The sequence below is a fragment of the Diplotaxodon limnothrissa genome, linkage group LG17, assembly GCF_057381915.1.
Source record: "Diplotaxodon limnothrissa isolate DT_005_m linkage group LG17, D_limnothrissa_male_GT1.1, whole genome shotgun sequence".
Lineage (NCBI taxonomy): Eukaryota > Metazoa > Chordata > Actinopteri > Cichliformes > Cichlidae > Diplotaxodon > Diplotaxodon limnothrissa.
Window position 1 is genome coordinate 28,690,644 of NC_140612.1, and position 144,179 is coordinate 28,834,822.

A 144,179-nucleotide genomic window follows, 5' to 3' on the forward strand; every position below is an offset into this window, starting at 1 on the left:
TTAGTAACTGCTAGGCCTGTGATGGAAAAAGAGGAATCAACTACCCACTGGATGAGTTCTGAACTTTGTTGGGTCTCAAAGTTGGGTCTGGGACTCTCCACCATTTGACCCTTAGAACTGAAAAAGCTTCTCGGATGAGAGGTGAAACGTCTTCAAGCAACTTAAAGAAGTCCAGATGCTTTTCTTTCCAAGCTCCTTAGACTACGATGATCTGGATGACCGAGAACCTTCACAGGCAACTGTGTTGGGTGCTTTATTACTAAAGCTGGCAACCTATTGAGGTTTCTCATCTGAAATCACGTGTACATTCTCAAGAGTCATCGACCACATTGTACATGATATAGCAACCAGTTGGTAGGAAAAAAAATCTGTTGCCTGTTTCCAGATTAAATCTGTTCCAAAGTGATTGTTTTGGATGATAGCAGATTACCAATTTTGCCTGGAGTTTCTAATGTTTGTCTGTAAATACTTGTTAACTACTAGCCCGGTAGTATTAACACTTGAAAAAGTGTGACCTAAACCAGAAATAAGAAGGTTTGCCTTCAAAGTAAAGGTTGTACCTCAGCGCCACAACCAAAAAAGATAATAATAATAATAATAATGGATACTTTATTGATCCCCATGGGGAAATTACTTGTTTTTCTCTGCATTTGACCCATTCACTCAGTGAAGCAGTGGGCAGCCCACTAAGCAGGCGCCCGGGGAGCAGTGTGTAGGGACGGTACCTTGCTCAGGGGTACCTCAGGGTAGCCGTTAAGTGGATTCGAACCGCCGACCTTCCGATCATGGGGCGACCACTTTACCTACTGAGCTATCCCTGCAAATGTTTACTCCTAAGGTAAATATTCTCATATCCTCACTATAGCTCGGACAGCAGCTGGACAGGGTTTGACAAACTTCCATTCAAACCGAGTACGCACCAATATGCTAGCAAATAAAGCAAACACAAGGTGGTTGGGGAAGATCTGTTTTCCATAGCAACAGATGGTTACCAGGTGGTCATTGACTGGTCTATAGGCCTGCATGACTGAAACTTTATTTTTCCTGCAACTGACATCATAATCCAGCGACCACTCACAACCAGTCGGGAAATACATAATTTTCCCTCACAACTGATGGCTGGCAGGTGATTGAGACTTCTCTAGGTCTGTGTTACTATACCTGTATTCACATAATACTACACTGTCAACATGATTGCCAAACATCCGAAAAAGAATGTGTATGGAAAAACCTTATTTATACTTGGCTCATCCTTAGCATAGCAAGGCTAGTCATTTACTGGATAAGCTACTAACTTAGCTGGACATTAGCATTTCAAGGCTAGCGATTAGCATGACGAAGCTGGCAACCTACAGGGATGGCTAATTACATTATCTTAAAAAGTAACCGGTGTTCTTCTTCATTATTATTATTATTATTATTATTATTATTATTATTATTATTATTATTGTTATTATTATTATTATTATTATTATTGTTGTTGTTGTTGTTGTTCTCTTGTCACATTAAAGCCAAATACAAAACTGCCACCAGGCGCCTTTGTGTTTCATGGATTATGGAGCATATTCATTCCATCGAATATACAATGTAAATGTAAATAAATTGAAACTTAAAAACTGAATCCTTCAATTTATTTCTTTCTCCTCCCCAGAATATGCATTTTCTTTTCTTGACTCTTTGGCATATACCTTCTTAGATCACGGTGGTGCACATCATGTACACATCAAGCGATTATTTTCAGCCATTCTCTCCTACTAATTGAGGACTATGTCACATGTGGCCTCTAGGAGAATTCTGCCAGTTTTGGTACAATAAATTTAATGGGAAGTGAACTGGCCCCTGGAGCTTGGCTCTGATAACAGGTATTATGTGTCAAATGTGGATTGTCACAAAAACATAACATCACGAATAAACTATAAATAAGCATACAAAAATATGCACATCATTTATGTTTAAGATTTAATGAGTTGGCGAGAATGAGAATGGAGTCATAGAGTCAAGACAATCAATGTTATGAGGATAAGACTGCATCATAAATGACTGCGCCCAGACAAAATTGGAAGGAAAGGTATCCATTAAGTGAGTGTGTATAATAAAGACTTTGTATGCATCCATTTCACATAGCTAGCGTTGCTTGCACAATGTTTGGAGATGCTTATGCTTTACTGATGTAACTATGTGGAAGAGGATCAGGTGAAACTATGGTGGATTTTGACAGTAAAGCCTAGATTGGCCAACCACGAGTCAACAATGCCCAGAGATTACAGCGATCAGGAGTCTACTGGCATCCCAATGTCATCCAGCTTGTCTTAGCTATAGGGATAACTGGGGGTCTGGTTCAGGGAATATGGGATTTACACTGATAGCAGGGAGGAGGTGGCCATGACCTCTCATGAACTAACAGCTGAGGACTTGAGTGTGTCTGTTTGTGCATGAATTAACTTACTGCATTCAAGCCTGTACTTTATGTGCTGCTAGTCCCCATGCACAGAGTTCACTGAGTTTGTTGCTTTGATACCTATAACCTTTCACAGTATTATGCAGAATGTGTCACACTTCATCAGGCCTAATTGCATGTGGGAGAACAGTTTAAAAGCAAAAAACAACCCCCACAACCTTCATGGTGAGTAAGTTCCAGTTTCCTTGACCACAAACACGTCCCTATGTTCACGGGATTGCATATGTGCACACACGCCTGATTTATGCATGCAGTTTTGTGTATACAAGTGGCCACTATGTTACAGTCCATAAATCAGCTTAGTGAACAGAACACCTTCATGATAACAGTGGTTAGATTATTTACTTTCAGCAGGTAGAAGAGAGCACTTATAGACAAACTTCCCTTCAGACTTTCTCCAGGCTGTTCTCATCTCAATGTATGCTCCAGGTATCCAATGACAGAGATGTTAGTAGCCAAATGTTAAGCAAATTATGTTAGATCGGTTCAGTTGATTCTTTTATTACATTTTACCTGGAATAATATACATCTGCTTCAGTTCAGTAAGCTATTACTTTAAATTGAACCCTCACTATTAAGATAAATGATCAGTTAATAAGAATTTATAATACACAACTGGGTAATTATGTCGTGAGAAGACATAAGCTAATCTTGGTGAAGTTAATTTCTGCTTTCAAGCATGAAGTTAACAAATGAAATAATTGCACTGCACCTTAACTTTTTAAAATATCCTTCATTTTTAATGGTAAATTGTAAACATGTTGCAAGACAGTACTCCGCAAAAATCTTGAGCCACCCTTCATTTATTTACATTACGCTTCAGAGCAATCAGATTTTCCTGTACATTTTTTAAAGGATAATCTTGAGTAATAGTTTTCTAGAAGTTTTTCTTTGAATATTAGCTGCTTGTTCACTTATTTTCAGTGCAGTCCTTGTACCAAACAACTTTAAGACTAATGTTTTTTGTTTTTGTTGTTGGGGGGGGGTTAAGCCACGTAACACTGCCCTATGAATCACTCAAGCATAACAAAGCCACCTAACTAACCAATGTATGACTGTTGCGTCTACATATAACAAACAACTTGGTAAAACCTGCATATGTGTTTAATATTATGCCTTAGCAGCATCAGTGGCAAACATCCAAAGATGTATATACCATCCGCAGTGTTAAACTTCTGCATAAATGTAAGGAATAACAAGAAGAATAAAATTCTAGCAGTAAAAAACAAAATTTGAGTATTTTACCCTTTCTCTGTTTTTTTTTTTTTTGTCTATTTTTGCTCATATCGTGTGCATACTTTCACTTCTCAAATCCTCTTGATACCCTAAAAATAACGCACATGTTGGCTGAAAATGACCACAAGCGGTCATAACATAGCCAGCTTTAGTTCTCCAATTTAGCAAATCAATCCTTACAAATTAAAGGCTTTTATCATAGATATTTAGCACGATACCAATACAATGCACAAACCAATATATAAATGCTATGCTAACTACTTTACCATAATCCACATAAGAAAAAACAATGTTTTCAAATATTTCAACATAAAGTGCAATTAGCTCTGAGGGCTAAGAAATTATAATTTTAGAAATCCTCCTGTGCACCATGATTAGAGTTGACTGGTTAAAACACTTCTGTGTAACAACAGCTAATTTTTTAGATGAGTAACTATACACTGCTCTACCACCAAATTATGGTTTAAGGGATGGTATGCCTTTAAGGTTAATTCACCATTGTCCACTGCTATAAAGAGATAAGTACAGTTTGTAGTGTATCTTAATCTTGGGTGCTGACCAGAGAGGTCAATAACAGTGTGGTGCAGCCACAGGGCGAGACAGTGAACACTGCCTTTCTTTTCAGACTGCGAGGAGACATCAACAGGACCGATTGTACTGCAGGGATTGGTGACAGCATTCATTCTCTCAGCAAGGCAATCTATACACACAGACACATGCAAACCCATCCGAGTGGCTCTAAAAGGAGTTTCTCACAAAGCAAGAGGTCAGAAAGTCCAGTGGGTATGGGCGGGTGGAAAACTCCATTGACCTACATCACAGACATAATCAACAATGGTCATTTGATTAGTCTTCACAACAACATACACACAGGCCTACTATCACTTCCCAGCGAACATACTACACAACCTGCATCTGTCTTGGATTCATAATGGGCGGCTTGTTGTTAGGCATCTCCACCAACCCCCGCAGAACTGTCTTCTGGGGATTCACCACTTCAATGAGCCTCTTATATCTGCAGAGGGAGACAGCCAGTGCCAAACAAGACTGGCACAGAGAGGGAACAGCGTAGGCACGTGGGAAAAGCATGGGCAAACCGTGGCTCATCTCGTGATTTAGAACAATACGTTTTAAATGGGGAAGCTGGCAGACAGGAGATAAAACTGATAGAAGAACAAGACTGGAAGGCTATTTTATGTTCTCCTGTAACGCTCTGCTCATTTTACAACAGGGAGAACAAAAGTTAATAGGGAAAAAAATAAAACACTAAAAAGTTGTTTTTTGTTCTGTTTCTTTTGTGTGTGTGTGTGTGTGTGTGTGTGTGTGTGTGTGTGTGTGTGTGTGTGTGTGTGTGTGTGTGTGTGTTTTCCAAGGAAGACAGTTTAATGTAATTAATTTAATTAGGACATTTGACTTTTATCCATCCATCCACCGCAGTTCGCTAGAACCCATCCCAGCTGTCTCTTAGGGCGAGAGGCAGGTTACACCCTGGACAGGTCACTAGTCTGTCGCAGGGCTAACACACAACCAGTCGCACTTACATTCACTCCCGCATTCACACTTATGGGCAATTTAGTGTTTCCAATTAACCTAACCCCACTAACTGTATGTCTTTGGACTGTGGGAGGAAGCCGGAGTACCAGGAGAGAACCCACACAAACACGGGGAGAACATGCAAACTCCTCATTTAACTTTTAGACAACCAGAAATTTTGATCAGTAGTACCTGATGGTGCTTTGTAGTAAAATAAAAAGCTTAAAAAATAAAGAAAATACACAATATGTCACTAAATGTTGCACTTGAACGACACAGGAAACAGTGCCACATCTGTGTGTGAGGAGGAAATAAAATTAAATCTGATGTGATTTAAAAACGTTAGTTATTCAAAACCTTTGAAGATAAATATTGAGCGCTTCACACCAATATACAAGTGAATGTCATCCGCATAGGAGTAAAAATAAATGTCCTTAAAAGTCCTCAAAATGTGCTGAGGAGGGGGCAGATACAAGAGAAACAATAAAGGCCACAAAACAGAACTCTGTGGCAACGTGCAGGCAAGAAGAGGACCTGTACTTAGAAGCAGCCACAGAAAAGGATTGCTTAGAAAGAACCACTCCAAAGCAGACTCTGAACACATTCAGATTTGCTAGTGAAGGTTTGTTTGAAATGAGATGTGAGACATCATATGAGTCAGATTTGAAATTTTTATCCCTTTAAATGTGATCATCCACTGTTATAACAGCATACAGATGTCAAAAATAGGCAAAAGCACACAAAAGGTTCACTCTGCAGAATTACTCAGCATCACACATCACAGTATGGATGCAGACACCAAAGACACGTTGGACTGTTTATTATTATGCCACCCATACCAGTGTCCCAAAATGTGTCTCTGCTTGTAAATGCAAATCATTAAGTCACGTGCATGGGATTTTTGATTTGCTATCTTTGCATGCTCTCAGCGTTTGACATGGAAGAAAAAACGAAAGGGCAGAGTCTGTTAGAAATGCACACAGGTGACTGGAACACCAGGACTGTAAGCAAATCTACAGAGCCAAACTAATGAAAGCTGATGATGTTTGGATTTCACAGCATAGCTTTCTGTTTCTTATCTGTTAGATTGCACTTTGCGTACCATATCAAGTTCCTCTGATAATCCTTGCCGTCCTCAAGACCGAGTGTGCGATTATGCGTGTATGCTAAGGGTTTCTTCATGGGTGTATTCAAAATGAATTTTATATTTGTGTGTGTGTGGCTGATAAGCGTAAACACGCCTCTCAGCCTGTAGCATTTGCCTACCTTGATTACATCTCTGCCTTCTCAAACCCAATCAGTCTTCATTCTGCCTAGCTGCAGCACACACACACAAACACTCTATGCACACAGAAAAACACAGATTAAACACTCAAATTGCCCCTGCACAGGCATGTGATGTATAAACGCTTCAAACACAGCAGATCTGAAGCACTCCAAACTTCCCCTTGCACTTGCACTGTCAACAAACAGGCTATTTTGCCCATGTAAATTCAAAACCCTAGAGGAAACTAGATGGATATCTTGGACAATGATGAGTTCATACTTTCCTAATGAAAGGCTTTATGCGGATGGGTTGTTAGGGGATTTATAATTACAGGACTGTGGAGGAGGGCTCAGGAGCTGTAATGAGCCATGCAGCCTGGTAGGTCCTCTGAGTCAAGAGCGACAATCTTTATGCCTCCTGTGGAGTCTTATTCAGTTATATGTGCTTGTGTGAGAGAGGGTGTATAATGTCTGTCGCTGGGTAAAATATGTAGGGCTTGTGAGACTATTCATTTGAATGTTATCAAGTCTGTTTATACTCTCAAACTGCTATTTTGTCTCATTAAAATATAGGCTTTGTTAGTTATTGTTAGAGTTGACGGACTGAATGCGATTTTGACTAAAGATGGGGCCTCAGCTCCAAAAAAGTCCAGATTTGGTAGTGACGGGCTTCTGCCTTCTGTGGAATAATTTCAGATGTCGGATGCTATTTAAGAACATATAAAGGTCACAAAGACTGGCAAATGTTTCTGTAGAACCTGACATGTTGTCATACCTCTGATAGATTTCGTTCACACCATACCAAACATAGCTGCTTATGTTTTTTCCCCCATGTGATAACTTCATTGTTGCCACACAACTGTGACTAAGTTTTTTGTTGCGGCCAAGCATCAGGTGATGAGCTCCAAGTAGCCTGAATGCCACATTGTTAATGCTGCCAAAGAGCTCAGTCGCCTTTGTGGTGGTTCCTGCTAAACTAGGTGTCTCCAGAAACACATTTTGACAGTGATGAATAGAATAGACTAGAATAGCCTTTATTGTCATTGTACAAGGTACAACGAAATTGGAGTGCCACTCCCTTGGTGCAAAATGCAATAATAATAAATATAAATATAAAATATAAAAAGTACAATAAAACAACCGAAGTACCCAAACAATAATAAGTACGATATATACAGAATAGCAGCATTCATATAATGATAGTATGAATAGCAGCATTATATAGTGACAGTGGCAAGTATGGTATAGTTAAGCAGGTTCAATTGTTTTGTGCTTATTTACTACGGTGATAGCTCTGGGAAAGAAGCTATCCCTGAATCTGTTTGTCCTGATTTTATGTGACCTGTACCGTCGGCCTGACGGTAATAGTTCAAACAGTTGGTTGCTGGGGTGATAGTGGTCCTTAATGATATTGCCAGCTCTGCTGAGGTACCGAGAGTTTGCAATGGCCTCCAGGCTGGGCAGAGAACAGCCAGTGATCTTCTGGGCTGTGTTGATGACCCTCTGCAGTACTTTCCTGTCTGCAACTGAGCACCCTGCATACCATGTTGTTATGCTGTACGTTAGGATGCTCTCTATGATGGCTCTATAGAATGTCACCAGCAGCCTCTCCTCCAGGTTGTTCCTCCTGAGCACTCTCAAAAAATGGAGACGCTGCTGGGCCTTTTTTACCACCGCCGTGGTATTTGCAGTCCAGGAGAGATGACACACACACACACAAGGTAAAAATAATGTCAGATATGCTATCCTGGCTCATAATAACATTAAGTATGCTGTTTTAAGCAGGCCACTGGTTCATCTGTTTATTCTGCCAGTCCAGGACCGTAGCTGATCACAACAGATGTGGACGAACACAGGAGCTAATTCACCAGTGGCAAGCTTACAGCAGCTTGTGATTTGGCCTTTTAGCATCTGTTGCAGACTGAATGACCTTTGTGCTGCCACGAGAAATCTGCAGAATGTTATTTGCTACTGTTCGAGTGCCAGAGAAGAAAGTCCATAGCATGAGTTTACAGTATGCAAGGAGGCAGACTTTTGGGGCTTTTTCAACAATAAAAATAAAGGTTAACTTTGTTTTTGTTTGGACAAAATGACACATTCACTGCCTCTAAAATTCCCTGTTTTGCTTTGACCATTTCCCTTTTTCTTTTTCCCTTTTAGTCTCTCAAACTCCCCTCTTCTTACAGTAAATGTTTGCACACTAGTGATGGGTCGTTCGCGAACGAAATGGCTCTTAGAGCCGACTCTTTGACGTGAACGACGCGAGCCGGCTCCTTATCGCGAGCCGTCACGTGGGTTTTTTTTTTTTTCTTTCTCTCAGCCTCTCTCTCGCACTTTTTTTCCGTTTCACTCTGCACGCGAGCCTTGTGCTTTACGCTGGGCAGAGGGGGGAGGGGCGGTAGTTACACTCAGTAGCACAGGAACAGAGCCAGAGAGAGAGAAAGAGAGGCAGGGACAACAACATTAGAAAGGTATAGTAATCATCCACAACTATTTTCGGTTGCAGATGATAAAGGATTGAGAAAGTTTATTCATGCAGGTCCATATGACAGAGAATATGCATGTTCTTTTAGTTTTCATATTATAATTTATATTTAATTGTGTTGTGGTTTGCAGTGTTTTGTGTTCTTTTCACTTTAAATTTGTGAAAGGAAAAAGCTGAAAATTTAAATAGTTAAAAGTTGAAATGTGAATAGTTGATTTTTGTATTATATGATTTATTTATTACATTTTATGTGGAGTGAATAAATAAAAGTATATTTACGGTGGCCCCTAGAGACAAAGCACATACAAACTTCAAATCACGTACGAACTCTGAAGCATGTACAAACTCCAAAACACGTAAAAACACGTACAAACTCCAAAACACGTAAAAACTCCAAAACACGTAAAAACACGTACAAACTCCGAAGCACGTAAAAACTCAAAACACGTACAAAAGACAACAGAAGTGCTCCAGGATGCTGGGCGCAGTGTTGAGCCTTTGTTATCTTGTGGCTACACAAGCCAGCAAGTACCAACGACCGGATTTGGTGTGTGGTAATAACAGGTAAATTAACTTTTTTTTAAATTATTTGAATATATATATGAGTGCCTGTGTATAAATACACAAACAATACACACATGCTTTCAATTGTGTAATTTAAGTGATCTAGTAGCTCTGCTTTGGAAGTTCAGTTAATGCTAGAAATGTGTTTTGGAGTTTGTACGTGTTTTGTCTCTAGGGGCCACCGCATATATTTATATATAAACATATATAAATAAAACCACTTGTTTTTACGTTAGTAATTCCTTTTGTGCATAATTTTATATTATTGTTAATAATAAATTAATTAAAGCAACAAAACAACCTGAAGAGCCGGTTCGGAGCCGAAAGAGCCGGCTCTTTTTAGTGAGCCGAACCGAAAGAGCCGGATCTCTAAAAAGAGCCGGAAATCCCATCACTATTGCACACCACAAACTGTAGCTGGAACGCTGACATAAAAATCCCCGCACTTCCCTAAAAGAGGAAACTATAGCAGCTTTCATGCCACAAGACAGAAAAAGCAACCTTTGTTCTTGGAAAAAATAGCCAAAATGTCATTTAAGGAGAAAAATGCTTAAAATTACATTTTTTTAAAATGAGAAACGTAAAGAAGTGCATACATTGATAAGTATGCAGCCATACTCCCAGATTTTAGATAGTGGCACTTCAAAAGCCTTTTACAGTGAAAGGACACAAGGGTTCGTGGTCACATGCACAGGGGCAGTCGTTTCGTAAATAGGTCCCTTAGATGGGACTATCCTACATCCCTCTATTATTAAAATCTGACCACTAATTAGACAATGCCTGGGAGAGGTGGGGTTAATATTCAGGCAGTGGCACAAAAGAGAGGAGGATTATAAGGGCAAAGTGACAAAGAGCTTTAAAGAATATGAAAAAGTTTGTGTCTTCAGGGAATCTTAAAAAAAGTTCAAAGTTATTCCTATCCTTTTGGTCTCATGACCTTTAGAAAGAAGAAACATCTACTCACAGCCGATCCTTACAGAGATGGTAAATGGTCTCCACTGTACAACACCTTTTAACCTTAGCAGTGGATGGATGAAGAACACCCAGATATGCACCACTGTGTAGTGAACGGTTATTACTGATGACCAGTGTTGGGAAGGTTACTTTTAAAATGTATTCCATTACAGATTACAGAATACATGCCCCAAAATGTATTCTGTAATGTATTCCGTTACATTACTTGATGAGAGTAACGTATTCTGAATACTTTGGATTACTTAATATATGCTGTTTACAACTACATGAATGTACTATTGCTGGGACTTATTACTGTTACTGACGGTCCGCGGCTCTGAACCGTAGTTAAGGGACCTCTGGCTAATACGGTGGGTTATTATTATATTTACATGCTTCCAGCTCCCGTTTTTGCTCGATGACAACTCGTACTTTTCCTTTTTCTCCCTCCCTCGCTCACAGACACATAACGGGTATGGCAGTCCATTCTCCCTGCAGCACGGACTACACTGCCTATGATGCTACATTCTTTGGAGCTATACCTGTAGCATTCTTTCTATTAGCTTAGCACATCAACAACAACAAAAAGGCGCTCTCTCACCCAGGAAACACGCAGAGAGAGAGAGAGCGTCACCCTGTAACCATGGCAACCGTAACGCTGCCGCCTGAAACAACAGAACACAGCTGTCAAACAAAACCCAAACAGTCCTGACCTGTGACAATACGAAACAGGAAAGTACCACCGTGTAATCCATTTATTTCAACAAAGTAACTGTATTCTAAATACCACCTTTTTAAACGGTAACTGTAACAGAATACAGTTACTCATATTTTGTATTTTAAATACGTAACGGCGGTACATGTATTCCGTTACTCCCCAACACTGCTGATGACAGACATGCTTCTTTGAATTTCTCCGAATGCGAAGGCTACTAATTATACAGCACATACATATTATGTAATAGTAAATGAATAGCCTTCTACCTTAATCCTGACTTTGTGTCCTGTTTGTTATGTAGCTACAGTGTGAGTTTTAGACAGTTTTCTTTTGTTTGGTTGAAGGAGTGTTTACACTAATGTTTTACGTTCATGGTTCCTCGGTACAAGGTGTGGCTTCTAAATAATGGCTTAGATAAGCCCAGTCTTGTTATTGATAGCCACTCCTGTATTTCCAAATTAGTCCTGCAGGTCTGTGTATGGTCCACAAGCAAATGCAGTTTTAGGTCACTGAAGACAGATGCCCTTTCAGGGTGAAGCCATTCAAAAGCTCAGTCGGATTGAGAAAGTAGGTGGCTGGGAAAGGTGCCAGTGATTCTGATTTGCCTACATGGTTTAGGCTTAAAGTTATAATGCTGCCCGTTGGCTTGGCATGCTCTTGACTGCATGTTCCTGAGTTGTGATTTTGAGTTTTAATATGTGACTGAGAAATTGTCTAAGAGGAAAAATACTTGTGCACCGTGGACTAGCTGAGACTCATATAGAAAGGTAGACCATGTACTGTTCTTATTTGTTAGTACTGCTTTCTTGACAAATGTATCTCCAATTCATCCCTTCTCTGTCAGATGTTTTCTTCATCCCCGTGTCTAACGTGCTCAGTTATATTGAAGCTTGTTTTTGCCATGGAAAAATGCCATTTGTTCAGCTGTCATTTCGAAATTTTGACAAAATAACTTAAAATTGTCAGTTTTTCAGTTATTTTCTCACATGTTGGAGAAAATAAGGTGAATTTTTGAGAAAATAAACCCCAAATGTTGACTTCTCACTTTCCATACCCTTATTTCTCTGTAAACAACCCCCCCAGATTGATGATCATTTACTCATCACTGCAGCAGTATTTCAGCTCAGCTCTTCACACACTCTTTCACCCTGTCTTCTTTGTTTTACTCAGCCGTTTTGCTCCCTTGTGTGTCTCACTTAGTTCATAAGGTACAGCTATGTATTGGATTAGTGCAGCACAGATACAGAATACCTGCAAATTAGTGATAATTAGCAGGTATAGAATTAAATACACCAAAAACTGGAGCACAGCCAGTCAGCCGCGTGGGTCGGATTAGCAGTGACCTGATCCGTACCCATTTGCCAAAGCAGCCATTTGGATTCAGCTTTGGAGGTGGTCACTTGCATTAATCCACTACAACTTTGCCCGCTTACCTACCTGCAAACCTCTCCCCCTGCTTTCAGTCCACTCACCAACTCGTCAGCTTGCCTGAAGCTCATCATGCAAGCTTCCTTCCTGGCGCTCCAGCGATAAACTCTTTTATTACCCCTCAATCAATTGTCTCTGTTTTGCATTTTGGTTCATCTTGTCGATTACATCATGCGTAACTACTTCTTCAACCTGTATGCCATGAAGTGGTTTGGAAAAGGAAACAGAACACTTACGATGCCCCTTTTCCATGCCATAATCGTAATAATAATGCCATTATTTCTCATTTGAACCAGAAAATCCTTTTCCACAAAGCTAAAATCTCACATGCAAATGTGGAAATGGAAGCCAGCAGGGCACCATAACCTGATCTGAGACATTAAGATCACCGCTTACGCCACACGTGTCGAAAATGACATTTGAATCAATCTGTCGCCCAGATTAGCAATCAGCTCCGTGACCGAACCTCCTTCCGAGCTCAATAATAATCTGATTTCATATATTTCCTCACCTTGCTGCAAGGGCAGTCTCTGTAAGAACCAGAGAGGTTTTTACATACATTAGAATACAGAACGCCTCATGGCTTAACGTCTTTGGTTATGAGAGCAGTGGAAATGTGATCCCAGCAAAACAGCATGTCAGTCAAATGCATTGTCTGCAATCGGGTGTGCTGTCTTTCTTTGCCACATAATACAGTATGGATTATATTTGCATTTGTCCCCTAGAGATACAATTCCATGCCAGAGAAAAAGGAACAATCCAGTAGGCTTTTTCAGGGGATGGCAGGTATTATATAGAAAATGCATCACGTTTCTTTTAAATGAATAGACAGCTGATCTGAAAAAAGACTATGTATAGGTATTAACTGTGTACATATGTCTGTATACTCATATGCAAACACTTGCTGCCATTTAGTCAGATCAGGTTCAACAAAGATAAAAGTGAAAAAATTCCTTTAAAAAACAAGTTTCTTTTTTTCTGGTTTCATTGGGATTCAGTATTCCGAGCAACATTGACTGATCATTTATAGAAACAATTTTTTTGAATAACTTTTTTTCCAGACAAAGCAGTGGCTGTGTTTTACTGTATGTGCTGTAAGCACATTGGTCTCCATGTATTGTTTGGAGCTACCGCTTGCTGCAAAAAGAAGTTCATGAATAGTCTGCTTTCTCATCCGTGCCAAGGAAAACATCCAGGCCGCATTTACTATTGCTTCATAAAACCCAGTGCCACACTCGCATTTAAAATTTACAGCCATTAACTAGATGCAGAAAGCCTAACAATGCCTTCTTTCTTTGTTACAATGGAAAACAAGAAAATAAACTGCAAAAGCGAATGAAACCATGGAAAATACCATGCTGAACTTATAGCTGTGATATTTAAGCAAAGGTCTTGGCATTTTGAGTCATTGCACGGCTATGATAAATATTATATTCAGTACTATATGGCGTTTCTTTATATGTTGCTGGCAAAAATAGAAAATAGATGCAATAATTTATTAAAACATGGGCAAACATACATGGAAATCAGGTACATAACACCAAAGCAATTAGTCTTCAGGAATTATTCTCCAGGATTCTTAAAGGAGAATGACTTCTCGGCAGCCACCCTTCTACTGCAACCATTTTTAATGAGGCTTCAGCGAACAGTAGATGGATCGACTGAATGGCTCAGGCTCTGTGCCAGATGTGGATTGTGTTTTTTAAGATCATAACTTTCAGATACTATTATCTGCTGTAGAATGTGTTTTAAGCCTCCCACTTCGTCTTTTGTGTTCAACGTGTCCAGTTTCCTCATTTTTTAAAAACACACTGCGCAGCATCCTGACATATGCCAGGCTTTTTAGCTAATAGCTCTTTGGGATCACCTTGGTGGTGCAAAACTCTTTATGCCTTTAAGATGGCATTATCTTTGGCATTTTTCATCTATTAAACTAAAGAAATGGGAACAAATGAGGGACTGCTACCAACAAAGTGCCTAAAAATCTGATTTAAAAGGGCTTTTCTGTTACGTGTAGGCACAACAGTGGTTCATCCTTGAGTTTAGTGTCTTTTTTATGCTTGAATGATTTACAGGTTACTGTTAAGTGGCTTCATAAATAAACAAAAGAGTGAAAAAGCAGCCAATGTCCAAAGAAAAAACTTTTGAAGACCTCGAGAAAGCCAGAAGAGCTCACGAACACTTAAAAAAATATAAGAAACTCTGTCACCTTAGAAGCAAAATATAAAGATATGAGGGATGGCTCAAGAACTTTGCACAGTACTAAGACCCCTTTAGCAGCAAATATGAAACAGTAGAACATCAACTGGAACAACTGATCAGCTGGAACAACTGGGGGAAAAAAGGACCGTGGCTCAGTGAATGGTAAGCTATTGATCTCCTGTTTATTGATCAGGCCTTTTCAGCCTGAGCCTTCTGAGATTCTTCAATTTCTCATAGCACATTGAAGCATGGTATATTATTTCCAGTGAGTTTAAAGGACATTAATAAAAATTAAGTTTTACTAAACTTTAATAAAAAGTTTTGTACTTTTTAGGATTCTTTTATAATTAAATTAAAGGTTTCAAATCTGAGTTTTGCACCTTTCCTCTGCTGTGAACATCTGACAGCACAGAGAGCTGTGGGGGAGGGGGTTTAGGTGAGGTTGTAATTAACAACGCTGAGATTCACTCCATTGAAGACTGAGAATTAAGAAAAATGGATGATAGGGAAAAGGGAAGAAGAAGCAGATGTCACCCATACCTTATTAGCATTGCTTTCAATGAGTCCCAGAGTGATGTTAACAGAACTGACTTAGAAGTTTTAAAAATTAAAAAAAAGAATCAACAAAAAACAAACACTGCAATTATTATTTCAAGCTGAACACAGACTGGCTTTATGCAATTATTCTTCCTTTACTGATTCACTTGGTTCTTGGTATGGCTTAAACTTTATGTAATAAAGTTCACATAAAGCGTGACATTAATATGTTGAAAACATTGCAGTTTTTGTATTCTCTCTTGTGAGTGAGTATGTGCACTTACATTTACCTGCCTGTGTCTTCCAGGCTCAAATGAATGAGTGAGAATTGGGCACCTGGAGTTTTTGAGGGTTTGTTTTTTTACCCAACATTTCACACTAGACAAACATCCACTTTCCACTAGGTCAGACAATTTCCCTAAGTAAATTAGAGACACTGTTTGTTCTACCAGCATAATCACTGGGAAACAGCCAGACCTGTTATACAATATATGAAATGGAAGGGGCATGTGGGGGGGTAAATGTAATTTGCAGAGCCTGACGCTCGACAAAAATACCAAGCAACATGGAAGAAGTGGGATGATAAGTAATCAGTAGCAGGATTAGAAAGAAGCATTACAAGAAGTAATTGAGTCACACATTTCTCACAGTTGTGATAGCAGTGGGGGTTTCAAATAATGCAAGCACTGACTGAGAGAGGCTGCCTCTCAGTTCCCGATGATCCTAAAGATGCTGATAGTACAAACGTATCTCTTTGAAGATGCACCGGGCCTTTTGTGGTCATCCACAGTGCAGACCACGAGGTGGACAAAATTAGAAAGCACACTTAGCGAGGGCAAAGGTAGCGGTCACTGAAGTGAGTGCTACAGCTGTCCAACTAGTAGAAATTTTCCATGCATGGATCACCTGTTTAAAGTAGCTTTGCTCTTTGCATGGTGATCAGAAGTACAGCCATCCTTTACTTAAGTAGAAGTAAAGATACTTGAGTTAAAAAGTATTCTGTTAAAAGCTGACTTACTTTACTCTTCTTTAATCAGGTAAAAATGAAAAAGTACAGGCTCTAAAATCTAAGAATACCTACAAAATGTAACCCAGTATTTCTCAAGTTATTGTGGCTGATTTCCATCCCCTACACCAACAGCATACTCTTGATACTACCTTTAGTATTAGCATAAAGGTGGAATTCATTGACTAAATATAAGCACCATCAGCTGAAATTCAAATTCATAACTTGAAAAAAGTAACTTGTTATCATATACGGAGCCAATATCTGATTCAAAATAATGACATTACATGCAAGCTTTAAATATTCAGTTTATCAAATGTCACTGAGCAGTTCTTACCTTTAAATCTTTACTGAACACATCACACATACAGGTGCTGACTTTTACAAAAGTAAGGGCAAAGAAGGTGATATTAGTTTATAGGTAGAAAGAGTCTTAAGTGTAAAAAAATCAAGTGTTCATCCTAGTCTGTTTGCACAATGCTAATTTGCAAAAGCAAAGTCATTTTGCAGAAAACGTAATGCCCATTAAATCATGATGTCTATCAACATAATGAGGAATTTTTTTTAATTACCATCTTCGACTTTGCAGTGTTGTAAAAAGCTGATATTTCAAGTATCTGCAAATTGATCACTGAGCTACAGTACTGATTTACCCTTGCAGTCAGTGTTTTCTTTGTCGCTGCTTTTGAAGTATTTGTTATTTTTCTAATTAAAAAATTCTTTCAGTTTTATGCAATTTTCCGATGCTTCATTTTAGTCGCACTCCTGAAGGTTCAGGAGTGTTATGCAAGTAGCAGCTGTGATCAACTAGAGGAAATGAGGAATGAGCTAAAGAGAGGTTTTCTCCCTTGGGGTCTACATCAGTAAGCGACCCGGATAAAAGTGACATCACTTGCGACAGTCTATCACATTTTATGCGGGCCCCTCTGGATCCACAGAGCGCAGTACACCACTTCACATATTTAGCTGTGCAGTACTGCAATAATATGTAAATCTGGATGAAACTTTAAAATGACTGAAGTGATCAGGGTCCAAAGTCCTAATTGCTCTACAAGCCTTCCTCTGTGAACTTTTATGTAATAAAAATGTCCTGACAATAATTTTTTTTTTTGTTTCATTATCGTTATTTATTGTTGTTGTTGTTCTGTTGGGTGCTGTGAATACTGCTGCTGGGCTCAGCCTCCTGCTATGGAGGGTGAGCTTGGGCTCTTTATTTGGCCTGTAGCGATGCAGTTCTGGCTTGCTGACACCTGATAAACTTGAATCCCAAAGAGCTGAAGGTGTGGACATGATACAGAGCTACTCCCATGGAAATGCAAAACTGTGCACTACTTTTCCATGTGTGGTCCCACACCACTTGTACAGCTTGTAAAGGAAAGAAAAGACCTATGCGGGCAGACACCTGACATTGGAACCTATGCAAAACCGTAACCAAATTCCCAAATTTATTAGACCAAGAGCTGGTAAGTTTCCCTTCAGTTTCAACTATTTTTAAGACAGTGGAGCTTTCCCCTCTGTCTAGGGCCTGTTTTTAAAAAGGACATAATTATATCTCCAGAGTTTTTAATTCTGAACACTAAAAAAACACAATATACAAATGTTAAACATCAGGATTAAATGTGTAGTTCAAAACTATCCTAAAATTATTTACTAAAGGAAAGAAGAGTGGAACACTATGTGCTTCTACATCTTCCCAGCCCATCCCGGGATACCAGCCAACTATACTCCCCTTTTTTAAACCTGTAGGCAACTTTCATTCCAGTATGCAGCAGAATGCTCTACGGATTGTGCAAATAAACAACAAAGATGTGCTTTGCTTTCCTTACAGGAAGGAAGCAACAAAGCTGAATATAGAACGAAAGGGGAAGTATTCCTATAGTAAATGAAAGAAGCAAAAACACTTACTGAGCTTTTATATTTGTGCACTTTTTACATGATCTACTTTTATTCTTGATAATAATTAGAGATCGTAATGTCTGAACAGTTTTGAGATGCTCTACCAGGATCTCTCACTGTCAACAAAGAATGCACTTTCTTTACTCTCTGCAGCCTGATTTTAGTTAAATTTTACAGTCTCTCATCTATTTAAAAAAAAATGTGGCTGTATTTTGAGAGGAAAAAGATTAGCAAGATTGCATGTGTTGTACATTAGCAAGATCTGCCATATGTGGAAACCCACATAGTGATTGCCTTAATTTATAAAGTAGCCTCAAAGAGGAGGGGCTGAAAGATATGAGGAAGAAAAAGGAGCAAGATTGCATGTGTTGTACATTAGCAAGATCTGCCATATGTGGAAACCCACATAGTGATTGCCTTAATTTATAAAGTAGCCTCAAAGAGGAGGGGCTGAAAGATATGAGGAAGAAAAAGGAGCTGCATGGCAGACCTTGTTAAATGAAAGACAAGTGATTTAAAGGCCTTCACTGTAACAGTCCATTGATGCTTTATGCAACATATGTGTATATGCCCTGTGTGTAACCATGTGACATTCTTGAATGCGTGAGTGTGTGTGTGTTTCATTCTTCCCTGTGTCATCCAGCTGTCCCCGGTGAACTATGCATGCCATTAAAGGGTAGCAAGCCCTCGACCATTAGTGTAACAGGATCAGGCCAGTGAAAGCCTTCTGCACACATGCATATACTGTATGTGCTGCAGACGCTCACTCAGTATCAAGAGGGTAGACGCACACTCTAAGACTTACTAGAAACCATAACCATTAATACAGCTCCCATTCAAAGCACTTCACCAGTTAGTTATTGAGAGTATATGAATTCCTGACTGTTTGTGTGAGGAAGAAGAGGATCAAAGTGATGAAAGCAGCAGTCATGCACCCCTGCGGCCCCATTTTCTTGGCTGGAAGTGAAACAGAGACAAGGAGAGCAGAGCAGCAGCAATCCTGTTTACCCCTGAATGTCACCCACACGGCTCTGCATTTTGTTTCCCAGAGGAAAAGGGAAAATGGAAGTCTCCTTGTTTTGTTTTGCTTTTTTTTCCAGCCGTTTTCTTACCCAAGAGGCAGTGCTCACAGCCAGCCACATCTCTTCCAGTAAGCTATAATTATCACTAAACTGACGCAGATTACTGGAGGAGGGAGCGTGTGGGAGAAACAGCGGTGAAGGTTTCGAACAATGCCAGAGAAAATGATAGCTTTGATACGGAGGTCACATAGTAATGGCAAATAGAGCCTAAATGAGTTGATTCTATGGCTCACAAAACATTCCCTGTATTAAGCCAATAGAGACAGAGGGGGTTTTGTCCTTGGCCGCTATTAGCATTTTACACTAGATGTGCAGCAAGTAATTACATTTGCCATTGAAAAAACACTTCAATACTTTGAAGAGACAGAGCAGGGAAAATGAGAACCACCGTTATCTGTCTCTGTTGTGCTCAAGTAATGAAACTGCTGTTGATTGAATTAAGAATATGATGAATGATTTCTTGTGCTAGGCTTTAAGGCACGAGCTGGCGTGAGCAAATGGGCTGTGGGCCATATTTGGACAACTTCGGGCCAAATGGTGTTGTATTTCCACATGGCTCGTGTAACATGGGAGGCTATTTGCTGTTAGGGCCAGAGATCAGCTCTGTTGTGAAAAAAGATCTGAGCTGGGCTGTTTTGGATCTGACACGAAGCACATGTGGTTCTGCGGTGGTGGATTACATGCAAACAATGGAACCTAAACACAGACTTATAGATAAGCGTGAACAAAAACATCTCTGGCTAAAGAAAAACCTCAAAACATGTGGAACCAGACTTTACAACGCCCCCCTCGTGTTTTTCTAAATTACCTAATCAGTCCTGTTAAACATTCTTCTTCTTCTTCCACACCCTCTGCTACACAGATGTATATCAGAACAACAAGAAGTTGTCTTGCCAAAGCAAGCACTGGGGCCACTCCCCTGCTCTCCTATCGCCAGGTATCTCTGGATTTTCATTGGCCTGCTTGGCAGAGAGATTGCAACACCTCCTGAAGGTTCAGTGACCTCCACTCCTTGTGTCACTATGAAAAGCAAACAAATGACTCAGAGGACAGTCAGCTACAGTGACTAACATTGCAGGTTTTCTAAAAGATCTTTCTTAATGAAACTTCTGCTGCAACAAATGTACATAAACATCCTTTTATCGTGCTCTATATTCGGCACTCGTTGCTTAACTTGCTGCAAGTGCAGTGCGTGTGAGTCCAGTTTGCATACAAGGAGACTCTAGCATCAACCTATTTAATGAAAACAACTTGAAAATAGTTGGGCCTTGGGGCTGAAAACAGCCTGTGGTTATTTTTAACAAGCCTCACCTGGGAAATGTAAAGTGACACAACCCTAACAGGATCTACATTATGTGTGTACATTTGCATACCATGAGGTGAAAGTGGAGGTTAAGCCTACACACCTGCATCCTTTTTATGGAGGCAAAAACACACAGCAGACAGTCCTGCATTTGTACAGCGCTGTAAACTGTGACAAGCTGTCACCTACAGCGTATACAGTTGGCTCGGCAGGACCTTGGCAGCACAAATGGTATAGCAACATAGCAGCCAATAGTGGACTCTGGCTCTGTTTGAGTTGAGGCCTTTCCATTCAAAACAGTTGTTGTATGGAACCGATTTGGCTTTCATGTTAAAAGATTGTTTCTCACCGCATAAAACCATCATGGAAGTAACAGCACACTGAATACAGTGGGGCAAAAAAGTATTTAGTCAGCCACCGATTGTGCAAGTTCCCCCACCTAAAATGATGACAGAGGTCAGTAATTTGCACCAGAGGTACACTTCAACTGTGAGAGACAGAATGTGAAAAAAAATTCCATGAATCCACATGGTAGGATTTGTAAAGAATTTATTCGTAAATCAGGGTGGAAAATAAGTATTTGGTCAATAACAAAAATACAACTCAATACTTTGTAACATAACCTTTGTTGGCAATAACAGAGGTCAAACGTTTACTATAGGTCTTTACCAGGTTTGCACACACAGTAGCTGGTATTTTGGCCCATTCCTCCATGCAGATCTTCTCGAGAGCAGTGATGTTTTGGGGCTGTCGCCGAGCAACATGGACTTTCAACTCCCGCCACAGATTTTCTATGGGGTCGAGGTCTGGAGACTGGCTAGGCCACTCCAGGACTTTCAAATGCTTCTTACGGAGCCACTCCTTTGTTGCCCGGGCGGTGTGTTTTGGATCATTGTCATGTTGGAAGACCCAGCCTCGTTTCATCTTCAAAGTTCTCACTGATGGAAGGAGGTTTTGGCTCAAAATCTCACGATACATGGCCCCATTCATTCTGTCCTTAACACGGATCAGTCGTCCTGTCCCCTTGGCAGAAAAACAGCCCCATAGCATGATGTTTCCACCCCCATGCTTCACAGTAGGTATGGTGTTCTTGGGATGCAACTCAGTATTCTTCTTCCTCCAAACACGACGAGTTGAGTTTATACCAAAAAGTTCTACTTTGGTTTCATCTGACCACATGACATTCTCCCAATCCTCTGCTGTATCATCCATGTGCTCTCTGGCAAACTTCAGACGGGCCTGGACATGCGCTGGCTTCAGCAGCGGAACACGTCTGGCACTGCGGGATTTGATTCCCTGCCGTTGTAGTGTGTTACTGATGGTGACCTTTGTTACTTTGGTCCCAGCTCTCTGCAGGTCATTCACCAGGTCCCCCCGTGTGGTTCTGGGATCTTTGCTCACCGTTCTCATGATCATTTTGACCCCACGGGATGAGATCTTGCGTGGAGCCCCAGATCGAGGGAGACTATCAGTGGTCTTGTATGTCTTCCATTTTCTGATGATTGCTCCCACAGTTGATTTTTTCACACCAAGCTGCTTGCCTATTGTAGATTCACTCTTCCCAGTCTGGTGCAGGTCTACAATACTTTTCCTGGTGTCCTTCGAAAGCTCTTTGGTCTTGGCCATGGCGGAGTTTGGAGTCTGACTGTTTGAGGCTGTGGACAGGTGTCTTTTATACAGATGATGAGTTCAAACAGGTGCCATTCATACAGGTAACGAGTGGGGGACAGAAAAGCTTCTTACAGAAGACGTTACAGGTCTGTGAGAGCCAGAGATTTTCCTTGTTTGAGGTGACCAAATACTTATTTTCCACCCTAATTTACGAATAAATTCTTTACAAATCCTACCATGTGAATTCATGGATTTTTTTTTCACATTCTGTCTCTCACAGTTGAAGTGTACCTCTGGTGCAAATTACTGACCTCTGTCATCATTTTAAGTGGGGGAACTTGCACAATCGGTGGCTGACTAAATACTTTTTTGCCCCACTGTATATACTGTACACAGGAGATGCAACACGCTTTTGTAAAGGATATCTTTGAACATTTGAGAATATTTAGAGAGCAAAAAGATTGTAAATGTTTCCCTCATGGTGTTGTATTGAATTCTGGGTATTGTCATTTGATCTCATGCCTTGTATTTGATCTTCTACCTCAGCCCAGAGGAGACAGCAATACAACTTCTGTCAATTCAAGAAAGACAGACAGTGATACAATAAGTGGAACTCTTGCTAAAGAATTCATATAAGCCAGACTCTGGCTTCTTTGATACAACATTTCTATTGGTGCTTATGCTTTGTGAATTATGCATTGTTTAAAAAGTCAAACTGACATAATTTTTGTGGTTATTAATCCTTCCATGAGCTACACTACAAAAGAGCTCCATCTCAACAGCACTGCAGTATAGCAGCATAGTGAGATCTCACAATTTTGCATGACCTTGTCTTACTGCGGCCAGAGGAATTTTCAACACATATGATAGAAAACCAATTTACTGTTCAGTAGAAAATGGGTTCAGATTCACTATAAAACTATTATTATTCATGTTTGAAAGACTACATTGTAAATATGATGACTTTTTCTGTGATAATTCCAGCTTGCCAATGTGAGCTGGTACATGATCCTAAACAACACCAAATAACTTACACCAAAAGATTTAATATTTAATCTGGAGAAAAGTACCAGTCTCCACACACAGACTACACTATATTGTTTTTCTGATAAGATGGCAGATAGGATGATTGCAGAGTCGTAAATTCTTGCCATGCTGGACCCGCAACTGATTCCACAGTAATCAAACATTGTTCGTGGCAGGTTCAATGTGGTGCTGGTACACACTGCCCACTAAAAGAATGTAAACAAGTTGTCTATAGGATTGTTTAAGAACTCTGTGGACCTGTGTGGTTGCTGATATAATCAACTGAATGCATTTTCTTCTTTTGCTTACATAGCCAAAAATAGAATCTACATTTAATTGCGAGGAGCATTACAATTAAATATAGCTTACATTTCTCTCCCTCCCTCCTTCCACCTTCCCTTTCATCCTTGGACTCTCCAGTTGGATTAGTAAAGCCCCCTTCCTTCCAAACTAAACATTGTGATGAAAAAAATCAAAATCAAAGAGTGGGTGTGCAGTCTGTATCCACCATGACACATGACTTACACTGAAACCACAAGGCTGTGCCCATCCCCGCCATAGCGACTCGCCCTTGTCTGGGGCCTCCCTTGCACAAATTTTTTTCATAGCTACCATGGTTTTGTTTCTGAATCAGCGAGCATGCCTGCTGATGCAGAAACAGTTCATAAGTTGAATAATTTCTAGCTCTGCGTGCTTGTAGGCTTTAGACTTTATGAGCTGGGGGCTCGATCGCTTCATGGCTTGTACCTATAGTTGTGCTGTAAACACAGTAGACCTTTTCTAAGACTGAGGAATCTGGACAATTTACACAAACATAATTTTTGTTCACTTCAGACAGTTGGGAGTACTCACGATGATATTCTACCCTCGTTATTTTATTGACAAGTTTTATTAATATCATTGTATTTTAATCTAGCAAACTAGGTTAAGCTATAAATATATATGTGCTTCTGGTTCATGCTATTTACCTGTCTGCATGAAACTATACCCCGTTCTTATTCCCTGGTTGTTAAACAATGCAGTTGTGTCAAAGCCTCTGAGAACAAGTATGCAGAAATTTGGCATCTGTTCAATAACACATTGAATCATGGCAAAAGTAGCAACAGATTTCCCCCCAGCTCATATGTTAGTTTGTTCAAGGCATTTAAGTGCACTGGATAGCCTAATGTGGTATTTTTCAATAACAGGTTGAACATTTTAATGCAAAACACATACAAGCCCTGTACCAAAAATGGGTTCACACACATCATTTCAATTCAAACTGTTGTGATGTGTGCCAAAACATAAAGGGAAGATGTACCAGGCTACAAATGGTATCTAGCCCAACTGAAGTGCATTACAGAGAAATGCATTGCTTGGCTCCATACACATAAGGGATATAGCAGAATGATACTAACTCATTTGAATAGCATTCATTCAATTGTTTTATAGTATTCTGTGCTTAAGCGTATGTTGCGCAGTGAAGGACATGCAAGATTTGAAGTGATACAAAGTGCAGTGTAATTTATGAGGCAGCTGTGTTTATGGGAAAAGGCAGCACTAGCTTGCTATAAAACTACAGCCTGATAGCTGGCAGAGCAGTCACTCTGTAACTGTAATCATTCTAATAATCAGAAATCAGAATGGGTTTATTGCCAGATGTTGAGGTTTACAACATTAGGAAATTGCTGCGGTGCTTCAGTGCAGACAATAAGAATACATATTATGTTAGACATTAGAGTATAAACTGTTGCCAAAGTCAATGATTGTGGTAGCTGGAAGACAAAAAGAACATCCAGCCCTTCCAAGTAGTTTTCAGAAAAAAAAAATGAATCCCATCTTTAAACTTTTAGGATAAACTATCCAAATTAAAATGCATATGATGAATTCGGCCCGTTATTTTGAGTGGTGCAAACATGATACTAAACTGAAAGTCAAACATGTTGAATCCCTTAAGCACTGCACATTAGTTTGGAAAGGAGTGATGGCTTTAGAAGTGATAGTGCTCAGTGAAGCAAAGTAGTGAGGAGTGTTGTCTAGACTGTTGCAAAATGAATGAGGCAGACTTTGTGGTTAAAGCCATATATTTCCCGACAGCTTGCGCAAAATCACTTAAAACTGATGGAGATGAAAACAACAAGGCAGAAATGGCCATTTTGAAATTTTAATCAAACTACATGAGGCTCAAAGGCACAACCTGCAAACCATAAGTGCAACCACTCAATATTGAAAGCACATAAGTGAAACTTTTCATTACTGGCAAATTTAGTCAAATGCTCTAGTGTTTATAAAAGGTTTGTTTGTGTGTGTTATGACTTTATTTTTTCTTCCGCAGTACCCCCTAATGAAATTGTCAAATTAAAAATTATAGAGAGAGCTATGATTCATACATTTATGTGACGATGTCTGTAGGCAGTGGCTCTCTGAAATCTTTTTTCGAGGAAAAACATTTTTGCTGACACAGTTTGGGGGTTTTTAGGTAAAGCACGATCATGCCAAGAGTGCCTTGGAATTTTTTAAAGTATATATATATGTATATAGGTACCCTTTCCAAAGAGCACCGCAAACAATAACAATACAATTCCAGGAAGGGTTCCTACAAAAATATTTTTCATGTCATGGTAAAAAGAAAGTCTAAGGTTTTACATGTTAGGACAAATCATGAGATATTAAACCACGCCATTATTTATTTCATGAAAAATTAAATAAAGTAAATAAATACTGACATATAGAAACAGTGTGTGAAAAACTATATACGCCCTTACTACTTTCATAGGAATTAAGAGGGTAAGTAGCAGCACTAGTCAAATGCACCGAGATTAACTAATTATTAGCAAGTGTGACCACCTCTCATTCAAGACAGCTGCCAGTCTTCCCAGGAGTGGACGTCCCAGCTATTTCATCCCAAGGACAGATTATGCAATGCTCAGAGAAACTACAAAAAAAAAAATCAAGTGCTACATGACAAACTCTACAAGCCTCTGTTAGCATGTTCAATGCTATGTTCATGACAGTACAACTGAAAAAAGCTTGAGCAAGTATAGATTGTTTAGTAGAGTTGCCAAGACAAAGCATCTTCTTTCTTTTTTTTTTTTTTGGCCTGTCCCGTTTGGCTCTTTTGCCCTCAGAATTGTTGTCTGAAGGCAAAGAAAGATGCCCAACGGATTTACTTTACCAAACTGACCATCCCAGCCTTGCCGTAATGGTCCATTTGATTCACCTTTTATTGTTTATTTTATTTTCACTTACTGAATACGGGACAGACTTGACTGGGGGAAAGAAGGGGAGAAAGAAAGAGGGAAAGAGAAACAGCTGAGAAGAGGGACGGGGGAGAACGGCAAAAGACAAAAACCAACAGAACGGGCAGAGAAAAAAAAATGCATATATCAATCACCTGGATCACCTGCTGAGAAAGAAAAAAGAAAGCAAGCAGAAGAGAACAAGAGTAATAGAATAAACAACATCACAATGATATATGGGAATATGACAGTAAATACTAAATGTTAAACATTATTGTGCAGCACATAAGATCAACAGAACACAGTGTGCTTTGAGGTAGGAGCCAAAAAGGGTGTAGTTTGTGGGTGTGATCACCCGTGTGTACACCTGTGAGCATGGACGCGCTTGTTTTTTGTTTTTTAAAAGGTTCCTTCATGTAATAATCTGCTAGAGGGTGTGGGGGGGCCACAGCCCCGTCCTCCAGGGCTTGAAGCAGGTGTGGAGGAGATCAAAACTCCAGACATCCAGAGGCCCCCAGAACACAAGAGACCAAGGAAGACCAACAGAGGGGCAGCTGCGCCACTGTCCCGGAAAGAGCTGAGGAGAGTCCCAGATGAGGGCTCACTCAGCAGCCGCGGAGCAGAAGCCAGGGGGAGTTGCAGTGACGCGCCCGTGAGCTCCGCCGGCAGCCAGCTGCGCCTGAGTGACCGAGCCCCAGGCCGAGAGGCCGGGGGCACCCCACCTCCGAAGTGGCCCGAGCGAGCCCCAGGCTCCAGGCCCCGATAAGCGGCCGCCAAGGAGTGAGCCGGTGTGTACCTGGACGCCCATCCCCGGACACTAAGAACCACCAACGCACCGATGTCTGAGGGGGGTCCGCCACTGGCAGGGGAAGTGGTGGTAGGGGGAGATAGGCCTCCAAACCTTGGAGGGCCTGAGATGTCCCCAGAGAGGTGGCGCCTGACACCCAACCTGACATATAGACACAGACATACAGGCACACACAGATACAAACATCCATTCCCACCCTCATGCTCTCATATGCACTTACTCCACACTCAACCAACGTGGAGACAGACATAAAGAGACGTTGTACACACGATCACACTCCCCAAGCGTACTCTACAAACCGGGTCTAGGTGCCCCCGCCCCTGGAGGGGGGAACTGCACCCAGACCCAGGTGGTGTTTCCCTTTTCCCTGCGGTGGGGGGAGGCAGACCGCCCCGACTCCGCAGCAGCAGGAAGGCTCCACACTCCAGACCGCAGTCGGACGGCCAACTCCTCCTCCTAGCCCCCCTGCTCCAGCAGGTCGCAGAGAACGGGGGTGAGAGAAGACTCCAAACCTCCCTCCACCCGCTCATTGTAATGTTGATGCATGTGTGTTCTAAGGTGCATTTAAAACCCAGGAGGGCATGGAGCTACCTGCCAGAGAGCAGCAGGTAAGCGCATGGTCCCTCCTGCTAGCCCTCAATGTCTACGTGTATTTAAAATTGAGAGGTGGGCAACGATGCCAGGGGTGGGGTGTACACCCTGATGGTACTTTGGACTCCGTGTATCGTGCCCACCCCCAAGATCCTATATGTATGTGTAATGAGAGTGTGAGTAATGTGAATGTCTAAGTTGTGGGATAAAATTGAGGCAGAGGCAGCCAGAAGGGGACAGAGGGGGGGGTAGCCTCCTCTGCACCCTGGTGACATACCCCTACTCCAAGGCCCTGCATGTGTGGGTGGTTGTGGTGGAGCGGGAAGAGGGAGGCAGCTGGAGATGGGGAGGGAAGGAAGGGAGGGGCAAGTGACCCCTCCCTGGGGCCAGCTCCCCCGCTGACCCCAGTAGGCACCCCCATACTCCGCGACCCGCCAGGGAAAGGGGGCCCAGGCCCATCCAGACCGGGCCCAGTGCAGCAGCGCCGCCCGGCCCCACAGAGCCCGGGACAGTCCACCCAACCCCACCACAGAGAAAACTGCACCCACCCCACCATCCACTCATCTTCCAGACTACATAAGACAATAAACACCCAGGCTGAGATCTTCCTCCACCTCTCCTGTATCTCCCCCTCCTGCAGAGGGAGCTCCTGAGGAGAGGAAAGCTCCTGCAAGATGTGACAATCTCCCCCACCAGTTGAAGAGCCCCCCAGGTGGCTCGACGCACCGGCGGCACCCTGCTCCAGGGCTGGGCCCCCATGCACCCACCCACCCACAACCCCGGCAACACACCAACCAGGACCCAAGCCCCCGAGGCCCGGTCCGGGTCCCAGCCCAGAGACGGAGCGCCCCCAGAACCTCACGCCCATCCCGGACCCACCCAGGGCCAGCCAGGCTACCAGGTCAGTAACCCACGTCCGTCAGCACAGACCCTCCCCTAGCCCCGCTGCACGCAGCCGCGAGGAAACAGTCACCGGAGAGCCAACAGAGCCCCTAACCGGACATGACCGCTACCCCGGGTTGAGCCCCCCAAGGAAGATGCCTCCGGGGAACCCCCCGACGCCCTAAGCCTGTCCCTACCCCCACACCAATCACAACAGTGAAGGCGGGACCAAACTATGACCCCCCACCCCCACTAGGTGATGGAGCTGATCAAAGGAGCCCAGAGCAATTGATCTGATGTGGTGGCAGAGGCTGTATCAAGACTAATGTAATCTAATAGATAATTTCTATATTGGTTAGAATTAAGATTATTTTTATTTTTCCAGTTCATGAGGACTGTTTTCTTGGCTATGCATAGGGCAGTGAAAACCATATGGGCGATATTCTTTTCTGAAGTGACATTATCTAAGCTGCCCAACAAACACACTAAGGGGGAAGTTGGAATGTTACATTTCAGACACTTCGATAAGTCTTCACATATCTCGCGCCAAAACTTCTGAACTGGTGGACAGAACCAAAGAGCGTGGATATAATTGTCCGGTGAATTGGTTTGGCAGTGTGAGCAGTTGTTGGTAGACGTAAAGCCCATCTTGAACATCCGATGACCTGTATAGTGTACTCTATGTAATATTTTGTATTGAATTAATTGAAGACTGGGATTTCTAATTAGATGAAAGGTTTTTAAGCAAGTCTGAGACCAGAAGTTTAGGTCTAAGTTAACTGATAAATCCGCTTCCCATTTTGCAATAGGAAGTGATATTGATTCATCTGTTTTAGAAAGCATTCTGTATATTTTGGATAGTAATTTGGGGGGTTTAAGAGTAAGAAATTGAACCACACTTGGTGGTGTTTGTAGTTCAACTTGACCCGGTTTAAATTTCTTTTTTACTATGGATTTAATTTGTTGATATTCTAAAAATCTTTTCTTGTTGATCCCATATTGTGTAACTAGTCCGTCAAATGAAATAAATTCTGTTCCTTCTAGTATATGTTCTAAATATTTGATTCCTTTATCACTCCAATCTGAAAAGTTTATCATATTATTGTTTTGTAATATGTCAGGGTTGTTCCAGATAGGTGTACGTTTGCATGGGATTAATGAAGACGCTGTCAATTTTAGAAACTCCCACCATGCTGTCAGAGAAGAGCTGATGTTGATGCTTTTAAAGCATTCATGTCGTTGGATGTTTGAGCTGATAAATGGTAGGTCTGAGATCTCTAGATTATTGCAGAGTGCTTGTTCTACATCTAGCCAAGGTTCATCTAAGAGGGTGTGTTTTAGCCATCCTGAGATAAACTGAAGCCTGTTGGCTAAGAAGTAGTGCTGAAAGTTAGGCAGTTCTAGTCCTCCTTTATCCTTGGTCTTTTGTAGTGTTTTTAAGCTTATACGTGGGGGTTTATTTTTCCAAAGGAATTTGGACATACATGAATCTAGAGATCTGAACCAATCTTGTGGCGGTTTAGTTGGGATCATTGAGAATAAATAATTTATTTTTGGTAAGACCATCATTTTTATAGCGGCAACCCTTCCCATGAGTGATATGGGTAGACATTTCCATCTAGCCAGATCATCTTCTACCTTCTTTAAAAGTGGGATATGGTTTAATTTAGTTAGATCTGCAAGCTTGGGAGAAACATTAATACCTAAATATTTTATATTTCCCGATTGCAGTGGTGTAGAAGAGGAATTATGGAAGGAGCAATTAATCGGTAGGACTGTAGATTTTGACCAGTTAATTGAGTAATCTGATATTCTTGCAAAAGAGTTTATCAATTCAATCACCCCAGAGATATTGGTTTGTGAATTTTGGAGAAAGAGTAACACATCATCCGCATAAAGGCTGATTTTATGTTCCACGTTCTTGCATTTTATGCCCTTAATTACTGAATTCTGTCTAATTGCTGCTGCTAGTGGTTCAATAAAAATTGCAAATAGTGAAGGGGAGAGTGGGCATCCCTGCCTGGTGCCCCTCAAGAGACAGAAGCTGGAGGATGTCTGGTCATTTGTTCTAACACAAGCTGTTGGGGAATTATATAATATTTTTAACCAGTTTATGAAAGAGGATCCAAAACCAAATTTGTGTAAAGTTGCAAATAGAAATTTCCAGTTAACTCTGTCAAATGCTTTTTCTGCGTCTAAAGAGAATATTGTAGTTTCTAGGTTTTTACTGTATGAGTAGTCTATCAAATTAAGTAATCTACGTGTATTTGTTGATGAGTGCCTACCTTTTATGAAACCAGTTTGGTCAGGATGAATTAAGAGGGGGGTTATTTTCTCCAGTCTCTTTGAGAGAGCTTTGCAGATTATTTTAAGGTCTACATTTATAAGGGATATTGGACGATAGCTTGAGGGATATACAGGGTCTTTGCCTGGTTTTAGCAGGAGATTAATGTTTGCAGAATTCATATTTGATGGAAGTCTGCCCTTTTCTTTAATTTCCAACAACGTTATGTAGAAAACTGGTGCTAGAATCGACCAGAATTCTTTGTAGAATTCTGCAGGAAAGCCATCTGGACCTGGAGCCTTATTATTGTGCATACTTATCAGGGCTTCCTGGAGTTCACCTGGTGTCAGTGGTGAATCCAGTGCCATTGCTTGAGTGTCCAATAATTTTGGAAGAGTTATGTTGTCCAAAAACTGATCAATTTCTTTTTTAGATGGGTTTATTTGTGGTGAATACAACGTTTTATAGAAATCCCTGAAAATGTTGTTTATTTGTATCGGTTCATATAATGTGTTCCCAGATGAATCTTGAACAGCACATATAGTTGTTTTTTCTTTATTTATTTTTAGCTGGTTTGCTAGAAATTGACCGGATTTATTACCATGTTCATAATTTTGTAGGCGTAGTCTTTGTACTAAGAATTTTGTTTTTTTATCAATTATCTCATTTAATTCTAGTTTTGTTTTGCGTATTTTGTTCAATGTTTCCTGATCTTGGTGGGACGCGTAGGCTTCTTCTAGTGATTTGATGTTTTTTTCTAATTCCTGAATATTTTTGTTTTCTTTTTTCTTTTTATGTGATGAGAAAGAAATTATTTTACCTCTCATCACAGCTTTCCCTGCTTCCCATAGAACAGAAGCTGATGTTTCGGGAGTGTCATTATAGTTCAAATATGAAGTCCACTCTTTTTTAAAAAGCATCTTCTTTCTAAAGAAAAAACAGCAGCATAACTTCGGTTTGCAAAGTTGCATCAGAACAAACCACAAGACTTCTGGAACAATGTCCCTTGGACAGATAAGATGTGTGGAGATGTTTCACAATAATCTACAGTGTCACATCTGGTGAAACACAAGCTTATCAGCACAAATACCTCATACCAGCGGTCAAGTATGGTGGTGGAGGGGTTTGTTTTGCAGATACAGGACGTGGGCGTTTTGCAGTCACTGGGTTGACTATGAACTCTCCTGATAAAGTCACACATTGAAAACAATGCACAAAGTTATCGTTGCTACAACCTACTGAGTCACGGGGTGTACTTTTTTCCAAATAAATAATGAAACAGTGGAATATGTCCTTCATTACTGTTTATCTCAGATTGCATTTACCTAATTTACCAAACCAGATTAGACATCAGCAGGTATGAAATTACTGCCTACTGACCTGTCAGTTCTCCAGAAAATAGCATCGCTATTCCTGGAAGATCCCACAGACCTCTACGCAGAGAGTAGGAGGGTGTGAAGTTTGTCAGTAGCATCTAATGACTTAATGTTTCCCTGATGAGTATCAGTAAGAAATATGGATTCTTAGACCCCGCTTTATTCCTTGATGTTTTTCCTGTTGGCTCAACACATTTTTACAACAATTTCGTTGTTCATTAACCATGAATATCTGATCCTAAAACGCTATCTCAACATTGTACATGTAAACCTTGTATCAATTTTGTACACAAACTAAGCCTGTGTTTGATTTCTTTGTTTATATTTAATCTTTACTCTCAAACCCTTGCACACACCGAGTCTGCAGCTGAGAGGATAAAAACCAGAACTATCAGGAGTAGGTTATATTGCAGAGTTTTGGTTAAACATCAGCTCTAAGCATTACATTTTTAGTTATTCTTATATGCACAGCATGTTTTACGTGAAATACACTTTACATGTGCAAGTTGTTAAGTCGTACCTTACTAAAACCACAGAGTAAAGCACAAACGGCGTGTAGTATTGTCACAGGAGTGCTGCACGTATTAATTTAGTGATGCAGAAAATGCATAAATTGCTGTTACACTTGATGCTAATCTGCTGCAAAGGCTACTTTAGACTGTTGGAAGTGCAGCTACAAGAACACACACACCATAAATACCTGTCCAATCAATCAAATCACTTCAATTTTCCTCTGTAGAGAAACTCAAGTGATTTCCACCATCTCCTTTATCAAGTAACCTTCAATGTTTAAATGGAACCAGTATAACGTTGTGCAGCGGTCACCTTAGAAATAAACAGCAGCACTGACGGCACACTCAGCCGTGAAATAATTAACTGGAATTAAAATGTTTATTTTACTACTCTGTGCATTAAATCACCAGATTAACGATTTTCTGCAGCATTAATCGCATGCCCTTTTCGTTGGTCACCATTTTGTCGTCTTCTGATAATGTCTCTGGCTGGAGTAGGTGGCACTCGTAGGGATCATTTTCTTGGGAAGGAGAGTCATATGACTCATGAAGCATCCCTTTTAGAAGGGTTAGATGCTTCTAACACTAGGCCTTTCATGCAAACACGGAGGTGAAACCCTGGATTAACTTAGTGAGTTGACAAGCAGCTTCATGTGACCACTTATCCAGATTACAAGTGTTAGTGAATCCAGAAAAATGGAAAAAACTTGGGTATATTAAACTTGCTTCGTAGTGTAGGGCCCTGGAAAAGACCACATGATTTGTGTGTGTTTGTGAGTCCTGATATATAAAGCTTTAGACTTGACAGACGATGTACTTTCTTTTTACCATGACTGCTTTGTCATCATCTGGTTGTTTGACTTATGGTACCTGACAAGAATATCATGATTTCAACATATCATTGCCCTGGTATTCATGCTTGTTTGGTTGCTGTATATACTGTGTTTATTTCTATGCTTTTAATTTGAGGCATGTTTTGGAGAAGCGTTTGAAACGAAAAAAATCCCCCTGGGCTGGAAATGATCAGACATCGGTTGAAAACAAAGACAAAAACGGCTCTTTAACAACTCTGGGTCAAACTCTTCATGTTTCAATTTGTTTGTGAAAACCCACCCACAGCATTTCTGAAGCACAGCTAAAACATTTAATGAAAATCTAAGTATGTGAAGGTCTTCACGTTGTAGTCATAAGCTCGTGCAGCCAAATTACCTAAAAGCACATGCATCTAATCCAGCTACTGAGAAAGATAGTATTCACCTATTTGGCAATGGCCTCTGCACAATACAGCAAAGCTGCTGCTGTTACAATACCAAGGAAGAGCTTAGAGTTTGGAGTACGTCAGGGGTAGCATGAATTTTTTACCAGCAGTGATCTGATCCACTTTGACTTCCTGACTCTGAGCCAGAAGTAGCTCAGGAAGCGAAATGACAACTATGAATGAGACCTTTGTTTTACAGGGAAGACCAAAGAGACCATGTGCGTAGCTGAGTATGAGCTGTGTTAGTCATTAGTGAGGGTGAAAAGGTCACTGCTATTTCAGTTCTTAGCGTGTTATTAGTGCAAAGACTTGATTTAGCTTTGGGGCTGCCCTTAAATTGTGCTGGGATTATATAAATCCATGAGAAAAACAACACACCCACTTACACAGCAATAGAGAAGTATAATTTAAAGTACACGGAAAAACAGTTTTAGTTTTCCATCTGGTTCTTCTGGATTGCGCTGGCAATCAGTCCCATGTGTTTGAGTGTCTGTGTGCATTTGACCAGGGTCCGCTTAGTAATCTCTAGATGCTGTGAAAAGATCCATATGATCAGCTATCGATCTGGTTGGGTGTCTGCATGAGGCTTGTCTGTCTGTGCTGAGGTCAGCAGGAAGTTCCCACAGGCCCACTGAGTGTAAACACAGCTGTCTGGTTGAGTGTGTGTATGTGTGTGTTGAAGAAGCAATTACAGGATTGGAGGAGGGGTAGAAAGAAGGGCAAAGGGGTCACTGAGAAGACTGAGGGGGGAAAGGGAATGAGTTTAAAGGGGGTGTCAAGATAAGTTAAAAAAAAGAGAGAGAAAGAAAGAAAAGTTGTGGAAAAAACTTGGTGCTTTAAAGAGCTGGTAGTAAACATAAGGGCTGAGCTATTCCAGTATCAGATAAGAGATTATAAGGGAGTGGTTACAGCCTCCAGACAACATAAAAGCACACAAATAACTGTGTTTATGTTAGGAGAGCAGTTGCCCCAATTCAGGTCCTTCTAGCTGGATGGTGTAGTCTGGGAAACTTTTAGAAGGATGCCAAATATTCTGATAACACTCTGGTAAACAAAATATCTTCTAAGGGGGGAATGAAAAGCAAAGTCAGGTGGGAATAAAGCAACAAAAACAACACGACTTAGAAAGGGGCTTCAAATAAGTGATTCAGTAAACTGAAGGACAAAGAACTGATTAAGACCAAACAAGGTCAATGTGGCAACTAAAATATTCCAACTTTTAGTTAGTGTCAGGACACTGCTCGGAACACGAGTCCTTCCATCCTAACATATCAAACTTTTAAGCTCAAGGCACTTTGCAACTTTCAGGCCAACCACAACACTAACAACTAGTATTAGTAGCAGTTGAGTATGCAGTTTTATAGTAGTCTAATGACTTACTTAGTCACCCAGGAGAGCTTAGAACTTTGTAACAGAGGTAGTCCATTAATAACAGGGGTTAATGGTTCAATATTAGCTCCTGTTTACATGTTAAACATAGACTATATATAAATGATGTACCCTCAAGGTCTTATCAGAAGTGCTTTAAACCTGCATTCCTTTTAAAACCCAGCATGTCTACTTCTCTCTTTCTCTGCAACCTCAGTAAACACTTTCACCGTGAGTTTATTGTTTCAATTAGTTTCACGTGGTTTCAGGTCTTTTATAATTAAACAGAGTGTTCATTTTAGAAATGATGTTCCCATTTAGGACAAAATAGACAATAAAACAGAGGATGCTTTAGGGCATGACTGCCATTCAAGCAGACTATCAAACTACCAAAATGTCAAACCCGAGACTTCAAAACAGAAAAGGGCCTAGAAAGGGTCTTTACAAGGGCCTCAGTTATATAAGCTGAGAGACTGGTTGGCAACTGCCTGCCCACCTCCAGTCGCTAGGCAAAAATGTGCAAAAAAAGAAGATCCCAAAAACTAAAACTAAAAACCTCCTTGTGATTGCTTTGGTTGCTATCAAATTGCTGTTGTCACGTCAGTCATACTTGGTGTGGAAGAAACTGACTTGTCTGCAAACACTTGCAAACTACTAGCAGAACAGCAGTGAAGCTGGAAAATGTGCAGCACATAGGGTTAAAGCAAGCTGTGCCTTTAAAAGCAGACGTTCTCCATTTCTATCTTGCTTCGCAGTCTTTCAAGTTTCACTACCACTTGGCAAATTGTTGGCAAGTATTTGCAGATAAATTAGCGTCTTCCACTCAAACTGTGAACAACTATAGCAGTGCGCTAGCAAACAAAGCAATCTCAAAGACGGTTTTCCCCTTGCAATCAGCAGTTGCCAAATGATCACCTTTAGGTCTTTATGGCTGAAGCCTAAGCAAGGCCCTTAACTCTAAATTGCTCATGGAACAATTAACTGATAGCAGCGCATAAAAGCTGAATAAGTGATCTAATGTCCATCTCAGACTATGACATATGAGGCCTAGGCTATTTCTTGGAATCCGTGCCATTGTAGACCAGTGGGTTGGTTCATATTTTTTCCTTCAAGTTTCCCTGAAGTCCTTTAAATTAATATGATAGAGCTTAACAATTTTACACCTTTTCGTAAACCATTTAATTTCACAACATCAATATCGTTCAATGTTTCCATAAAAAAATAGTTTCCAACCTGACTGGGACAACAGCGGAGGGAGGTCACAAATTTAGCGACAAATCAGGTCGTCCATAAATCTTAGCAGATCGTGTAGCATTCGAATACCAAAAAGATACTCAAAAAGTCACGTACAGGGCAAAAATGTTAAGTGGAATTTACAAAGTTCAGCTCATAGCCACAAAAGGCATTGAAAGGTGAAATTTAAGTGCTTTGGTAGTATGATGGGAGCTGACAAGATGCAATATTAGCAAAATATGATAGGAAACATAGACCGTAATAGATGCTTTAATGCATATTTTACCCCAAGTGGTGATTTCTACTTGTCGTCTGTTTTATTTGAATCTTGCAGAGACTAAATGGGTTTTCAAGAGGCCAAAGCTGCGATGTTCAGGTCACTGAGGGATGTTTGGTCAGCAGACTCACAGAACAGAGGTCAAGGGAAGGTACAGTACTGGACTGAAATGAGTGTATGAGCATGTGCATCTACAGAAAATACCAATGCAAGCATGTTAGAGTCTCATAACTAGGTCAGGAAGAGATGCGTGTTAATCACAAGGTTCATGTTAAATAGAAGACGGTTGTTTCGAAGCTTGTTTTGATGCAATGAGAAGCTCGGGGTGTTTCGGTCAAAAGGCTAAAGGGCAGAGGTCAGGGGTCACAATCTGAAAATTTAGTGCTTCTGAGGTTCTTTCAGAGGCAACCACCTTTGTGTGGTGGACAGATTTGTTTTAAAAACACACACACAAGAAGGGAATCTCAAACAGGGTTTTGTTCTACGCGCTAAAAAACAGTAATAGTCCTCTTGTGTTCATATAGTTTAGCACTCATGCTCGCACTAGACGTTTCTGTGTTCATATGTAACACGAACATGACGAACCATGACGCCCTGGAGAGGTTCGGCCCACGGGAGCACTGGCTAGCCTACCCTTCTGAAGGCATCATGCAGATACATCTTTAACTGCTTCAAGAAAAACGGTAACATACTACGTCCTAACATAGCAGGCAACAATGTCACGCACAAATTACTACATATGGAACAGTTGGTAAACAAATGTTGCCCTTTAAAAAACACACGTGCATATAAATTACAACGGGGATGTGGGATGTATGTGTGCTGCGCAGATGACATCAAAGAAAATACCCCACTGTGATTCTTCCACTACTGGGAGAGCTTTTATGTTGAGAGGAGATGAGGAGGTCACTTCAGTGGCAGAAGGTGTAAAACAAAAAAAGTGACTAATTAAAGAACTGTTGGCTTGCTGCCATGGTGCAGAGCATGCAGATAGTAAATATGCTTTGAGGAGGGAGACCGAAAGATTTTCCACTATAATGTGACGCTGACACGAAGAGAAAGCCCCAGGAGAGGTTAGGCAACTCAATTTTCACACCCTCAATAGACATGCAAGCAGGTACAGCATTTTCTATCACTTTTTCATGTATTAGGTTAATTATTCAAGAGGAAGAAATTGCATATTTAGTTGAAAGTAGGCCAAACTTCATCATTAATGGGATATTTACAGCAGTGCTGATGGAATCTGCTACACAGACGTGATTGTACGAGAAAGGCCTCGGATCTTTCATTGGAAGGAGCAAAGCCACTCACGGACACTTACCCTACCGTACAGCTGAAGCAAAACAACATGCAAAGATGGAAGTCACTACAAAACATATGGCCTGCCGCCTGAAAAAAAATAAGGCAATAGCGCTCCCTACAGGTCACTACAAAGAGTGTTTCTTTAACCAGTTGTTACATTTTTAAAGACTGAAAGGGCAATATGGTACAGGTGTGCTGATTTACTGTAAATATGACTCTAAACACAATGATCTAGTAATTACACCGCTATACTTTAACTCAACACAATGACAAGGAATGTCCCGTGAGCAAAATAAATCTCAATGCAGCTAAATCTTGCCAATCAAAACAGTTAAAAGTTTATAGATAATTTGTTTATATACTCACTGACCACTTTATTTAGTTCAGCTACTTATTAGCACAAATATCTCATCAGCCAATCATATGACAGCAACTCAATGTATTTAAGCATCTAGACATGGTTAAAATGGCCTGCTGAAGTCCAAACTGAGCATCAGAATGGGGAAGAAACGTGATTTAATTGACTTTGACTGTTGGTGCCAGACAGGCTGGTCTGAGTATCATTGAAACTGCTCATCTACAGGGATTTTCCCACATAGCCATCTCATCTCGGGTGCACAGGGAATAGTGTGCAAAAGGAAAAACATCCAGAGAGCAGCAGAAACACCTTGTTGATACCAGACATCAGAGCAGAATGACCAAACATCTTTGAGCTGATAAACCTTTGCAGCAGGTGGGCTACAGCAGCACGAAGACCACACAGCTAAGAACGGGTAACCGAGGCTAAAATTTGCAATGAAATTTGGACAATAGAAGACTGGAAGAACGTTGCCTGGTCTGATGAGTCTCGATTGCTGTTGGCACATTCTGATGGTAGGGTCAGAATATGGTGTAAGCAATGTGAAAACATGGATCCATCCTGCCTTGTATCAACGGTTAAGGCTTGTGGGGGATATTTTTCTTTTTGGCCCGCTTTCGATCGTAACTAAACATTGTAGAAACACAGCAGCTTAACTGATGAACCTAGCTTGTGTTAATGTGCCATAAAGCTCAAATCATGTCAAACTGCAGTACCTGTGTGATGCCATAATGTCAACATGGACTGTTAGGAGTGGCCAGTGAGTGTAAAGTCCCTTCACTGACTGCTTTCAAAACAAAAGGTTTAATAAAAAAAAAAAAAATACAATCTTATGACAGCATTAGAGACTTAAGAGTTAGAAGCTGTTTTGCACTTGGAGATAAGTTATGTCAAGTGAAAAGTGAAGTTGATCAGTTCTTTATTTTGTTACTTCAACAGAAAAAAGAAAGAAAAATGTGCAACTTTTAAACAGTGTTGCGCAAACGTTTTCGAAACGATCTTGTATGTGGGAGGAAAGGAAACCGCACAGTGTGATCTGAAGTTGTTTAAAAGGTGAACGCAAATAGAAATGTAGTGCGTGAATACGTTGTAAAAACTATGATCGCATGGGCTAAGGATTCGTTCTGAGAGCCGGTGTTTCCTTATGTTAAAAAAGGCTTATTTTGTTGTTGTGTTTTTTTTGTTTTTGTTTTTTTTACAGCCTTAAAGAGTTTGGAAAAAACGTTCAACAACTCAGTGACTGTATTCTTCTACAGCACCTCTAACATAGCTGTACAACAATAGTGCAAAATGACTCCTTTTTTTGGTAGCTACTCTAAAAAGTTCCCCTTTTTATTCAAAAACAAGTGGAAATATTCATGAACTAGTTCAGTGTTATACTAAAGCCACCAACGATTTTTAAACCTTACCCCAAATAGAAGCTAAGCTGAAGAGAAGACAGAATGTCACACCTAGCCAGTGTGAAACAGCAAACGCTCTATTATCTTGTTTGAAAGTGATAAAATGGTGAGCAAACAGAAATCCAATCCATCTACACCTAATGTTTAAATAACAAGGTCTGTTTCAAGGGAACAAGAAAAACCACATAGCAGTGCAACTGCTGTGGACACACTGAAAAAGCTACGTCTGCACTTCAAGAGGCTACAAAACACTTAATCAACCACAAACATTGTCAACAAGATCATTTATTTTAAGAAATTATATTAGTATTCAAATACTCATTAAATTAATCCCTTTCAAAACTGCTTCTGTCTCTAAACAAATATATACAAAACATCACAGTGAATTTGGTACATTTGGTTATAAAATCTTCAAATCTAATTTAAAAAAAAAAATAATAATAATAATAATAATAATTCACATTTTTAACAACAAACATGGAACAAACAAACAAGCAGATCTAAAAATGGTTATTTAAGGCAGGGTACAGGTTATCAAAAAATTAGCCGCCCCTCCCCCAAAAATCTGATCTACTACGTCCTTTTTGGTCACCATTGCCATTATGCAACACTATCACAACCAAGTCCCAAGAGAATCTAAAGATAGAAAGTGTGATTGAGAGCAAATCATTAAAGCCTTTTGATCAGTGCAGTCTACTCGTAAACCAGCTTTAGCATCTATTTAATAGCATCCAAACAGAAGGAGAAGTGCAATAGGGACCAAGTTTCCTTTCCCACATTGCTTCCTGCTCTGATTGAAGCATCATCACAGCAGCTCCTTCTTCCTGCTAATGTCTTCTTTAGTGAGATTGTTGCTGTGGTGGACAGATAAAAGGCTTCTGGGTAAGAGGTGTACAATGGCCTTTCTGAGCACAAAAAGTGCAACAACTGTAAAGTCTCATCAAGATAGGAACATCAGCACAGGTGAGAACACATGGGTAGACAAGAGTGAACGCAAAGGTGGGCAGCACCTTAAAGGTCAGTCCTGCCTCTGCGGTATGCAGCCTTCCATCTCCAACACTTCAGGCCAGCCTTCAAATTTGTTTGTTTCTGCGCTGTTCTTTATATGCTGAGAAAACAAAAATAAGACACATGTTAAAGGTTAAAGTCATAAAAGTCTCTCTTGTTAACAGCTAATGACATAAAAATAGTAAAATGTTATGATAAGAACAGACAAGGACCAGCAACCAACAAAACTGGTTTGTGGTTAAAGATGACAAACAGGCTGTAGAGTGAATATCTGACTACAAAATATGAATCCCTGAATGACTGATTGTGTGCACTAGGCATTCTTAGTAATAAAAAGCCTACTGATGTTCTTTTAGCAGTGATTCCACAAGTAAAATTAACTTAGCTGCAAATTACGACCGAGCATAAAAACATATTAGTGTGACTCACACAGTTTGCACTGCTGTAACGTTACAGCGGGGTTTCATTTGGTTGTGTCAGCAAGGAACATTTCAGAAGGTTGTATACAACAGATTCCTCAAGTGGAAACTCAACTTCACGGAGCATACCATAAGTGATTTTAAATGAAGATTCTGAACAAAACATGCTGCAGAACTATGTTAACTGAACCAGGAAAAGAACCTCTGGGGATTTAAAGATTTACCATCTTACTTGTACTAAATGTTGATGTATACATAAAATAGGGCAACTACTCTTGTGCCACCATCCACACGAGTTTTAGACTTTGCAGAGCCCTCCAGTGGGCTTGAGTGAACCCTTAGGCAGATAAGTTCTAGTCTGCAGTTCACGTGTTTCACAAAGCTGTTCCCGACTCTACAGGTCTACTTAATGTAAGTTGACCTGTAGATCCGGTGCGCACGCACAAATGTCCACCAAGATCAAAGAAAACAACCACAGGATGTAATCTCCCAAGAGATTTTGACATTTCAGCAGAATCATTTTCTCAAGATTATTTCTATTAGGCTACTAAGACAAAGTGTCAAGCTGTTTCATCCTCATATTTTGCTCTATGGCTCTGTGGTGTATGGATTTTTCATCTGATGTGCGAATGATCCCTGGTTCAAGGCTGAGAGGGGACACGATCTAAGCCCCATGTGTCACAAGCCCCGAGTTCCCGTTCCAAGACTGGATAAACAGAGTTTGTTTCCAAAAGTGTCTTTGTCATAGACAGATAAAGTTTGTTGTTACTAAGTAACGCGTTACTGTAATTAAATTACTTTTCCACTGAAAGAGTAACTAATTACTAATAACTAATTACATTTTTAGGTATTTTAATTACAGTTACTTACAATGTACTTGTGTTAAATAATTAAACTCGCTGAATATCATTATTAAATTTCAATAATTTATCTTCTAAACGTAGAAGTAAACTCTGCCGGTTTAACATCGCTGTAGTGCAGCTGCACGTCATTTCGCGCCAGTTTGCTGCATAGTCGTATTCTAAAGCAGAAGATGTCGGACTCGGCTGAAGCCTGTGGCTGTTTTATGAAATGGACATATTCCCGTCTCTTCACTTTTCTGAAACAAGCAGACATGAATATTACAGTAATATGTAAGCTATGTCCTGGAGAGAAACAACTATCGGCTGCTGTTAATAGCACGAGTAATCTACTGAAGCGCCAGACACGAGACCATAGCCCAGGGGTCAGCAACCTTTAACACCTAAAGAGCCATTTGGACCTGGTTTCCACGCAAAAGAAAACACTGGGAGCCGCAAATACTTTCTGACATCAAAATGAGAATAACACTATTGTTTTTTTACCTTTATGCTTTGTTTGAACAACTAAAGTGTGTTGCTTATGAAATCCATGAAGTGCTACAGAGAAAATTACATTTTATTTATGTAATTAACACATTTTGAACTCTTTAAGAAATAGAACAAAAGGAAAGCTGAACTAAAAAGATCCATGTAGCAAACAAAAACTGTTATATCACCTTTGGGCTTTTGGAGCCTTGACCTGACTTTAAAAAAAAAAAAAAAAAAAAAAAAAAGCACTATGCTGCTAAAAAAAGAAAAAATAGATATTTGCAAAATTCTGCCTAAATATGTATTTTACCTGGTTAATGCGTGCGGCGGGGCGTGGTCTGCAGCGCCGCTGCAGGGGGGGCCGGACGCACCTGAGCAGCACCCGCAATCACGCCTCGCGGCCTTAACGTCTGTGCTATCTATGCTGTTGTTGGTATGCGTCGGGCTGTGAGCTGAAAAGCTACAGCTGGCTGTATGCGTACAGCAACCGTGTGTAAAAAGTGGTCAATAAAGAGATACTAAAAAGCAGCGGGTCTGCCGTGGTATGTTTACAATGGGACTTCTGCTCCCGAACCTCTGTGCACAGCGTCTGCAAATCGGGGCTGTACGAAGTCACTTTCATCTTTACGCAGGACTGTAAGCTGTCATCTGTGAGGCGTGAGTGGTGTTTGTTTTTAACATAGTTCACGGTGGAGAACAGCTGCTGACATAATGTGGAGCCATAATTGGCCTACCTGGGGTTGAAAGTCTCGATAAATGCATGGCGTTTCGGCGGGTACACCGGCTTCCGCGAGTGTGACGCTTATTTTGATTGATGAAAAAAAATAATAGAATATAATTTTATTTTTATATTTCAAGATCACAATAATCTTCCAATTTAGAACTACAAGGTAAAAAAGAACTAACATAAATAAAATACACTTCAGCTAAATACTTCTAATTTATTTTCCCAAACCACGCGGAGCAGCACTATACGGACTAAAGAGACGCATGTGGCTCCGGAGCCGCAGGTTGCCGACCCCTGGCATAGACGAGTCATTGTTCATCATCCATGGATAACACCGCGGCAACTCCTGCTCAGCAGGCAAAACTTGATTTTACTTCAGCAGCACAGAAAGCGTCTGAAGGTGAGCTTAAAAAAATGATTGCAGGCTACATTGTGGAAGAGATGCGACCGCTGCGTACTGAGTCGCCGTCTTTAAAAAAAAAAAATTTATTATTTAAAGAGTTTAATCTCTATTGTTTGCCCACTCAAGGTTTATAGGGATTGTAAGAAGTATTTAGTTAAATTACTTATTTAGTAATTAAGTTACTTTTCTGACACAGTAATTAGATGAGTATTTTAAATACAATATTGACTAAGTAATTAGTAATTAATTACTTTTTTAAAGTAACTTACGCAACACTGGTGGTGATACACTAGCAAACAAAGGAGCTGCTGAAAGTACCTTCTCATTTTGTTCTTTGTCTAATGTGCTGTAGCTTTGCTGGCAGTTTACATTTAAAGAGTATAAAGAGTAGGGCTACAATAATTGATCTTTTATTAATCAGGAATTCTACTGATTATTCCATTGATTAGTTGAGTAGTAGGATAAGAAGTACTTTTGTCTTAATAATGAGCAATTCTAAATATTCAAAAGAGAAAAACAGATGTTTTAAAATAAACTGCTCACACAAACACAAATCCATTTCCTAATGAGGGCTTGGGTCAGCATTCATTCAGTTTAAACATCACTCTTGTGGCTAGCTTAGCGTTAGTATGCTATCTGTACAGGTGCGCACAAAGAGTTGAAGTGCTCACAGCATAATCCAGTTGTTTTTTTTGTCCTGGATGTAGTTTGCACTTCACCATTGTGCTCTCACCCTTTTTAAATAAAAGTAATACTTATATCCACGCTGTAGACTGCGTCACTATGTTCCCTCTCTGACTCACAAACGGAAATTAGCGGACAATTTTAGATATCTGGATCTCGATTTCCATTCCTACATACAATCTAAACTAAGGCATAAAACAAAATTGTTACTTCTTGTTGTGCTTTCTGACACTAGTGTGAGGGGAAAAAGGATTCTGATGTTGGAGCTCCTGAATGAATGTGTTTTTGTGTGTCTGTATGCTTAAGTGTGCTAGTGAAGGAGTGGGTGTAAGCCTTTAAAGCCTTTATGGAGAAAAGCAAGTGTATCAGCATTCTTTGTGGTTTGCCTTGTGGTTTGATCTGAATGTTTGAAGAAAACACACATTAAGATGGTGTAGATGGTAATAAGGTCACTAATAATCTAGTTTCCAGCTTTTGTTAACTATGGGATTTTGTGCATCATCTTACCTGCTCAAATGGACTCTTGGTCTTGATGCCTTTCCCTCCCACAAAGATCCAGTTATCTCGAAAGCCCAGATTATTAATAGCTGAGCTGCCAAGATCAGCAATTAACTTCCTGGCTTCATCATTGAGTCTATATAACAAAGAAGACATATTATTTCATGACCATCCCCGCAACTAGAAACAGCAAACATATTTATTGATCATGCGAGCTGAAATGCTCTTACTTTGTTGCGGAATCATCAAATGAAGCCATCATCACAACGGTCCCATCTTCAATTTCATTCAGGAATTTAATCAAGGGAGCCACGTCTATGCAAAGTGACACACGGTTAACAAACTGTATGAACTGGATTTGTAAAGGTCTACAAAAAAAAAAAAAAAAAAAAAAAGGTTCTCAAGTATACTCACCTCCAGCCCACATATCAAAATATTCTGTTTTGACAACTTCCCCTGTCCTCCCTATGGAAAAACAAACAAACAAAAATACAGTTTTTCAGAATTAGGTTTGTAACTCTTGGAATTAAAAGTGGGGTACTCGAGTGGATAATGTCACCATTAACCAGGGCGATGTTGAGTCCTCTTCCCACGTTGTTCTTCACGCCGCTCATTACTCTACAACCAATAATATGAAAGGGGGAGAACATATGGATACATTTAAATATAAAAGCATATAAACTTAAGGAAATGGGTGATTTATAGAAGGATGGCACTTCATAACATGTTTAACATACTATAATGTAGATTTCCAGACAGCCCAGAATAATCAGACAACACTTTCTTTCTTATAACACACTGTCTCACATCCTACTTACACTTTGTCTTCCAGGCAGATTCTGGGCCCGACCACACTGGCTGCACCACTTGCCATCTTGAAGGCAAAATGTCCAGCTGAACATGCCTTGGACAGCCCACATTTATACCTGACAGGCTTCGTTGCTGAGAACACAAAATTTGCCCAAACAGCACAGTATCAGGTCACAGGCAGTCCAATTACATTGTTTAAGGCTTTTCACAAACAGGCACAAATACGGGTGATCAAGGAATGGTACAGCTTGAACTCATCTAAAGGGGTCTATTTGCACACTAATGCAATAGCTAAGCTTAAAACACACAGTTAAACTCAATATCTAGATGTTTTCAAAAGGATTTAGCTACATTACAATCTGAGACAAGCTCCTTATTACCATTTTTGTTCTGTCTGTTACAGAGATAGATAAAAAAAAGACAGAGGCATATCAAAACACATGAGTAATAGAGAATAAAAAGAAAAAAGTAAACAATTGAGAACACTTACAAAGGACACCTGCTGGCACAGATCTTGCTGAAAAGCAAAAAAGGAGATGTAGATGTAAGTAGACTTTATAATATCTAATATATTTATTATTAGGAATATAAATAAGATTTTTATTATATTTTTATAAAAGTTTATCCAAGTAGCAACAATTAATACAGATAAGTAATAAGTGTGCAACATTTCTTTATGTCAAGATAAACTAGAGGCATAAAAAAAAAATTACAACCATCAGTTATAGGAGTGCAGAGGATACTTTCAATGTGGAGGAACAGCAGCTCTACTCTGAGCTCCTCCTGGATGGCCAAACTCGTCACCCCATCTCTAAGGGAGAGGCCAGCCACCCGTCGGAGAAAGCTCATTTCTGCGGCTTGAATTCACAAGCTTGTTCATTTGGTTACTACCCAAAGCTCATGAACTTAAGTGAGGTAAGGACGTAGATCGGCTATTAAATCGAGAGCTTCGCATATACGCTCAGCTCTCTCTTCACCGCAACAGACTGGTACAGCACCAGTCTGTCTATTGATCTCCCGCTCTCCTCTCACTTGTAAACAAGGGCACTCCACCCTTTTCCAGCTCAGGACCATGGCCTCAGATTTTCCACCTAGAAATTCTGTCCATAAAAATCATGAACAGAATCTGTGACTTAGGGCAGCCCTGGCAGCCACCGGGAACAAGTCCAACTTTTTGCTGGCTTAGTGGACCAAGCTCTTGCAGCGGTTGTATACGGATCAAATGGCCCGTAGCAATGGGCCAGACAACCCATGCTCCCAAAGCATCTCTCACAGGATACTCCAAGAAACATGGTCGAATCCCTTCTCCAAGTCAACAAAACATATGTAGACTTGTTGGGCAAACTCCAACGCACACCCTTAAGTAACCTCGAGAGGGTAAAAAGCTGCATTCTTTAAAAATTTCTACACTTTCAAAACATGATAATGAACTCTAAGTTCACAAAAGAAATGAATGTTTCATCTTCTTCTAAAACTGTGCCAGACAGGCAGATAACCCTCCTGGAGGCAGGAAAGAAGAGAAGGCCCTATGAGATAAAATACTGGCTGGCGGCTCACAACTGACTTTAATCGATTAAAATGAATAATTTATTAATAATATATGTAGCAAACAATACATATATATTGCATTACAACCCATTATATCATGAACTGAAACCTGTGACTGACATTTTTTGTCTTTTTCCTGTATATAAATAAAGATTATTTAAAAGCCATAAAGTGATGACGCAATAAATAAAGAAATAAATTAACCAAGATGCAGGACATGCCTGACTTAAAATGTCCCTGCAGACAGAAAGTAAACAAAGTAAATGACTGTCTTGTTTCCTTTACCGATGATTATCTCCTACCTACACTGCTGTTCAATCCAGTTTTACAGGAAAGGTTACTCACAAATCACATCAGCCAGTTTAAAATCCGTATTAATCTCGAATAGCTGAAAAGCCAGGAAGACAGCCAGTAGGAATGCAATAACCAACACTGTCAACTTGATAATTCCTGCGAAGAGAGGGAAAAACGGAGAGGTGCGGTTAATCAGCCATCCGAATCACTGATGCGAAATGGTTTTAGATAGCAAACATGTTTGTTTAAATATTTATAGTAAATATATCTGACTTACCAGTAGCCCTAATCATCTTTGCGACTCTCCAGAATATTTTACAAACAGCCGACAACCTGTAATATCAAATAAAAGTGTAGGTGTCTGTATGTGCACATCGGTGACTGTTTTCTACAGTCAATGGTGTATATCTGCGTGCCTTTATAGGGTGCTCTAAAGGGGGAAGTTAGCTTGTGCTGTGCATTATTTATAGGAGTGTCTAACGCCGAAACACAGTGACCTTGCTCTTTTTCTAATAACTAGTTATTGCGACCGAATTAACGAACAATGTAACGTATGTAAGCACGTAATGCATTTTTAAAGCTATATTTTGAAAAGCTAACTAGCTTTTAACCCCGTGGATAACTTCTTCGTCTTTGACAGGTTTTACTCACTGACACTGGAATGACTGCATCTCAGCCTCTACAAAAGACAAATACGTAGTTGAGCTTTGAGATAAATGTTCACGACTTTCTCACCTGTTTACGTAGCAAAATACCAGTGGACTCTCCGGTGTGGTTCTTTTAGGACAGGCTGACTAACTTATGATGATGGCGCTGATACGCGTCATGACAGCTGGACTGTGGAGGAGGAGCAAACCGTGAAAAAGAGGCGCCACTCCGCCGGAAAAAGGAAAGACGAACCGGAAATAAAGGGCCTGGACAGTACAAAAAGGAGCAGCTTCCGTAATTAATAAGGTAATTATATATAATAATTACGATATATATATATATATTTTTTTTAATTTATTTAAAAAAAATTTAAAAAAAAATTAAAAAAAAATTCTTTTTTAATTTATTTATTTATTTTTTTTACTTTTTACTTTTTAACTTTTTTTTAATGATTCAAATGGGAATATAACCTACTGGATTTGGAAAGAGTAGGGAAATAACTGAACATGGGCTATTTCAAACAACAATATAACAAGCAAAAATATACATGTACCTCAAAAATATCTACAGGAGATGCACAGCATGGGAAAGTCATGTCCTTAAAAAATAGGAAGAAATCCAGGAAAGACCTGACACATGGTCTAAGAGAGGAATCATCAGAAATGTGCAAAAGTACTGTTTGTCTATCATGGTATGCGTTTAGTGCACTGACAGTGTGTTAGCCAATCAGATCATTTCCAATTGCATCATTTCCTATAGCAACTGTTGACGAAATGTGCAAAACATGCTTCACTAAAGCCTCAGTGAAAAAGTCTCAGTGAAAGGGGGGTTCTGAAGAAGCCGATATTAAGGAAGGGAAACGTGGGAAAGTGCTGAGGTGTGCCAAATTACACAAGAACTGGACTGAAAATCAGTGGCAAAAGTTCTTATGGAGTCATGAATCTAGTTTTGAAATTTCTTACTCAAATTGTCCGCAATATGTACAGAGGTAGTCAACAGAATGAATCTTCAGACATCTGTAATACAGAGGCTCTGTTTGGGGTTGCATTTCAACCAGTAGTCCTGGAGAGCTTGTACCATCAGAGATTAGTCCGCCAGAAAAAACATGCTGTCAGTGATTGGCCAAGAGAGTTTATGTTCTGAAGAATAAAAGTGGTCACACTAACTACTGACTTTTAAGTTTGTTAGAAACGGTTTACCGTCCCATGTCTCTTTGTAGTTTTTTTTAGTAGTGAGTCATCTGTCAAAAACAAAATCTTCACCATGTCACACCAACTTCCTGTTGCATCTTCTTCTTCAGTCATTTTAAAAGTACATGGGAGCGATAAAAGCGTCAACACCGCCATCAAATGGACAGGTTTTAAGCAGAAATTTATTGGAGTATAATTTAACCTGTAACATTTTGATGAAGACTCCATAATATGCAGAATTTGTTTCATGTTAAATGCACATTCTGTTTTTGGTTTTATTTTTATGTTGTACAGAAGTACAATGTGTTAAACATGTAAATCAAGAAAACATACATATGTACAAAGAGTGAAAAAAGCAAAGTCAGCTCAATAAATTAAGACATTCAAACATTTGGGGAGCTTCAATAAAAAAGAGAAAATCAAGGCAACATGCAGTCCATTTCAGTGCAGCTGGTGTCAATCATGTCTGCTGTGTCATTCAATGAGATCCTAGAAAAAAGAGAACACAAAATGTATGTGTGAGAAAAATTACACCATCTGGAAAACATTATAAAACAGTGCTAAATAACATCTCGATGCATGCTCAATCATGCTGGTAAGGAAATCCCAAAAAGTTGATTCTGTTCATCCGAATGCAGCGTTTTCAGTAGGAGTCTGAAGAAGAGACGAAGAGATCAATCAACCCTTTGGGAGTGCTAAATAACACTTACATCATCTGAGTCCTGTTGGCAGGCTGTGCTATTGCTGCTCGTGCCGCTTTCATGATCAGCTGCAGTGGAGTTTTCGTCGTCCTGGAGTCGAAGGTTGGAGAAACGATATATCGGTGTCCTGTATTTGGTTTATTTGAAGAGTTTCAGTCAGGTTTCAGAGCTCATCACAGCACAGAAACAGCTTTAGTGAAGGTTACAAATGATCTTCTTATGGCCTCTGACAGTGGACTCATCTCTGTGCTTGTCCTGCTACACCTTAGTGCAGCATTCGATACTGTTGACCATAATATCCTATTAGAACGATTAGAACATGCTGTAGGTATTACAGGTACTGCACTGCAGTGGTTTGTATCATATCTATCTAATAGACTCCAATTTGTGCATGTAAATGGAGAGTCCTCTTCACACACTGAGGTTAATTATGGAGTTCCACAGGGTTCAGTGCTAGGACCAATTCTGTTTACATTATACATGCTTCCCTTAGGCAGCATCATTAGAAGACATAGCATACATTTTCACTGCTATGCTGATGACACCCAGCTCTATCTGTCCATGAAGCCAGATAACACACACCAATTAGTTAAACTGCAGGAATGTCTTAAAGACATAAAGACCTGGATGGCCGCTAACTTTCTGCTTCTTAATTCAGATAAAACTGAGGTTATTGTACTCGGCCCTGAAAATCTTAGAAATATGGTATCTAACCAGATTCTTACTCTGGATGGCATTACCTTGGCCTCCAGTAACGCTGTGAGGAACTTTGGAGTCATTTTTGACCAGGATATGTCCTTCAACGCACATATTAAACAAATATGTAAGACTGCTTTCTTCCATTTGCGCAACATCTCTAAAATTAGAAATATCCTGTCTCAGAGTGACGCTGAAAAACTAGTTCATGCATTTATTACTTCCAGGCTGGACTACTGTAATTCATTATTATCAGGATGTCCAAAAAACTCACTGAAAAGCCTTCAGCTAATCCAAAATGCTGCAGCAAGAGTCCTGACAGGGACTAGAAAGAGAGAACATATTTCTCCTGTTTTGGCTTCCCTTCATTGGCTTCCTGTTAAGTCCAGAATTGAATTCAAAATCCTGCTCCTCACATACAAGGTCTTAAATAATCAGGCCCCATCTTATCTTAATGACCTTGTAGTACCATATCACCCTATTAGAGCACTTCGCTCTCGCTCTGCAGGCCTACTTGTTGTTCCTAGAGTATTTAAAAGTAGAACGGGAGGGAGAGCCTTCAGTTTTCAGGCCCCTCTTCTGTGGAACCAGCTTCCAGTTTGGCTTCGGGAGACAGACACTATCTCTACTTTCAAGATTAGGCTTAAAACTTTCCTTTTTGCTAAAGCATATAGTTAGGGCTGGACCAGGTGACCCTGAATCCTCCCTTAGTTATGCTGCAATAGACGTAGGCTGCCGGGGGATTCCCATGATGCATTGAGTTTTTCCTTTCCAGTCACCTTTCTCACTCACTATGTATTAATAGACCTCTCTGCATTGAATCATATCTGTTATTAACCTCTGTCTCTCTTCCACAGCATGTCTTTATCCTGTCTTCCTTCTCGCACCCCAACCGGTCGCAGCAGATGGCCGCCCCTCCCTGAGCCTGGTTCTGCCGGAGGTTCCTTCCTGTTAAAAGGGAGTTTTTCCTTCCCACTGTCGCCAAAGTGCTTGCTCATAGGGGGTCATATGATTGTTGGGTTTTTCTCTGTATCTATGAAGCGTCTTGAGGCGACTTTTGTTGTGATTTGGCGCTATATAAATAAAATTGAATTGAATTGAATTGAACTGTAGCAGACAGCAGGAGACCACCACGGTCAGAGCTTTCAGTGTGCTTAAATTTGAACATGCAGCAGATACCGTATGCGTGACTCACCTGTTTCTATAAATCACTCTCTTGACAACAATCACAGCAGAAACAATAGCTATGAGGACGATGATGACTGCTCCTGCACACACCAGGATCAACACCAGCTTTTCTCGCTGGAAAATACACGAAAAGGTTGATATTTATCCAAACAAAAGACAATTTTATAAAATGAAGCAAAGACTGAAAGAGCACAATCAACCTACTGACCGGTGTGTCAAAGTGTGTGACTGAAGATGTGGACATTGCAGGAGGAGCAGGACTAGGTTTAATACCACAGGCTTTGACTGTCTGCTTTATGAGCTGAGGACTGAACCCACCCTCACACCTATCACTCGGGACCTTGCGGTACCTACAAAGACAAAAGGGAATAGAGTGAGATTTGCATGTGTGCATAAAGGTGGTGTTTCTCTTTGCTTTATGAAGGCAATTACCCTTCTGTCAGAAGCTCATCCTCCTCTCCATTCAAACAGAGCTCATAGGTTTTATTTGCAGCGTTTGGCTGTCTCACACACTCTGAGGTGTTAATGTGTCGATAGTAACCAAAGTCGCTGTAGTAAAGGAGAAAAAAAGAGTTTTAGTGCAACCACAAAATGCTTTTCTCTTCTTAAACTCTATATTTTGCAAGAAAATGGGTGCAGCAAATTTTTAAAAAATGTGCAAAGTCACATGAAAATGCAGTACATAAGGAAAAAAAAACACAGTAATGCTGGGTTTTGGGCTGAAGCTATGTCTTTGGCTAAGAATGCAATTAAAATGTTTTAATTTTGTTTTAATTTTGTTGTCTGTTATGTGCAGACACAGCATCCCTTGAGTTAGCTGCCTTTTTTGTGCTTGAGTGATTCACACGTTTCCCAGACAGAGCAGCATTATGCTTTACACACCGTAAGAACACTGGTCTCTCTTGGTCGCTTGCTGCAAAAAGAAGTTCATGATCGTCTGCTTTCTCATCCTTGGCAAGGAAAGCACTCAGGTCACACTTGCCATTGCTACACTCTCATTTAAAAGCCACAGCCATTAACTAGAGGCCAAAAGCAGAACAATGCCGCCTTTCTTCATTAAAAAGGAAAACAAGCAAACAAACAGAAAAAGTAAATGCAAAACAAAAAGCTGATCTTGAACTTCTGAGATGTAAGCAAAGGCCTCAGAATTTCGAATCATTGTACAGCTAAGATAAAGTAATATATTATTATTTATTGTGCAAAAGTCTTGACTAAGCTCTTGTTTATTTTTATTTTTTTTAGAAAAATGGGAAATAGAGTTTGTACACTCTGGCGAGGTTGAAAGTCAGTATTTAGTAAGACCAGTGATGGGACTAATGGCGTTACTTTTTTCAGTAACGAGTAATCTAGCTAATTACTATTTCTATCGTTACAACGCTGTTACTGTTACTAACAAGAAAATGTGATGCGGTCGCGTTACTATTTTTCAACGAACAGACGGCTGAAGCTGTGTTCAGCTTACTCCACCTTATATCAGTTGCATTGAAGAAGCTGACTATGCGCTACAGCTTTCAGCAGCTGCACTCGGCAATCACTTTCTGGCAGACAATCACTTTTTGGCACAACACCTGGAGCTAAGGGGGCAAAACAATCGCATGAGTGCTGCTGTTTGACTGAGGAGGAATAAAGTAGTCGTGGTGAGCCAATCACATGACCAATTTAAGATGACAAAGCAACAAGGTGATATATACCAGTTTTCAAATTGTGTTTATAGACCACGTAAAACCAGAGTCATGATAAACAACATATACTCGGTGTTTTTTCCTGAATACTTTTGTCACGTTTACTGTCTAAGGACAGCGCTAGCAAGCACTCTCTGCTTATGACCACAAAATAAAAAAACAAAACAAAAAACAACAGCAAAAACCAGCCCGTTCATGTTGGTGGAAAAATGCACCATGTCGACCAATCAAAAAATGATATGGACAACATGACATGTGGTTGTTTAGGAAGACGGGATAGTTTTAGGAGTGAGAGAGAGAGAAAGAGAGAGAGAGAAAGACAGTAGAAAAAGAGAGAGCGCGAGTTTTGAGATGTGAGACGTTTAGCATGTTTGGAGTGTGTAGTTAATGTGTTGTCTTGTGTAGTTAGTGTGTAGTGTTGTGGGTAGTTTTGTGTTGTGTGTCAGAACAATGAGATGACTGCTGTCTCCAGGTAAAAAACAGGAGCAGTGATACACCTGCTGCTGTCAGACCTGCAGGTATCAGGCTGTGATGTTCTCCTTTATAGTGGACAGGAATAATTGTTTTGGAGTGGCACAAATAATTTGCGTGGCATCTTATTGAATGCAGAAAAGCTGATTGTTATGTAAATAGTTTAAAATGTTTTTTTTTTTAAAGGTAAAAGGTAAAATTGACAATTTATATTTGCATTTAAAGTTATGAAATATGATTCAATAAACATGTCTGTGGTTGTTACAGTAAAAAAATATAACTTTTTCTACTCGGATTTTATGTTTTTTTGTCTGATTTTAGATCAGTTGTGTTAATACAGTATGTCAAAATGAAAACATAACTGTAAATTCAGACACGTAAGGTTGTGCTGAAAAGGATGATACCAAACAAGGTAAAGTAAATAGTTTTTAAAGGTGAAATGTAGAGGGAAAATCAAAAGTAGTTAACAATGGCCCATTATACCCTGGACCCCAGAGGGTTAAACATTTTTTTTTTAAGTAACGCAATAGTTACTTTTCAAGTAATTAATTACTTTTAATATCTTGCAACTCAGTTACTAACTCTGTTACTTTTTTGAAGAAGTAACAAGTACCTATAATTAATTACTTTTTCAAAGTAACTTGCCCAACACTGAGTAAAACCATCTATAGTCTTCAACAGAGCCTGTACTCTCTTCAGCAAGCCTTCTTCTAATTCCTTTAAGTTGTTTTCAGGAATAAATCTCCAGGCTCCTTGAAAGACATTCAAAGCTCTTTGGATGTTTCTGCCTTTTGTTCCATTCTCCTTTAAGATTATCCTACACTGCTCCAATAATACTGAGGTCTGGGCTCTGGGAAGACCAATCCATGACTGATAGTGTTCCATTGTGTGTTCTTCCATCCTGGTATGCTTTTACTGCATTCACTGTGTGCTTTGGATCACTGACATGGTGAATATTTAAGCCACTGGCAATCAAATACTTTCCTCACCCTAAACCATGACAGAGCATCCACTGTGCTTTACAGATGGCTTTAGACAATCACTGTTGTACCTTTCCTGATCTCATCCATACATACTGATGACATCTTGAACCAATAATTTCAAATTAAGACTCATCACTCCATAAGACCTGGTACCACTGATTTTCAGTTCAGTTCTTGTGTAACTTAGCGTACTTCAGCCACACTTCCACTGAGCCCATTTCTGGCCACGCCAAACAGTGAGTCTGTTTTTAAATACTCAGTCCCAGAGTCCAATATAATGTACCTGAGAGATACTTCTTAAGAACATGATGTTCATATACTGTCCATCTATACTGTAGATAGTATTTTTTTTTTAAGTTTTTCCATGACTTCTTTTGAAACCTGCCCACTTTCATCACATCATTAAGTGGCTTAAAAAATGGTCAAATAGTGACGGGAAATGAGTGGAAAAGTGGCCAGTGTGCAAAGACAAACTTTAGAAGACCTTCAGAAAGCCTTGAGAACTATTGCTCAAGGTCATTAAAAACAAAGAGGGAAAAAAGAAAAGAGTCTGGCTCACTGGAAGCAAAATGTAATGAAATGAAAGGTTTTTACAATAATATGCAGTACGTTACAGGACCATTTAAAAACAAAACAATCCAACATACCACAAGAAATCTTCTCTGGTGCACAGACAAGGGCTTTGCTTTTTCATCACCACAAAGCTTCGCCCATTTCGGCATAGAGATTGCTTCTTTAACCTCCTGTAGGTCTCCTTAACACCCAGGACACATCCATTTCTTTCCGAGTCCCCTCCTTCTGTTGAATGAGCCAACCACTCTTCATAGTCGTTGTCATTACCTGATGAAGGCAGTGATGACCTATTTAACTGTCACTAACAATCCTTTTAAAAAATGCAGGTTTAACAAAACCAAACCTAGAATAAAGCAGTTTTAGGCAATGTTAGTCAAACTAGTGACGCATAAGTCTGTCCCAACACTTACGTCACTTACATAAGATTACTAATGCAAGTGCAAAACAGCATCTGCAATACAACTAGGCAAAATGCCACAGGGGAAATATCGAAAGTCCCGGGAAAGTATCTATCTTTTCACCACCAGATAAAAGGGTGTGGTTTAATTACAGCATCTCACACAAATTGTAGAGGAGAAAACAAAAAAAAAATGCAAACAGGTCTGTTTTCTTCTTCAAATCTGCGTCATAAACAGAGGTAAAACAAACGGGATGTGTTTTTACAGGTTTTTAGAGGTTGTGGAAAATCCCTGCTTCTGCAGTCGGAAAACAGCTAATACAACTCACATGAACCTACCACCAGGTGGCAACATGCCATAGAAACCAGTGAAGAGCAAAGAGTGCACAGTAATCGTAGATGTTATTAGACTTACATTCTCTGGTAATGAGACTCTGGAAATCAATGGTGACTGCTACCCACATGGGCTGGCCGTCTTCCTCGGGCCGGAAGCCCCACACACTGACGGTCATGGCGTTGGTCCCCGGCTCAGATGCCAAGCCTGCAAAGAAGAAGGGCTGATCCGTAAAGTTATACAGCTTCCAGCACTGACCCTCATCCGTGGAGAATCTGGTGGTGAAAAACAGTAGAAAAAGAGAAAACTTTAAATATAAGAAAACACTTCCTGTCACTTCCCTGTGGTCTTTAAATGAGAATAAAGTACTTGATAGTCTTGACTTGTCCTTCACGATGGGCCTCCACAGCCACAATTAGACCCCCAGAGTCCAATATAGTGTAGTGATGAGGACCCCTCAGCGTCCCCCTCCAGTTATAACCTCCATCTGAGGAAACAAACACGTCGGGGTTCTGCGATGATGACAGAGAATCACCCACGCTGCCTGTTAAAAACAGGAAATCATCTATAAGTGTGCATTTTACACAGTATTTGGACAATGGTTTGGACTGAAGCACTGAAAGTAATTACAAATTAATTACCATGCGCAATAACCAGACCAACAGCAGCCGGCTCAGACAGGGTCACCATGGGAACTATATGGTTATTACGACTGTGTTCCCCATGTATATGGAGATTGCACTGGCAAAAGAAAAAAAAAGATCAAAATGAAAACACATACATACAGACAGATAAATTAATTTTTTTTCTATGTAACATACACTCTTGATCTTGTCTCCACAATTTATGTTCTCGGGTTTTTTAAGCGGTCTCCACGTCCCTCCTCTGTTGAATGAAATGACAGATTTTATACGGCCATCTGAAAGAAAAACGAAGTATTCCGGTCAATATTCAGTAAGTTCAATCAGGATTTTAGATATAACTCTCATTATGCAACTCATGGCTGTTTATTGAAAAATCAAATGATTTGCTTTTAGGCTACTCTAAAAAAAAACAAAAGAAAAGACTGAGCTTCTGTTCCTATGGGATGATTTTAGAAGTCTCACAGCCTGGCTTTTGTGCTCTGCTCAACAATGCTGAGGCCATGCATGTGCCATGACAACCTCTCTGTAAAGTTTAATAAGTTTTCCTACTAATTTCTTTCTTTCTTTCTTTTGTAGCTTTTATGAGCAGGGTGGAGTCCACCTGCTCCGGGTGTTACAAACCGGGATCTTTGTCTTTGTTTTTTCTTCACGTCAGCAATCAGCTCCTTAGTTTCGTTAATGTTGGGTAATATTTTGTTCTCTTAACACCGCACTGCAGTATTGCTGATGACAGTCGTGTTCTCTTCTGTCAGACAATGATGTTATTGGTTGAGCACTAAATTGAAAGCGGCATGACAGCCTGTCCAATCTCCTCAATTCAAACACTTATAACTCATAAAGTGTCACAAAACAGACAACTGGGGGCTACATTTTGGGGGTTGGAATCAAAAGCTTTTGGCTTAAAGCCATTTTTTACAGGAGTCATGTACGAAAAGCTACGAGACAGAAGATGCATACAATACCTGTATGGAGAATCTTACCAACGTCTAGCTTATTAGTGAGGTACACTCCTCTCAGTGAAGTAATGTTGGTGAAGTCACTCTTTCGATGTCCATCAAACAGGTGGCGCTCTAGAGATTTGGAGAACAAGATCCCACGGTCGTCTGAGGTGTACATGGTCCCAAAGAAGGTGTCTGAAATAAAACGGAAAGCACGAATGTATCTCGCAAAATTACAACACATTTTAACCTCTCCTATGTAAAGAGTTGAATTTTTGCAGAAGTCTCAAGCCACTACTCATGTCTTTATATTTTGCTAGAAAAATAGTACGTCAGTGCAGTTACTTATTGAAACATGTGCAAAAAAACCCCCCAAAAAACAAGTTCTAGCACATTTGAAAGCCAATACTGCAATAATGTTGTTGTCTGGACTCTAAGGAGGTTAAACCAAGGCTGATAGTGTTAAAAGCATTGATTAATACCTTGAGTTAGGTGCTATTCTTGTGCCTGAATGATTCATAGGCCAGTGTTAAGTGACTTAACAAAATAAATTATAATAATAATAAAACATTTCTCCATCACCTGAGGGAGGTGATGGGGACATGTTAAGCTTTTGAATGTGTGTCCTCGTGTGTGCATGTGTATTTGTGTTACACCCCGATGCCAAGATATGCTTATCAGCTTTTGCAGTGAAACCTAAGTCTTCCTCGTTTCAGCCAGCAAAAGACAAAGTCACCCCACACCACCCATGCACCACTGTCTCAAGCAGGTGTGAGCCAAAAATTGTATTATACTAAAAAGAGAATAAAATTCCTTCCAATTGAATGAGGAAGGAAAAGAAAGGGCACGAGTTGGAGAGGGAGATAAAAACAGAGATGGAAAGGAACAAAGCCATGAGATCTAGACTTGCATGGACAAACACACACTCAGTATTATGGACTGATTTGTCAGCAAGTCCAAGAACTTGTTAAACCAGTCTTGTCTTTTCAGTTGAAGTTTTCCATTTCAACAGAAAAAAAAACTGATATGCTGTGAGGACACGTTCGCAAATATGTGTCAGTCATAGGGTTAATTTTTATAGATGTGGCTTTTTGAATGGAAAACATTTTCAAAGATATTAAAAGGTCCCATTTGCGGGTTTATGTATGTCTGATACCTCCCGGGTTGTCCACGTGCAGGAAGAGCATATCCTCATCTCCATCCAGGATGGAATAAAACTGCAAACAGAGACACATATGAAAATCGAGAGCAGACGTGAAAAAACACGCACACACAAAAGAGATGACTCGTTCAATTTTTTGCTATAAATCTTGTCTAATCTTCTTGAGACAGAATGTGTGTTTGTGCTGTCAACAAGATGTGTGGGTGTTTCATCAGAGCAGGTGTGTGTTCAGCTGGTGTTGAAAGGGAAAATGTTGCCACCGATGTTTTTTCTGCATATCAACCAACTTCCTTAGTATGAATGAAGTATCTGCATTTATCTTTAATGTTCCCCACCCATAAACCTGACACAAAGACAAACGGAGCGGTGCGATAAACATCTCAATTATCATTTAAAGAAAATTTGTTATAAGTGCCGATTCAATTCAATTTAAAGCTACTGTGTTGTGCTGGGAGGGAAAGGGTAGAACCACATCTTGCTTATTAATAACTTACTAAGAACTAAGAGCAGTAAAAATACTATATCTTTGAAGGGTCAGTGATATGTGCTGATAAAAAAAGCAGACAAATGGCTCTGCACTGTAGTGGAAGGTTAAATTTCGGTGTTGACTAGACAATCTGTTTTTATATACTTAGTGCAGGAGGGGATTAATAATGAGGGCAAAAACTGATGATGTGTGGAGTTCACACATAATCAGCTTTTGCCCTCAGGCAATCCTGATGAATTTACCTACAGTAGATCTAATTGTACAGTACCTACAGTACAATTAGATCTGAAAAAATTCCTGAATCTACCTACAGCAAATTCACCAGATTTGCCTGAGGGAACACATCATCAGCTTTTGCCCTCAGACAAATGTGATGAATCTACTGGAGATTCATCAGAAAGCGAAAACGTTGCAGATTTGCCTGAGGGCAAAAGCTGATGGTGTGTGAAGTCGAGTGACTCCAAAAATCATCAGCCATACTTTTGATTTCATTTTCGGCCTGTTACTGCACTACCGTGTTGGGCGACCCTTGAGAAACTGCCCTAATTTTGGTAATATTTTTTGGTACCAACACCAAAACATTATTAACATATTAGACTGTTTTCATTAAGAGAGTGCTATAATATGCTTTGCATTACCTCAAAATCTCCCAGTTTGATTAGTTTAAAGTAACTCTTTAGTACTTGAAGACACTAATAAGCTCTACTACCACTTCCACAGTGTTCACTGTGATTCTAATGAGGTCTCATACTGTTTGTAGCCTCCCAAGAGGTTTTTTGGCTACATTGTACATAATGCTGCTGTTATCAAAACAATTTATGAGTTCTGTCCCACAGTTGCTTTTTTTAAGTACTCTCAGCCGCCCACGTGATTCCCACATACAGCAAATGGATCCACATGTGTGGTTTGGCACAGATTCCACTTTTATCCAGAGTCTGGATCAGATCTAGGAATACACTACTTGTGAGGCTGAGCTTGTTTCTTCTCCCAGAACTGAACAAGTTAATTTTACCGTGTAAGGTGAATGTGTTAACCTCTACACTACAGAGGTGCATCTGTATTGTATTTAATATAGACATGAAATTATATACAGAGGGTGGAGTATAGAAATGTTAACAACACTAAAGCCAAGGAAATCTGCACAGGCTCTTGGATTTTACTTCATGCTATGCTGGCCTAAAGAGAGATACCACTGGGAATCTGCACAAAGATAAATATTAAATACTTTTGACTTTGAATCAAACAAAGCTGCTCTAGTAGAGCCCAAGATTAAAAATGGAGCTGAATTCTTGCAGAACAGATCCTCTTTTAGTTTGAATGATAAGTAAGCACAATCTATCTGTGTACATCCCTGGTCGTCTCGGTCATGGTAATCTTAAGCACTTAAAATAAAGTAAACTTGACTTCTTCTTGTTTGTGAAAACGTTTTGCCGCTCATCCAAGAGACTTCTTTAATTCTAAAAACTGATGAGTTAGATCATCGCCTTGGAGGTTGTCCCAAGAGTTACTGACTGGCTGCATGAGGGTATGAGGGTCACGTGAGGTAAGGAGTGAAGCTAGGCTGTCAGAAGAAGTCAAGTTTACTTTATTTTAAGCGCTTAAGAAGTAATCAAGATCATACATTTGACTGCCTCGTGCTACAGTTACATTTTGAATACTACCAAACATAATTGGTTCAATTCCCAGACCTACCTGTAGAATATTAGATGTTGTTGCTAACACACTCAACAGAAATGATGGTTGATATTTTCTCTCACCTGCTCAGTGGATGCAGAAGGCAGGAGTGCTTGACTGAAAGTATCTCCTTGGTCTGATGAGAAATACATCACACGAGGAGATCTCTAGGAGAAAAATAATGCATGACTATATAGATGGAATATATACTACTCGATAGACCGAAGTGTATAAAAAATGATCCAGCCATCTTACCGGGTCTTCCATAACAGAGAAGAAGAGAAACGCTCGTATGTAACCAAAACTGTAGATGTCCTCATGGATTATGGTGAAGGTCTTCCCCAGGTCCTTTGTTCTTTTCAGGATTAAATCTCCCCTCTCCTCTGCCTCAACTGTATCGGCAAATGACAATAATAACACGAATAAGTTCAATAAGAAATGTGCACTTGCCTTAAACACATTTAAGCTCATTGCTCATCCGCATAAAGCATGCACCCTCACAAGCAATAAATGTTTTGAGTGAAAAAAAGTACTTATATTTATTTTGAGCTTGTGAAATTAGGCTCTGATGTACACAAGAGTAGTGATCTGACGGATAAGTGAAAGTTGTCTGGTTTGATCCTGGAAGGAGATGTAGATCCTTTTGGGGTTGTGTCAAGAAGGACTTTCAGTGTAAAAATCCACCAAATCAAAAGCTGTGGAGGGTAAGGCAATAGTGTTTTCTCATGTAGCTGTCTAAGAATAAGCGCTGCTCTACTAATGGATTTAGTCATCTTAGCAATTATAAATCAAACTTAATCTCAATACACTATACTCTACCCCTCAGTTCCTCACACAACTTGGTAATTTATTTAGTTGTTTTGCAATGTGCTTATAGCATGTCAGTTTTGAGCTTCTTCTGCTGCTTTATTGTTTTATTGTACTTTAATAGCTTTTATGCCGCCCCGTAATCAAAGGATTTTTCCTGTGAGATAATAAAGATTTTAACTTGGCTGCAAAAGCCATAAAGATGCAGATTAGATTAAACATTAAAAGCAGAATTCTTATGACTATGCAAACCCTGTTACACACAAAATAAAAACATATATACACACTAGAATACAGACAAGCCTGTATTACAAAGTGTCTGATCTTTAAATTGCACCAGTTTTACAAAACCCTTTAACAGCTTTACAGGTTCTTACCTGCATCTACTTGACTGCAGCTGAAGAACAAATTTATGCCAGCTCCCCTGATGGAAAGTGGAAGGAAAAAAATTACAAACACCTCAAAATGTCACAATTTTAATAGGTCATGTTTCTTTTTAAACAAGCATTTATTGCTTCATAAAAACCTTGCTCGTATCATCTCAGTTTATTCAAAGTCCCACATGTTACGCATGTCATTATGCATTTTCCAGTGCTGTTACTATATTTGTGCCACAGAGCTATCACTGTTTGATATATTGAATAACTCTTTTTCCTTCTTTATTCTCACCATGAGAAAGAATGCACTCCATCGTGAACTTTTGTCCACCAGGCCCCAAAGTCCAGAGAAAGCCAAAGACCGCCCTGAAAGTCAGGAAACAGAGCAATGTTTACACATTAAGGAGTGTTCCTGATGTGTGTTTGTGTGGATGATAAACATGTGTGTCTGTGTGATAGCCAGGAATATTAAACAAAGCAACGGAAACCACTAAGGGACTTTAAAAGTTCAACAGACTCACATCAATGCTGAGGGCCACAAGATAGTCAGGGTTGAGGAAGTGGTACACGATTGGCTGCGCCAGGTGAAAGGGCAGTTGGATGAACTTGAAGGTTGCACCAGCATCCGTGGAGGTGAAGATAATCCCACCTGGATTGTTAAGCACCGGTGTGTCGGCTGTTAAAATCACCTGTCAGTAAAAATCAATGGAAAACTGCTCAGAGATGGAAATTTGAGAAAGAATTTTAGCTTCGTCAATAACTTTTTGTAGTTTCGTGCAGAATTGTCTGCTTAAAATTCAGTGCATGCAAGCTCTGTACTAGTGATTTCAAGAAAGAAAGAAGAAAACCATCCACTTTCTCAGCTAAAGATTCTGCTTGCATAGCTCCGTGCAATATAATCAGTCTGTGAACAAAACTGTAAGAACACTAGTGGGTAAGACTCAAGCTGATTAGATGTCAGCATACATGATATTTTCACACCTTCATGTCAAAACATCACAAGGTCCACAGCCAAACATGCAATGCAGTTTACCATCACTAACTACTCTTTCATTGCACACCCACAGAAAAGTGTTAGTAAGAGTGTAAAATAGTGCTACTTACAGAGATCCCAGGTCCAACACTGACTCCAAATTCCTCCTTAATAAAGGTGTGGTTGATGCTCTGAGAAATGTCATGAAAAGATTTGCCATAATCCGTGCTGATGAGAGAGGAAAGATGGTTACGTTTTGATTGAGGTGCCCACGGTAGCTGCTGATCAGATTCTAACTCACCTTCTGTAAAGTCGTGAGGAGCCTCCTTCATTTAAAGGATGAACTGGACCACTGATTGTTGACAGCACCAAGACCACCTATCAAATGAAGAAATATAGTTACAACTTTAAACACTGGGTTAAAAAGTCACAGATAGATTAAGATGATCCACTCTAGCACACCTTAATTTGGCTTTTATTTTAAACCAGCATGTTGTCTAACATGTCTCTTAAAGCGCAAAAACCTGGTCAAATCTGTGCTTTCATTCTACAAACAAATCCTTAAAGTACAAGATGGAAAGCTCAGAGATTGTGACCACTGTCAGAGCTAATGAAATGTAGGTTTTTCTTATTTTTTCCTTAACACTTCATTACTATATTCCAGTTGTCACTGACAGAACTAGTAAGATAAGGATAAAACCAGGGGTATTGTGAAATGACATACCCACGGATATTAAAGAATGAGGAGAATTTGCTGTGTTTAAAATCAGCCTCAATTATATTTAATTCATTATCGTATATTGATGCATATTTGTGTGTTGTGGCACTTTTTTTCCTTTACAAACTCTACATTGAATTCTATTGTGCCCCTGTGACATGTAAGAGGCTATATGCAATAAACCTTCTGTATAAGAAGCTACTCACCCCTGTATCATCACCAACCCATGTGAGAATTACGTAGGAACCATCATCACCATTAAAACCTGTCTAAAGAGAGAGGAGAAAAACTCACACATCACAAAAACAGGCCTAACAAGCTAAATTAGATCTCTTCTCACAATTTCCTGTAATTTTCCCAATAATACTCTTTGCCAAATGAGTATACGGGCTTACATTACTATACGTGTTTATATTACTTTCACTTGGTTGAGAAACCCTGTTAAGCATTGCAAAACACAAATAAAAACGGGTACCAACTTCAAAGTCCTGGAATCTCCTCCTTTACATTAAATAAAAGGCACGACGGACATTGCACCTGCCTATATTGACCAAGCTGCAGCTCACCTCGTGTGTGTTATCATCCAGAACCTCGTGTTCGGCGGGGGTGAGAAGGAGCCGACAAGAGGTGAAGGGAGGACCATGTGAAGGCTTGGAAAGGCCTGGGGAGCTGCTGGCATCCCTCCTGGGGCGACGGCGCATTTGGTCCTGGCTCTCACTATGCTGAGTCCGGCGGAAAGTCAGCGTCTTTCCCTCCTTGATTCTGCATTCAACTCTCATAAGAAGAACGACGGACACCCCCAAAAGCATCAAATGTCTCCAGATCATGTCGACAGTGATGTGACTGCAATGGGAAAAAAAAGAGTCCCACTGACCGATATCCCTGGCAATAATGACTCACTTTTGTTGTACTCTAAAGGTAAGTGGGTGTGGGAAGTGCTTGGACGGGTCATTAACATAAAAAGTGCTGCGCTAAGTGGCACTTCCACCACCAGCAGGTGCTTCTGCCCGCATCCTGGTGACCTAACTGCAGGGAGAAAAAAGTTTGTCTTAAAACAACAGATTAATTCGTGATTCGTTCACTTATCGTCAATATATTAACAAATGAATTAGCAACAACAAAAAACAACTGGAATTCACATTTACAGAAGTTAAGGACATTTTAAGGACAGCTTCAAAAGAAAAGTTCTGGCAAGCTTTGAAAGAAATAAGAGACGTTAATGTGACATAAAATCGCAGTAGTATGGGCAGGTCAACGCAAGAGGTCGACATGTATTCACTTGTGTTGCTTTCAGATGTGTAGAATAGAATAGAATAATCCTTTAATTGTCCCACAAGGGGAAATTTGGTTGAAACAGCAGCCAGAAAGACACATATACAAACAAACAGTACACAGGACACATAACAGAAACATACACAATTCTTTCTTACATATTTACATGTATGAACATGATAGGCTATGCTGGCAAAATACCTCAGGGAATTATGGCTATGATTGATTGATTGATTGATTGATTGAATCTTTATTTTGAACATGTTGAAAAAGTATAAAAAAAAAATAGAATTAAAAGAGACAAATGAACAAAGCAAACAAAAGGAAAACGAGCAACCACAACTCCAAATAACGTCCATGTTCAAAAAGGAGCAGGAAGAAGCATAAGCTTATTTAATCCCACCCCTTTTCCACTATCTAGTATCAATAGACTACAGAAATACCTCCTTGTAATTACATTATATGTTATGTGTAATTTTTTTATTTTTTTATTTTTTTTTAAATATATACACATATATGTTTCTATCTATCCATACCTACGTATATACACACATACGCACATATACACATTTTCAATAACCCCATTAACACCTGAAGGATACACAACCTACAATTTTATATATATTTAATATATATATATATATATATATATATATATATATATATATATACATACACACATACATACACACACATACACATATATATACATATACATATATATATATATATATATATATACATATATATACATACATATACATATACACATATATATATATACATACATACATACATACATATACACATACATATATACCCATACCAACAAACCCGTGCATGCGCACACACATGAAAATATTAGACAAGAACACCCTATCAAATCTCTACCTTTTCCCTGTACCCTGTAAAAACCATATCCTTAAACCGCTTTTTAAACTGCGCCATGCTTGGACATTGCTTCATATCTTTACTTAGTCTGTTCCACAGCTTCACTCCACACACAGAGATGCAAAAACTTTTTAATGTTGTACGGATACGAGGATGTTTTAAATTTAATTCCCCCCTCAAATTGTATCCCCGTTCCCTTTTAGAAAACATTTTTAGAATATTGTCAGGAAGCAGGTTATTTATTGCTTTATATATAATTTGTGCTGTGAGAAAATGAACCAGATCTGTGAATTTTAGAATTTTTGATTTTAAGAATAGTGGATTTGTATGATCTCTGTAACCAGTTTTATGGATTATCCTTATGGCCCTTTTTTGTAATATAAAGATTGATGATAGCGAACATTTGTAAGTATTGCCCCAAACCTCTGCACAGTAATTCAAATACAGTGCAATCAGGGAACAATAGAGAATGTGGAGTGATTTGTGGTCCAGAATGTGTTTTACTTTACTCAAGATTGAGACACTTCTTGAAATTTTGTTATGTAGATGATTTATATGAGACTTCCAGTTTAATTTATCATCTATAATCACACCAAGAAACTTATGTTCAAGTACTCTTTCAATTTCCACACCATCTACATGAATCTGCACTTGTGCATTTCTAAGGGAATTCCCAAATAAGATAATTTTAGTTTTACTTAGATTTAGCGATAGTTTGTTCCTGTTAAACCATTTTTTAATTTTGCACATTTCTGAAGTAATTGTATCCAGCAGCTCCTTTAGATTCCCCCCAGAACAAAAAATATTTGTGTCATCTGCAAATAATACTAATTTTAATATATAAGATGCCTTACAAATATCATTTATATAAATAATAAATAATTTTGGACCCAGTACAGAGCCTTGTGGAACACCACAAGCAATGTCCAAGCATGATGAGGAATGGACACCCAGCTTCACAAATTGTTTCCGGTCACTTAAATAATTTTTCACCCATTGCAGTACAACCCCCCTAATCCCATACCGTTCCAGTTTATTAATTAATATGTCATGATTGATTGTGTCGAATGCTTTCTTGAGATCCAGAAATACTCCAGCTGCATACTGTTTCTGATCTATAGCATTCGTAATCTCCTCAATTGATTCGATTAATGCCAGAGATGTTGATCTTTTTGATCTGAATCCATATTGACTGTCAGAGAGTAATTTATATTTATCTAAGAATTTGTCTAATCGTTTATTAAACAGGTTTTCTAGGATTTTGGAGAATTGTGGTAGTAAAGAAACAGGCCTGTAATTTGTGAAGTGGCGTCTATCCCCGGTTTTATACAGCGGCACAACTTTAGCTATTTTCATTTTGTTTGGCACTTTTCCCGTCTGAAATGATAAGTTGCAAATATATGTTAGAGGTCCTACAATTCCTTCAATGACCTTCTTGACGATTTTCATGTCAATATCATTACAATCAGTGGATGTTTTATATTTACACATGTGTACAATGTCAATTATTTCTTTTTCCTCCACTGATGTGAGGAACATTGAGTTAGGGTTCCTATCAATCAGGTTTTCACTACATTCTACTGATGGCAGTGACTCAGGAATTTGTTCTGCCAGTTTTGGTCCAATATTTACAAAATAATGATTAAAGCTGTTGACCTTATCAGCAGTGTTTTCCATAATATTGCCATTATCGATAAAGTATTGTGGATAACTTTGTTGTCCAGAATTATTTTTAATGATACCGTTTAAAACATCCCATATTCCTTTCATATTATGTTTATTGTTGTTCAATATTTTACTATAATACTCCTTTCTACATACACGTATAATATTGGTCAACTTATTTTTGTATTTTTTATATTTATTTTCAGCTTCTTTTGTTCTTTGTTTTAGGTATTCCCTATAGAGTGTATTTTTCTTTTTACATGCATTTTGTAAACCCTTAGTGAGCCATGGTCTATCTGAATATTTGTGCTTTCTGTTGTATTTTATTGTTGGACAGTTTTTATCGTACAACTCCATGAATATTCTTAAAAATATGCCATATGCAATATCAATATCAGCTTCTTTGTACACCTTGTCCCAGTCCTGATTTAATAGATCGTTCTTAAATGCAGTCATAGTTTCTTCTGTCCTTACACGTCTGTATCTCAGTTGTTCTTCATGCTGATTTTTCTTATAATTAGTGTCATAAACTGCAAAAACTGGTAGGTGATCACTGATGTCATTAATTAATATTCCGCTCACAATGTTGTTTTCCATATTGTTAGTGAAAATATTGTCAAGTAAGGTGGCACAATGTGGTGTAATTCTGCTAGGCCTGGTTATTTTAGGATGTAAACTCAAACTGTACATAGTGTTTAGGAATTCGTCGGTCATTTTATGCTTTTTTGGATTCAACAGGTCAATATTAAAATCACCACAGATAAACATAACTTTTTGATTTGTTTTAGAGAATATTTCCTCTATGAAGTCATTAAATACTTGAATACTAGAGCCAGGTGTTCTATATATACAGCTAATTATTACATTTTTTTCTTTTTCCTTATAAATTTCAATTGTTATACATTCTAGTAAATTATCAATTACAGTTGTCATACTTTCTACCACCTTGTAGTTTAGGTTTTTATCCACATACACAGCTACTCCCCCTCCACTCTTGTTCCTTCTATTTACAAAATTCACTTCATATCCCTCCAGTCCAAAGTCCATTCCTTTCTCCGCATTGATCCATGTTTCAGAAATGGCAATAATTCCAAATGGATTTGTCAACTCATTTAGATATTCCTTTATATTGTTGAAGTTGGCATACAGACTTCTGCTATTAAAATGGATTATTGATAATTTATTTTCCGTGTTGATGGTGTGCTTAAACTGTTCATCAGTGAAGTAGCAGCAGTTACAGCTGATGTTGTAGAAGAAATTATTTTCCGGGTCTATATCCTTTTCTAAGTCTAGAACATTATGGTCTGTGTATCGAAATGTTCTCAGTTCCAGATTATCATAAAGAGAATTCCAATGAGTCATGTTGATATTGTTGCCGGATGCAGATGAAGTTCTTTTGGACTGTGCCATGTGTTGTGTTGTGTGTCACGTCACATGTGTATTCATACCTCCAGAGTAAGTTGACCTCAGTATTTGTCCAGCTCTTCCATATTTCTGATGACCAACACTTTGGCTTGTTCCGGTGTTCCATTGAGTTTAATGAATACTTTGCAGTTGGTGGTCCATGTATTTTGAATTTTTCCCTGTTTCTTCAAGTAACGTGCTTTCCTGGCAATGTCCGCATTTCTTTTTATCAGATGTTCGTTCATGAAGACATCGGATCCTTTCAGTTTCCTTCCTTGTTTTAACAGTGCTGTTTTCTGTTTTCTGTTTGCAAATCTCACAATGATGGCTGGTTTGTTACTGTCAATGATTCATCTAGTTAAGTTGTTACGACCTCATAGTCATGTCCTGAACAAGTCAGATCTAAGGAATCAGAGGGCTGGGTTTTTTTGGCCGGGGGGCGGTGCCACAGAATTACACAGGTGCTTTCACCGCGGGGTGAAAGCAGCTGTAACAGGCTTTCCCTTTGGAATACCTTTTTATTTCCAAGACACCATGTGAACTATTACAGGAACTTTCATCTTAACAGATATAGAAAGTGAATTAATACATAGTTTCAATTAGGATTAAAGGTAAAGAAAATTAATTATAATGGTGCTGTATGCATTTAAGGGTAGGAAACCGAAACCACTGAAGTGGTAAAACAAGATATCTAATAATTTGTGAGAACTGAAGTGTGGCACATTAGTTAAAAACACAAAACATAATCTTATGATGAGTCACCTCTAATGACTTGGTTTTAGGTACAACTACAACCCTTATAATGAAAAAGCACTCGAGATATTGGAAAACTGACAGCAATAAGTATGGGCGCCACCAATGGGTGGTCAGTGGGGGGCTCTGGCCACCCACCCAAAATTTGCTTTGTGGGAGAGTGAATCTTAATCTGCTTCAGCCTAGCTCTGCCGAAAATCTAAAGCGATGGCTGGACTTCCAGTCAATCAATCAATTAAAACTGATTATTATGGATTTCAAAATCTTCTTCGCTTTTCATATGTGCCTATTTTCAGTGATATCAACTTTAATAGCGGGGAATTAACTAAGCTTATGATTTTTTTTCTTTCTCTCATTTTTGCCATTTTCAAGTAACGTATATTTGATATCAGCATAATAAAACTGGAAATTCAGTTTTTGGTGTGCCACCCCAATAACATTAGAGAACCATCCCACTGCTGATATGATGAATGAGCTTCTTAAGACACTTGGCAAGGAACTTATCTCTGCAGGGGGACTATTGTAATTCGTTGTTATCAGCTCGCTCTAAAAGCTCCCAGTTCAGATTCAGGCGATAGAAACTCTCTACTTTACAATAAGGCTTAATATTTTTTTTAATGTTAAAGCCTATAGTTAAGGCTTGATCAGATGTTCCTGAATGCTGCCTTAATTATTGCTATAGTAGGTTTGGATTGCTGAGGGCTTCCCAATGATGCACTAAGTGTTTGCACTTCAGTCTTATCTCTTCTTTCTATGCATGTTTATACAACACAATATTTAATCATTAGCAATTATTTCACACTGCCTCTCTTTCCTGTAGTGTGTCTTTTGTCCTCCCTCTCTTGTCTTTACGGAAGGTGGATTCCTCTCCCTGAGCCTGCTTTTCCTGAAGATTTCTTCCTGATAATAGGGATAAAACATTTTCATTCCTACTGTCGCCAAATGCTTGCTGAAATGGAGTTTTGTGATTGCTGGAGTTTCTTTCTAATATTGTAGCTTAATGTACCTTACAATATAATGTGCCTTTAGGAAAAAGTTGTTATGAATTAGCGCTATGTAAATAAAATTGAATTGAACTGAGTGGCATGTTCCACCTGAAGGAGGTCCCGGGGCAGACGCATGGCATGCTGGAGAGATTATATCTCTCTGCTGGCCTGGGAAGGCCTCAGTTTTCCTCTGAGAGAGGTGTGGGCTTTGCTGCTTAGGCTGCTGCTCTCGTGGCCTGTCCCATGAAAAGTGGAAGAAAATGGTTGGATGAATGAAATGAATTCTATAATAGGTAGAATAATACATGGTTCCAATTAGGTTTAAAGGTAAAGTGTCTTAAATGTATTATCCCATATCCTATTAGGGTACAGAAGCAGAAACCACAGAAGTGAACTTAAGGGTGTGTAGAAACACAAAAAACTTCTTTGTAATGACTTGTCTCTGACTTGGTTTTATTTGTGCTTGGGTTTGCTTCCCAAAAACACTTTAAAAGCCCTTGGGATAATCAAAGACTGAGAGCCAAGTCTTTTGTGCAGTGAAACCATTCAAGCTTCAATGGTTATTTTGTCCACTTGAAAGAACTAGAGATCATAAAGTGGTAAACCACAAAACTCTTATATAATTCACGTTAAAATTCCCCCAAAATGCTGTTTCTTTGATTAATATGATTTCCTTTTTAGATTTTTTTTTTCTGTGACCAGAGGTTTTCTGATTTAGCTCCCAACAGTGATTCACTGTTCACTTTCTATTTTCTGATTTTGTCTCCTGAAAAGCCTGAGATGGTATCTGCGCTTGATAAGAAGAACAAATGTTATTTACAACATTTTACCTTTATTCACGTTGAAATCCTGCACAGAGTCGTGCTTTTCAGCTTTTACAGATCATTTCCCAGCTTTGTCGCGCAACACATATTTGATTCACAAAACCTTACTCACAACAAAAAGGCAGACAGATCTTTACACAGTGGAGAGCTTGTTGCGCAATTTTTGCTGGAAGTCTGAAAGTTTTTTTCTTTTTTTCATTTTCTAGAGAAGTCATGTTTTGTTAAGACCTGTTAGTTTTATGGCAGCCTGCTTTTCTCTTTTTGACTCCAAGTTCAGTTGCTGGATCACTACCAAACTGAAACGCACACCTTGTACTCTGACTTCTACATGCTGCAATAAACTTACACACATCAAAGACATTCATCAAAAATCCCCCAATGTTTTCATTCACTTTGCTTAGAAAATTATATACAAAATGTGTACTTTTAACACAAGGAATGTGTTCTGTGTTCAGTAGTGGTTTTACACAATAGCTGCTACAAGACATGACAGCAGACAATGGGCTACAAAAAAGTGCCCAAACAGAAAGAACCATTTGGACCATAAATCCACATAAGTGAACATCCCATGTCCTTCCAGACAGTTGCAGAACATGTCCAAAAACTACAACATGACGATCTTCTCATGAGCCAATGTTTTTAGTCACGGGCCGCCCTCTCCAGTTGTTTGAAGAAATGTCCCTCTCTGTCTGTTGGTTCAGCTCCTGTAAGTAGTGATGGTCCTGCACGTGCATGAGACCACCAACGGAGTCCGCAATTTCATAAAGGACTGCAAGGACGGAAAGTGCTGTTCCAAAGAAATACATTTTCAGGATGGCTGCCACCATGGTTTCTGTGAGGAAGAGCTGCCTGCAAAAGGAGAAGTAAATATTCAGATTTTGATGACAGACAAACATTAATTCTACAGCAGGGGGGCCATATTTAGATTTCCAAAAAAAAAAAAGAGGACACTTGGACCAGTCATGAAGAACTTTAATACTGTTTGCTTAAAGAAAACTTTAACATATTTAAACGAAGCCTTCTCTGTGCGGTTAATGAATGGTGAAATTAAAAAAAAATGTCATATAGGCTTTTATAAGTCTATAAGTGCAAAAAAGGACAGTTGGTAATCCTATTCTACAGCAGATTTTAAAAAAAAGGGGGAAAAAAATCAGGTAAAAGATTTGTAAGAAAAGCTGAGGCAAAAAAACCTAAACAAAAACATGCATTGATCTATGCATGTTTGACAGATAGCTTGTCACCAGCCTACAGATTTTTGAAGCCAAGCAGGTAGCTGAATTTTGAAACAGTTCATGTGCATTTTGATCACTGTTTATATCTCGATGACCGCAGTACAAAATTCACCACAAGACACAGTAAACGAGTAAAAGCCTTCTGTTTTAGAAAGAAATGATCTAGGAAGGAAGCTTGAATCACCGGCATACATCAACAGGAAGATAATTCGTGCTGCGTTTGCAAACGTCTGGAAGAATCAACTTTACCCTGAGGAATAATCTAAAGTCCTTACGTCTCTACACATTTTCGACGATGCAGCTGTTACTTTCAATGCGGATGTAATAGTTTCACTTATTCACTGTGCTCAAATTTACTTAAAAGAAGTGAAAAATAAAAGAGTAAGGGACGACTCAAGGCAACAGTCAGAAAGCGAAAGACGCATGGCTTTCAATGCGATAAAACACAGACATTAAATGCTGCTTGTCGGTACTTTAACCGAAAGGCTCTTAAAGACTGGGACATGGTTTCTAATGGCACGATAACATACCGGAATATCCACCGATCTGTAAACCGTTGTTCTCTCTCGTTTCTCGAAGCTGTGCAGGCTCTGTTTCTCCAGCGGGCACGACACGGCACGGCACAGATCATCAAAGAAACCAGTTAAGTTGTTTGGTTATTTTGTCCGTCTGTTAATTCACACAGTGTTTCTTCGTGCAAGGTGAGGAACTCTTCGTCCAACCCGCTGCTGTGCCCGCACGGTCTGACTCCCCCTCTCACTCTCTGCTGTGGTATGATAGACGACGTCACGAAGAGGAGAGTTCTGGGTTTTCCAGGCTGTTGATTAATTTCCTGTTTTAACAGCACTCAAATCACTTTCGGCCTAATTGTTGTGTCGATAGTCAGTTCACGACTGACACATTATCTGATAAGGATATGGGAAATTTGTAAACGATTTCTAGTGAAAAAAAAAATGACAGTTAAGTGTGTGGACTGTGGTTAATTTCCTTAAAGCTAAATTCTTTTTTTTAATGACCAGCAATTGTTAATTATTCTTGACTACATTCAGGTTTTGCAAAAATGTGCCATTTTGGAATCGTGACACTCGGGCTTAGAGACCAGGCAAACCAGTTGTGAGGGAAAATGAAGATTCCCCAACTAATTTCCAGTAGTTGCTGGGAGAGTGATTGATAAAGAGTCACGCAGCCCTACTGTCAGTGACACCCTGTCGCTAGAGAAACTGGCATCCAAATGTAATTGCGTTGGTCTTTAGCATATTGTTGACCAAATTAAACTTGTCTACAACATCTGTCTAGCTGTTCTCCAAGGTGTAGTTTCTGCTCTGCATCACACTTAGTTTGATAAAGATAGTAAGTTTCAAACATGAAAAACTACAGGCAGCCATGCAATCAATAAAATGTTTTTGGTTGTATCATATCTAATATTTGAACATCAGTTGAGCAATGTGTGCATAATGTCAAGTGAGAAACCTTAAAAAGGTTTTAGCTTGCTGGGGAAGCCACCAGCTGCTGGGGAAAAACATGCATTCCCAGATTTGTTGGCAGTGGTTCTTGGAGGTTGCTGGCTGTTGCTGGTCGGTTGCAAAGAGTGTGCAGCACCAAAAACCTCGTGATTGCTTTGGTTGCTGCTCTCTTTGTAGCAACTCTCTTTTTTTACTTTCTCTTTTAGTGGACTACCTGACAAGCAGTAGTAAAGGTTGGTAAAGTGCGTGCCAACTTGCCAATGTTAGGAAATATACATTTTCCCCCAAAAACCAATCGTTGTGGACCAGTGTCTAGGCCTGTGTGACAGGGACCAAATTCACTTGACCCTACAGTTCCACTATGATCATTCAAAATTGCTTACAAGTTCACATCATGTGTTTAGAAGCCACACAACTGGAAAACCTCTCATTATTACTACACTTCTGTATGGCTCTAAGTACTGGCTCCTTCTAAATGAGGGCATGGACAAGCTCGAATCTCACAGATAAGGTGCCTGTGCCAAATCCTGGGTGTCAGTCTGGTCAGCCGCCTTAAGAACACCTGCATCCATCAGTGCTGTTCCACCAAACCAGCCACTCCAACCACAATTCATCAAAATGAACTAAGGTTATGTGGCAGGTCTACAAAATTGAGGCTGGTTGCTATGCCAAGAATTTGCTGCTTGAAACCCAACATGCCAGATCCTGCCTGTCTTCATGGCTAAGAAGTGGCAATATCAGATTTTAGCTTTCAGTTTTGCTGCTCTAAAATCTTACAAATGCTTCGTATGCCCTGCACCAGCACCAACAGCTGAAACATGTTCACACATCAGTTGACGAAGTGTGTGAAATGGCAAAAGGTTGAATGCAATGGAAGCAAATTTGCTGTGAACTCCTTCTTGCTGTGGCACGGCAGGACGCTATGTCAAGTTATTGCAGTAATGAAATAATGAATGGAGGAATCAGCCACTAGCTCAGTTTCTGTGTCAAATTAGTAAAGGCCTTCATGTGACTCTATTGGCTCAGTTAGTTTTAGGTCATAGTGGATAACACATGTCCGTAAAGCGAGGTAATTTTGTAATTCAGCATCATTATTAAAGGCAGAAAGGAGGACTGACCAAGGTGGGTAATGACTTGTCAACCAAGTCATTCGCCAGTAAATGTGTGGTGTGCTTGGCTTTTGAGTTAGATCCAACCCTGGCTTATCACATGCCAAAACAAGCATTATTTTACAATAAAAACAAAAAGAGGTTAATTTGATCTTTGTTTGACCGAACCTTTAAATACTTACTTTTAGAGTAACAATAGAGCACTGTACATTTTTAAAAAAAAATGTCATTATTACACATGTTCAGTTACAATATTTTGATACTTTATAAATTGCTCAGATTTTACCATGTGTACATTTTTTTATGACATGAAACCATTCCTCCCGATTCAGTATCTCTAGAATGCCTTGATCAACGAGCACACAGTGCCACAGCACTATTGTTGATTTACCCTGTGTGCTTTAAGTTATTGTCTTGCTGGGCGGATCGATCCAAACATCGATTGTATCTGTACCAAGTCGGTAACGGTATCAGATCGATACTAGCCCGGTGAGATCGATTCTTTACTTTAAGTTCCGCTCTTGTTTCCAATGCTTTGGTTTCGCCAAAGACGAAACAGCCAGGTCGCCGGAGTAGCCGCTCCTGTGTCAGCGCAGAGCGGGCACACTTTGCTCCCCCTCTCGTGTTTAGATGTTGCGCCGTCACGTGATGTGACTTAGACGCTTTGGGGGTTGTTAAGTTGTTTACATATTATTTATATTTTCACCAGTTGTTGTTTTTGTTCTTGAGAAATTTAATTGTAATTTTTGTATTATAGTTTCTCAACATTTCTTGTTTGTTTTAATGTGTTTACTGGTTTGCGTGCACTTTTTATTTACGATTTTTCTGGAAAAAAAAGATAATAAAGCACTTTCTCTTTAATTACAAACTTTGTCCTAATTATGTCCTGGGTTTTAACTATTTAATAATAAAAAAGGAAACATCACAAAAAACACTTAAGGTCATGAAAATTAATTGAGATTTAGCGATTCAATTACGCATCCCCCTTATTTATTGAAAAGTATCGGTATCAGTATCAGCAATACTGGACCGTATTTACCAGTTCACAGCTTTTATTTTGGTATCGGATCGATACCAAAATATGCTGAATCGCACACCGCTACTTGCTAGATCACCTCCTCATTTTTGTCTGTCTATCCAGGGTAACTTGGTTGCTAGGGCCTATCTCAGTCATAGGGAGAGAGCCAGGGTGCTGCCCCAACAGACTGGATTCTAACCAAGGATCTTCTTACTAGGAGGCATCAGTACTACCACCTTTTTCAGTAGAAAGGACTAGATGTTACAGTCCCTGATTCTGCATTGCTTTAGATGGAGAGACTCTTGAGGGACGGCTGTTATGAGGAAAGGCAGCCCAGAAACTTTGCCAGCAGCACACATCGTTGTGTGTCGCAACTTTCGGTCTTTTACCCAGGCTAATCTGCCATTTTCCTTCCTTTGTTAGGTTTAGGGATTAGAGATCTGATCTATATTATCATTTTAAATTTGGGACACATCGTCAGTAGTGGACCTTGGATTCATCGGGTGTTCCGGCCATTATCACTAGACACCCTCATCCAAGGAGGCCCGAGTGGATCAGGCCCTGGAGCGTGTCACTGGTTTATGTTAAATTGTTATTTCTCTTCTTCTTTCTTCTGTTTAGTTTCCTACAGTTTATTTTCTATCTATTCACTGCAACTGAGAAATAATACTTACCTCTTTAGGTAACACATTAACGTGTGTTATCCAACCTGTCCTACTCTTCAGGACTTGGTGTTCTTTGTGCACCAAACTCTAAATACCTTTTGTTCCTTCAAATGGAGAAAACGTTCTTATCGAGAAATTAAACATCCTAGCAAACATCACTGAGAGAGCAGTCTTTTTCTCATTGTGCAGAAGCTAATGAATTTTAACTCTGATTCAGTAACCACAAGATTTTCTTTACATGTCATGGGGGAAAAACACCTCTATTCGATGAAAGTACTTTGAATTCACTGTCTGGTTTTTCTTTTTTCTTTCTTTTCTTTTCTTTTTTTTAGCTTGCTGGATAAAAATGGGTTCCTTATACAAGCAAGTACGAAGATAAATGTCAAAACTATTTAGTGAGCTTTACTCTTCAACTCCTTAAGCAGCTGTCTCCATTATAGAACAAAACCTTTTTTTTAATTTGCCGGTTTGTGTTTCTCAGAGAGCTTTCACCTTGTCAGGACATGCTTGGCTTTTGTTGCTGTAATGCTCAGGTCTCAGTTTGACTGCCAAAATGTTTTCAATATTTATTGAATTATTAGTACATCTGGAACTTTCTTAGCCTGGATAACAGCATTGTTAACAGCAGTAAAACCATAACTAACAACTTCTTTCAAAGGGGAAAAAATTAAAGCATTTTTAAATAAGCTTGTATCTTAAAAAAATAAAAGAAAAAAAGATTTGATTGGTGACTTTATACATGCAAATTTTATATCAAGAAGGAGCACTGAATAAATGGGTATTTATATAACGCAAAATAAGTGCCCAAAAAGTGTCCAGCGGCATTGTTTTGACAAGGACTTCCTTTATGACTACAGTGTACCCAACTTCTAATATGTCAATTTTCTTAACATGACTATGAGTACACTGTAATCATATGGAAGTACAGCCAACAACTGTGACACTATCATATTAATATGGACAAAATCTTTCCAGCTGAATATACTGTTGAATATGAAGAATTAAGGCAAAAGGCGGTTCAACCCAGTATTAGCAAGGTGGACCTAATAAAGTGGCCAGTGAGCGTATATTTGCTTAATAAACATAGCCATTTATACTTGTGACATTTTCTAGTCTCTTTCCAAGTATAACAAGATACTACAATTAGGGTTACAATAAAAATGAGTTTGTTAACCTCCCAAAGCCAAGTCATCATGTCGGTGTAAGGACAGAACTTGTGTGGCTGTTAACAGTAGTGCTAACTACTGTAACTTAAATGCTAAAGTTATCTGGCTAATGCTGATGTTTGGAAAGCCTAATGTGTACTTTCCAACATCTTGTAGGATGGTTAAAGAATGGTGTGTTAGCATGCTGACATTTGGCAATTAGCTGACCCTTAAAGTGATTGTGTATGGACTGCACACAAGTTCCTTGTACTCTTGTCCAGCACATTCAGACATCCATTTTGACTGGCTCTGTTTTACAAAAGTGAAAGCTGTGTCTCAAAAAATTCAGGAATGTGACAAAACCTAAAATGTCCATTTTGTGCTCTTTTATAAAGAAAATAAATCTAGGCCTTTCATACTGACATTTTCTTAGTGTATTAATTATAACATTTTCTTGATGTAGCCTACGGTATACTCAACACTCAACTTTCTTATTGTTATGTGTTTAATTAGTTATGTATTTATTTATTTATTCATTTATTAGGATACTAAACTTCTTCGTAAACAGCAAACATATGTTTTCATTTCTTCATTTAGGGCTCCTATAGACGGTGAGGCTTTATGTCTTAGATCAATGTGGAAATGTAAGGGAAATCATTGCTCAATCTATTTACTACATGCTCACTGAGTCACAAGCTGAGAAATTATAAAGGACTTGAGTAATAACCACTTTAAAAATGGTTATTACACAACCACTTTGATGGACGAGTTTAGACCAGTTTATCAGGAGGTTTTTCACTTTGCTCATGTTAAAACTGAGATGAGATACCAGAAAAATATGTAGAGCAACATATATCGAGGTCACTTCATACTTTTCACTATCTTAGCTCAGAACTTTGTATGGTCTAAGCTTTCAGTTGTACTCTTTTTCTATTCATTCGAGTATGTTAACCAGCAACATATCACAGTAACTAAAACAAATATGTACTTTCACAAATAACATTGAAAATAGTTTTCCCTGTGAGCTGATCTCATTATGATATCTGTTCATTGAATCCAGTCGTATGATTTCCTAAAGTTGAAAAAAAGGTTTGGAGTTGTCTAAGCAGCTTGTAGATGCTTGGGCATGCAAAGAACTGAGGTAAAAAGGGATCTTCTATGTTGTAACAGTTGGTAAAGAGAGCACTGACTTGGAACTATATTAATAGAAACCGATTGTTAGTTTAAAAAGAATGACAATAGATAATGACCGGTTTAGACTCTCAGATTTTTAGTGTGTGGCACTACATGTACTCCATATATTTTTCACATGTTTAGTATTCTCTCTTACTTCTTGGCAAAAGTAGAAAGGTTCAGGCTGCTCATACATGCAGTTAATAAATAATTCTGGCTTCCTTTTTAAAGCCTAGACTTTTGTCTCTCAGTTTAATACAGTTTTATTTCTTTAGAGGTCAGTACGGTTTTCTTGCTAATGCTTCTCAAACTTTTTCTGTCATGCTTCATTTGAGAAGCCATAAAAAGTTTATACCTCACTTCACATAACCTTAATCAATCATTAAAAAGTTAAAACAAAGGGCAACAAAGTCCATAACTGATTGGTTGTTTCCTTCATAGCTTAACTACATAAGTAGTTTTTTTCTCTCTTTTCTTTTTTTGCACAATGCTAAATAAATTGTGGCTCTGTGACTCACTGGTGAGTTTACTCTAAATGCTGAAAGGCTATCTGGTAAAAGCAATGAAACAATGGGAGGAAAAGAACCAGACGAGACTGTGAATCAGAAGCTATTCGTTGTTTTACGCAGAATTCATCCAATTTTATTTGGGTCATCATAAAAATTGAGGAAGTAACTATGTTGGTTAACAACATCTTACAGCTGACTCACTTTATAACCATCATCTTTAGGATTTATGGACTGGAAGAAGATTTTGATTTCCCCACTGCAAGAATATCATTGAATCAACAGAAACAGACCTGTAAGAAAACACATGAAACACAGGAAGACAAACCTTGCTAAGGAAATGATGGCATCTGAAATAATTGCACATTGGATTCACTAGATGGCAGCACTTTACAGTTAACAAAGCAATATTGAACGGCCTGAAGACTTAGGCACTGAATATCAGTGAGAAATGTAATACAACACTGTATCAACAGTGTTGTATTACATAATAATAAGGATCTTTACAGTAAACTTCCCATAGAGGGAAAAACAGGGTTGTTACTAATAACATTAACAATATATCCATTCTATCCAGATGTAAAACAGTATGTTATTGCAGTTAGTGCGTATTTATAGTACCAAGGCATCTTACTGAAGCAGCTAAATATAATTCAGCTATTATTCATTTTATTGTTTAAATTTGTGCTTTTACTGTTATGATACTGTAATAGGGCTACCACACTTTAGTATGTCTATTTTTTAATATCATTTATTATATTGTAACATAATAGAGATATCAGCATGTCAGTACAGGAAAAGGTGAAGGTATGCAGTTATTAACATTGGCACCACATTTCATTTAGTCAAGTCGAGGTTCTGCATTTGTTTGAGTTTGCTGAAGTTTGCATATTAACCCTCCCTTAGGTTTGCTTTTACTTACATGTACTCATATTTTTGATTATTGATTTTACATTTCAGCTTTTTTCTTCTTTTTAAAGATGACTTGATACATTTTTTTCAGAGTTTTTGTATTTAAATGTATTTGCCAACCCCTGGTGTCTGGTGAAAGCACAGTATCTTCCCCCATTTACCTTTCCATTTGTCTTTATTATCACTTCTGTTTTGTACATTTTAGTATTTTTATTTTCTTCTTTTAGTCAGTTATTGTAACTGCTTTGTTCTTTTTCCTACTGGACAAAATAAAAGTCCGCTTTTATGTCTTATTGCTTGATTCCTAACACCTGGATAAAATAAGATAAGTTAAAATAACATTTTGATGGACATTATATTTATCTTTTCAGAACATTAATTTTAGTTTCTTCTAACTGAAATGAATTCAGATCATCTGAAGGAATATGTCATCCGCAGAGACTCAAACATACAAACTTAGCCTTACAAGGAGTGCTCTTTTGTTACTCACGTGTTAAATCTTATGACTCTGATTTATCACAGCTAGTCAATGACTACCCATACTGTTCACATGATGTCCATTACAATAAATGTAATCAAATTATGAGGGACAAATTAAGGGCATGCACATGTGAAATTAAGAGTCTGATCCTTCTAGTTCTCCTGCATGTGACACTAACCGTTTAATACCAGATTAGATAACTTTCAGGCACTACAGAAGCAATGAGCTCTCAGAGAGGGAAGCGGGATCAATGCACAAATTCATTCAGATTAGAAACCAGTTTATATTTAACTTATATTATAAAAGGCCATTTGTTGAACTGGTACATGTCATTTTGGGGGTAGCATGCAGCAGAACAATGATCTAAGCACCGTAGACAGCCTACAACAGAATAACTAAAAAATAGAAGAATCATCATGTTGCAAGCAATGTCCAGATCTCAACCTGACTGAAATGCTGTGGCAGGACCTCAAGAAAGCTGTGTGTATATGAATGCCAACAAACCCCAATCAACTGAAGCAACATGGGCTAAATAGAATCCTGTGAAAATGCTTTTTATCGCCATCTGTGACACATTTATACACCTATTTTAGGGGGTTTGAGTTTAGCATTCGAAGACCACCTAAGATAAAAACCACACAGTTTAAAGTGGTCATGTCAGGATAAGGTTATGCCTAGGAAAGAAGTGGCTATTTTAATGTTATTGGTATTTTTTCCTTGAAGTCAATAATAAAAAAGCTTTATAAAAGTCTCACTGAATGCACAACAACATTTAGATTGGACTGACTGTTATGATGCTAAATGTATTTGAGATTTGCCCTTTGCTTTGCAATAAACAACCAATTTGACATGACAAGACAAACATAATGGACTTGCACCCATGTAGGATTATGACTTGAAAGTGAAATTCAGAGCAATTATGTAACACTTAAACTTTTGCAATCAATGCTCTGCAGTGTTAAAGTAGAAATACAAGTTGTTTCAAATTGCTGGTCTGACCTCGGCCTTTGAGTAGTAAGGAGAATGATTACACCCGAGTTGTTTTTATACAGACTGATATCTCTGGAATGCAAACTACTACCTTCTGTGAGGTCGTCATAAAGCTGGAGAAGCTGTAAAATCATACCCTTCCAGCACGAAGAAATGCAAGTTTAAGCTGCCTTTGCCAAATATTTCCATAAATGTTGCTTTGTGTTTGTGGTTTTTGCAGAAATGTGGATTGCACAACACTTGACATTATATTTCTTCATTTCCATTTAATACTTGTACAGCTGCTGTTATTGTATATATATTTATTTATATTTCTTCATACATTCTTATATATTTCTATACTGTGTATTTGTGTATTGTGTATTTTGTTGTACAGTTATTTTATTTTCAGCTTTAATTTATATATTTTATCTTATTCTTTCCCAGTTAAATTTACCCTTTTTAATTTTCATATTTATTTCCTATCTTATTCATAGCCTTTTTTTTCTTTAGGCCACGAGCAGTTGTGTAAGCATTTCACTGCATATCGTACTGTGTATGACTGTGTATGTGGCAAATAAAATTTGAATTTGATTTGAATATGTTGCTCTCTTTGCAGAGCACGTTCACTCTAGCTGGTCCGACTAATTCTGAAATCCTCTTTGTGAACATGACGTGCTGATAGAAAGCAGGATTAACCCGTGCATAGAGAGCGGGCAAGACATAAAGAGAGCTCCATGAAGCACTCAGCAGGACAGTGCCACTCACTCACTCAACCTGTATTCAACGCTCAGGGCAATGACTGCTTTATCCCAGACATAAGTACAATATGGGGCTGTTACCGTGCTCTTCCATCATTTTTCCACTGCCCTCCTCTCTCATGACTGAAAACCTCCACTAAGATTTCGAAGACATGAGCACAACAGCCTCACCAAAACAAAGTGCAGTTCCTGGCATTTCCACAGCAACACCCTCTCACTGGGAGAATCTCCAAGGTGACGCCCTCTATTGACACGCCTAGAGGTGGCTGGAGCCTTTTTTGTAAGCAGGTGCATCCTGTTCACAGACAGATGGTGTAGACTGAGAAGGGTTTTTCTGTTATCTCTGTGGGAATACCTATGTGTAGCTTCATAACCTGACTGGAGAGCAGCATCAGGGTAAACAGAGCAGACAAAATGGAATTCAGATTAGATTATCAAGAAACAAATGAAGAATTTGCATTTGGAAGTCACTAACTTTTACGGAACTTGGGTGAAGACATTTATATAAATCGAGGGGTTTAAAGAAAGCAATCTTCTCTGTTTTGGCCTGCATGTTGCTTTCAGCTCTTGGATATCTTCTCTGATATTATTAAGTTGAATTTCAATGCAAGGATCTGTTATTCCAAGTCTGGTCTTGGACAAACAATGGAGGGGTTTGGGCATGAGCACTTTCGAGAAGGAGAGAATGAGAGCCAGCAAGCGGACTATCGAAGATTTGTAGGGGACACTCAGCGCTCATGTAACAATGTTTCATCCCGGGAATTAAAACGTTACGTCCGGCAAAGCTCACACGGTCATGAAACTGCAGCTCAGCGATACAATGCCACACGGATCCAGGCTGGTTTAGGCCCAGAGAGGTAGGTGACTGGGATAGAATATGAAAAAAAAAAAAACACCTTCAGGTATCAAACTAGACAGTATTTTGATTCAAATACAGCTGCAATTTCTCAGCTGCAAGAGAAAATTTATGTCTTGCTGTTAGTTACCACTCTTGGTGATGTACGTTCAGCTCACTCTTACCAGCTGCAGCTTTGCAAGGTTGCTTCATGTAAATAATCTTTGTGTACCTGGAACAATTTACATGTCCACACACACACTTTGCAAATGTGCTTGAGGTTAAATCATGCTTTCAATGTGCTGCATTCTTAGTAGTTTGGAGGCCATGCAGACAACAACACTGAGTTTATGGGCAGGCGCTAATACAATAAAAATGGCTTGTCATAGGTTGTCATGTGCTATTTTTAACCTGGTCCTTCTGCCCCTTGTACCCACCCACACACTCACAACTCTTTGATGCACCATCAAGGCAGGAGTGAGCAGCATGCTGCAGGGAGGATAAACAAGGCTAAAGCAAGCGCTTAGAATAGCTACAGTGCATAAAGGAACCACTGACCCATATCTGCAATGACCCACATTTAATTTGACACACAACACAGAGAAGGAAAAGGATCCCCCCTGAGTCACCTTTGCAAACATATCTAGCAACTCTCGCCTTGGATTAACACAGAACAAAGAAGGACTGTCGATTTAAGGGCATAAAATGTGATTCTGAATATTGTCTGGTGATAATATCAGTCTCAAATATTTTGTGGATCAGAAACAACATCTATACAGTGGTGCTTTAAATTTTGTCAACCCTTTTCTCTAATTCTGCAAAAGTACACTCATCACAAAGGGAATGGTTTTGCAGAAAGTGGCCAAAGACTGTGCCCATCCTTCATGGTTGATATTTCTCAATAACTTATTTTTGTTAGTGTCATTGTCACTGCTGGTAGTAGTACTAGACACCCCTTTAGGCAACACAGGTCCTTCAGGATGGCACATCTATGCGTTCTGTTACAAGAAGGTTTGATTTGTCTCTCAGCACACTCTCAAGAGCGTGAAAGAGATACTGGGAGATGGGCTGTTTCACAAGAAGGGCTGGAAAGGGCCATCTGGTTCTTTGTGTGATCAAGAACAGAAAGAGCACTATCAGAGCTGCACAGTGCTGGGCTGTGAGCACAGGTGCCACTAAAGGACATCAGGACCTTATGGCATGCTTATATATGTCTGTTTCTGACAGTTTGGTCAGAAAAATGTATGAGTAGCTTTCTGGAGGTTCTTGCTTAGTTCCTCTTCAAACAAAGCAGCAGATAGAGTTTAAGCCATTCTGCAGCCCAGTCCAGTTCTCCTTGTGTGATGGCTCAACTCCTTGCAAGGAAAACATTCTTGTGACAATATGTAGAGGCTCCACTTACCACTTCATGCTATTAGTGCTGACAGAGATACGGGTAAAAAGCAAAACTAAAAAAAAAACAAAACTCAGGAGGGATAAGCAGAGAGCAATGGTGTGTGGAAATCACCTGCAAAACCACTCTGTTTTGGAGGGTTGTCTTGTTGTTGCCTCTCCAGTGTACCTGCAACATTCACTTGCACCAAAGCAGATGAAATTCACAGTGGTTTATGCTGATCTCCAGAATCTCAACTAACTTTGTGTTATAGTGTGAAATCAATAATGCAAATCTAGAGTAAAGTGTTCTCAGTCAATATGATAATATGGTGTGATGGATCAGAATGGGAAGAGTCCACCATCAGGACAGCACTGAACAACAATAGTGTGCATGAGAGGGCTTCAAAGAGAAAGTAACTGCCCCCTAAAACAAACACCGCAGTTTGCTAAAGATAAAATGGACAAGCCAGATAGCTATCAGAGTAATGCTGTGTGAATGGATGAGCTCTGCATGTTGTCATAGAAGGAACAAAGAATGTAGAGGCATCTGGACTGAATCTCCAACCCGGTGTTCTAAAAAGTCCCCCACTCAGATAAGAAAGAAGGTCATTTTTTGGAACAGGCACGCCAAAATCCCTATCTCGAGTCAACAGAAATGCTTAGGGTGGTACCTAAAGCGAGCTGGTTAAGGCAACACCAAACATCTGGGAGCTGAAGCTATTCTGTACAGAGCTATGGGGAGAAATTCATTTAATTCACGTGCAGACTAATCAACAGTTAGTTGCAAACATTTGGTTGTAGCTATTGTTTCACAAGCAAGTCACGTGTAAGAAATTTTCTTTTAGCGCTCATTAGGCTTTTTTCATCTAGTTTGATGAAGGTTTAGGTCATATTTGCAAAGCAATAAAGACCTTTTAACAAGCTTCACAAAATATGTAAGAAATGCTGTTAGCAAACATGCTGTTATGTTACATGGACATTTGTGTTGAATGTACAAGTTTAAAGTGAACAAAGCATTAACTTCTGACACAGTTCAGCCACCCTGTTATTGATAATTAGCCATTTATTTGGCTGTGAGGTGCATGAATGAACAACTCAGCCTGTTTCCTGAAAGTCTGGAATATATCTAATAATAAACTGGAACATACTTGACGTTGGTGAAGTCATCCATGTGAAAAACCTTTTTTGACTGTGCCAGACCTGGTTTGGGTTATTGTTAAAGAGCCTAATTCTTTCCTTCCAGAGAATACAAGACACCCACCATCATATATATAATTGGATGAAAGTAATGCCATGCAAAACATTTATGCTCCTGGCAATACACTGTCAAATTGTCAAGAAGTGTATGGATGCATACACTGACTGTATGGAGTAGTTTGATGTTCCTTATAATTTCAGTTCAGTATAAGTGGGTGTGTACTGAACAGTTTTAGGAACTATTTGGCATCCTTAAAATAGACATCCCTACTTCCGTTGTAGTTGAACTTGCTTGATTTGTTAGAAATCAAAACACCTATAGATATGTTTTCTACTAGTAAGCTGTTTTCTATGTTTACTTTTAATGACTATGTCACATAGAGTAAGGTATTTTTTTCAGTGGTAGAATTTTGCATTCTTAATAAAAAAAATTGTAAGTAAATAACAAAAGATCACAACATTTGTTCAATAAAGGTCCTTTCCTTAAGTCAGCATAGCCAGCCTGAGTTACAGTGTGTTAAAGTATTCAAATGTTCAAATGTTATCATGTGAATGAAATGTGGTTAGTGCTGGCCTTTCATTGCACTTAATCCTGTTAAGAACCTTTGCATGTGACCATTCAAGGCAATGTTTCACTAGGTTAAGGATATTAAGCCTTAAAAGTCTCATCTGTATTTCAACCTGATATGATGAAAGAACTGTCTATGGTCACCTGATTTCCACTTTCACTTTGTTAAAGTTCATGCTCACGCACTATGTAGGATCAATCACCATTCAGGCTTCTGCCTTATTCTACCAAGCTTGTATTTACACCAATATCCTATATTTAGTAGTAACACATGAGGATGACTTACACATAGACTATAGTTTGCTAATTACACACAATTAGAGATTTTACCAACAATACAAAAAAGGGGCTATTTTTAAGCGAAAGAAAAACTGCCAGTGTTTAAAGCTGAATATAAAGATTGCCTGGTTATTACTGTGATTTGTCACTATGCTGTGGGCAGGCTGACAAAATGTTAGTGATAAAACTAGTCTGGCTGCACATCCGTGTAGTAAACGTTTCACCTGAGCCCGTGTTGCTACTTTGATTCCAGATATTGTTCCTGATTTCAGGGTCACAGGAAGCACAGGGTTAAACTTGCCTGAAGAGGAGAGGGGATGTGACGCTGCTGCTAATATATAACACCAACACGCACTGTCTGAAGACAGCGATAGGCAATCACTTCTTGACTGGCTTCATCGCTGACGTTTACATCTTGGAGCCACAAAAGACTGCTGTTTTTCTTTTATTTTTTTGGCTAAAAAAATCCAGTTTGTCTTTCGAGGTAACGGGAACAAACTGCTTTCTGTTTTAATTGCTCTCAGTCTACAGCTGGAAAGTTACCTCCTTTTTGGCCAGCGTGGGCATCCGCTCAATGAGGTAGCTAGCTAACCGTAATCTGCAAAAGATGTTGAGTTTACCATAGCAGAAAAGATGCGTAGTTTAAATTGCTTTCGCTTACCGGTTTTAAAGATATAAGAAGCTTGTTTTAGAGTGTCGGGAGCCTTGTTTTTTTTTCTCCCACAAGCGAAGCTAAAATAAGAGAATAGCTAATGCTAAATGCTAATGGTTTCTCCCACATGTCTGCACGTATAGTTCAGCATATAACCAGGATGCAGTGCGTGAAAACTTTGGGATGTGTGTTTTCGTTTTTGTTTTTGTTTTTATAAAATAACTGTTTTATTGTGAGCAGGATGTTTATTTTATTCGTGCAGGCATTACTCTTAAGGGGGCAATATGAATATTCACGAGAGTATCTAAAACTGAATCTGACGCTATTGGGGAAAACATTATTTGTGTTAAACATTAACGACTGATTGACTTGGCCAGCTTATCAGTTAATTTATTACTTATAATTACTGCTTAGTGTTTAGTACAAGTACAAGGTGGTTGTTAAAACACTCGTGGTGATAAGGCTTTCAGTCCTACGTATACTGGTAATGGTTTACTATTACTTTAGGTTAATAGCTTGACTCGACAGACTGACTTCATTGAGTGATTATGTATTTTTGAACAGCTAAATTATAACGGTGTTACTCACATAATTTTAATATTATTAGACGCAATGAACTTGGTTCAAGTAGAAGTAAACAAACTAAACTTTACGTTTCTGGAAATGCTAGATAAGGTCTTGCAACCTTTATGCAACCACATGCTTTAGGAAAATGCAACATATGCCACTGAACGCAGCACCAAACTCGCTCAAAAAGTCTTCTGAAATATCACCGATCGCCTGATATACCAGAGGGTTTATTCAATATAGAAATGGACCAAAATATTTACCAAGTATTAGAATGCGTTTTTTCCCGACGTGGTTTAAATACTCAAACGCCAACCTTGGGAGCAAGGTTCACCTGTTAGCTAACGTTTGCTAAGCCTAAATGAGTAGTGATTTGAAACCCAAGGTAATTCATAAGCATGTGAGCTAAGTGTTGCTAAAATGTAATAATCCGTTATAGCTTCTGGAAAATGAGCGATGTGGAGGGTCCTCGATAGCATGGATAAGGTTACACGGATGATGCATAGTCGCATCTCTGTATAAACAAAGGCAGGTCTGACTGCCATGTTTTTGCTAACTCCCGGCGTGCAGCGCAAGCAGCTAATGTTTGCTAGCTGATAATGCAATGTGGGTCACTAGGGGAGTAAACGTTATCGTGCAAGTGTAGATGACACGGCGTTTTGAGGTTACCGTGTTCTTCTGACATTTAATCCAAATCTTTTAACTCTACTGTTTTGCATTTCATTCCTTGAAAATCGAAAGCATGCATGATTGGCTAATATGGAATGGTGCAGTTATATGTTAGTGGGTCACCCGGCCATGGTTTCCTTCACACGCGATGGTGTGGAGAGTAGTGCACCGTTATCTGCCTCGTGTGCGGTTTGTTTGGCATTAGATTAGTTATTAAATAATAACGTGTTTAATGTTTTTATTACACATCTCCCTTCAGCAGAGACTCGATTTTTATTTTAGTTTAGTGAGTTGTGGCTAAGCTGTGGTATTTACCCGTAGAAGTGTTGTGGGTTTCCGAGTGTCCCCTGTTTTGGGTTTAAAAGGTGATCTCATCTTAAGTACCACCAGCAAGGTTGCAAGTTTAGTACAGGATTATTTATGGGGGAAGCACCTGTCACGCAGGTGCACTGACCCCAGGCTGGCTGGGGATGTTGATGTTGCCATGGTTATACCTTCCTGTGAGAAGGTCACCCACCAAAGCTCTGCCTGCACAGTGGCTGTGCAGTCTTCCTGCAGAGCGTCATTACACTGTCTGTAGATGAACATCCTAATGTTGAGTGTTGGCGTTAAAACAGCTGATTGAAGTGGCTTTGTTTTGGTCATTTGACAGCATGGCAGATTACCTAATAAGTGGTGGCACAGGCTACATTCCCGATGATGGGCTCTCGGCACAGCAGCTCTTCTCCACTGGAGGTGGTCTAACATACAAGTAAGTTTCCCTTCATTGCAAAGTTTTTGTTTCGTTTGTTTTTCTTGAAAATGTTTTCATTAATTTCAAAGTAAGGTTTCCTCATTTAAAAAAAGGAAAAAAAACCAACCTTTTTGCGAAGTTGTGGGTGGAGTGTAAGCACCAGTGCTTTGTAATGGCCAACACGTTTTGAACCGGCAGATCTGACCAACAGTGTGTTGTCTCCGATGGTCAAACGGCTGAAGAGCTATGCTCTAAAGGAGATGGGTTGACTTACAAGTGAGTAAAAGAAAAAAACAGTCACCTTCAAACTGAAAATCCTTGATCTATCTAAATAGTGAATTCATAGAGGAGAAGCAAATAATTGTTCTTCTACAGCAACTTTATTTTGACTGCAACAAACTATATCAAAAATCCCATGAACCGCGGCGCATGAAGGCAGATGGTAGATATAAGGCTTTGTGAAATTCTTAACTTGATTTGGGTCATGGGAATGAAAATTGCTTTCACGGGACATCGCTGTTTTATTAACTTCAACTAATCATCAAAGTATGTGACCTCTCCTGTAAATGCAGAAAGCATGATGGAGCAGCTTGTGCTCTTTAGCATGAATACTTTTGATAAAAGCACTCATTTCTGACCTCTTGCAATTCTTGCACTCCTCTGCTTGACATTCTGATGACATGCTGTATAGACACGCACATGCTGGATTTTGTGTAGACTTATTTTCCTTCATTAACTCTTGTATATAGCCTTTTATTTTCATAACCATAAATGAACAAAGCAAGCTAAGTTGTAGTGGTTGTTTGGCACTAAACAACCAATTTAATCTTGCCTGCATTCATAAGTTCCCTATAGTGCATCACGTGTGGAGGGAAAGGTTGCAAACGTGACTGCCTGAATTGATATCATGTGAATTTCAGGGGTAATTGATAAGAATGAAATTCAGATCAGTTTCTCGACCTCCTAATTAACGCAATGCAGATAGCTGACTCAGCATATATAGTCCACCTAAAAATTATTTTTTTTATTTTTTTATTATATGAATGAAAAAAATATTTGATTACAAACTTTTTTTTTTCTTGGAGGAAATAGTCAAACAGGGAAACTGATACACAGTTGCAAGAAGATAGAATCAGATTTCTGTGAGTGGCAGCTTCCTGCTATACCAGATGCAGCAACCTTGTTCTGAATGCGACGTGTCAACATTTTGCTCCAATCAAGTCTACTTTCACACCTTTTCTTCCTGTAATGGCCCTCAAAGTATCAGTGCACGACTGCCTGTATACCGACTGTCTGTTCAAGGCAGTGTTAAGAGCACACAAATGAGTTTTAGATGCCGACACTGTTCAGTACATCTACAGGTTCCTTCCTGTACATGTCTCTGTTCTAATGCAGCTTTCTGACACAAACAGGGTATTTACTGTGGTTGCATATGAGGTCACTGCCATCCACACAAAGCTACAGGCTTTAATTAACCCGTTTAATTCAAGCTATATAAATAAATGTGTGAACTTTTGAGACTTGGAGCCGAGTGTACACTTTCAAAATCATTTTAAATGTTAAAGCTGGTAAGGAGAACTTGCATGGCAGCATTCTCCTAGAACCTGATAATGGAGTGGGGTCACACTTAGCCAAAGTTACCTCAGGCTAAGGATGGAATATTTTAAGCATGACATTATGATCTTTAGGTAGTAATGAAATGTTTCTTTGGTAGTCAGTTTTAATAAAGGGAGGTGACTCGGATACAGAGATCTAACCTGTACCAATTAACTTTAATAATAGGATTGTAGGGTGTGGGCACATAGTGCTGTACAAACCTTGATACCTTCAGAGCTTCGTTTCTGTGCTTTGTCTTTCAAAATCAGTGTCAGTTTTACCCTCAACCAAGCTCTGAAATCTAACTAAAACCAAAATAATATTAATAATAATAATACAGTGCGGCTAAAACCTGTGATAATACACACAACTATACAACTTCAGTGCCAGGGAAAAAGCTGACAGGTGAAGGCCTGTTGTGGCCTTTGGTTTTACTTTGAAACCATTAGCATGGTAGATTTGTCTACATTTAACATTCAAATGCAACCTGTGCGATATGGCCGAGCCAGTGTTTTCTTTAGGAGTCAAAGCCAACACGGCAATCAGGTTACTGCTGACTTGGGGTCAGCAGTAAGCAGACAGTATAGTCTGTGTGCTGCAGCTGCAGTTTGTGGCTTCTGCTAAATGACAGCAGATGTTCCCTGGACATTTTGCTTGTCCCGTTTTGCGCTTTAAAGTGAGGGTAGGCAAAGCCTTCTACCAGATTTCTCTACTCCTGTTCTCAGTTAGACCCGCTTTATGTTTGTGTACTGTTACCTCATAGTTTCCTCCAACATTCACTAGATGTATAAAGCTTCACTTATTCCTCCTTATTTCCATTTGTCCCCTGCTTTTCCCCCCCCCCTCTCTCTCTCTTACATAAACATCTCAAAAAACCCACAAAATACATACAGACTCGAGCTGAAAAATAAACACATCATTCCCACGTCTGGCGCTCGCTGCTTCACTCATCTTTCTGCCTCTTATTGTGTTTATACAGGCCAGGAGCTGAAAAGAGGTCAACTGTAGCTTTTTACCAAGTAGAGGGCGCACCCAGCTGCACTTAGTGTCTGTACTCAGCCGCAATGCCATTTTGTAATTTTCTGGGAACCACGATGTGGTGCAAGAGCGTCCAAAAATGGGTTGTTGTCCTTGGTTAAAATATTACACAGAAGGAGAGGAGTGACTCTGTAGGAAAGTGACTTAAAAAAATTATTACAAGGCCTTGATTACAATCAGAAGTCTATTCACATTCTTTGATAATCTAAATAGTTCTGTTATCACTACAGATCAAAAACTGTAGTACTTTTATTAGTTTGTTCAGTACACCCCATTTGCTTTGAGATACTCCTCAAAGTTGTGAAATCCTTTAATTCATCTGGTTTTCTTAGGCATGCCATTACAAGCTTTCACTGAAACATATAGAACACCATCTCCTGGAATATTTCTGAGGTGTTGTTGGAGTTTTAGACCTCACAATACTGCTAAACTGCTGCTATTAGCCCCTTACTTTGCACTTTGCTTATGTCTTTCAGCGATTTCCTGATTTTACCTGGCTTCATCGACTTTACCTCTGACGAAGTGGTGAGTAGCGTACACATGTGAACAAGGAATCTGAGTCATATTTTTGCCCTTTTAAAACAGTCTGCATCTTTTGGTCTCTTTCTGCTTTGCTATTTTTTTTTTTTTTTTTTTTTCCCCCCCCAATGTGGTCACCCACTGGCTGCTCCCTCACCCTTGTGGTCACATTTGTGTCCGGTTAGTTACTCATCTTGCAGCAGGCAAAAGGGGGGTTAATCTCAGGGCTTTACGGGAAATCCCTCTCCTCTGCTTCGTCTATCTGAAGGTTTAATTTAGTTTTAATCTCTTTCTGTTTCCTTACGAGTTAGAGTGCTTTCTTTACTATGGGACATATTTGCCTGGCTGCCATATTATGTTCTAGTTGTTTTCTCCACAGTCTTGGTCTGCCCTAGTTTTTCTCAGGATAGTGAACCTATTCATGCTTAAATAACACAAATGCTTGCACAACCTTGAATAGTGAATAAGTCTAAATACTTTGAGGCATAGAAGCATGAAGTAGTGCTGTGTGTTGAGGGTGGTGGTGTTTTGGGACATTGTTTGCAGTCATGGTCTTCCTCACATTCTTTAATACCTCACAGTAGAATTTAGCAGGTTGGTGCAGTTGTGTGCTCTGGCAAAGTGGCGTTAGGCATTTTCTCTGGCCTTCACCATAAACCTCTAAAGAAAACGCTGCAAGCACCCACTATAGTTTATGTCTACATCAGATACTGTTGAGCCACTTCCCTGGTTTCCCATGTTAGTGGAATGTTATTATTTTCACTCTGCCAGTGGATTGAAACGAAATGTGCTGGTTGTTTTGGGAATCGGCGATAAGTAAAAGTAAACCTGGTCGTTGGACACTGTAGTGTGGCTCATCCCTATTTTTTTCCAGACAGTGTCATGTTTCTTTCCCTGGTAGGAACAACAGTTGCAGTATGTTACGTCAGTGTCTTTTAATTTGGAGGCATTTCATATCTAATATGAACTAAATCTAAAGCTTAAAATATTTTTTTTAAGCTTAAAATTGGCTCCATTGTTTTCCCGTTTTTATAAAAGTTTGCTTGTATTAACCTTGTTGTGTCCTTCTGGTGTCTGATCTGAAGGATATTTACAGTGAAGTCCTTCATGGCTATCTAGTTCATTCTGCCCCCTGGTGGACCACATGCAAAATATTCAATCCCCTATTTTTTTGTCTTTCAGGACCTGACATCAGCACTGACTAGGAAGATTACATTGAAAACCCCTCTCATTTCCTCCCCCATGGACACTGTGACAGAGTCGGCCATGGCAATAGCTATGGCGGTAAGAAACTAGCATCTTAAGGACACAGTTTTTTATTTTTTTATTTTTTCTGTAACTGTTTAATCAAAAAGCACACATCTCATTCTTTCTTTCTTTCTTTTTTCTTTTAAAAAATTTGGTAGCTAATGGGAGGCATTGGCATTATTCACCACAACTGCACACCAGAATTCCAAGCCAACGAGGTCCGCAAGGTCAAGGTAAACTGTGACTGCATACAAATATTTATACACATTAAAGGGTGCTAACTAGAGCAGGGCAATATGGCCAAAAATATTTATCACGATATATATATTTGAAAATTTGCGATAACGATATAACTGACGCGAGACAAAATACAACTCCACAACTTCACTAGCGCAAAAAAAACTCGATCCATTTATTTTCACTTAAACAAGCAGCTGTTTTTTGTTTTTTTTATGTGCATTAAAGCTATATAAAAATTATCCACTGAAGTTAAAAAGAGGTGCTTTGCAACATTAAACTGCAGTGTGCCAAATATAAAGTCAAATACGTATTTTTCGGACCATAAGGTGCACGGGATTATAAGGCACATTAAGCGAAACAAAGCAGTCGGATAAATCAAACTTTATTCAACTCATACTTCTTGCTTCCTCCACTTCTGTACCATTGATTCATTAATGCTGTATTCTATCACAGCTGCTCTATTCCTGTGTTGTTGCAGTATATTAATGACTATTAGTTTCCTGTCTTCATTTATTTTACAAGTGATAGCAGAGCTGTACGTTTGAATGTTTTCAGAAATCTCTGTCAGAACATGCTATATCATGCTTAGGTAACTAGCAAAACTAGCGAGCTAACTTCCGCTAACGTCCTGCTAACTTCTAACTCCGTTAAGTGTAATAAATTCTGTTCTCATGGATGCCTGGATGTTAAACTTAATAGACATTCATACACCTGGTAAAGCAGCAATGCTGATAGTTTTATTAAAGATGAAAGAATTTAGACCGTTTTTAACTCTCAGTGATGCTGCAGTGTTCGTTTGACTTTGGGACCTGAATCGGACGGAGTTTAGGACCCAGATTACTCCCAGATTTACGAGCGCCTTAGTCCGACAAATAATAAAGACGGCTGCTTGCATGTTCTACAACAAAATGTGCTTTGTTGTGTATCTGACGGACAAACGCCAAACCAGTTCCACATCACTGAAGTGGCACCACTTTTACAAACTAATTCTGGTTCATCCGTTTCACTCAACAATCCGCTTTCTCCTTTCTCATTCTCCGTTACCGCCATGCTTTTTCGGCCATGTGCGTATGAAAACAAAGGCACTGCGCATGCGCGCGTTACCCATAATATATCGCGATATTTTAATTTCTTATCGTTGCCTAACATTGTACCGGTATTACTGTGAACGGTATAATATGGCCCAGCCCTAGTGCTAACCTTTACCTCAACCAACATAATTCAGCTGTTGTGTGATTCATGCTCTTGACTTTTCTTGTTATGGTGTCCCATCTTGTCCCTATATAGGCTATGGTAATGGCGTCACATGTGTGTTATATTTGTGTGTGTGTGTGTGTGTGTGTTACTTACTGTTTTTCTGCTGCTTCTGCTCACGATTTTTTTTTTTTTTTTTTTTTGTGTGTAGTGTGTTTTGGCTTTTGCTGTTTTTTTTTGCCACATTACCGATGTACAGTGGAAAATAATTGTTTTGGTTTCTGTTGGCTTCCAGAGGTTCGAACAGGGTTTTATTACAGACCCAGTTGTTATGAGTCCACGCCACACAGTCGGGGATGTGTTTGAGGCCAAAGTTAGACATGGTTTCTCTGGTATTCCTGTCACAGAGACAGGAAAAATGGGCAGCAAACTGGTGGGTATTGTCACCTCCAGAGATATCGACTTCCTCTCTGAGAAAGACCGTGGCAAGCCTTTGGAGGAGGTGTGTGTTCTTGTTGCTTTTAAGAAACTCTGTCATTTATAAAAACTTGGCTTTACCCGATTATTTTTACACTGACCCCGTCTTCTCTCAGGCTATGACTAAGAGGGAGGAGTTGGTAGTGGCTCCTGCTGGTGTTACACTAAAAGAAGCCAATGATATTCTGCAGCGCAGCAAAAAAGGTGAATTTAAAGAAAAAGTATTTGTGTAATAGATGTTGGACTTCTTTTTGGTTATTGTATTTTAATAGCCCGACTTTCTGTGTAACCAGGCAAGCTTCCCATTGTAAATGATAACGATGAACTGGTGGCCATTATTGCCAGAACGGATCTAAAGAAGAACCGGGAGTACCCCCTCGCCTCCAAAGACTCACGCAAACAGCTTCTCTGTGGTGCTGCTATCGGAACCAGGGAGGACGACAAATACAGACTGGACCTGCTGGTGCAAGCTGGAGTTGATGTCGTTGTACTGGTTGGTGCTTTTTAAAAAGTTAGATTGTGGTCGGTGCTTTAATAATGATCGGTCACATCACAGATACTTGGATGTATTGTAGAGAAGATAAATCTTTATTGTCATTACACAGTCATAAAAACTGTCCCCCATCGGCACTACTTAGAAGATTCATTTCAAATTTTAGAGCAGCTTGTAGCTAAATGGCAGCCACTGTCAGTCACATGGCTAATTTCTATAATTTTCTCATTAAGAAATATTTCAGATTATATTTTAATAGTTTTGGAAATTATTTTAAGGTTTGTTTGTTTTTGTTTTTCTTACATTATTGTATAGCTAAAACATATTTTAGAATTCATAAAAAAACAGTACTATAAACAGCGCAATAAGACATCTAAATAATTAGCCTTGAAAAGAAAAAAAAACTACTGTAGTAAACTTAAAAAAACTGATTTTTAATTGGAGGTACTAACGTTAAGAAAGTATTAAAACAGGGCACTTACATTGAAAGGGATTGAACTGGTCATTGACTGCATTTTAAAACTGACACTACAGAGTGCTACACAGAAATTGAGATGCAATATGAGATTATGGGGTTTTATTTTAACATTGACATCATTTTTAAAATGCTAAGGGGTCTGTCGGTGATTCTAGTGTTAAATGGCGACAGGATGTGAAACCTGTGTCATGTTTTGGTTTCACTGAAGAGCCTAGCAGTGTGGCTGTTGTTAATATTGGCCATAATGGCAGGTCTGAAGCGCCTTGAGGCGACTTTTGTTGTGATTTGGCGCAATATAAATAAAATTTGATTGAATAGATCTCGAAAAAGAGTACAGGCACTATTCATGCATGATGAGAAACTGTCAGACTCCGTGTAGAACACTCTACTGTAACTAAACACAACTAAATGGAATGGGTACCACCTTGTGGTGCGATTCAGTATTGCAGGTAAATTACAAACTGATGTTATAGCCCAAATCATACTTCCTGTTGCTGTGTTTTGTTTTAAAATTGTAGCTTAAATGTTAATTATTACAGAGTAAAATTCTCAAGGAGATATGTGACTAAGTCCACAAATAAATCCATGGATCCGTGGGGTCTGCCCCCTAGGGGTGCAGAGCCATTGTAATGGGGGGGCGGTATGAAAAGGGGGGGGGGGAAACAACAACACTTGGACACTGCTAGCACGGGGCACCTACACAAACGCAAAGCAGGAGATGAAGCATAGCTGAATATGTTTCCAAACCAACTTCATTCTAAGCCAAAGACTAGAAAATATGGTGAAGCATATCTTCCCTTTGGCTTCACCTGCACAAGTGCCAAGGTAGGTCTCCCTTGCATAGTTGGTTTTCCCTTTGTCGGGAGCAGGCGTTGGGCTCTTCAAATCACACAGTATCCCACATTCTTGATTTTTAGTTCACAAACACTTGTTGTAATGACTAACTACTCCTGACATTTTGGAGATGATAGCTCTTTATTCAGTAAAGTTACAGCGGGATACAAATAACATCAGGCTGATCCTGCCGCAATTTGTTCCCCCTGTCTAAATCACGGACAAACAGTATCCCACAGTTGTTTATATTTTTAAACCCATTTTTTTTTAAAAATGTATTGATAGCAATGTTGAATATTATTAAACAGGAAAAAAACAACCACATGTAAAAAAACACACGGCGACGCCATTCAAATGTCTGTTTTGACTTATTAGGTGTTACTGTATTTTATGGTCTAAACTTATTATGTTTAAACCATAAATATTTTTTTTATATATATTTTCTTTTTTTTCTTTCTTTTTTTTTTTAGGACTCCTCGCAAGGCAACTCGGTGTATCAGATCAACATGATAAACTATATTAAGCAGAAGTATCAAGAATTACAAGTGGTGGGAGGAAATGGTGAGTCTGTTGGTGTGGGGAGTGAGTATTATGTGGCTGTCCCTTTATGAAAAGTAACATAAATGACAACAAAATAAACAGATATATATATTTTTTGCACACATTTCTTGACAGTTTTCACTTTTCCACCTTTCCTACAGTGGTCACAGCAGCCCAGGCCAAAAATCTGATTGATGCCGGCGTGGATGCTCTGAGAGTCGGCATGGGCTGCGGCTCCATCTGCATCACACAAGAAGGTATTCAGTGTGGAAACCGTGATATGATGATAGAACTTAAGTGTAGTGATAAGTATTTATAAAAAATTATGCCGATCCTTTTTCCGGCAATGAGCTTTGCTAAGATGAAAAGGCCATCAGTTGCTAGTGGAAACTAATACCCTGAGACCACTCCTAGTTGTCATGGTGATTTGCCGAGGCCTCTGTTCTGTGTTGCCATGGGGACCGGTCTCATGTTCAGACTAGGTCATGTTTATACTAAAACAAACAAACGAACAAAAACAGTGTTTTTAAAACAACATGGCAGTCACGTTTGATGTGTTTTCTACTTTCTAGTCATGGCATGTGGACGACCCCAGGGGACCTCTGTGTACAAGGTGGCAGAGTATGCTAGGCGTTTCGGTGTGCCAGTCATCGCTGACGGTGGCATTCAAACTGTGGGCCATGTGGTGAAGGCTTTAGCTCTCGGTGCATCAACTGGTGAGGTTTAAGAGATGGCGACGTGCAGTTTGTTCAAGCTAATATTTCATATAGGTCTTTAGAAATGTCTGATTTCTATACAGTGGAGCGGTCTTTCACAAGAAATTTGCTCTCACTCCAGTTATGATGGGCTCCTTGCTAGCAGCCACAACTGAGGCTCCTGGAGAGTACTTCTTTGCAGACGGTGTGCGACTGAAAAAGTATCGTGGTATGGGCTCCCTGGATGCAATGGAGAAAAGCACAAGCAGTCAGAAACGCTATTTTAGGTATGTGTGAGGTTATTAAAAGTTACAGCTATTGTAATATTGTGAACCACTGGGATGTATATGAATTTGGTGATATGTTGTCCACAGTGAGGGTGACAAAGTGAAAGTAGCCCAGGGTGTGTCGGGCTCAGTCCAGGACAAGGGTTCCATTCACAAGTTTGTACCATACCTGATAGCAGGAATCCAACATGGGTGCCAAGATATTGGGGCAAAGAGTCTTTCCGTCCTTCGGTGAGTTGTGTGTGTGTTTTTTAAGGTTATGAGATGCTTTTATAAGCAGTATGTATGATGGTGCTTGTATGTTTTATACAGTTCCATGATGTACTCTGGAGAGTTGAAGTTTGAGAAGCGCACCTTATCTGCACAGGTGGAGGGTGGTGTTCATGGTCTCCACTCGTAAGTGCAAAAACCCACAAAAGAATGTCTTTTCTTTTAGTCATATTTTAGCTACTTGATATAAACAGTGTAGAGTGTAGACTGTATATAAAAGATGGGCAGCCGTTTCTTAATCTTTCTGGTTTCTAAAGAGCAGCAAACAGAAAAAAATCAGAGTAGAAGTCGATAAGAAACTGCTGCTGCTGCCTGCCTGATGTTACCTCAGAAAAGATGAGTTTCATTTTGTAATATGTGAGCCCACTGAGAGAAATGGAGGGTAAAGCATGATACGCGGTAGCACAGACAGTGCCCATGCATCCTTTCATGAACTAGCTGATTTGGTGTTTCTTTGCCTCCACAGATTTGAGAAGAGGCTTTACTGAACAGGGGTGTGACATGTGGATCACCCAGTGCACAGGACCTTCCCAATCTTACAGTGACCAAATGTTATATCGCTACTTCTGCTAGAACACATGCCGCCAACTACACCCCCTCTGCAGCATCATATTCACTGTTGCTCTTTCTGATCTTACCCGGCTGGTCTAGAGGGAGGGGGGAAAAGAAGGGGGAGGAGGGGCATCGCAGCGAAGTGTGAATTTTCAAACTGACACCTAACTCTCTGAACACCTTGGATTTTGCACTTAAGAAGCAGAGCATCAGGGTCTTTGGAAAAACACACACACCTGTATCACAGCTATACAGCCCGATCCCAGTTATATGTGCGTGTCGATGGCAGTGAGAGAACAAAGGGGTTGAATTAATAGTGTGCTTGAATGTGTGATATAGTTTTGTGTATGTGTGTGTGTGTGGGGACAGACAAAGTGAAGGTGCGCTATGTTTATTTGTCCTGTTTCTGTTAGTGAGCTGACAACAGTCATTGTGCGCAGGTCCCATCAGCATCCTTTTTTTTGTCTTTATTTCTTAATTTCCCCCTGATGTTTACCTGCGAGTTGCCTCAAACATCCCATTTTGGAACCAGAATAATACACACATGCAAACAACGAGAAACACTTCTGCTCTATTTGTGCAGCGTGGCAGTCGATCACGGCAAACATCATTACAGGTATGCGCTGCACGAAGAGTAGCCGCTTATAGTTGAGCATTCATTCACTCGGTGTATCGTGCAGTCAGAAATACACGGCCATGGTAGTCATCTGGTCAAGTTTGTCTCCTCCAGTGTCAACAGTAGATGGAGGTCAGACCTGCAACCTTTTTATCTTCGTGAATATTCATTTACCCCTTAGACATACTGAGCCGAATAACCAGTGTCCCATCTCGATGTGTAGTGTTCATGTGTTGAGCAAGGAGAGGACCAAAATCCGAAGATCAGGTATATTTAAAGGAGAAAAAAAACAATAAAAATGTGTCAATCAAAAATAGTTGAGTTTTTTTGCCCGTACTTTGAATACTTTTAGATATATTAAAAACAACAAAAGCTTTATATTAAACCTGTATAGTCTCGGGGAGGGGGGCTTTGAAATGAGCATGAAGGGTTTTTGATATGCATGTTTTTTTTCACTAAGCCAACCGTGGCTGTATTTATATTCTGCGTTAATTGCATACATACTGCCAAGTGTATTTACACTTCGTTTGACACTTCTTTTATAAGTTAAAAACCAAAATTGGTGCAACAAGTTGCTTCTCACTTGTTTGTTCCTGCTCTTTTCACGTCGTGGCATAGTTTCTCGGAGTCTTAAAGTGTCTTTTCACTGGAGACATGCCTTGAAACGGGGGTGGGTAACAGCTGTAAGACGGCTATGTGAAAATGCATTGAAATGCATAATGTTACAGACCTTCTTGACTCCATTTCTTGCTTTGAAACAGTCTCATTGTTTGTTTTTATCGTTAAGCTTATGTAGGAGTAGGTTTATTTTCTAACATTTTCATACAAAGTTATGTTTTTGTTTTTTGTGGCCCAGAGTGTAAGCAAGAATTGTTTTCCTAACTGGCTAATGTATTACACCCTGCGCAGGGTTCACTTGACTAACATGATCTTGCAGCTGGGCTGAATTGCAAAAAGTACATTAAAATATATGGAGACTTGTATACCTGTAGTTGGAAATGACTGCTGCTTGTTTTCAGTTTCCCCACCTAAAGTTGTAATTCAGGTTTTTAAAACGTCTTAAGTTGTCAAGTACAGAGTCCTGTTGGTCCATCTAAAAAGGCACAAATACAGTTATTTGAAGTAGTTTTTTTTTTTTTTTTTGCCTTATCAGCCTCACAAGCGTTGCCAAAACACAGCGGTTGCTTATGCAACTTGCAATCTAAATGACAAGATAACTGCAATTTAATTTTTAATTTTTTTTAATTTTTATTTTTTTAGATGGACTAAAAAGACTTTGTATGTAGTAAATCGTTTAGGGGAATTTGAGGACTGTTGTGTCAGAACATGTTTACAGTAAAACACTCGACAGAGGAACGTTGCTTTTGCTGTTCATCAAAGTAAAAAGAATAAATGAATAAAACCATGTATGGGCTGTTGTCTTTTTGTATGAACCAAGTTATTTGTTTCAAGATATAAAAGAAGCAAACTTACTATAAAAACAAATCTTTATTAAACAATATGTTGACAAAGTTATAGATAAACATAAATAAGTTAGTAAGCTGGTCATTAATATGCTGTCTGGATTGTTTATATAGAAGCATGTGACAAATAGCTTGTGCTTAATACCGGTAGAGGGCACTGCTGCATCATAACTGCAAATGCGTAGCTTAGTGGTATGTTTTTTAAGCTTGAAATACTTGACTGATGATTTTGTAGAACTGGAAGGAGTCTGACTTCAGTAGTATTTAATAAGTGCTTACTTCACTCACAGTACTATCTATTGGAATGTTGGAATGCGATAAAATTCTTTGTACAAATCAGTTCTTGTTAGATCACCACTCACTAAACGACTGTATCAAATGTCACTTGCTTTTATCAAACATGTAAAAGTTACAAATTGCCATTTGGCTTTTGACATTCTTGGCACTTAGACCCTTTTATCTTTTTACCACATAACAAAGCCTTTCAAAAACTATATTTTGGCAGCTGTAGCTCTTCCATAGTGTATACACCGCTAACCATGCACTATCAATTTGTAAAATTCCTGGACAGTCAGCTTGCTGCACATAGTAGTCACCCTAAAGTCCTCAGTATAACCCTCATTTGACCAGACTACTTCATAAATCAATAGTCTCACTGCAGATGCTCAAAGCATCGATTTGTCTGCAAACACTGATGAATTCCTCCTGGACAGATCGGTCTGCCTCTGTCGACGTGTCTAGATCCAGGCTCTCTTGTGAGGCTGCTCCCAATGTGTGATAGTGCCTCTGCAGGTCTGCATGGCCCTGGTGGCCAGAGGATGCCACGTTACCCGTGCGGCCTTGTTGGAGAAGCTGTCGTGCATGTCTCTCTGGGCTTGCGCAGAGGACCAGCGAGCTTCCAAGAGAGGCTCGGTAGAGGGAAGAGGAGGAAGAGCTTCCCCTCCATCGTTCAGGTGATGAACAGCTGGAAGAAGAGCTCAGGGAGGGAGATGGCGGAGCACCTTCAACACCATTACCCTCAGATTCGGGTGGCTGGGGTTGAGAGGCTATCTCCACGCAGGAGGAGGTCCGATAAAGGCCAGCGTCGGCAGAGACGGGATCACAGAGTCCGTTGCTGGGAAGTGTCCAGTGCTTGTTTACTGATTGGTCACTGCACTGAAAAGGCCTAGCAGGGCTGAAGAGGCTCATGGGAAACAAGGCTTCACTGAAGAGCGCCTCATCTATGCTGCGACGTAGGTTGATGGGTGAAGGTGGACGTAGGTCTGCGGTGGAGTCACTGGTGAATGAAGATGCACCTGAAGGCTCTCTGCCACCTGTATCTTCAGGTTTTTCTGAACTCTGTAAATCCATGTCCAGGTCTCGGTAAGCCAAAGCCCGGTTACTGTGGTAGAGGAGGTCCAGGCCATTCAGACTGCTGCCAAGTCTTTCATCCACCAGAGTGTAAAGCGGGAGACTCTCAGTCTCTCCAAGTCCAATAGTGTCAACAATAGCTAGCTTCTCTTGCTGACTCAGGGTCCATTGGTAGCTCCCAGGCAGGATGGGTGACTTGGATGCCAACAGTTCGGTCCAACAACTTCCAGCAGCTGGAAGGTGGTCAGAACAATAAACTGGCTGTGCAACCACTAAGGCTAAGGTGAGACAAACCCCGAGCTCACAGAGTCTGCAGCTAAACTGGAACGCCCACCACGGCCAAGGATGGAAGACCTCCGCTCCACCCACAACACCCATTGCATTGAGCATTGCGTATAACTGAAGTCCTGCACACGCCAATGAAAACAATGCTGAAAGACACACCGTTGCAGCAGCACGATCCCACTCCCTGCTTTCAGCAAAAGGGCAGCGGTTGTAGCGCTCAGCAGGCGTTGGAGATGTGTTATTCAGGTGATAGATGTGCTTCGAGTCTGCCCGCACGTAGATATAGAACACAAAATAGGCAGCTGATAGAAAAGTTGCCAGTGCCACAAAGGTTCCCCGGGAGATGAGTGACAGAAAGAGGCACAGAGGAGGCTTTTGCTGGTAGAACTTCAGAAATGTAACTGGACCGAACGCAGCTGCAAAATGCAGGACAACCAGGCAGGCCAGGAAACAGGGTCTCTGAAAGGCCGAGTAGGAAAGCTGCATCCGTGAGCGCATGGACAGGAGAAGGAAAACCAGACCAAAAGCTGCAGTGAGGCAGGGAAACGGTGCTTCGTAGAGCATCAGTGAGGCCTCTGTGGAGGGTAGGCGGTCCTCGTGGCCATAGGCATCATACAGGAGTGAGAAGGACCTGGTACAACCAGCAGCTAATAGGAACAGGCTAACCAGAGCAAAGTAGCCACAACCAGTTGGGCATCGCAGTGGTAAGCAGAGCAGATTCAGTGCTGAGGCAATCGTCAGCATCGCAAAGACGCAACCAGCGCCGTAAATGTGGGCCTCCCAGGCCAGGCCCCACGTGGCCATAGCGCTGTTCCAGTCCGTGTACAAGGGCACCAACATCGGTGGAGCTGGGATCAGAAAGGGGCTACTTGACTGGTTGATGACAGTGGCGTTTTCTGTGGGCTTAATGTCCATGTAGGTTGTGGAATCCCACGTGGTGGTGGAGCGATTACAGCCTTCTTTAGCGACGTTGGTTGAGGTGGACATCCAGTCTTCAGTATACAGAAGTATATGGGGAGTTTCACGGGGAAGGTCTATAAAAAGAAAAAAGTAGAGATGATTCTGGAACATTAATAACTGAATGAGTTTTCATAAAAACAGAGAAAAAGAAAATGCATAAACTTTGAATTGACAGTAGCTGTAAACATGTACGGACACTTTTATATCACTTGAAAATGCACTAATGGAGTTCTAATGAGAATACACAGAAGCATTTAATAGTAAAACTATCAGAGTCAGAACACAAATGGGCTCGGGCCCAGGATGGGGAACGTTCTCCTAATGTGCTAATCCTGTGTAAAATCTTGTAAGCTGTTCAAACCGAGCGAGGCCCAAAAGCAGAGGTATGCATGTGTGGCTGAGTGTGGGTGTGTGATGTGAGTGTGTGTGAGTGAGATCAGCCCACTCCGAACCACAAGAGCTAGTTCTTGCGTTACGTAAGCCATCTGGAGTTTCCATGCAGCTATAGTTAATTGTGATTTTGTTAGACATGTTTTAGCACTGCAAAGGAAGTGGCTTGGCTTTGTAAATTAAGGAGTAGCCATGCATATGTGTGTTTGTACAAAATTTGCAGAGACGTCTGCAAAGCTCATCTACCCTGTACATGTTTATGCACTTCAATTACTCGAAAAGGATGTACATAAGGCACTTCACACAGCATAATGCCTCACAGATGGGCAATCAGACAAACATTTTTTCAGCCTTCTAGTCTCTGCATCACTGAGCTCCACAAACTGGTGCTTGTTCTTTTTCATAAAGCACAACCGATACTGCGTTCACCATGAAAAAAAGCAAAACAACAACAAAAAAAGAAGGACCCATGCTAACAATGGAAGCTTATAAAGAATATGTATTCAAATGCAGCTGAAGAGAAACAGCTTCTAACTGCATATCAGGGATTTGCACACACACACACAGGATCATTAGTCATTCTGCTGCAGGCTTATCAGAGACAATAACTCCACCATAAAAATTCAGGTGCTAAAAGAGACCACAGAGACAGGGACAAATGGGCAGGATAAACTGACAGCCTATTAAATCACACAGCATGCAGATTTAATGTAGTGCACACTCATAGATATATTTTGGAATCATTTACGTGTCAGAAAGTGATGTTTTTATTGATTCAAATATTGCCCAAGTGCAGATAAAAGGCACTCCCACTACTTTTGTCTGCAACAGTAATTGAAACCCATCTAGCGTTAACTGGAGAATCCATTATATCCGGTGGTAATGTTAAATGCCTGTTTAAGAACATGAATGTGTAGACTTCAGAACCGCAACCCCCCCAAATCTTTGCCTATAGGCCGAAGATGTCTAATTTGTTTCCTGAGTAAAAATAAAAGCGGAATTCATGTGGTTTTCTGAACTCTTTCTCACATGTCTTTTATGGGTTATATTCTTGCGTTTCCCATCCCACCCTGTCCTGGTCACCTAATTCATTCTTTTGTTTTTGATTTTCCTTCGACTCCCGCCTGCAAACAGGGAAACTCCCATAGGTGGGCTTGTTATTTCTGAACAGGGACAGTTTTCTTTACCAAATCCACTTTTCTCTTTGACAGCCCTGAGTTTTACAAGTCTCTTCCCATGCTTTATTTTTGTGCTTTTCCTGGTGTTTTTCCAAGTATATAGATTCAATGTATGGCAGCTGCAGTTTCTATTACGTTTAATATGTCAGCAGCTCCAGATGGAAATAGCAGTTTTTGGGGGTTTTTTTTTTGCTCCAACGTGAAAACTCCTTTATTTTGTGCTTTCCATAAAACCTGTGTCTGTATATGCGTTCATTTTGGGGTGTGAATCCTTGCATTTACATGGATTTGTAAGCTACTTGTGAACAAAGCCATCATCAGATCCCTATGAGCAGAAAAGGACTTTCACAAGCGCTTTAGCAAAAGCACCTCTCTGCTGTTTGCCTGTGTTTGTTTTGTCATTATTCACATTTATCTCCTGACCTCAGTGCTGAGTCACAGCCCCAGGTACTGATGAAAACATTGAGCCTGAGGAAATACGAGCCCACCGCAGGCTCACTTCTGCATCTCTAAATGTGATGCAGCAGTTTTATTTCACACCCTGAGCTGATCCAGAGCAGCGGGCGGAAACGCAAGGATCGATTTTTGTGAGTGGCTTTGTTTTGTTTTGTTTTTTTCACTTAAGTCTTAATGAAGCTTTAATAGCAAGATGCATTCAACGTGGCTCTGTTACACATCTCTCTCTCTCTCTCTCTCTCCCTCTCTCTCTCTCATGATGATGCTGGATTATTAAGAGCAGGAAAGAGATTTAGATGTGCAAGTCTGCAGTCAGCACTTTCACACCACATTCTGCTCTGCTAAGTACAAGCTGTGCAACCATTAAGTCTGCTAAGCAAAATAGAACTAAACATCCTGTTCCATGCTGACATTTAATTTGCCATAATTCAGAATGGCTGAATTATAAACACAAGCCCCGATGGGTGTGGAACAGCGACATGCTTTAAATTTGAAAGCGCTCCAAGGAAATCTTGATTATCTGCCTAAAAAAGGACAGAAATAAAACCACCTTTTTGACATATAACACGAAGTGGTCAAACATTTATTACTTTCATAACAGTCCCTGTTTTGTTTCATTATATTTACAGTACCCTTGACTTTTGGACTGCTAGTCTGACAAAACGGGAATGCTAAAGACATGCAATATTAGTTGTGCAGCACTCAGTGCTGCAAAAGTCAACCTCATGATGCCATTATAGGAAAAGTTAGCGCTCACTAGTGTCATTAGAAGTCATTGTCTGGGAATGTGTAATGTCTGTAACACGATATTCAAGTCCGGACAAATGTGGTGGGCTGACAAGCACTGGTGCAATGCAGCAAGCATAAATAAATATCTAAAGATTAATCAAGGTCAGCAGTAACCCTTTCTCCAGTGTAGTGAAATGATAATTGGTTAACTGGTTAATTCAAATTCCATGTTGCATCAGTGCAAAATGCAAAAAACAAGCAAACAAATCTTACACACTCATTATTATCAAATAAAAATAAGATAAAATTATGTTTAATCTTGTAAAAGTTATCGCACTAGCAGCATAGAAACAGTCTATGTACTCGCACTGACTCCAACTATGTCATCTTATCACAGAACACAGTCGCTGTGTGGGAAATGTGGTTCGATTATTAAACAAACCCATGGCTGCAGACATTCTGAATGTGGCAGCCACTGATAAAGTAGGTGTGTTTTAGTATATGCATTATGTCAATGACCTGTGTGCCCACTTGTCTGCTTTCCAGGGCAATGACTTGGATTCCACTGAGGCAGGCCGAGTGGAAAACGTGATGGGTATTGAATGATCGCCCTGTTTTGTTTCCTCATGTCAATAAGAGTCCCATCTGAGCTGCTGGCCGACTGAGCGGCCTCAGGAGGGTTTGGTATGTGCCGGCGGCTGCTCACTCTTGCCTCTGACACACTCTCGCCTCTTATGCTGGGAACCTTTTACACAGAAAGACTTCAAGAGGTCTTTTGTGGACTCTGAGGGGTTAGAACTATTAAAAAACAAAGTATAATCTTTTAATTACTTGAGAATTGTTCTGCTTGTTGGGATCACAGATGTAAAATGAGCAGCTCTGTGAGACATACGATGGTGCTTTGAGCTCGCCGTTAATGGTAGCACACTACTGTAAAATGCTTACAGTGGCAGTGCTCCCATACTTCACAATGTTCAGCATTTTTGTGTTAGCATGGCAACGTTCAGTAATAAAGCTGTGTCACCTCTGGAGCTCTGGCATCGAATCTGAATGAATGGATAATTTTCGCATCTTCTCCCGTTTATGTGACAGCTTATGTAACAATAATTATTTGCCTTCATTGCAGTAGCAACAACAGATTTCGAAAATGTGACAGCAGCAAGCTGCTTGTCGTTATAGTTAATTGGCAACAGTGCAGGTTACTTATGGTTGTCACAAGACAGTGCCGCAAGGGAGAAGAGATTTCCGATTTATTTGCCATTCTCTAACCAGAACTCTAGTGAGGGAGGTTTACACTCAGGATTTTATGCAACATAAGTATTTAAATCATCCAGTCGAGTTCCAAATCCACAGATGTGAACTTCTAGGTGGGGCTTGGGAAAAAAGTAGGGGAAAGTCACAAATGTTTAGAAGATTTCTACTTTTTAGACTATTAGCATTTCATTCAGGAGTCGACCAATCCACCAACTGGCATTCCCGTAGCTAGGGCTGTTCGATATAACGATATATATCAGATGACGATATAAAAACGTCTATTGTTTCATTTTACGCTATCGTTTGTTTCGTGGTGTCCCAAAATAAACTGTTTACGGCAATATTTTTTCAAAGGTCTCACCTGAGGTGCCTCACATGTCTACCAGCTAAGATAATGAAGTAGAAGGGTTCTTCTGATGATACGTGGACTCCAGCTACCCCACGCCCATCTTTAACTCACAGCATGTTGATTCTGTATCACTAAACTAAGGGAACCATGTAGTTTTCTTCTGATCGCCTTCATCTTCAATTTGGCTCACTTCAGAAAAAGTAATTTCGTGGGAGCTCATGGAGAAATCCGATGCATACTAAGGAGGGGCCAGTTGTGCTGGGACCTGTACGACTGAGGTTTTATCTCTCACTTAAACAGTTCTACACAATGCAGCGGGCCTGATTTTACGATAACTTTATGCGGAGCAGACATTCTCATCAGCACATTTATTTTATTTTATTTTTCTTCCTTGTTTTTTTTTGTTTTGCTTTAGGGAGAACACTATTAAATAACAGATACGCACACTAGTAATATTATTGTTTCATTTACTTACTTGCGAGCCATATTCAGCAGGTGGCACATTTGAAGTCTATTTTTGAAAACCACTTGACAGTATTGGCTATTCTGGGTGAGGTAATGTGGGTTACAGCGGCTTCTGTGAAGTGGGCTGAAAGTGAATCTCTTCAACAGATATCTGATCAGAAATCAGCTGTATATGATTCACAAATAATTAGACTAATATGTGAATTTCACATTTATACTGTAACACATTCTTACAATTGATCTGATTTTTTTCTTTTTAATGTGAAGTGAGGCGATGAAAAGAGGTTTGATCCAGTTGTAGCGTGTTCTTTGTATAGCCTAGGCATTCTTATTGTTATTGCTGCTATTATTATTATTTATTAGCACCACAGTGACCTACAATGTTGGATTTCCTAGTGAGTACTATTCTATGTGTACTCGCTTGCCAAAATGCTTCCATCAGACTTTGCCTGTTTGAGCTGTAAAGATTCGTGCTATTAATAAAAACCAGTGACATGTGGAAATGTTTGAAGTAGATGCAAATGCTTCTAAATTACTTTTTTAAAAAACTGTTGACAGCATGGTTCCAGACAACTGTAGCATAAAAAAAAAATCCACATCGACCAAGTAGAATTAATGCATTTATTTCTATTTTTTTCATTCTCTTTATTTAATTCAAAAGTGGATATTGCTTTGTTATAATGCAAAAAGATGACTAATGATGATAATCATTGGCCAGCAAGATTTGCACTACTGTGTGTTTTATTTTTGTAATAGAAACTGTTATCATTGGATCAATAATTGTGTATTTTAGAAGTAGTACCTAGAAGTCTGTTCAGTGGTTGGGCATTGCTCCCTATCTGTTGGATGAGCACTTTCCCCCCCTCCCACTGGAAGCAATTAGTAGCCTCAGGCAATGGATGCAGGTAATTGTTTCTCCCAGTCTTCTGACAGATTTACACATACGCAAACATTTAGAGGATGGCTTCTGAAAGTAACAGCATGCAGACTTTTGCTTGTCCTCCTAACAGTATGACAGTGCAAACACATGCTTCTAAAATGGATTCGATTTTTGAAGGAAGACAGTGTTTGTTTACATCTCGAGGGATGTGTTTGCTCACCTGTCTGTTGTTGCAGCTCATTGGACGGCGTGGAAATGCCTGCCAAACTTATGTCACCATCATTGTCTGCAGTCGACTGAACCACACCTTTCTCATCCTCCTTATCCTCTTTGCCTGGCAGATCTGGGGAGACACGTGCAGTTTAACCTAGGCGAGATCTCAAAGTGATCAATTTAATTAAAATAGCATTTTAAATAGCACTGGCATCTTTAAAGTAGTCTGAGTTAAAGAGATTAGCATACCCAAAAGAAAACTTAACCCTCTCTGTTCTCTGCTCAAAGCACATCTGAGGTTTAACACTGTAGCAAATGGAAGAACTATATTTCTTAACCCAGTTCTGTCAGGGATCGGCCTATCACCCACTTAGTTGTATTCAGTCATCCATAGCATAGCACAGTGGAATAGGCCTGTGTGGTCTAATTACATTGACATCCTTATGTGTATGTGCATGGGTGTGTACATCCTGGTCCACTGCAAATCCAGACTGTGTCTAGAGCTGCTGCGTTCCATAAAGGAGACAAAGAGGAAAAATGATGCAAGAAAGACGGCGAGAGAGTGCTAATGTTAATAACTACACAAAATGCCATGTGTAGTTATTACTACACATGGCATTATTCAACCCTTTAGCTCAGTATGGTTGAATCACAAAATATTTTCATAGTTAGCCACCCACGCAGGAATTGTGTGTTACAACAGTCACAAAGACAGAAGAAAAGATTTAGAGCGCTGAATAAACCTGTTGGGAAAACCGGATGAGCTGACTATGTAATGAAGCCAGGGATACCAGGTACAGTTTTAGGCTATAAGTTCAGAATTAATATTAATGAAAAAATAAATACCAAATAAAGTGGAAGATAATGAGTTGTGAAAAAAATCAGAACAGCTACAAGGCAATGCCTTCTATCTTAGAGACTAATCTAGGTCAAGCAGATAGTACCCGAGTCATCTGTTAGTTTAAAAAGTCCTACAATAAATCGGTTTCACACAGCGAGAGCTACAGTTCAGCCAAAAAGAGTAAGAAAAAAAAAGAGAGACAATATAGCTCATGTACGCCCAGCAGTATCTCACACTACAAGTTTGTATTTTAAGTTTTAAGTGTCTTCTTTGCTTATGTTATTATATTGCGGTCTATCTGAACAAATGATTAGTAGGAAAAAATATTGTATTTGATGAGGACATGTTACACATTACCTTTTTATTTCATTACATACGCTTGCTATGCTTGTTAATGTTTAACATTATGAGGTTTTAAAATAATAGTATAAAACTCTGTGTATGTCCTGGGCTTTTTCTCTGGTCTAGCTCTGTTTGTGGAAGCCAGGCAAGGGACAGCAAATCAATTCAGTTAAGTTTTATTTATATGGTGCAAAATCATTGCAACAGTTTCCTCAAGATGCTTTAGATTTTAAGGTGAAGACACTGCAGTGATCCAGAGAAAACAGAGAAAACTCCATCAATTAGATGAACCCCTATGAGCAAGTACTTTGGCGACAGTGGAAAGGAAAAACTGTCTTTTAACAGGAAGAAACCAGGCACAACCAGGCTCAGGGACTGCATCAGTGACTCATCTAGGAGGTCACAAACATCTAAAGAACTGCAGGCCTCACTTTTCCTCATTTTCCTACACACTAACAAGTCCACCTCTGAATGCCTCATATAAACAAAATAAAGGTTTTGGAGTGGCTTACTCAAAGTCCAGGCTGATATCCGACTGAGGTGATTTGGCATGAGGTTCAACAACCTTCCAATGTGGCTGAATTAAAACAATTCTGCAGAGACGAGTGGGCCAAAATTCCTCCACAGCGATGTGAAAGAGTCATTGCCAGTTGTCACAAATGCTTGATTGCAGTTTTTTTCTGCCAAAGGTGATGCAACCAGTTATTAGGTTTAGCGGGCAATTACTTTGTGTTGCCAGAAATGTAAGCAATATATTCTCACTGCAATTTTGTTATTATTCTGATTGTTGTAAAAATATTCACAGTTAAGTTCAACTCATAATTTTGATTTTTTAGGGAGCTAATACTATGTGTGTGTACGCCACATCTAAATCACTACAGATCTGCAGTGCAGGCAGCGAGTAAATAACAATGTCAAAACAAGATCTGCTAAAAACGAGGAAGAGAGAGTGACGAGAGAGTTCACTCATATCTGTAGCTCATCACAAACTGATGACCAGCTTTTTAAAGCGACTGCTGAAATTGCAAAATAAAACAGTACAGTTGACAGGGATGTATGAGCTAACTATGGATGTGCTAACTTTCCACTTTTCTTATTGAACAGCTCAACTTTCCACACCTCTGCTGACTTATCATGTATGCCTCTACCTAATTAGTACATCCATAATTTTCTTTGGTCTCCGTGACCTTAAAGTCTCATTCAGTTGCTTTTCAGTCACAGCAGAAAAGGAATGTCTCAGTGCCTTCCTCACCACAGGCTATAGCTTCATATAATTCAATTCATTTATGGCCACCCAAAATAAAAATAAACATAATTAGCGGCCGTGGCGAGTCTAAGTGTACCACAATAACACAGTGTATAGTGATGATGGAGCTTCCCTTTATCTTTAGCTACCAGAAATGATAAACAGGAGATGATGTTGCACTCCATTACTCTCTCCTTAGCTATAAAAGCCTTGTGTGACTTGATGAAACGAATGAATGCAATGGTTTGTAAGAAATGTACTAATAATTAGTTTCATAACAGTGGCGCAATAAAGTTTCTCATCTTGAATTTTGCTTCTAATGTGACTTACTTGCACAAAATTGCATCACGTTGTTGCTAATTTGGTTCATCTTTAAGGCAGCTACACAGGAACCCAGAGCATCTCTTACTTTAAAATCAGTCTGGGCTAGAGTAATAAATCACCCCCATTGCTTAATATGTGTTCCTCAGCCAGTTCTTTTCATGGAGTTTATTCAGCCTAAGAGTTGTGAGTCAAATCCTAAAAACAAACCAGGCTGGTAAAGCCTGAGAAGATTAGCATAATATGTAAGCCCCAGCAGTGTTCTCTATTTGCACTAAAGCCCATTTTCCATGTAAAATCTATAAAAGGCCATCAGATATTCATGTCACATGCTCTGTATCCATTTCCATAATCAATTACTCTGTCATTGGCCACGCTTTAGTAGTTGGGTACAGTGCTTGGATCACAGAGACAATATATCCTTGCATGGAGTGTGCTAAGGGTCTAGACTCACCAATGACTGTTAGTGCGGTAATGGAAACAGGGATGAAGGGAAAGACAGCAGGGTAAAAGACAGATTTTTGGATGAAAATTAGCAGCAGTGGTTTGAGAAAACCAACACTTTCACCCCTCAGTTCTCTTTCCCCCACTTTCTCTTCTCATAATTGACCTTGCTATGGCTGTTTTCATTGCTGTTTTATTTTTACACCTGACAGCCTCCTCAAGGGCAACGCTCCCTCGATCAATGTAACTCCCCCCCTGTTTTTTTTTCCTTTTGTGGCGAAGGTGTCCAACACCTGAAACAATTCACCCCATGCAGCTTTCAAATAAATGACAGTACACAGATAGCATGCTCACATCAGGATAAAGTATGATAACACAGAGCTGCTATGCTGTTAGTTTCCTATTAATCTCCACTTGTGTCCTTTGGTAACGTGTAATAATTTAAACACTGCATGACTCCAGTCCACTAGCACATCAATTAGTCTTATGTTACTGGTTTACGTTTCTTTGTGAATGATCAGAAGCTTCTCAGCTTCTCGTCAGGGCATTTTCAACCTTTAAAGCAACAGCCGACATTTTTATCCATGAAACGAGGTGACAGGGGTTTGCGTCTGTACAGAGAGAATATACATGGCCACAAGAGAGGAGGGAGGAGACTAAATGGCAAGAAGCATGTTCAGCATCCATGAACAGCGACGGCGAGCGGATGGTCCCACAGGAGAGGCGGTGGTTTCGCTGAGCGTGCGCTTAGAATACTGATACATGAACACAGCAGCCCTCCCCACCCACCTTCTGTGCTGTATCCCACCACACCACGCACAGCTGAAAAACAAGTGCAGACAATACTGATCACAGCAGACAAAACATAATAACTGTCAGCCAAAGCAGACTGGGTGATATGGGATTGGGAATGGTTGCATTCCAACACTGCTGTTGTGGAAAAAAACATTCATGGAAGAACTGTAATCTCAAGATTTCAACATAACAACACTATAAACTGCAAGCATCTTGATGAAGCTCAAAAATCTATTCTCAAATCTGTAAACAGCACAAGGCAAAACAAATGCATTTCAAGGTCAAAGGCTGATCTTGAGCTTTTGAGCTTGAAGAACCAAAGTGCGCAGAAAATTACAAATGAAGACATTTACAATTTTGTGATAAACACACAAAATACAAAAACTGGAGGAAAACTACTCAAATGGCAAGTCTGATGTTTTTTTAATAGGTAAGTATAAACACCGCAGCATTTAAATATATTTGTAATTGGTGAGTATCTAAAGTTAAGTTTAAAATGTATTCAGTTAGTGATTTAAATTAACTAAATCCAAAAAATGACATTAGGACAGTGAATCTATAAGAACATCAAGTAACACAATTTCATCCCGATTAAGTTTTTTGCCGAATTGTACTTTATAAACAACTTAAAAATTATATTTGAAGTAAATTCCAACATTAACATATATCTGGTCTATTTGCAGAAACAGAAAATAGTTGTGTCCTACACAAGCTAGGACACTGCTGTGTGTACCCATCCACCAAACAACTGCTGAGAATAATCGACTCATCATTTTCAGGGCCGACCTTTGACCCCACATGATGAATGTGTCTGTACTTGGAGGAGGATCTCCCTCTGAGGGCTCGTTAAGTATTCACACCCCAGACTGCCACCAGTGGTTGGGGGATGGGCCAGGGATAAGAAAGTATTGCCTCGGTGTCGTGTCAGGGTCTCCTGCGACATAAAGGCTACCAGAAGCTATTTCAGATTAACATCTTTCGCTTTATACGCACGAGGAGAGCAACTCCTCTTCCCCCTTTCTCACACAGCAACCCCCACAACATTTAGACAAAATAACCTCCCTTTTCTGGTTTTAGCATAGACAATGTTGGAGTTGATCTGCTGATGAAAACACATTATAGGTGGTTAAAGAGATAGTTTCTTTTAGTAGGGTGGCCCAAATTACTCACTGGAAGCAATTGTGCAATGTGAAATTAACTTGGGGTATAGATTTAACCAGTAAACAACAACACAACACTTGAAATCTCATTTTAACCACCCACAACACTTTACTCAACACATTCTGATCATTTCTTCTCCCTTGATGCTTTGGAAATATAATGAAGACGTGTCATTTTGTCAATGGTTTCAACGTGTTTTTGATTGCTTTACTTATTAAGCAACTCTCACGTCTCAAAACCATCATCACGCTGGCAGTTAGATGCAATCCATTTATCAAATGCTGAATATCGTGTAATAATTTTAATGCTGATTCCCATCTCGTATTCAGTGACTGTTTACAAGGATTCATCTGGATCTGGGTTTTATGCAAATTTCTGACCTTTGACTTCTTGCCATGTCAAACATGTCATCGATCAAGCCAATCTGTCTGCAGCCTTTTTGACAGCCATTTATTGAACACTAAAGACCTGTCAACACATGATTGATCACATCTTTCAAGTCAATCCAGCTACTATTGATTTAACTTTGCTTACCTCCAATTGGTAAGTTAACCTTTTGGATCTGAGTTGTGCTTGTTGTGGATTCCAGGACTGCTTTATGATCGATCCCCGGGGCACTAGACATTACCCCTGGCTCCTCTGCCATGGCCCACGACCAGGCCTCAGTTCTGCTTTGAGTTGTGTGGACTTCTGATGTAGTGAAGTCTCCAGCTTGGAGGGTAATGCTAACAGATGCATCTTGTGGTTCTCTGCTAAATATTGTTTCTGGGGTAGCAGTGTGAGCAGCCGGCCCCAGATTGTGTCCCATGGTCAGTGCGGTCTCCACGAGTCCTGGGTTTGTTGTCGTGGTTTGAGCTACTGCCCATGTCAAGGCAGTGGGAACTGTGGTTTCTGGTGCTATTGTTGAAGGGATCTCTGGAGAAAAATCTTCATTTGCCAGAGGAACACTGTGTTTCTCTTGAAGGTGTTGTGCGGTGGCATTCGCGCTGGGCTCAGCTACCCATGTTGTGTCCCATGGTGGGTGGGTATGTGTTGCATTCTGTTCAGGAGCGTTAGTGCTGGTGGGACTGTTGGTGAACAGAGTGTTTCTGATAGAGACGCTTGTGGGAGAGTAGGAGTTGGAAACAAGAGTATCATTGTCGCTCAGAACTATGCTGCTGTGTGGAGAATCTGATGTTCCTGTGGGAGGTGATTCGCTTCTTATCTTAGTCACGCTGGTTAGGAGCCCCTGAGTCAAAGTGGTGGGTGACTGAGATGCTTCAAAAATGCTTTCGTCTCCAGATCCTGAGCCTTCTTGGGCTTGATCATTTGATTCTGTCAGCCCTTTGGCAGGTGTGGTCACTGCAGCTACCTCTTCTTTACTATCTGAACTCCCATAAAAGGGAATACCGAACTGCAGTTTGGGAAGGGAAGGGAGCTTCGACAGAGCCGGGGCCCACCAATACGAGCTGACTTTATCTTCAGGTGGCTTTTCACTTGATGCCGTCGATCCCCAGGGGGCCTCTTCGTCAGCCGCAGCCTCTCTGCGAAGTAACAAAAAATACCAAAAGAAGAATGCCAAGGTCCAGTGGAGGCGAAGCATGCTTTCGACAAGTGGTGTGCAGATCCGTCACATGTTGTTCTCCATTCTCCTGCTCCCTGAGATGGGTCCGGCTGGCTTGCCAGCAAATATGGCCTAGAAGACAAGAACACAGAGGACATCAGTGACACACTTTTCATCCACTCTTTGGCGGCTAAATTTGAGTTGATGAAAACTTGATAGAATTTGCATGTGTTCACTTTTTGAAAGGCTGAGTTTTCTTAGAGCATGACCTGCTTTTGATCTGTTTTTCCAGACTGTAAAGCAAATTCTTGAAAAAAAAAAGTATAGAAACGATGCCACTCATTACAAACGACTGCTGAAGTTAGCAGGCTTAAAAAATACGTCAGCCGCCACAAATCACAACAAGAGCTTAAGTATTATGGACACCCCACAATTAGCGGTATTCTGTCAGATGCCGTGGTCAGTATTTATGTCATGCTGTTGCTCGCATGCTCACTGTGTCGCAGCAGTTGGGCTGTTACATGGACTGATGAATTCGAGAAGGAACTTCCTTTCATATACATCCTCCTCTATAAGGAGTGGTTGAGAAATAATGTATAAGAGTTGGGTTGGGGGGAGGTTAGACTCTGAGAAGAATAGAAAGACCACTTATTCTTTTGTGGAGCATTGAATAGTTCAAAGTCACTAGCCTGTTGCCTCAGTGAAAAGACTGGAGCACCCAAGGAATTTCCCCTGTGAGAACAACAACCTGTATGCATAGCCTTACTTAACTCCCTCCTCAATAACTCCCAGCTTTGGTCTTGCTCTCTTTCAATCTCAGATTTATTTGTTCTTTAAAGCAGTGGAGAAAGGTCTTTTTGTGTGGGAGTTTAAAAAAAGCATCAATATTCACAGAAAACTGCTATCACAGTCAAGCTTCTCTACCGTGCTCTCGTTGTTTTTATCAGGCATGTCACACTTCCTCTTCATTGTCAGCTTTTCTTTTCCGCTATGACAAGTTTATTTAAATCCCTCTTTTTTTTCAAAGCATTGCCTGTTAACTTTGATCTCTCAAGTGTTGCCATTTTCTTTAGCACGCATACAATTTAGATCAATAAGCCACTGCTTATCCCGATGTCTCTGGATTACTTCCACTGATCAGGAAAGCAGGGCTTTGTCCAGCCATCAACCCTTCTCTTCCCTGCCTGAAAGAATGAAATCAGCCAGAGCACACAGTCAGATGCTTAGATATGAAGACTGAGAACTGGAAGGGGGGGCAAACATGAAGCTTCCCACACACTCCCCACTTTTAGCATTTTGACTGAACAGCAGGAAAATCCAATTCCAAGGAGGTGAGAATGTTTTTAGATGGCTGTGTGTTCGAGCTTGCCCCAGCCAACCTGCAGACAGTCGCATTTCATGCATGCAGTGATATGAGTGATACGATTGTAGATGAATATGGATCTGACTCTGCATGTTAGTACAACTTGTTCGCCTACATGTACTGTTCTGTAGTAGATCCACACACCCACGCTTGCACTCTCCTGAATTCTTCAAGACATTCTGACAGCAGTTTTTAAAGGCTTAGAGAAAGGGAAAAACATCTAGTTGAAGCATGGGGCAAATTATCTTTCATCCCTAGTTGCCCTTTTGTTGATTTGATGTATAAATCATCAATTATTTACACAGCGGGTTAGTATATATAATTTATTTTGGTTAACATTCTCATATTTCACTTCAGTATCACTTTCATTTAGTATCCTGCAGTGTGGTAAATGGGAAACTCATGTAGGCTCATGTCGAGTGTAAAATGATCGCTTTCCTTAGCGTAGCGATTGCACAGTTCTCGAATAATCATGATATTTACTATGATATCGTTTTTTCAGGCCATTCACCGGAAGCAGTTAAGCAATTCAAAGCATACTTTGCTAGATCTTGGATTAAACAACTAAGACATTTTTCATGCATATTCGTCAACATCAGGATTATTCTTGCATCTAACATACGAAAAATTTTAAAATTACCTTTCAAGTCATAATATCAGAGGATGTCCAGGAGATACACAGCAAAGGTTGCATGCGTTTGAATGTGTGTTTCTAGCAACTGTGTTTCCTCATTTTTAACTATATTTCAAAATAAACATTTTCTTTCCAACAAAGTTTTAAAGTGCCTTAAAGTTTAAAGGACCAATGAGGCAGATGGGCTGCTCCATTCATCGGAAATTTGGTTTGTGGTGAGAAAATAGGTTTGTCAGAGCCAAAAAAAGAAAAGAAAAAAAGATGAGAGCGGTGATAATTAACAGCATAAAGCAGTTTACAGGTGAGGGTAACTTCAGTCATGTAGTATTTCTTTGCGGGTGACACATTTCATGTGCATGTTCTCACATGACCTTATAAAAACCGAAGCCAAACTGAAGCTTTAAAATGTAAACAAAGCAGCCTACAAGTAATGTTCAACCACAAATTGTCAGAGTCAAATTTAAACAATCTTATAATCTTACTACAAACCACCAATTATTCCAAAATCCTACTCAGCTTGAGCTTTAATGCCACTGCCTTTAACATTCCTGTTACCATTCTTCCCCACATCAAATACACGCCTGCTGTAGGCATTGTCTTGTTTGACAGGCAGTCGAGCAAGTGGAAAGGAGCTATAAAAAAGTGGCTGTGGGGAATATGCAAGTCCCTTCTCTTATTTTGCTGGCGTTTTGTCTCACTGCTCCTGACAAAGATGGTGGGGAGCCTGGCACTGTAGTGTGCTCAACGGAGCAGAGATAGAGAAAGATGGACCGAGAACAAGAGACAAGGGCAGGCGAGGAGAAGAACAACACCGTGTTGACATTCGATTGTGACATTGTTAGTCCAAGAGAGCGAACTCTGCGGCAGTCTCCTTGATGCTCATTTTAGTTTGCTGCCCAGAACCTCTTTTATTAACTCTGTCAACAGACTCCTGGCTTTCATTTTAGTCTCAGCGTGTCTGTGTTTACAAGAAAGCACATACCTCATATTTTCTCTGGGACCATTAGCTACCTGACACGCAGTCAGCTTTCAATGTGGTGCAGCACGTTTCTCCATGAAACATATGCTGTTTCTAAATTAATTGGAACTATCGCAGGACAACCCCTTCTGTTATCAGTGCACTCAAAATTTTGTTTAAGTTAATCAAACAAGAAATATAAACCTTGTAACTGAAGTGGAGGCTTGGGTCTTTCTAGAGTGATTGAAATGGCGAGGGCAGTCGCGAATAGAGATGAATTGACTGCAGCCAGCGTCATTACTATTTAACAAACCCTCTATGAGCGCGGGAAGGTCTGAGGATCAATGACATAGTCCAGGATAATGGAGTAATTTACCTCCCTGCAAATGGCTACTGTTGTGTGTGATCGTTGTTGTTTTCTGAGTCTGCTGTGTGGGTGTACATATTTACAAGCCCTAGTTTTCACTCTAGTATTATTTCCATGGTTATGTGTAGGTGCAATAGCATACAAGTGCACGTGCGTCCTCCCACGTGCCTTTGGGCCCTCTGTTTTTCAAATGTAACTCCATCTCCCATCTAAAGAGCAAACTTAAGTATTAAATTTGAAAGGATTTTTTTTTAAATCTTGGGAATTAGAAGGCTTTCCATATCAAGCAGGCACTGAACAACCAAGATGATTTGAATGTGTGACTATCAAAAATTTGTGTTATTGTGCTTTAGAGCCTCATATGCAAATATTCAGATACTTTACCCTCCTTTATTCTTTATTATCTTTCACAACTACTATATTGTCTTTGCTCATGGTGTGTAATAAGAATTCTGTGGCATTAAATGCCATAACAATACTGCAAACTAAAAAAAAAGGAAATGACTCAGTTAACTCAACTTGCAATTCTGCTTCCATAGTAGCGTTTCAACATCTTGTGTGTGGTTACGTCGCCATGATGCCATACAGTGTTTTTATTCAAATTAGCAGTGATTGGCTAATAACTGTGGCCAGGAAATAGTAACCTTTTAGGCAAAGCAAAGTTTCTGTCTTCACAGTAGCCTAGGTCAACCACCTGCTGACTGTAGTCATGTTTACAAAAGAGCACAAGCGAGAATTTTATTAAGATTCCCAGACAATTTTTAAAAGAACTGTCGTTAACTGCACAACCCTTTTGCCTTAAATTGCTATTTTCTGATTGCACAGAGCCTATAGAATAGTGACAAAACACCCGTGTTGTGACTAGTTGCCTCTAGGCTCCGGCAACCAGAGGAACTGTTGTTGGAGGAGACAAAGAAGTCAGACACAGTGGGAAGCAGCATTAAATCTGCATTATTTCTATTAGATCGGGAAGTAAGACAAATTTCCTTGTGATAAACCTAATATTATAAACAATCATTCAGTATTTGCAACAACACAGGGAGAGAAGTGATAAATCTATAAGCAAGCGCTTATGTGAGCTTCAGTATCTTCCTCAAGGACATACAGACTACAGGAGTTAGGGATCAAACCATCAAATCTCCTGAGCTACAGTTGCCCCTGTTTAATTTGAAGCTTTCTTCATTTGTCATCATCCATTTCCATTCACTTCCGCTTATCCTTTTCAGGGTCGCGGGGGGCGCTGGAGCCTATCCCAGCTGTCATAGGGCGAAAGGCGGGGTACACCCTGGACAGGTCGCCAGTCTGTCGCAGGGCTAACACATAGGGACAGACAACCATTCACACTCACATTCACACCTAGTGGCAATTTGGATTATCCAATTAACCTATCCCCACAAGCTGCATGTCTTTGGACGGTGGGAGGAAGCCGGAGTACCCGGAGAGAACCCACGCAAACACGGGGAGAACATGCAAACTCCACACAGAAAGACCCCGGCCTGATGGTGGAATTGAACTCAGGACCTTCTTGCTGTGCGGCAACAGTGCTAACCACCGTGCCGCACATTTGTCATCATTTTAAAAATAATTTCTCCATCTGTTGTCCTAGACTGTAACTAATGTGTTCGCAGCAACATGTGCACAAATGGAATTGTGCAACCAGTCAATAGTGCCTGGACATTATTGACCATAATGAGAGCTGTTCTCATGTCTAAGAATAGCTAAACCCATCCACATGTGTCCAAATAGGCAGCATCATAAGCTGGACTCCCAACCGAGTCCCGTTGGCTTGACAACCAAACAACATCCTGAGTCACTGTATTTACAAACAAGATTAATTCCTTGCTATTTTCACCTGCAGGGCTTCCACTCCAGGGCATTATCTTTTGGTTCTGGCATTCTTTTTCTAATGTATTTTTCTAATGTATTTTTCTAATGTATTCTAAATACCACCTCTTTAAAAAAAATCCCAGTTTGACCAGCCCTGAGATAGATCTCATCAATCTCTTGATTGAGAATGACATTGTAGTGGGTTAATGCTTGTGTTAGCTCTAGAGCTGATGAATGCAGTGAACCCGCTTATTATAGAGGACGCTTTCAAACACAGGCTTTCCACAGGCTGCCTTTGCCATGGTGACAGCTGAAGCCAAAGACGTCTTGTTAATCCCAGGAATTTGTACACCTTCTGGATTACGCTGTTTGGCTTCTTGGAGCGTGTTGCTCTCACATGTAAATGTGAGAGCAAATGTCTGACACACAAACACACACACTCAAAAAAAAAACCCCAATCGATTCTTGCAAGAGCATTTGCTGGTTTGCTAACTCCAAAGCGCACATACATACATTTGCACACCCTTCTAAAACAAAGTGAGTGAAAATAGATACAACTGCTAAACGAAATCACAAGAGTGAAAATTGCAGATGCCAACATCTTTATATGTCAGATTTATCCAGACGCCTCACTGACAGGAACACACATACACATATATTTAGCCATTACTCAGCTTTGAAATCCAGATGTTAGTAAGAATCTGCACACCAGCATCAACCACAACCCTTCATCTTATATATGTTTGATGAAATCCAGTATGTTTGTGTGTATCAGTGTGTAAAACTGCAGCTAGAGTGTGTATACCAGCATGCAACTGCCTGCATTATAGGAGTCATATCCACACACACCTTATTATTGGTCAAGACCACCTGATTAAAATACACATACAGAGAGAGACAGAGGGAGGAAAAGGACGGTGAAAACATGTCAGGTGCTTACCCGCAGATGTATGAAATAAGATCCACAGCCAGCGGTGTTCGAGTGTGAGTGCTGCAGGCGAGATCGTGTTTCTGAGCCTATGTAGGTTTGCCTGTGTGGAACAGAGTTCCAGTCTCCCACCCTCCCTCCCACTTGCTCTCGCTCCCTCTCTCTCCCTCTCTCTCTCTCTCTGTATTTTTCTATCTCTCTCACTCTTTGCATCTGTAGTCCACTGTGTGGCCACCATCACAATGCCTGTGGTCACACCTCACTGGGCAAATTGTTCAGCGGAGATGACCCGCAGCTACGGACAAACACACATGCTTAAAAATGACAGACACAGCCTTTAACATGAATGCGCACACACGGGCAAAAAGCTGCTGGTATCCAGTTGCAGCAGTTTTTAAGGCCAGAACTAATATCACTGATGGTGCTGATGAGGATGTTTTTTTCACAATCACAAGCACACAGACTCAAAGCACGTGTTCAGATTATGTTAAGTTCTTAGTGTCCTCAAGCTGTCCTCCAGTAAAACCCAAATGTGATCTGACGTCCTTGTAACTAAGGTGTGAGGAGGTTTAAGGTGTGAGCGGGATTACAGCAGTCTCCTTTGTAACAGCTTGACCCATTCATCCCCTTTGACCTCCTCCTCCTCCTCTTTTGCTCTCTATTGACACTTTAATGTCAACGTGTGTATTTAATGATATTTTAGTATTATATCATTTCTTGGCAGGATAAACTAACTGGTTACACAATCACACTGCTTTAACAAAATACAACTTGTGCAGAAATACGAGAAAGGCGGATACAAATTGTAAACAAGTCGAACAGTTTACCACATTTTCCTCAAACGTTTTTGAAGTTGCCACTATTTTCTACCCGACATTTGTGAGCTGTAAATGCCAGCAGAACTCTCACATCTGTTCGTTTCCCTGCCTTTTTTCTCCCCCAGCATTGCCACATTTCCAGCCACATACCTCAGCAATTGATTTGGCTTGTAATCACATGTTTAGGTCCAAAGACTCTTTTAATATATGCACTTTGAAAGATTCTGTTTGTGTTAACTAAAAGAGTAAAACAGATGTTTACTGTTTTAATTAAATTTTGTTGCAGGTCTTTTTGGGAGTGCATGCTGTCATTGGACATCAGTCCTAAAGTACATCATTGTCTCATATTGATGCAACGCCCACAATTTGTAGACTGCCAAAAACAGATGTGTAGTGTTAGTGATATAAGTCAAGCTTAGCTCTCAGTCAGATTCTACACATCCTTTCAAAAATCTCAGATAGGGTCTGCTATTTTAGTTAGCTTTAGCATACCTACAATTGGTGCTAGCTCTACAAGCCCCTTTGCAAGCTACCTGCCTAGAGAGCACTAACCTGTGTTTTATGCTGTGTCCATTTTAATCAGTGTAGGGCTTCAGCACCCTCAGGTGATTTGACATTCAACTGATGAAGCTTTTATAAAAAGCTTAAGTGTGTGCAGTAGCTCCCTCGTAGCTCAGTCTTGGTTCATGCATCCTTACAAAAGTGTCTCAAGCTCTGCCTACCTGGTCCAAAAATTAAAGCTTACCACCTTACAAGCCGGGCAAGAATACCGACAGAGCAGCTCTTTAAACTTTAAAAAATTCCCATTCATACTCTGAGCAAGAACTAACATATCGATTGAGAATAACTAACACGGCAAACCTGGCTACTTGAAACCTATAAAACAGCTAATTAATTGCAGGCATTGCAGTAAATTTCTTTTTGTGGTTTTGTGTGTCTTTATCCATCTACAACTTCTTTAAAGTAAATAATAAGTGCAAATTTATGCTCTATGTATGAGTGTGGTAGGCTGGAAAAGAGTAGGGTGGTCCCAAAAACTCTGAATCACTAAATCTAAATTATATCAGCAATTCTGCATTAAAATCTAAGTTTTTATATATAATTTCTATCAATAACCATCACTTACATAAGGTAAGGGACAGCAGCCCTTTATTTTGTTTTGTTTTTTCAATTTTTGCATGCTTGCACTTTATTTAGTCCTCTGCTAATTGTCTGTTACATGTTATATGTGGCACCATGGTCTTGGAGGAATGTTGTCTCGCTTCATTGTGTACTGTACCACTACATATGGTTGAAATGACAATAAAGGCACTTGACTTGACGACTTGACTAGATTTGACCTTTAAGCCAGTTTAGCACATCATTTTGTGAAATGGTTCCACTTTTTTTTTTAATCTCCATTGACATCTATGGTGTCCAAAGAGAGGATGCTACTCTTGTGCATTACCTTTGGTACAGCATTCCCCAGATCTTTGCCTCAGTGATCCCCAGGAAGTACCTAAAAATAGGAACAATCTGCCCAGTCCCAGAGCTAGGAAACATAATTTCCTGAACGGTTTCTGAGTAGACCTGCCTGAGATGAAGCCCCATCCCCAGTGTCACCCACCAGCATTGGCAAGAAAGCCTTAATAGCATATCTGACCTTGGCTCTCCTTGCTATTTTTAACCACCTTCACTTTACCCTGGTTTGATCAAAGACCAGTTTCCTTACAAGTACTTACTCTACTTAGAATTGCATTGTTCTATTTTTATATCAAATATCTTTTTCTGTACTCTGTTGTTCTGACCTCCTGACCATATACTTTTAGCCTACTGTACTGTGTGTATAATGAACTGACAAAGCAAATGCATCTTCCATGCTAAACCGGACTGAAGAAGAAGAAGCACACTGTATACTGAGTACTAATACACACTTTTGAGAAGGGTTCATGTCATACAATCTAATCATTTTGTAAACACTGTAGATGCTAGTGCTATGTAGTGTGCAGTTTAAGGTTTTGCTTCACAGAAATTGTCTGACATTTCTGTTGGACCTTTAAAAGTTGAGGTCAGCACGTTTGAAGTGAATAAGAAGCCAAAATGTTGAATGCATAAGTCCGATCTCTCCTTTAAGTTGATTTTTATACTCCGTCTGGGGCAACTTTAAAAAAGCTTGTATGTGCATTCTAACACATAGTTTTTCTTTTTTCAGCCTTTATTCATTCACATTTTTGTGTTGTTGTGTTATCTCCTTTAAATTCTCTTACATCATGCAAATAAACAGCTTTGAGCTCAAAGCAAGACAATTATAACAAAAAACAAACAAACAAAAAAAAAGAAACTCATTGCAATCAAGGTTTGCAGAAACCATCCTATTTTGGCAAACTGTCCAACAGTTTATGCACATTTCTGCTGTCACACAATAATTCCAACATAAATTTAAGTATGCAGGACGGTTTGCCACTTAACTTTACCCATCAGAGTATACTTCTAGCTCATATTAATGAAGGCAGGATGGTTTTCCACTTAGTTTTACCCCTCAAAGTATACTTGGAGCTCATACTCACAAAGATAGGACGGTTTGCCACCTAATTTTGTGTTGTGCGCATACACAGCACATGCGCAGAAACAACTGGTAGGATGGTTTGTGAGGTAGGATCACATTAAACCTCGAAGCAGATGAATTACATCAGCAGAAGACCACACCTGCACCAGTCCTGTCAGCGAAGAACAGTAAGTTGTGTAGCAATGGTTTAAATTGGTTGTGGTAATGTAAGGGCAGGGAGAATATTTTCTTGGCTCACTTTGGGCCCCTTAGAAACAACCGAGCATTATTTAAATGACACAGTCTGCCACAGCCTCCCAGACACTGTTCAGAGAGGTGTACTGTTTTCCCTCCTTGTAAATCTCACATTTGATGATGGACCACAGGTTCTCAATGAGGTTCAAATCAGGTGAACAAGGTGGCCATGTCATTAGTTTTTCTTCTTTTATACCCTTTCTTGCCAGCCACGCTGTGGAGTACTTGGACGCGTGTGATGGAGCATTGTCCTGCATGAAAATCATGTTTTTCTTGAAGGATGCAGACTTCTTCCTGTACCACTGCTTGAAGAAGGTGTCTTCCAGAAACTGGCAGTAGGACTGGGAGTTGAGCTTGACTCCATCCTCAACCCGAAAAGGCCCCACAAGCTCATCTTTGATGATACCAGCCCAAACCAGTACTCCACCTCCACCTTGCTGGCGTCTGAGTCGGACTGGAGCTCTCTGCCCTTTACCAATCCAGCCACGGGCCCATCCATCTGGCCCATCAAGACTCACTCTCATTTCATCAGTCCATAAAACCTTAGAAAAATCAGTCTTGAGATATTTCTTGGCCCAGTCTTGACGTTTCAGCTTGTGTGTCTTGTTCAGTGGTGGTCGTCTTTCAGCCTTTCTTACCTTGGCCATGTCTCTGAGTATTGCACACCTTGTGCTTTTGGGCACTCCAGTGATGTTGCAGCTCTGAAATATGGCCAAACTGGTGGCAAGTGGCATCTTGGCAGCTGCACGCTTGACTTTTCTCAGTTCATGGGCAGTTATTTTGCGCCTTGGTTTTTCCACACGCTTCTTGTGACCCTGTTGACTATTTTGAATGAAACACTTGATTGTTCGATGATCACGCTTCAGAAGCTTTGCAATTTTAAGACTGCTGCATCCCTCTGCAAGATATCTCACTATTTTTGACTTTTCTGAGCCTGTCAAGTCCTTCTTTTGACCCATTTTGCCAAAGGAAAGGACGTTGCCTAATAATTATGCACACCTGATATAGGGTGTTGATGTCATTAGACCACACCCCTTCTCATTACAGAGATGCACATCACCTAATATGCTTAATTGGTAGTAGGCTTTCGAGCCTATACAGCTTGGAGTAAGACAACATGCATGAAGAGGATGATGTGGACAAAATACTCATTTGCCTAATAATTCTGCACTCCCTGTATATATGACAAAGAATTATAGCAAGCAAAGGCAAAAGGAGGTCCAACACAAAATTAATATGACCGTAAACCATATTTTGTATAAGACGTGAAGATGTTTCTCTGGCTGCCTGGAAATTTTAAGAGGAATTCTTAACCATACTCTACAATTTTGCTTCTAGTTAACTGTAATCAGAAAATTTGTTGTTAAAAGAAATTAATAACAATAAAAATTGTGTAAGCTCAGATTATTTATTCCTACTTTGTCCATTGTTGTTACATCTTTAAGCGTCTGTCAGTATCCTGTTGTGATACCGAAATACTCTTCCTTTTCCAATTTAAGATAACCTCTCAGCATCATGTACTTTTACACATATTCCTGTGCTAATGATAGTGACCTTTAGTGTGTTAAAGGGACTGGTTTGTCTCTTTCCAAGCCTAGCTTGTGTCTTAAAAACACCCTATAATTCAGCGTGTTATGCATGTAACCGCAAACCGAGGTCCTCTCCTTGACCAGTCTGCTGGCTCCAGCAGACGGAAAGTGCCGGACAATAGCTATTTGTGAGAGTCAAAGAAAGTTTCTTTGTCTCGTAAAAAAAGAAAACAATTGACACTCTGAGTAGTTTAGAGGCTCTGCCATCTGCACGGACCCAGCCCAGGTTCCTCGGTGTGTTTACACGCCAAGATCAAGATCTTAAAGCTCCCTAAACTTTTAGTCACATAAACAATTACTAAATTTAGATTTTTGAACTTGTGCTTATTTTGCTAAAAGAATGTTTTATGTGTATTTTGTTAGCTTGTTTTTACCCCGTCTTTGATAATAATGCTTCACATTTTTCTTACTGTGATCTGCAATTCGCTGAAATAAAAAAAAAAGACAATGTGGGGAACAGCGGGAGTCTTGATGAAGTACAACTTTTGAAATAATCCATAAAGACAATCTGACTGAGGGAAAAGTCCAATATAAAGATGCCCAATATGCAATACAACCTATAATCAAGCTCTCTGTGTGGGTGTGGGTGTGTGTACAATCCTCATGTGTGTTCTTATGATGTTCACAGTTTTTGCTCCAGATTTGATATGGCTGATTAGAGCTGTTAGATGAGCATCGGAGATGACCTTGGCGGACAAATCAACACTCTTTGCTACAAGCCTGTGGGGTAAATAATGTGTTATCTTCACTTTCACTGGAGCGCTCACAGAGTTATAATGTATGCCCTTGGCAAAGCATTTGGGACAATCAGAAGAACATCAACAATTTAAAGATCGCTTAAAGTGAAGCAAATGAAAAACGTATTTATTGTAAACAAATTGGTTGGGACAGACTAGTTAGCAATCAATTTGTGCCAGTGTGATACCTCAATCACATAGATATCTGCAAAAGACTAATGTAGTCGAAGGATTGGAGGTGAAACCAGTGTAATCAGGTTGACTGGATAGAAGTTTGAAAATACCCCAAGTGCTCATTGCATATATTGCTAAAATCATTATTTTCTTTCTTTTTATTAAAGCCGGTGGCAGCGGGCACGCTCCATTTTGCGTTACTATTTTTAAATCCCGGTAGCACTGCAACCACATAAGCTAGCGCAATAATTTGTTTTGCATATGAAACCGGAGGAGTTGTACTTACATCTTATGCCATCAGTTTGTCCTAGGTCACGGTTTCCTTCCACATATAGCTTTGCAAAAACTGCATAAAATGCACTTGAAGCAACAAAAAAATAATATTCCAGAAACACGCTTTTTTTTTTTTTTTTTTTAAATACTTTAATTAAATTTATGCACATATTACAATCTCTCGTTGGGAGACAACATTTGTGCAACAACATCTTGAAAAGGTTGAATAAGAAATCAAACGAAAAAAAACAAAACAAACAAAAAAAACCAAAACAAAACAAAAAAAACAAAAAACAAAACACATATATACATATACATAAATATATGAAGGCCATTTTTATGACATATAACAGTTTCCTTTCTGCGAACACTTTAACATACATGTGGCTTACTTAGTACACCAAAAAACAATCATTAAAAGGATAGAGATTGAGTCCCATTGTCGCATATCAAAGCAGCCTCTTTACATGAATCCGTCAGTAATTCTAAAGATGACAAAAAAGATTTTAATTCAATTTTCAATACAGTTAGGGAAGGTCTTTTACTTTGCCATTTGCATTTGTGTATGTGGTATTTGCCCATAATTATCACCACCTTGTGTAGCATGGACAGTTCCTTAGATGGATCACCATTATTATATAAAACTTGTGTTAGAGTCAGTGGGGTCATCCCATCTATTCTTATACTCAACCAGTCTACTAGATCTTGCCAAAAGTCAGTTGTTACTGAGCAGGAAAAAAACAAATGATCAATACTTTCCGCATTTTGTGAACAAAATCCACATGGCTCTACCTCAAACCCAAACCTTTTTTTAAGCATTTCAGCTGCTGGGTAATATCCATTAATTATTTTAAATTGCATTTCTTTGACTTTGGGGGGGATAGGCCATTTTAAAAAGTGCGTATATTTGTTCGTTATTTTAACATTACTCCCTTTTAGTTTTGTGTTACTGTTAAAGTCGTGAAATAATTTGTTTTTAAATATCTTGTTCATGGTTTTATTATTACAGTTTTTATCCGTCAAAGGAATCTGGTTTAGATGTAAAGAAGGTAGACTAATTTGTGCCTTAGAGTAATACAAATAACCTTGAATCAAACTCAACAGAGGTAAGGGGATTGCCTTACAAACCTTGTCATATTCTCTAAGGGAACACTGAATGTTAAACTTAGCATTAAAAACACCCACTGAGAGAAACTGACCCCTTTCATCAAGTAAGTCTGTTATAAAGATTATGTTTTTTTCAAACCACTCTTTAATAAACAATGACTTCTTATTAATTGTAATTGTTCTGTTATTCCACAAGGTGGAGCAATGTGGTGAAAAGTTATGGGCAAACACCATCTTCCAATAAGACAAGACCTGCTTATGATATTCTGACAGTTTCACAGGCAACTTCAATATATCAAAATCACATTTCAGGAGAAAATCCAACCCTCCCACCTTTTTGAAAATATTTTTTGGGATATGGAACCATATGGAGTCAGGTTTCAAGAGGAAGGCTTTTATCCAGTTTATTTTAAATACTCCAACCATTGATTGAAAATCAATTGACTTTATACCACCTTTAGCGTAATCTTTGACAAGTTGTGATTTTTTAATGTAATGTGTTTTATTGCGCCAAATGAATTGATAGATTATAGAGTTAATCTTTTTAATGCTTTTCGGGGTAATGTATAGTGAGTATGCTGGATAAACCATCTTTGATACGCCCTCTGATTTGGATAATAGATTGCGTCCAAAAATTGTAATATCTCTCGTCAACCAATGATTTAGTGTTTTGGACATGCCATCAATTTTGTCTTTTAGGTTTTTTGATTCTCTAGTGTTGATGTCTTTGTCTAAATAGATGCCTAGATACTTAACTTCATTTTTCACTGGAATCGTCCTCATGCTATTTTCCAAACAATCATAAAGTGGCAAAAGTTCACACTTCTTTAGGTTCAGACACAAGCCTGAAGCTTTAGAAAAAATTGAAATGACATTCAATGCTTTCTCGAGTATTGATTTATCCTTTAAAAATATTACTGTGTCATCTGCAAACTGACTTATTTTCAGTTCAATATCAAAAATGTTTATTCCTTCGATGTCTGAATGGTTCACAATGAGGTAAGCCATTAATTGAGTGCAAAGAATAAATAATTTTGGAGAAATTGGGCAACCCTGTCGAATTCCACAGAATATGTCTATCCTAGATGTTATGCCTGGATTGAGCGAAACATAACTATAAATTTGCTTGTAGAACAGTTTGATCACTTTGCAAAATTTGTTTCCAAATCCAAAAAGTTCTAAAGATCTAAATAAAAAATTATGGTCTATTGAATCAAATGCTTTAAAAAAGTCAATAAATAGTATTAAACTTTCTGAATTAATAAAGGATCGATAGTCAATCATATCTAATATTAATCTTATGTTATTATGAATCTGCCTTCCTTTAATAAACGCTGATTGGCACTCATCAATCAATTTGGTTAAGACGCTTTTAAGCCTATTTGCATATACTAAGGCTAATAATTTGTAGTCGTTACATAAAAGTGTTATGGGTCTCCAATTGTCTAGCATTTGTAAATCTTTGTTTGGTTTGGGTAATAAGGTTATTAATCCTGTTTTCATTGTTGGGGATAGTTCTTCATTTTTTAAACAATCCAAAAAGCCATTAAATAACAAATCTTTAATGTCTTGCCAAAAGGTTTTATAAAATTCAATCGTTAAACCATCAATTCCAGGCGATTTTCCATTTTTCATTTGTTTTAGAGCTGTATCTAATTCGGATATTTTCAAATCTTCTTCTAACCATGTTTTATCATCCTCTTCCAATTTTTTAACCTGATCTTTAATCATATCAAAAAAGATATCTGCATTTTCTTTTTCAGTTCTTGATTTATACAGATTACTATAGAACATGTTAATTTCCTCACTTATTTTGTTTGGTTCCTCAATTATAGTACCATCCTTACTCAATTTAGTTATTTTTTTCTTTGTTTGTCTACGCTTCTCTAGACTATAGAAATAAGATGAATTTTTTTCTCCATGTTCAATCCACTTGGCTCTAGACCTTACATATGCTCCTTTAGCTTTAATCAAGTACACCTCATCTAGCTTATTTTGTAAAGATTGTAAGCGTTCTGACTCTTCCGCAGTCATACAGGGTTTACCACATAATAAATGAATTTGTTCAATTAGATTTTTCTGTTCACATACGCGTAGGGCAGACACTTTCTTTCCCGTTTCTATAGCTAATTGTTTCACATTATATTTAAACCATTCCCATTTACTGACATTAGTCATGCTCATATTGTTAATTTCTGATTTAAGTTCTTTAACTTGTTTACAGAAGTCTTCGTTTTGTAATAAACTATTGTTAAATTTCCATATGTTGTCAGATCTTTGTTGTTTACGTAGAGATAATAAGAGACTTATCAGACAATGATCAGTAAGTGGGGTTGACTGGGTCTCACATTTCGTAACATATGATGATACTGTTTGGGAGACAAGCCAATAATCTAATCTTGAACATACGTTTTTATTTGATGGACTAAACCAAGTATATTTCTTCGTATTTGGGTTTGTCATCCTCCAATAATCGATCATATTGGTTGTCGTACAAAAGTCACAAATAATGCTATCGTGTTCTGGTTGATTTCCTCTTTGTGGTTGTCTGTCAAGCCATGAGTTAGGAGCCAGGTTAAAATCGCCTCCAGTTATCACCTGGGTAGAACCATATGTAGTACTCCACTTTGCAATTAATTTACTTAAGTTAGACATCATATTTCTATTTAGCGACCTGTTATTGTATCCATACACGTTAATAAGAATAATTTTCTGTTCACAGACTTCTACCAACACCATGATCCAATGCCCCATTCCGTCGCTTTTATGATCAATAACTCTCCCTGCAAATTTGTTGAATAAGATCATAACTCCTGCTGAGTGAGTAGTACCATGTGAATAAAGAATACTATCTCCCCATTGATGTTTCCAAAATGTTTCCTCTTCCTTACCAGAATGTGTTTCTTGTAAAAACAAAATGTTTGCCTTAATTTCCTTGCACAATAAAAACATGGCCTTACGTTTGACATTGTTTTTTAAGCCTCGAACATTTAAGGAACTTAATAGAACAGACATCTATAAGATAAAGAAAAAGCAAAAACAAAAAACGCAAGAACAAAATACAAAACAAGAACAGTAACGGCTTCCTTGGCACTTACTAGAAGAAAAAAAAGTGCTTGAAGCAGGAATAAGCCTAGTGTCCTACCTATGTAATCATAACAGTACTCCGACCCTATCACAGTACTACCCCTTTATATATGCGGCAATTTTAGCTCTGTATAGCTCACATTTAACTACGACTTTGCTTTTTGACCCTCTCCTATTTTTTATTTGTGTATTTTTAACAGATATGTATATATAAACATATATATACACACATACATACCCACATTTTATGGTTAACTTGTAGTGACTTCTTCAAGTGCATCTCACAGATCGATCCTTTTACCGTCTATTATTGCATAACCCTCCTTTAGGAATGCTCTTTTGCCGTTGTTTCGAGCTTCCTGCACCTTGGGCCACAGCTTGATCCGAGCTTCACGGTCTTCTTTGGAGAAGTCTTCTTTAAATTTTATGTTCAGTTCTTTGCAGACCCTGGCCTCTTTGGATTTCCTCCATACTTCATCCCTTGCTGTCCTCATGCTGAACTGTATGATGATTGGTCTTGGCACCTTGTTGCTCACTGCATTGTCTTTCTTCCCCAGTCGGTGTACTGTATCAACCATGAGCTGCAGTTTTTCCACTGATACAGGAACCACTCTTGTTAGAATGCCGATCACTGTTTCACGTGTATTCTCGTTGTCCTTCTCTGTCAGACCCAAAATTCTGAGGTCCCATCTTCTGCGGTAACGTGCACTCTCCCGACAGCTCTCCTTTAATTCTTTGTTTTCCTTCATCAGCGACTCCACCTTCGTCGTCAGCTTGTCAATTTCCTCTCTGTTTTTTTGGGTCGCCTGTGTATTTACTTCAATGCGTTGTTCGAAGGCTTCCAACTTCTTTTCAAGCGAATCAAACCTTTCCTCGCATCTCTTTGTGAAGCCAAGTAAAACTTCATATACATTCTCGATGCTCACCTGCTTCTCAGTTATTTTGCTTTTCATTTTTTTGGGATTGGGACTTGGTAACGGAGTGTGGTCACCTATGGGTCTTCCGATCTCTTTCTGAAGTTCCATCTCTTCTATATCTTCATCCTCACATGCTTCCCGCATAGCAGCAAGGTTGTAATCATGGTCGGAGAGGCTACCTGTTAGCTTGGGGTTAGCCATTTTTATCACTCTAAGTTTATCTTTGTGTCTGCCTGAAGGTCTGTCAAAGTAACTTCCAGGGGGTTTCGCTTGCGTTCTACTTCCTTTGGAGTAACAGTTTGTCAGTAAAGTATTTTACAGGACATCAAAATCACGTTTCTTAATCAGACCCGCAGATTGTACAACCGCTTATTCCGCCATCTTTCTCTCCCCCAGAAACACGCTTTACCGATCTGAGCAGCTGTTTGTAACACTTCCTACGTCCATCAGCATGAACTATCGCATGTCCGCCATGACCTGCCCGAAACCGGAAGTGACGTCAATTTGCGGAAATGTAGTTTTTTACCATCAGGGCCTTTTGAGCCCTGATGGCCTTTTGAGTTTTTAAGTTATGTTTGACTTTATGACTTTCTGTGTCGTTTCTGGGATGCTTAGGACTCATATTGCACTGCTGGAAATAGTTTATTTTGATGCATATGCTGTTTTCTTTGCAAATTTGCATTATAATATTTATTTTTCGTTTTTCCTGCAGTATATAAAAATTGGTGTATTTCAAAAATAAAACTATGAAGACACTTAAAATAAATTTCCTGTGGTGGGAAACTATTTTGTGCAACTTTTTTGTATTTACAGTTTTGAGGGTTAAGCCTCTTAAATTCCTCTAACTAGAAATATATGTTTAAAAAAACAAAAACTATTTTCAATTGTTTTGTAGTTTATTGCACTTTTTTTGCAATTTATGTAATTATTATGCACTTAATGCATACATATTATTAGAATTTGGACTATAATGGTTGTATTGATGTATATCAACTTGAAATGCTCCCAAAAATGGCACAACAACATGTAAAAATATAATATAAGCTCTGGCGGACTTGGTTCTATGGTAGGTCTTAAAGGGTTGATAAATGTTTAGTTTGTAACAAGTAAAATAGATAATAATGCAGGCTATGTGTTACTGATTTGTCAGTCAGATTCAGCCTTGCTTGCTCTCTGCATGGTTACAGTTTTCCCATTAAGCAGGGTATGTTTCATTTTTACCAGCCAAAACTTGAATCCCTACTAACGCGACAGCTAGCTAAGCTATCTAGCTTGTGTTAGCATTAGCTAATCAGGTCTACTCTTTCATGCACCATCTGGTTTCAAAAGTGCAAGATGGAAGCAACCAAAGATGCTTACTGTATACTTGAAAACAGTAGTCGCTGTTATCATAGTTCTTTATATACAGTCTGTATTCAGGCTGTTTCCAGAACTTTTAATTCTCCCATTTTAGTGTCATTATCAACCAGACTACTTTTCCTCCTGGAGCCATATAGCTCCATGCGCCATCTGTTCACAACTTTTAATCTTTTGGAATTCATATGCAGTTGCACCCATTCCAGAATTCAATTTACATTTAATGACAACTGATTTTATGGACACTTGAAGGCACTGCAACAAAGCAAATGTTAGCAAACACTTAACAACCTGTCTGAAGATAAACAGAGTATGTTTTTAAAGTGGTGAAGTAATATAAAGTATAAGCAAACACAAACTGTTTCGGTGCAGCTTGTCTCACAGTATGCCTGCTAGGCAAACGTACAATGGCTGAAAGACAGGACAGGAGGGGAAAGTGAGAGATTACTTTTCAAAGGTAACGGCTGCTGATAGGGGTCAAGTTTAGCTTCATGTAACTCACTATCATTAGCAACTGCCTCACACTAGGTATTAGGTAGTATCAAGTATTTGGAAGATTTCCTGTTAATGTTTTGACTTTATAGTTTTTCAGCAGATAAATTAACAATATAGTCTACAGATTTAAAAAAGAAAACACACACACACACACACAAGCAAAAACCTTTAAATGGATAATTTTTTTTTTTTGCTGTACTCAGTGTTTGCTGGGTATCTGTAATCAGTGACTGTATGGTTGGAGATTTCACATGGTTTCCATACCAGTGAGGAAGACTGATCCCATCAAATGTCCTTGGTTCTTGGTATGTAATTGGTTAATAAGGACAGGTGTCTTACATCGTAACAGTAACCATAACATCCTTTGGGCATGGCGTGAATGCAAATCACAGTCTTCAAGAATCTTGAAAGCTGGAAAGGCCTGGGTGGGAGAGTGAGACTGATGGAAATTAAGGAATGGGAAATAAAGGTTCATATTGTTTAACACGGCTTTCTTGGCATAATTAATCATGGATTAAGTAACACAACTTGCACCACAAAAGTAGCAACAAATATGATCATTACACCAGTCCCCTCAGGCCTATAGAAAATTTTAGCATCTTTCAGCTCATTGGTTCTGTTGACCATAACTTTAATGTTTGTTTCACCCTTATTACTCATTGACTCATTACCTGCAGCGCGTGTGTGTGTGTGCGTGTGTGAAAAATACAGGTTTCCCTATAAGTATTCAGTTTGCTTAACTCTGCGTTGTTTTTCTATTGTGATTGTTTAGCTTTGAATGATGTTGCCACATGTTCATACCTACTACGAGTAAAAGTGCTCCTGGGTTATCCTCAGATAACGCTTTGCATTAAAATCTGGACGTTCCACAAAGCCAAAAACAACCCATGACAGCGATGACTGAGTGAGGGGACTAAAAGGAAAGGGCTTGGAGAGAAAGCAGGAAGCTGAAACGGAATTTCCACACCCTGATGTGGGTGGACGCCTCCAACCCAAAGAATAGAGAGGGCACATTTTCCCCTCTCTTCACTCTCTTTCTTCCTCCCAACTTTCTGTCTTTGCTCGGACAATAGAGCCCATGGTGAAACAATTCAGAAAGGGAAGGCCAGGAATCTGTATGGCTGCAATAGGGGGTGGTCCTTGCAAACCTCTTTTTATGTGTAGGGAGAGTTTTGGGGAGGGGGGGGGTGTCCTAAGAGGATGTCATTAGATGGGAATGAGAGGTGTAGGGTAGATGGAGGCCAGCTAGTGATGAGAATACCACAGACACATGGCCTGGGGGGGTGAGGGTTATGTTTTTGTGGGACTCAAACATTTTTCTGCCTGACTGAGCCTGAAAGTGATCGTGCTGAGGCAGGAAAAGCAATGCAGCCTTTTTCTGCTGCACACAAGTTTTCACAAACAGAGCAGAAATTAAAACTGCATTAATCAATATTTTTATATTAACTATTGAGTGCGAGTCATTTGAAGTCAGTGCAGTTAATTGAGTAGAGAATTATAAGTCCAATCTGTTGTTCCTGACGACTCCTGAAGGTAATTTCTTTCTTATATACTGGAATTTAAATATATATTTCAGCTCATTGACCTTTGGGGCCTACAGCTTCACTGTTTTGGTTTCAACTCCAGTTACAGCAGGCAGCTTTCGTTTCAACAAACAAACTCTAATGAAACCACGTGCTGCAGGAATAAAGAGTCTATTGGGAAAATTAGGGACTAGCTTCTGATCACAGGCATATATTTAGCAAAATGAAACTAATGTTGCTCCATGTTTGCCTTCTGTATAAGCAGACAACTGTTTGCTTACTTGTTTGCCAAAAACAAGAGAGCAGTCTGTAAAAGTGAACAAAAATCTTATGTATTATATTATTATTTTGCCATCAGATGAGAAACTCAGGTATTTAGTTGAGTGTGTTTATATTTTTGATATTGAATAGATTTCTGGTGTTTCTGCCATTCTGGAAGTTATTCCAGTCATTGAGGATGAATGAATTTGTTTTCTATTTACATGGACTATATTTACCACCCTGCACTGACTGGTTACAGTTATGTTAAGGCAACATTTTCTCACATTGTTTGTTACATGCCATTCATAGCCAGTTAGCTCAAAGGGACAATAATGATCGGAATATTGGAGTAATCCACAAGTAAACACACCCAAACCAGGGTTTCAAACATAAGCAGATATCCTGGAAAATTTTAAGGTGTTGTAGCGGTGTGTGTGTGTGTGTGACATTTTAAAATTACCTACATATAAAGCACTGTCAGAGGACAGCCATGGCTCACTTTCTCTGGAATCCCCATTGAGACGATCTCAAATGTAAACTTAAAGTTAAGAACATAGACTCAGATTCTTGAACTCTACATAATTTTGAATTCAGGTATTTATGCCTGAGTTTGGTATATCTGTTATATTTTGTGTAGATAAAACATATTTAATACTGTCTTACTGTGCAGGATGTAACAATTTTAATCTGGAAGCTTCTTAAAGGATGAATTACATCAACATGTTGCTGGCATAGCTTTCTAGATTCTGGAATTCCCCACTGTCTAAAATAACTCTACAAAATTAGATTTTGCTGTAAGAACAATTTGTCGTAAAGAAAGGCAAAGACGACAACACATAATAAACATATATAGCAGGTTATTCTGAGAGACATGGAGGAAGAGGATGGAAATGCAGGGCACACAGAGAACAGAGTTAAAGTTTAACGTCGAAATAATTATAATTAAAAAAACAAAAACAAAAAGCAGGCAAAGGTTATACATGGGGAATCATATAATGTAGCAAACAATCAAAATGATGAGCAGGCAAAAGCTAAAGTCCCTGACATAGTCCAGAGTTCACACTCAAACACAAATTAACACACGGGAGGGGACTTTCCACAGTAAACTAATTAAAACTGGGAGTACATTTATTCCCAAGTGAGCAATCAGCTGATAGGGAACAGGTGAGGGAGACTAAACTCAGGTGACAGGTATTGAGGACAAACGATCAGAAAAGGGGGAAAGAACAACAAATACAGGAAGCAAAACTGGCAAGCGTGTAAACGGACTAAGAATTGCAAAATTAAACAAGGAAATCCCGAACAGGAAACTAACACCATGACACACACATACAACTAACTGTGCACAACATGAAGCTACCGGGAATATTTAATATACTATAATACAACCTTTTTGCCGTGTCAGTGCCACCCACTGCATCAGCACAAAGTTGTTTCTCTGAAATCTATGTGGCTCTCTGGCTCCATCTCGTGGCCCATCAGACGTTTTGGAGTTAACTGGTTGGTATGTCAGAACATGGATTGGATTTCTGTGCTTCCCTATTTAGCCACATGAAGCCTGTCGGGTCAGTGTGACCAGGGCATGCGAGCCCTTGACGCTATAAATACCTTCGTGTTCCGATGTTAAAGGGTCAAACAAGAATTTTTATTGAACACCTCGTCTTATATTATTCATCACTAATAGTTGTTGCTTTCACATTGTGTCTTAGGCGATCTTTTATGCGCTTTGTTTCCGCTCGTTTGATGGGACCGAGCAGACGTACTGCAGCACGCGGACAAGAAACCGCTCACGGAGGACTGCGGGAGTTAAAGGGGCGGCAAGAGCCGGTGGAAGAGAGGCGGACTCTTGACTGTCAGTCAAACATCCGGGGTTATCCGTTGCTACGTTATAAAGCCTTAGCAGATCTAAACGACTCTCAGAAGTAATTTTTTTCAGAATACCAGGAGGAGACGGACACACCTAAGTCTCTCAGAATGGGAAACCTGCTGTTCTCCACAGGGTAAAATATAAATATATACATATGTGTTTATCTATATATATGTAGACAGATGCATCATGTTGTTTTGGCATTACTTGTGCATGCCCTGCTTACTGCTCTTTGCACGAATATCCACTGAAACAAAGGTAGTCAAAAGATGTGACGTGTCCTCGCGTGACCCAGTAATGCTCTGAAATTATCCCCCAGGATTCACTTCACTCAGTGCACGCGTTGGTAAAAGCAGCAGAGGTATAAAGCAAGCTGTAATGCTATGTGTGGATCATTTTCCTAAAGTCTGTTAATCACATGTTCAAACAATACGGTAATCAGTGGATCGGCGTGGAGCTTTAGGTGTGCGTCAAGAACGCAGTAAAAAATATTAACAACCAAGGTCACGCATTCGTTTTGCCAGCGTGTCGCTATAGAGCACCACCAGTAAAGAGCCAAGAAAGATGGTGCAAAATTGACTTAAACTACGGTTTATAAAAGTCTAAGGTGTTAAAAAAGTACAATTACAAGGAGGTGACACAATAAAGCCAAATATATAGCTAAATGCCATGCGTGAAGTTTTTGTGATCACGGAAATGGATCCATCGATGAAATGAAGGGGTGAATGTGTCACTTTAATCAGGTGTTTTCTGTGTAGGTCAAATTAACAACCTGGTAAAGTTACACTCATTCAGGTGAGGCAAGAAGATGGTTTACAGCTGACTTTTCCTTTCCGTCATCCATAGTAGCGAACAACCTCCAATTAGTTATTTGATTTCTTGTATTATTTCCTTTAAAACGACATAATTTTACACATAAAATGGGCCAGACTCAAATAGGAAGTGCACACTGACATGCAAAAACCTTGGCCTGCTATGCATCTCAGTTGCATGTAGTCCACTAATGATGATTACATGGCTTCAACATCATCATCTAGAAATAAAACTTAACACAGTAAACATGTTTCCAATATAAATTAAGTCTTTTAAAAACGCATGTAAATAAACAGTCTGTTGAGTCTAATGCATGGAAAATTGATCATGTGAACCACTGCACTCACAGGCTATGTAAAAATAATGTCATTAAAATGGAAATGATGGCATTAAATAAGGTAAAATGATTTTACATTGAAGTTAAACAAATGGCCATCTGGCACAATAAATAAACTTCCTTCCTTTAAAACCATACTGATGACTTTATTATAGTCATTTTGTTTGTCCATAATTTCAGTCCTACGATGGGAATTAAAGTTAATTTAACCTCAAAGAATTCTCCATGTTTGTGGTGACAGTCACAACAGATAATGACAATAATCAGTCTTTGAGTTCTCTGGGTCCTCTGAGGATATGTTTGCAAATCCTTAGCCAAGTGAATGTTATAGTCTGTTGTTCTGTGATGTTTCTCTGGTGAACTGTGGAAAGTATTCATGTTTCAATCTGGCCTCTTTTTCAGCCTCATAAGGACTGATGCAACCAAGTCGGATAAAGTTAACAGACGACATTTAATAGCCAAAACGATCTGCAATGGCATAACCTATTATTACACTCCACTCACTGGTACAGGTTGCGAAACAGAATGTCTTGCCAAAAATTTTCAAGATTCTGCAGCTCTTTGCCCCACGTTCCCTGTTTCACCATCTGCAGAAGCCTCCTCTACACTCCTCTCAGATTCACCGTCAAACACATCTGTCTCCTACCAAAAACAGTCATATTCTTCGTCCACTTCTCGTCCACTTCTGGTTTTCTTCTCCTGGCTTGGAGCCCAACCAGGGGGAATGGCTAAGTACCGGGACCTTTATCTGGACCGTGGCATGGATGTCCTCCTGGTTCAGAGCAGTGTGATGCATTTCCTGTGGCCTCGATGGGGGCTTGAGTATGGATTGGAGGTTCTGAAAATTCTGGAGAACCCTCCCTTCGCAGGGAGGGTGATGCTGGTTCATGCTTCTTCCATCGGTGGCTACACTTTCACTCAAATCCTCACCCACATTGTCCAAGAACCAAAAAAACATGGAGGCCTGGCACAGAGGATGATGGGACACATCTATGACAGCTTAGTGGTCGGCACACTGGACCACATGGCGATAGGTGAGTGAGAGTGATCTAGTATATTCGGTTGCAGTTCACTTTTGTGTTGGATACGTGTGTCAGATCTTTACATAATTTATTAGCCGATCGACCCACTGCTCCAGTTTGTCAGGAGTTCTCTCTAGCTGCTTGTTTTAATCGGCTTTAGGGCTGTGTCTGCAAGCAGTTTATCCATTTAACATTTGGGATTTTTATCAGGTTCTATCTAAGCCGCTAGTTCTGTCTAGTTTTCTAAAAAAAATTAACTGGCATTCACACTGTGTAGTTACTGTACTACCATCTAAAACCTCATTTATTTAAATTAAAATAAATTCAAACATGTGCACCCAATTCTTTTCTTTTGTTTTTTGAAGTCCTTAAAGATTCCAAAGAGGAAAAAGAACATTTTGAAGAAATCAAAAGTCTGTTAGAAGTGCAAAATTTCCATCAAATTCATGCCCATGATGCATGTAAACTTCTGACAACATGGACGCAAAGCACCTGGTAATTAGAGTTACGTTAGGTTACAAAGAAAAAGGCTAGAATTGCAATCAGAAGAACTGGAGCACAGACTTGT

The 144,179-nt window shown here is 39.5% G+C and overlaps 5 protein-coding genes across 9 annotated transcripts in view; 2 read left to right on the top strand and 3 right to left on the bottom strand.

Moving 5' to 3' along the window:
• Nucleotides 1-40,671: 40,671 nt before the first annotated feature.
• On the bottom strand, nt 40,672-48,708 carry fam3c (FAM3 metabolism regulating signaling molecule C). 2 transcript variants are annotated; one of them, XM_085375465.1, is made up of 11 exons: nt 48,627-48,708; nt 48,169-48,224; nt 47,943-48,047; nt 46,540-46,566; nt 46,058-46,181; nt 45,799-45,857; nt 45,654-45,704; nt 45,470-45,554; nt 45,249-45,375; nt 41,183-41,280; nt 40,672-41,026 (listed from the first exon to the last, which is right to left on the bottom strand). In XM_085375465.1, the coding sequence occupies exons 2-10, from the start codon at nt 48,182-48,184 to the stop codon at nt 41,191-41,193; spliced, it is 684 nt and encodes a 227-aa protein (XP_085231591.1). In that variant the 5' UTR covers nt 48,185-48,224; nt 48,627-48,708; the 3' UTR covers nt 40,672-41,026; nt 41,183-41,190. The 2 variants fall into 2 exon arrangements, with proteins under 2 accessions (XP_085231591.1, XP_085231590.1); XM_085375464.1 differs by having other exon boundaries at nt 40,672-41,280.
• Nucleotides 48,709-50,148: 1,440 nt separating this feature from the next.
• On the bottom strand, nt 50,149-65,361 carry LOC146615197 (sortilin). The gene is made up of 21 exons (XM_085375835.1): nt 65,101-65,361; nt 64,741-64,803; nt 64,118-64,194; nt 63,948-64,044; nt 63,365-63,532; nt 63,136-63,209; nt 62,844-62,890; nt 61,915-62,051; nt 61,743-61,826; nt 59,493-59,553; nt 58,379-58,531; nt 57,576-57,673; nt 57,396-57,495; nt 57,124-57,298; nt 56,836-57,029; nt 56,098-56,290; nt 52,747-52,863; nt 52,523-52,664; nt 52,322-52,428; nt 50,440-50,520; nt 50,149-50,218 (listed from the first exon to the last, which is right to left on the bottom strand). The coding sequence occupies exons 1-21, from the start codon at nt 65,359-65,361 to the stop codon at nt 50,149-50,151; spliced, it is 2,499 nt and encodes an 832-aa protein (XP_085231961.1).
• A 23,014-nt stretch (nt 65,362-88,375) lies between these two features.
• impdh1b (IMP (inosine 5'-monophosphate) dehydrogenase 1b) lies at nt 88,376-103,111 on the top strand. 4 transcript variants are annotated; one of them, XM_085375647.1, is made up of 16 exons: nt 88,376-88,595; nt 90,557-90,655; nt 90,836-90,913; nt 93,748-93,796; nt 94,973-95,074; nt 95,197-95,271; nt 96,768-96,974; nt 97,066-97,153; nt 97,243-97,442; nt 99,225-99,315; nt 99,456-99,551; nt 99,867-100,010; nt 100,132-100,276; nt 100,364-100,507; nt 100,589-100,672; nt 101,013-103,111. In XM_085375647.1, exons 1-16 carry the CDS (start codon nt 88,591-88,593, stop codon nt 101,032-101,034), a joined length of 1,629 nt encoding a protein of 542 aa, XP_085231773.1. In that variant the 5' UTR covers nt 88,376-88,590; the 3' UTR covers nt 101,035-103,111. The 4 variants fall into 4 exon arrangements, with proteins under 4 accessions (XP_085231773.1, XP_085231774.1, XP_085231775.1 ...); XM_085375648.1 differs by having other exon boundaries at nt 88,376-88,500; XM_085375649.1 differs by lacking the exon at nt 90,836-90,913.
• A 702-nt stretch (nt 103,112-103,813) lies between these two features.
• On the bottom strand, nt 103,814-118,433 carry prrt4b (proline rich transmembrane protein 4b). The gene is made up of 3 exons (XM_085376509.1): nt 117,371-118,433; nt 111,694-111,816; nt 103,814-105,846 (listed from the first exon to the last, which is right to left on the bottom strand). Exons 1-3 carry the CDS (start codon nt 118,416-118,418, stop codon nt 103,814-103,816), a joined length of 3,204 nt encoding a protein of 1,067 aa, XP_085232635.1. The 5' UTR covers nt 118,419-118,433.
• Nucleotides 118,434-141,164: 22,731 nt separating this feature from the next.
• LOC146615200 (transmembrane protein 53-like) overlaps nt 141,165-144,179 on the top strand; it is a 4,526-nt gene continuing 1,511 nt past the window's right edge. The window contains exons 1-2 of the mRNA XM_085376147.1: nt 141,165-141,572; nt 142,992-143,623. Of these exons, the coding sequence (XP_085232273.1) occupies nt 141,547-141,572; nt 142,992-143,623 (658 nt within the window). The 5' untranslated portion in view covers nt 141,165-141,546. The remainder of the gene's footprint in view (nt 141,573-142,991; nt 143,624-144,179) is intronic.

What these genes read in the sequence shown, in the direction of transcription:
- fam3c (XM_085375465.1), bottom strand. An exon ending in TGTGCCAGCAGGTGTCCTTT is followed by an intron (nt 46,182 to 46,539) that starts GTAAGTGTTCTC and finishes TTGTGTTCTCAG; the next exon opens with CAACGAAGCCTGTCAGGTAT. An exon ending in CCAAGAGTCCATTTGAGCAG is followed by an intron (nt 41,281 to 45,248) that starts GTAAGATGATGC and finishes TTGTTTTCTCAG; the next exon opens with CATATAAAGAACAGCGCAGA.
- LOC146615197 (XM_085375835.1), bottom strand. Translation starts at nt 65,361, where the DNA reads ATGATCTGGAGACATTTGATGCTTTTGGGGGTGTCCGTCGTTCTTCTT. An exon ending in TGGATGATAACACACACGAG is followed by an intron (nt 64,804 to 65,100) that starts GTGAGCTGCAGC and finishes CTCTCTCTTTAG; the next exon opens with ACAGGTTTTAATGGTGATGA. An exon ending in TGGTCTGGTTATTGCGCATG is followed by an intron (nt 57,299 to 57,395) that starts GTAATTAATTTG and finishes TGTTTTTAACAG; the next exon opens with GCAGCGTGGGTGATTCTCTG.
- impdh1b (XM_085375647.1), top strand. An exon ending in ACGAGGTCCGCAAGGTCAAG is followed by an intron (nt 95,272 to 96,767) that starts GTAAACTGTGAC and finishes GTTGGCTTCCAG; the next exon opens with AGGTTCGAACAGGGTTTTAT. An exon ending in CATCTGCATCACACAAGAAG is followed by an intron (nt 99,552 to 99,866) that starts GTATTCAGTGTG and finishes TCTACTTTCTAG; the next exon opens with TCATGGCATGTGGACGACCC.
- prrt4b (XM_085376509.1), bottom strand. Translation starts at nt 118,418, where the DNA reads ATGCTTCGCCTCCACTGGACCTTGGCATTCTTCTTTTGGTATTTTTTG. An exon ending in GGTTAACTTACCAATTGGAG is followed by an intron (nt 111,817 to 117,370) that starts GTAAGCAAAGTT and finishes GTGTCTCCCCAG; the next exon opens with ATCTGCCAGGCAAAGAGGAT. An exon ending in TGAGCTGCAACAACAGACAG is followed by an intron (nt 105,847 to 111,693) that starts GTGAGCAAACAC and finishes TTCTTTTTATAG; the next exon opens with ACCTTCCCCGTGAAACTCCC.